General features: G+C 44.6%; 2 protein-coding genes across 3 annotated transcripts; both read left to right on the top strand.

The window, feature by feature from the left end:
• The first annotated feature begins 71,116 nt into the window (after nucleotides 1-71,116).
• CAMKV (CaM kinase like vesicle associated) lies at nucleotides 71,117-86,068 on the top strand. Its single transcript, XM_084839574.1, has 10 exons — nucleotides 71,117-71,219; nucleotides 74,006-74,137; nucleotides 74,631-74,705; nucleotides 75,539-75,677; nucleotides 76,048-76,168; nucleotides 78,153-78,228; nucleotides 78,617-78,753; nucleotides 79,879-79,957; nucleotides 80,494-80,581; nucleotides 83,839-86,068. The coding sequence occupies exons 1-10, from the start codon at nucleotides 71,125-71,127 to the stop codon at nucleotides 84,193-84,195; spliced, it is 1,299 nt and encodes a 432-aa protein (XP_084695700.1). The 5' UTR covers nucleotides 71,117-71,124; the 3' UTR covers nucleotides 84,196-86,068.
• An 11,479-nt stretch (nucleotides 86,069-97,547) lies between these two features.
• TRAIP (TRAF interacting protein) lies at nucleotides 97,548-139,740 on the top strand. Of its 2 annotated transcripts, none has more exons than XM_084839572.1 (16): nucleotides 97,548-97,664; nucleotides 104,219-104,325; nucleotides 105,436-105,493; nucleotides 108,325-108,408; nucleotides 112,462-112,501; nucleotides 114,505-114,632; nucleotides 117,688-117,782; nucleotides 122,676-122,789; nucleotides 123,752-123,839; nucleotides 124,563-124,652; nucleotides 124,891-124,979; nucleotides 125,918-126,073; nucleotides 126,893-126,938; nucleotides 127,679-127,801; nucleotides 129,626-129,676; nucleotides 130,835-139,740. In XM_084839572.1, the coding sequence occupies exons 2-16, from the start codon at nucleotides 104,228-104,230 to the stop codon at nucleotides 130,958-130,960; spliced, it is 1,386 nt and encodes a 461-aa protein (XP_084695698.1). In that variant the 5' UTR covers nucleotides 97,548-97,664; nucleotides 104,219-104,227; the 3' UTR covers nucleotides 130,961-139,740. The 2 variants fall into 2 exon arrangements, with proteins under 2 accessions (XP_084695698.1, XP_084695699.1); XM_084839573.1 differs by having other exon boundaries at nucleotides 97,577-97,664; nucleotides 104,171-104,325.
• The last annotated feature ends 4,439 nt before the right edge of the window (nucleotides 139,741-144,179 follow it).

Here is a 144,179-nt window from a genome sequence, read left to right as displayed (position 1 = left end):
CTTAGCACTTCCAGTTCAAAATTTTCTGCTCTGTGTCCATTTCGTGCTGTAGGCTATCACAATCTATACCTTTCCTGCCATGCACTGTTGACACTTTTATCTGTTTGCATTTCATTCGTGTTATTTGTGTTGTTCTGCAGAAAGGAAGAGTTGCATTTTTACCCAAACTGGATCTTGGAAGAGCTCAGATTTTATCACCGAAGCCAACCTTATTTCAGCTTTAAGGAAGAAGAAGGCTTTGCAAATTATTATTGTTTTTTCATACAGGCCCGGGCCATGTTTCTATGCTGCCCTGTGCAAACTAAAACTTTGTTCTGCTCCACTCTGTTGTGTCTTACTGTATGCTGAGCAGCCCAGCAATAGCATGTGAAGTGACTGAATGTTGACCAGGATGTTATTTTCTCATTCCATTTGTAATGCCATTTAATTTCCTCCCCTTTACAAGTATGCCTTGGGCAGTCTGTGAAGATCAGAAGGCTCATGATCATCTCCCCTGGAACCAGGACCAACATCAAGAGTAGGCATGGCTGGGCACATGCCAAGGGACCACAGCCCAGCTGGGGCCCACTAGCAACAGCCCCCTGGAGTTCCCCCTCCTCTTCACCACTGCAATCTGCTTGATCCCCTGCCTCTTGCCCTTGCCCAGACAATGGTGATGTGAAAAGGAGGAGCAATAGACGCCACTGCCTACTCGCTCCCTGGCTCTCTGCCTGCCAAGCAAGCAAGTGATACCAGTGATGCGAAAGAGGATGAGGACCAATAGCAGCTGGTGGCAGTGGTGGAGAGAGGGTAGACTCACAGAGGGAGGGGGCCCACTGAGGATGTTTTTCCCAAGGCCCCTCAAAAACCTGGAGCTGGCACTGTCTGGAATGTAAGCCAAGATGGGCAGAAGATAGATCTCTAGAGGTTTTGGACTTCAACTCCCACAAACCCCTGCCAGCATGGCTAATATTCAGGAATGCTGGGAGCTGAAATCCAAAACATCTGAGATCTACCGTCTGCAGCCCACCCCTGATGAAAGCAGTACCAACCAGGTGATACGTTGCTAAGTGGCACGTCCCTCAGAAGTGTAGGCAGTGGCTTCCTCCCTAGGCCATTGACATAGCAGAGGCAGGTGTCAGCAGGAATTCTGACACCCGGGCACTTGCCTAGTGGGTCTTTATGAGTCATCCTGCCCTAATCAAACTTCCCCTTGTATATCCAAACTGAAATGTTGCAGACATTTGTGTAGGATGGGATGGGAACCTCTGGCCCAGGAGGTCCAAATGCACCCCTCTTGGAATCCCAATCCAGCCCTCCAGGGTTCCTCAGATGGCCATGCCCCCTTCCCCTGGCCCCACCCCTTTCTCCCAACCACCAATCATTTAGCAGTTTCCCAGCTTTTGTGCAGTTTTTCACCCATCCTAAACCATTGAAATCCCTCTCCTAAGGCTGAGTTAATCATCTTTGCTGGTATTTTTTTGTATTTTTGGCCCTGCCTCTTTGCCTTTAGCCTTGCCCCCCACTGGCATGCGGTCCCTGAGAGGCTGAAGGAGCAGAAGGAGGTTCACCACCCCTGGTTTATAAACTGCAAAAGCTGAATATAAAGTGTAATGGAGATTACTTGTAGAAATAATATGCATCTTTTTTTTTTTTAGGGGTTGGGGGGAAATAAGCAATACTCACCAGTAGGTATCGTTTCAAGGGCAGTTGTGCAAGATAAAGAATGTAAAAGGAACCAAATTGGACAGATCTACTGAACTGAATGATACAATAACACTTGGTTTAATTAGAACAGGATAGCAAAGGCCCATTAAATTAAATTGCTTCTCTTCATCTAGATAACAAATAAAGGCTTTTTTCTTTTAAACTTACCTATTTTCAGTCTCCCTTCCAAAACATGTGTATGTACACACACACACACACACACACATGTACATACACATACTTAATTAACAGTGCAATTCTGTACATATCTACTCTGAAGTAGGTTCCACTGAGTTCAATAGGGCTTACTCCCAATAAATGGGTATAGCATTGCAGCATTGATCATCACTGTAATGTCTCAAAGCATACTTGGACATTTTTTCTTTCTGTTGTTGCAGTTTGTAATCTTCCAGTACCTTCAAAAAACAATTTGTGTAGCCATAATCATATATATAACATTGCTCTTCAATATTTTTATTAATGACTTGGAGGAGGAGGTGCAGGGAATGCTGATCAAATTTGCAGATGACACAAAATTGGGAGGGATAGCTAATACTTTGGAAGACAGAAACAAAATTCAAAGTGATCTGGATAGACTGGAGTGCTGGGCAGAAAACAACAGAATGGCATTTAATAGGGACAAATGCCAAGTTCTGCACCTAGGAAAAAGAAACCAAATGCACAGTTACAAGATGGGGGATACGTGGCTCAACCACACTATGAGCGAGAAGGATCTTGGAATTGTCGTCGATCACAAGCTGAATATGAGCCAACAATGTGATGTGGCTGCAAAAAAGGCAAATGCTATTTTGGGCTGCATTAATAGAAGCATCGCTTCCAAATCCCGGGAAGTACTAGTTCCCCTCTACTCAGCACTGGTTAGGCCTCATCTGGAGTACTGTGTCCAGTTCTGGGCACCACACTTTAAGAAGGATGCAGACAAGCTGGAGAGGGTTCAAAGGAGGGCAACAAAGATGATCAGCGGACTGGAAACAAAGCCCTATGAAGAGAGACTGAAAGAACTGGGCATGTTTAGCCTTGAGAAGAGAAGACTGAGGGGAGATATGATAGCACTCTTCAAGTACTTGAAAGGTTGTCACAGAGAAGAAGGCCAGGATCTCTTCTTGATCATCCCAGAGTGCAGGACACGGAATAATGGGCTCAAGTTACAGGAAGCCAGATTCCGACTGAACATCAGGAAAAACTTCCTGAGTGTCAGAGCAATACGGCAATGGAACCAATTACCTGGGGAGGTGGTGGGCTCTCCCACACTGGAGGCCTTCAAGACGAGGCTGGACAGCCATTTGTCAGGGATGCTCTGATTTGGATTCCTGCATTGAGCAGGGGGTTGGACTCGATGGCCTTGTAGGCCCCTTCCAACCCTACTATTCTATGATTCTATGATTCTATGAACTCTATGCCAACCCTCAGGTTGATCTCTTTAACATAAGGAAAAAGACTAGTGGACTTGCAGGAATCTTACAGTGCAATCCTATGCACATCTACTCAGAAGTAAGTCCCGGTCAGTAAGACTTAGGGTGCAATCTTACACATGTTTAAACAGAAAAAGTCCTATAACTCACAGTGTGCCCCAACCAGCCATGCAGGCTGGGGGAACCTGGGACTTGTAGGACTTTTTTCTGTCTAAATATCCATAGGATTGCATCCTTACTCCCAGATAAGTGTGCATAAGTTTGTAGTCTTATTCTCTATCATTTAATTTATGGCCTTTACAATCTTCAGCAAATTGTCTTTGAAGCATCTCCGCCACAAATAATAAGTCCTGCTTTAGATCATGAAGAAACCGTTTCCATGGTATATTCCAGTAATTTCATAAACCTTCCAAGCAGAAGGTTGGAAACCAAAACATCCATTCTCTCCTCTAGTAAAACATAGACTTACTTTGCAACATAATTCCCCACAGTTAGGAAACTGCAGAAATTAAAGAGGCATAAATCAAGACATATTCCTTGTATTTGTCAAACTCACTTTTGATTATCTATATAGCTTTTTAAATAGCATAATTGAAGAAATTTGTCTGCTCGCAACATATGGAGATAGATTTCAGCAGATACCATGGACTGTTAAGTGACTCAGAATGCAAAAATATGTGTGTGTGTGTGTGTGTGTGTGTGTGTCTGTGTGTATCTCCTCCAATCTGGTTGTCTCCCTCCTGCCACAATTAGGGAGCTCTAACAAACTAGGTCTTATGTTTGAAGGTAAACGTAACACTAAGCGATTTCGTAGCAAGCCTAAATCTACGGCTGTGCATGACAGTTGGCTTAGAGGTTATTAGTTGCAGGCACGCTACAATAGTCTGCTACATCTGATTTATGCAAATTCTCAGGAGAAGTATGTTCAAAAGATTTGCTGCAGCAACTTGTCTGACCTTTTAAAACTATAAATGGATTTATTTTTAACGGGGTCGATATATTCCTATGTGCATTTAATAGAAGAAGAAGCTGTTGGAATTATTTTTTCATAGAGGAGGACCTATATCTTTAGTTATTAGGAGGAATAAAAAAGTAACCACAAATGTAGTGCTTTTTTATGATTAAATCTTGAATTCATTAAAAATGCCTTTGACCCCTACTGTGTGAACACTCACCACTTGCTAAACCTAAAATAGTACTCCTTTGGAGTCGGGAAGTCTGAGTTTCCAGTATGGTTGAGGTCATTAGGTGGCAGAAGAGGAAATGGTTCTGATGGTGCCACTTACTGACAGGAAATGGCCACAAATAATGAACCACACTAAATGAAATTGGTGCCAGGTACAATTTGTTCCTCAAAAGGACTGACAGTCAAGAAGACTGACAATCAGGAGCACCATCCTTCTCAGAACAGTGGCCATTTGTAAGCCTCCGCCCTCCTTTGCTCTCATGTCAACCATTACTATAGTCCAAACTTCTTTTGATATGCCAGTCTGAAGCGTAAATCCTTTTGAAAATGACAGTATCTGACAGGGAGAGGTACTAGGCACTCCAGTGTTTTCTAACGGTACAGCACCAAGTGTAAGAACAAACAGAAATAAACCTTTCCTCTGACAGCTTGTCTCAGAGAAGCACTAACATGGCGGCAGGCACAGCAGTTAAGCAGTAGGCCCTCCACTGTTGAGAAACAGGCCCCTCTGTCATGGCATCAAATCCAGTCATTAGCTCACACACCTCTCTGGTAAGAACCACCTATGTGAGCAGTGACTGCTGGTTGGTTAGCAGTTTCCTCCTGACTACAAGATGACCACCTAGAAAGAATGGCTTTCCTGTTGGTTCCCAGTGCTCCCCTTCCAGGACACAGCTGGCCACAAAACTACTATCTATCCTCCCCCAAATCCAGTTTTTAAGCCCGTCTCTGCAGCTAAGGCCATTCAAACAGGGCACAGTGGGAGAGCCTTTCAGTCAGCAAGCTCTGTCTGTATCTATTTGGAATGCCAAGTTAAAATGTTTTTGTTTGTTTGTTAAGTGGAATGTGGTGGATCTGGGAATGGATGATTGGGAAGAAGAGTCTTCCCTTAGATTCTGTAGAGTGGGTGGTTACAGGGGTGGGTGGAAAGAGGGTTCATTTTTCCAGTCCTGTTGACCCTTTGATCATTCTTGCGTGAGATGAGGGGACTCTCTTTCCCAGGTTTTGGGCGTGCTGTAGTTTTAGAAATACATAATTTTAAAAGTACAGGTCTGCAGTGAATATTAAATTGTATAAACCTACCAGCTTATACACACTTACCTGGGAGCAAGTCTCCTTGAACTCAGTGAGGCTTACTTCTGAATAGACATGCATAAGATTGCACAGTAAATCGTCATCCTCCAAAGGGAATAGTGAAAACAATGCATATATATATATATATATATATATATATACATACACACACCAATTAAAATGAATGGGCATCATATTTTTGCTTTAGTTTTACCTAACAAACTTGATGGGTATTCAAGAGAGATAAGAGGGAGTAGCTAGCTGTAGCTGCTGGACTAAGTTGTCATGTTCTTATTTACTTTAATATCCATAGATGAATGAAAATAGCTATTGCTTTGGGGAATCTGATTTAGGCTTGTTGCTTGTCCTTTAAGAGTCTGCGTGCTCTCAGTAGGGTCTGTTTGGATATTCATAAATAAAAAATATTATAAATATACCTCAACTCATCGGTGGTCACTCATTTCAAGAAACTAAACCCTTTAGTGTTGCTCCTGGACTTGCCACAGCTCTAAGAAGTCTCTCTCTCTCTCTCTCTCTCTCTCTCTCTCTGTGTGTGTGTGTGTGTGTGTGTGTGTATTCCTTCAGGCATGCATTTTTATTCTCCTGTTAAGTAACATTTAATATAGAATAGAGGAGAAGAAATTCTCATTGATCTGTAAATAACTTGCACAACTCCAAAACAGACTTTACTTAAATCCTACTTTGCCTGTATAAGATTTTTTTAAAGAAAGAAAGGAAAAGGCAATAAGGTAAATAGCTGTACTACTGGTCTTAAATATTCTGCACCAAAATAACTGCAGTGTATTTACTTGAAAATGGTACTTTTTGCAGCCAAAAATGATTAATGGATTTTTTGTTTAATGTGAAAAGCATCAGTATCACATTTCAAATACAGTTCATTGATTAAGGTATTTTAACTGAGAACTGGAGCAAAAATCTTTTTTGCAAATTTGGAGGGAGGTGGTTGTTAGATAAAGCTTAAATATACACATGTATATTTATTCACATACAATTATATACATATATATCTATGCATATTTTTAAAGAAGGGGTTTGGATATAGGATCTGCCTTCTGCTCCACCCTTAGATGGTCCCTCTGTCTGATTTTGGGGGATCCCCCTCCCCCACACATCACAGCTCACCCCACTCAGCAGGGTCTCCTGACTCTGTATAGCATTTTCAGGGGGCTGGAGGGGCTGCTGTGGAAGAAGAGGGTGTGGAAGTTGACTTCTGCCAGTGCAGCTGATCCAGCTTAAATCTGGATCCAGCCCTGTGTATTTGTATGTACTCTGACCATTATACACAACTTCTTTGCATTAGGAAAAAAAAGGGGGTGATAAGCTATAAAGGATGTCACACCACTTATTCTTTTCCTCATTGCCTTCTGCTTCCCTGGCTCATTGCCTGCTGTTCCTAATTTTACCTGCATAACCAATGCAAACAATACAGATTGTATTTTCTACTACAATTCCCTAACGGTACCAGGCTTTCAGACCTGAAACAAACACCTCAAAAGGACACCCCTTCCTTGGTCTTCAAAAAAAATGGGAACAAGTCTAGGTTAGGGGAAAGGAAATGGTACCCGCTTCACAATGCTTCATGGCAAGGCCAGCCCTTTGCCCCTGACCTAATTCATTGCATAGTAATTGTTTTGAATGCAATACATAATGGAGCAGGTGAAATATAAGCACTACAAGCTGAAAATGTTCTATGGTCCTTCTAGGCCTGCTTACAGCCTCTGATGTTGATCAACACCAGCATCAGCTACTTCAGAGAATTACAGCATGAAACTGCTATGAGGGATCTGAAGGTATCTGGTCTGCTGGTTTTCAGCTTGTGTTCTGAGGAAGCTTGAGGTTCCTCAAAAGCTTATATGGAATTCTCCAGGGGAAAAAATAGTAATGGCAGGGAAACTTTGCTGAAAGGCAGCCTACCAACCACCACCTTACCTTCATCTTCAGTATTCAGGCACGGGGGAGTATTTGGTCTGTTCTAAGGCCAGATCTACTACATACATGGCAACCAATGTGATGCACTTTCATGTTTAATGCGAATTTTCATGAAATCGGCTTTGGTCCGCCCGGAGCACATGAAGCAAAAAATGTGGAGTAAACACAACCTTAAAACTTGCTTTTCTCAGGTCAAACTGCACTTTAATCTGCCTTACTTTGTGGTTGAATGGGTGGAGTCCTGCTAGTAGAAGTGAACTTTTCTGTTCACTTTTTTTGTGAACAGAAATGTTCACTTCTGCTAGCAGGACTCCACCCATTCAACATTTTTTGGATAGTTTACCCGATACCTCTCCCCCTCACATCCATGGACTGTGAACCAGCAATATTGAAGCCCAGGGATAAACTGACATGCGGGCAGACAGGAGGCGCCTAGGTCCTGCATGGAGGGAAAGGGCTGGAATTGCCTCCCTCTGCTAGCGCTCTGGCTACCGCTGCTGCTGCCTCCACTTCCCTGACTGGAACTAAGCCCCCTCCTCCTCCCCACAAACATGCAGGAAAATAACACACACAGGGGACTATTCTGAAAGGGAGACATGAATGAATCAGAAGCTGCTATCTGTGAATGGAAAAAGCAAACCGCTGCATTACTCTGAAGGGGTGACCCAGAGTGATTCCGTGATTGGGGAGGTTTGTTCCCAGCCCTGTCCATGCTCCCTTGCTGTACTGGCTGCCCTTTCACCTTCCCTTCTGGGTATTCCTCAGTTGTAGGCATATCACGAGACTATGAAGTTGCAGGTATATCGCGACAGCAGAATACCCAACTGGCCAACCTTTCTCCTCCCCCCTCTGTGTATTCCTTACTTGTAGGTGTATCACACGACTGTGAAGTTACAGGTGGCTGCCCTTTCTCCTTCTGCTCTTGCATATTCTTTATTGTGCACTAAACTGGCTACTCCACTATTGTGAATGAAACAGGGCTACTGATATTATGAATGGGAAAAGGAGGCTACTAACTGTGAAAGCAGCCCTACTGCAAATGGCGAAAAAGAGGGAATTGGGGTGGGGGAAGAAGCAACCCCACCTCTTGACCACCTCACTGCCAGGTTGCAGCCTGTCATAGAAACATGCCCAGGATTTAATGAGGAGTGGCTGGGCATACTGCAGGGGAACTTCCTAAGAGCTATTTTAACTACAAAATGCAGAGTAAATTGACTTTCAGAAAATGTGGCTTTTCAAAAGGAATGCAGCTGTTTGGCAGCAGATTGGCCATGACATCATGTGTCTCTAACAACTGTAAGCTACAGCAGCACTGGAGAAAACCTCCCATGTCAACAGGCCCCAGGTCTCATTCTCTGTTCACACCAAATCTCATGGGGCAATGATGGACTTAGAACCTGCCTCCAGTCTTCTACAAAATGTTGGTGGTTCTGTGCAAACTTGTAGAGGTTTCTCAGCAGCTGAGTTGATGTGGAATGGGTTTCTTGAGGACAAATAGCTTCAAAATCACAGATACAGGCAAATCAAGCACTGATTGGAAGCCTTGGCACTAGTTTGATATCTTCAGCAGAGCAGAATGGGAGACAGCACATGTGGGCTTGCCAGACAGGGCAGGCGGCACCACACGTCGCCCACCAAGCCAAATGCACCCCACCAGCCATGAATGGGAACCCACCAGGAGTTTGATGAGCCTCCTGTTTTTGCTGCCTGTCTCATATTACTTTTGAAAAGAGCATTCACAAAGCACTTTTGCAGTCCATGGCTGCTGATGAGGTGTGTTCGGCTTGGAGTGATAGCGCAATTGCGCGATAGAGCAAATGTGAGATAGAGGCACAAAGACAAGAGAGAAATCACCCATCCAGAAAGGAAGAAGTTAAAAACACACACACCTACAAAGGGGTTTTCAGTGTCACTAGGTCACTATCATGCGTTTGTCCAGCAATAGCTCTGCCTCCAAATAGTGGCATAGTGAGGTAGTGAGATAGGGGATATAGGTATTGCTGGACAAATGCGAGATAGAGACATACTGAGGTAGCGCAATAGAGGGGAGGTGAAGGTACTGCCGACGAAAGCACAATTTCATTTTAACACTTTAATTTTTTAAAAGAAGTTACAGGCTGCCTGGAGCACACCTATACTTTGAAAGGATGGCCACCTGAGTTTAGGGGTAGGCAAGGTGACGTAAATGCCATGAGGTAGCTCAGAACTCTGACAGCCAGCACTGAAATGGCGGAAACAGCAGGGAAACACAGGTGGGGAAAACACTGGGGAAACACCCCTTGACTGGAGTCAGTGAGGTGAAAGACACACCCCTGGGTGGGGCTATCATGCTGGAGTAAATGCGGAGGATGGTGCACACCATAACAGAAGCACAGACAAGCCGAATTAAGGAAAACAGTTGGACTAAAAGTAGTCTCAGAAGAACTGTTTTTTTCTGTGATAAGCTCAGGGGTGGCTGCGGGATGGCCACGACATCATTTCTCCCTAACAATGTCCAAACATAGCCAGCTCAGAGTAAGTCACTCGTGGAGACACTCCCCAGAGTGACAGCTGCAGCAGTACTCATGCAGACTTCCCCAACCTGGCCCACTCCAGATGCAATGGACTGCAACACCCATCATCCCCATGGTAGCATGCTGTAGTCTAGCACATCTGGAGCAGGCCAGATTGGGGAAGGCTATATTAATGGGATGCCTTTTCTGTATAAGAATGGTGCCCTTTCCTCCCACCGCAAATCAAAACTTTCTCAATGAATCCTGGTCTTCCTTTTCCCCTTTGCCATCAGAACACTTCAGAGGTCGTCTTTCAAGAACTATTTGCCTATAGCTCTGTAGGGAGTGGCTTCCTTCCTGGGCCATTTACACAGCAGAGGCAGGTGTCAGCAGGAATTCTGACACTTGGGCACTTGCCTAGTTTGTCTCTATGGGTCATCCTGCCCTGACCAAGCTTCCCCTTGTATCTCCAAACTGAAATGTTGCAGACATTTGTGTAGGGTGGGCGTGGGGAACCTCAGGCCCAGGGGGCCAGATCCAGCCCTCCTGGGGCCACCAGTCTGTCCCTTTGGAGTTCCCTAGATTGCCCCACATCCCTCCCCCAGCCACCGATCATTTCGTGGTTTCCAGCTTTTGTACAGTCCCCAACCCCACCCCCTTCAAAGAGTTTGACTGCCTTTCCTAAGGCTTTGTTGCTGGCAGGAAGAGCTTTAAACTACAATATTCTGGGGCAGGAGGGGGGTGTTTTTTTATTTTGGTCCCACCCCTTTTGCCTTTGGCCCTGCCCCCTTGCCTTCAGGCCCCTGAGAGCATCTTTGAAACTGAATTCTGCCCTTGGGCTGAGAGAGGTTCCCTCCCTGTGGGCTAAAAAAAATCTTCCTCCCCACCCCTCCACCCCGGGTAGCAGCTTCTAGACAGACTGAAGACCACAGGGCAAATACGCACTGTTGAGAGGGGCGGCTGGTGAACCCCCACATGAACCCCCTGCTCTAGCGAGTGGCAGGGCACCCCATTCCAAATGTTGCTCTGGCTGGTGGTACCTTCACGGTCCCTTTTCTTTTGCAGGATCACAGCCTGGGCATGTGAAGCAGAGCAAGGAGCCACTGAAGTGCAGACAGAACTCCACTGCAGCTCCTAGGGAAAGGCTGAGTCGTGTCACATGGCTACTGTCTCTGCCCCCAACACATGGATCACCCAAGCAGGATGGCAACAGGGAAGGGTGGCTGAGGCAAGAGTCTTAGGGAAGCAGGTAGGTGGTCCCCCTCTCTTTCACTCCCTTTCGTAGTACCACCTACTGAGCATCTGGCCAAAGCGATCATCTGTTGCATCTGCTGACCATTACTCTTCGCTGTCCCCGTGTGTCTTTTGGTTCCTTCCAGGCAGTCATCCAACAAGTGCAAAGGCAAGGATGTCCCCCATGTTCAATACAGAGCACATGCAAGGCCTTCAACAGGACCAGCAACAGCACCTGACACCGGTATGCATCCAGCCATTCCTCTCTGGGGTCACCAGCCTTCTTGTCCTCATGTGCTCCTGTGCCTTTGCAATCTGTTTAGGGACCTAGGAAGCGGCCTTCCACTGTGTCAGACCCTTGGTCCATCTAGCCCAGTATTATCGACACTGACTGGCAGCAACACTTCAGGGTTTCAGGCAGGATTCTTTTCTAAGCCTTCCTGGAGATATTGAGGATTGAACCTGGGACCTCCTGCATGCAAAGCAGCTGCTCTACCACTGGGATATGGCTATTACAGCCAAACAGGCCACTCCCTGTTTGATGGCCAGTTAAATATTGGTGGAGCCATGCCCCTTCCCAGTCTGGAGACGGAGCAATGGAGAAAACAACATTTGCTCTTCTGCTGTCTGCGATGCAGCTTCCAGAAGTACAGGAGCCCTGCTGGGAGAATGAGGTTGACCATGCTGTTCACCCACCTTTCTTTCAGAATCCACTCCGTCAGTGACACTGGCACATAGAAAGTTTCCTTGTTTTAAGCTTTGTCTCTTGTGTGGTGGTGAAGAAGAGTGTTCAGTGCTCCATTCAGTGTGTCAGTGCTCCATTTCCAGTGCACATGTACAGAAAATGGCAGCCATGGCAATTTTCAGAGTATGAAAGTGTTATTTCTTGCTGCTAGGTTTGGGCTTGGTGTCTTATTCTCAGGCCTCTTGATACAAACTGCAGAATGGATTGCTTAACAGGGGTATAATGTTGGAGCCATTGGTACTCGATATTGTTAATTGACTTTCTGGTATGTTTTATGCTCATTTAAACACTGATTTTGCTTTAAATGAACTGTCAAGTGTTGAACTGTCCATGTTATATTGTAGATCATTATAATTTTATTACGTATTGTGGCTTTGGTCCTATGATTGCATGTAAATAGATTATTTTCAGTGAACTACTTTTGAACACAATGTATTTGTGGACAAATGCAATATGTACATGAACTGGCTATGCCTAGGGCCACAAGGAAGCCTGCACTCATTTGGTGAAATGCTCCATCCCTTGCAATGTGTGACATCATGATGCAAGTGAATGGCACCCGCTCCAAGCTCTTTATGGCAGTTAGCCCCATTATATAGGAACCTAGGAAGCTGCCTTATACTGAGCCAGAGCGTTGGTCCATCTAGCATAGTATTGTTGACACTGACTGGCAGTAATGGCTCTCCAGGGTTTCAGGCAGGAATTTTTCCAGCCCTCCTTGGAGAAGCTGAGAATTGAAACTGGGACCTTCTATGTGCAAAGCAGGTGCTCTGCCACTGAGCTATCACCCCATATCTCATTCAATGAGTAAGAGTCGTTACATCCAGTGCAGTGATAGCGCACAGGGTAAGAAGCAGAAGATACTGTGGCAGCATCTTCCAATTCATAGTCATAAATATCAGGCATCATCCCCGACTGCTGATAAGACAGGCACACACCCCATTTTTCCCCAAGGGAGGAGTGTTTTGGTTGCCTTTATCAAGCCAGTTTGCCAGTGCTGGGTTCAGAGACAACACCCCAAATAAGAACTGGTTTTGCTGCCCAAAAAGTCCCTTGTAGAGAAGGATTCTGCTGTGACTAGTAACACAGAGCTGGTATCACTGTGTATATTTTAATTTGCTGGGAGTAGAAGATCTATTATACAGACAAGTACATTCCTTTGGCAGATGTCCATTTATGGTGTATGTAAGCAGGCCACATCTATCCCTGGGTGCTACTGAAGTAGAATTCTTAACAAAATGCCCTTTATTGAGAATTGCAACATGTGCCTCCTTGAAGGCTCCTGATTTAAGAGCATGGTAATAGTGTAATTTAGTAAATTGGCTCACAAGCACTTCCAGGTAGAATTCCATCTTTGGCCATAAATCAAAATACTTAATGTGTCACCCCAGGTGATCTGTGCCACTCTTTATGCCTTGATTTCCTACTTTGAAATATATAGCTAATGCAGCTGCATCTTGTGGACTTTCTGCAATCATCAGCTAAGGCCCTATTCCTAATGTTTCTTTTCCTTGTAACACTCACTTTCCATTATAAAGCTGCCACCTAGTTCCAGTCCTATAAACAGATACAGTATAGTGATCCTAAGTATGAGCTGATATCAGTGTGGTGACTCATCAGGACCATGCACAATAATAACATGAACTCTGTGCATCCCATATGAACAGGGTTGGAAACAACTCAGAGATGAAAATGAAACTTAAAAAAAAAAAAGGAACCTAAAGCAACCTAAACCCCTGCATGCACAAATGTGAACAATCCCTTAGTATCGTATCTGGAGAAACCTGCAAATGTCATGGCTGTGAACTGATTGGTAGATAATGTCATGTCCCTGGGCTTGGAGGCTCTGATGAGCCACTGGTCTGACGAGCCACTGGTCACCCCACCCTCAGCACCTATTCATATACCCTCCCGACCTGAGGACACAGTTCTCCCCTCAACCTCAGATTCTGAGAATGCCTTCTCCACAGCTTCTCCTGTTCCTCAGCCACATAGGAGCATGAGGCTACAGAAATAACTGTTAGCCCTTTAAGGGCTACCACTTGCATCCAGCAGAGGTAGAGCCTCTGAAAGTTCGGGGCCACCCAGCCTTCTTAAGGCCTCAGTTGCATGCTGCTACAACGGCCCTCCCCATGGGGAAATACCCCAGTCAGTATTCCCTGTGGTGTGCCGTCCAGGGTCCTGAAAGTTCCTTACCTTGCCTTGTCTCTGCTTTACCGGACTTGACCCCTCTGTACCTGACACTGAACCATCCCTGAGTGCACTTGCTAATAGGCTCCTTCCCCTAGGCATCAAGCCAGGACAGATAACTGGGGGTTTAATCAAGCAGCTCTCTGGGTTTTCAGAGAGGAGTTATTCCCAGCCCTACCTGGAGATGCCAAGGAATGAACCTGGGGCCTTTTCCGCGTGTGCTGTGCCCTGCTACTGAACTGCAGCCCTTTTACATATGTAGTGAGTCTCATGACCTTACCGACAAACTTAGTATTTCAGGCCACTTCAGTGCAGTGAATTTCATCATGTGTCCACATGTCCAGGATACTGACCATAGTACTGTTTGCATAGGCAATGACTGTGAGATGAGAGGAAAACTCCAGACTACCAAAGAATCTCTGTAGGCCATGGTGTCAGGTGTTAGCATATTCACACTTATCATGTCCATGGGGCAACTTTGTCTTGGAACCTACCACATTTATTGGAGATGACATGGAGGAGGTATGGATTTTGACAGCTGGCCTACTACCTGCTTATGTCCAGAGCAAAGATTGACTCTCAGCAGGACGAATGTATCTTTCCCTCCCTCCCTCCCTTAACTATGCAATGGCCTGGTTCGCAGTAAGTATATACTACAAACATTTTCACAGCAGTGTTCAACAACTAGTTATTTCACCATTAAACCTAATATTCCATTCATGATTTCTCCACCCCCCTTTTGTGTCTCAGTGTTGTGGCTTTAATGACGGTGGGTTCAATCATGATGAAAAGAAAACTAAAGTAGGTGTTGCCACACAAGCAGCGCACCCCAGAGCCGTGCAACAGAAGTGCATAATACTGTTGTTGTTCAGTCGTTCAGGTGTGACCGACTCTTTGTGACCCCATGGACCATAGCACGCCAGGCCTTCCTGTCCTGCGCTCTCTCCCGGAGTGTGCTCAAGTCCATATTCATTGCATTGGTGATGCTATCTAGCCATCTCATCCTCTGTCGTCCCCTTCTCCTTTTGCCTTCAGTCTTTCCCAGCAACAGGGTCTTTTCAAGAGAGTTTTCTCTTCGCATTAGGTGGCCAAAATATTTGAGCTTCAGCTTCAGTATCTGTCCTTCCAATGAGCACTCAGGGTTGATTTCCTTTAGGATTGACTGATTTGACCTCCTTGCAGTCCAGGGGACTCGTAAGAGTCTTCTCCAGCACCACAGTTCGAAAGCATCAATTCTTCAGCACTCAGCCTTCCTTATAGTCCAGCTCTCACAGCCATACGTTACTACTGGGAAAACCATAGCTTTGATTATACTGACCTTTGTCGGCAAGGTGATGTCTCTGCTTCTTACTATGCTGTCTAGGTTTGCCATAGCTTTCCTCCCAAGGAGCAAGCGTCTTTTAATTTCATGGCTACAGTCACCGTCTGCAGTGATCTTGGAGCCCAAGAAAGTAAAATCCGTCACTGCTTCCATTTCTTCCCCTTCTATATGCTGGGAAGTGATGGGGCCAGATGCCATGATCTTAGATTTTTTAATGTTGAGTTTCAAACCAGCTTTTGCACTCTCCTCTTTCACCCTCAACAAGAGGCTCTTTAGATCCTCTTCGCTTTCTGCCATTAGAGTGGTATCGTCTGCATATCGGAGGTTGTTGGTAATTCTCCCGGCAATCTTAATTCCGACCTCTGATTCATCCAACCCGGCGTTTCTCATGATGTACTCTGCATATAAGTTAAATAAGCAGGGTGACAATATGCAGCCTTGTTGTACTCCTTTCCCAATTTTGAACCACTCGATTGTTCCATGTCTGGTTCTTACTGTTGCTTCTTGACCCTCGTACAGGTTTCTCAGGAGACAGGTAAGGTGGTCTGGTACTCCCATCTCTTTCAGAATTTGCCACAGTTTGTTGTGATCCACACAATCAAAGGCTTTAGCGTAGTCAATGAAGCAGAAATAGATGTTTTTCTGGAATTCTCTTGCTTTCTCCATGATCCAGCGAACATTGGCGATTTGATCTCTAGTTCCTCTGCCTCTTCTAAACCCAGCTTGTACTTCCGGTAGTTCTCGGTTCGCATACTGCTGAAGCCTAGCTTGTAGGATTTTGAGCATCACCTTGCTGGCATGTGAAATGAGCGCAATTGTGCGGTAGTTTGAACACTCTTTGGCGTTGCCCTTCTTTGGAATTGGAATGTAAACTGACCTTTTCCAGTCTTGTGGCCACTGTTGAGTGTTCCAGATTTGTTGGCATATTGAATGCAGCACTTTAACAGCATCATCTTTTAGGATTTTAAATAGCTCGGCTGGAATACTGTCATCTCCGCTAGCTTTGTTGTTACTAATGCTTCCTAAGGCCCACTTGACTTCACTCTCGAGGATGTCCGGCTCAAGTTCAGTGACCGCACTATCATGGCTGTGCATAATACTAGCATGTGCTATTATAGCCTGAAGTACTAAAAATCCGTATCTTGTGCTGGTTAGAGTAAGTAGCATGGAAATGATGGTGAATCTAGATAGTCCAGAAGCAGGCCAATCCTGGGACAAATCTGGTTGGCCAGAAATATTGTGTCCCTTCCCAGCTCGCCCCTTCCGTAAGCCAGGTGGCCGTCTGCTTGGCTGATTTCCGAGAGAGCTTTCCGTCCCGGACCTGGAAAAGGTAACCTGGGCAGGGCGCTAGCATCGATTTTCAAAAGCAGTAGGAGGGGCTTAAAGTTTCCGGGTGACGTCAGTTGACCATGGCCCCACCCTTCCTGGGCGGGCCCTTGTCAGTTTCATCCTTTGTAACTTTCCCACTTGGAACTCAACTGAGATGCTCAACTTGAGAGGAACCGCGGAGCACCGAGCGCTCTCGCGTCCATTTCCCCTCGGCAGGATTGTACGGCGGATTCGGACGCCGCCCCTCCCCGCACAGCCCCGCAGCGCCCCTCGCCCCGGGAGCCGCCGGGCGGGCTATTGAGGACTCCTGGTCACCGCTGGGGAGGGCTCCAGAGCCGGAGGGCGGCCGAAAAGGACCCGCCGCGAGCCAGAAAACCCGGCGCGCTTTGGCGAAGGGCGCCCCGACGCTGCCAGCCCTCTGATCCCCTTCCAGCCCGGCGCACATTGGCAGGTGAGTCCCGGCGCGCCGCGGGGAGCGCACGCTTGCTGCAGTCCGGCGAGGGGAGGGCGGCTGTGGATCGGCTGGCGCCTCGGGCCTGGAAACCGTTTCTGTCCCTCGGGGAGGTGAGGTGGCGGATGGTTGCTTGGGGAGGGGGGGCTGCATTTTGGGAAGCAGCAGCCTGTTCCGCGGAGCTTTGGGCGAAAGTGGCTTCCCGGCTGCGACCCAGCCTGTGGGTTCGGCGGCGTGTGCGTGTTTTCTCTCTCGCCTTCGGGGCAGCGGATCACCGCCCCGCGCGTTTCTCCGCTGCGCCCTCACTTTGGGAAAGTGAGCGGAGGAATTGCCAGCTATCGCCCCCACACGCACACGCACACCGCTAACCCGGGAGCCGCGCGCGAAGCGGGGGGCGCTCGCTTCTTCGGAGCGGGAGGAGGCTCCGAGGCGCGCGGGGCGGCGCGGGCGCCCGAGGGTCAGTTGCGCGGCGTCGGGCGAAGCGGGAGAGCCCGATCGGACCCACGTGTGGAGGAGTCTGCGCGAAGGACCCCCCCCCCATCCCGCGCTGCAGAAGGGACGGGGCTGGCCCCTTGGCTGCTCCGTGCGCGCAACACGGGGCGGGGGGACGAGCCCCTTCTCTGGTCCAGCTGAGGCGTCGGTCCGGCGGCCAACATCTCGGCCAGCTTCCCGCGAAGCGCCTCTCTTGGGCCGGGGCAGCGAGAGGCGAGTTGCTCCCTGCCGGACGGTGGGAACGGGGGGGGGGGGGGTCTCTCGTCTGCGCCTCCTTGGCATGGGAGCTTCTGTTGCCGCGGCGGTGCTGGTTTCCCAGCCTTGGACAGTGCAAGATGCTGCTCGCTGGAGGAATGGGGACCGGGGGGGACCCCGATTGGGACCGCCTGGTGCTCCCATGGTAACGTGACCAATGCTAGTGGGTGGGGTGGGGGCCCTCTCCATCCCTCCCCACACGCTCCAGTTAGGACCCCCGCCCCCGCTTGACACTCCTTCTGGGCCCATCTAGCGTCCATCCTCCAGCCCAGCGGCGCAGGAGAAAAAGCTTCCCCAGGCTATGCGCGCACATCTCGCTGGCGCACGAAACCGCCGGGTTGCACACCTACACGCCGGCTGCCTCATATATTCGGCCCAGGGGGCGCGGGGGGAGCTGCGTGTGGCCGCTCCGGATGGGACGGGCCCTAGAGCCCCGACCAGCGTTGGCGAGGCTGACCTGTCCGCGCACCCCCAATCAACTGTCTCGCCGCCGCCGCCGCCGCCCCCCGCCGCGCGCCGCAGCTCCTGCTATTTTGATTTCCCTTCTCCCCCCGCCGCCCTTCAGCTCGCACTCATTTCCATGACAACAACGAATGTCACAACTAAAGATTCTGTCTTAATTGCGGGTTTGGTGTGTGTGCGGGGGGTGGTGGTGTTTGAGAACAGCAGTTTTTTCATGCTTCCGTTCAGATCCAGGCTCAGGGCTGGTCCGAGACATTTTGCAGTCCGAGACCGAGTGCCGCCCCCCCCCCCCGCAAGTCAAGGTTCGTTGTGGCCAAGGCTAGTCAAGTGATTTGGGCACCAGTGGCAGAAAATCCCACATGCTCATCGCCTCTTCCCTAGACATTAAAACAAATAGAAGGATAATGACTAACAATTTGCTGCCTTTTCATGACATCCCAAATCAGTTGCCTGAGGCAGCTGCCTCAGTCTGCCTAATGATAGAGCTGGATCCAGGCTAAACACTTCCCTAAAGAGAGGGATCGCCACAGAGGCTTTGGTGGTGCTTGAGAAAGGGGGGGGGGTCCTAAGTTTTGTCATGTTATGGCACCTGAGTGGAAATGCCCCCCCTTGCCTTGTGGCTGCTGTTGGCCATGTGGGTGGGAGCCTCAGCCTGCGATTTCTTGCCACGCGTGTGTTCCTTCCTCAGCCTGCTGCTGCATGTGCCTCTCTGGCCCCGGTTACAGAGACTCCCGGGACTGAACTGCACCGGCACCACAAGGTTCGCTGTGGCTAGCAGAAGAGCGCCTGCAGGGTTGCTTTAACAACTGGAACTCAGCTGCGAAGAAGGGGTTTCATCCAGTGCCTGCGTATTTTTTGTTTTTTGTAAATCACCTGATAAATTGAGATAGGAAAGGCTGGTTGCTGAGCACAGGCTAAAATATCCCTGTATCATCTGATCCAGTTGACACTCTTAAGATCTACACAGGACTTACGTTCCATATTTTTAATGATTGGGTAGCCTTTTTTGATGGTTTTCTCAGACCATCTCCATAAATCTTCCCATTCCACAAGAATAAACGTGGCTAGCCAACCAAAAGTATCCTCCCCGTCTTTTTTTCCCAGTCCTCAGTGACATTAACTTTAAAGATTAATTAAAAGCTAGGCAATCAGTTAACCAACATTTTAAAAAGACTTTAATTGGCTCATAGGCCTACAGCTGACCTGGGTTTTCTGAGTACCTGTTGAGATATGTTGAAATTATGCCCTTCTTCAACTCATGTATTACTTGCTATGGAATACCATGCTGGGCTGGGGGAGAGGGGATTCAAAATTCCTGTGAGGTCAATTGGTACATAAAAAACAAGCTGAATAGTGCCTGTTAGCTCTCCAGAAGAGGAACCTATACCACCTGAAACAGAAAATTCCTTTCCTGTCTCCTCCCAATTCATATCGGGTTCTTGCGGTAACATTAGCATCTTCTGACTGGGGTGGGGATGATGGGGTTGGGGAGAGAAAGAGCATCATATGAGGAGGAATAGCTGATGGGAGTTGAAGTCCAACAACATATGGAGGGGCACAGGGCCACCCTTGCTATAAACCGATGTAGCATAACTCCATTTGTGCTCACCTGGACATCAGGATTCTGATGCCAAGAGCTGCAAATGACAAATTTGCAGCTGCTCTCATTATCTGTAGAGCTGTGAACTGTGTTGTGTTTTAAAAAAAGAAAAAGCGAGATTGATCGTGTGCCTTTTTAATTAGCAGATTAATCAGTTAAATGTAAATACATTTGCATATTATCAAAACATTGTAATAGGTGTATTTTTTAGCCATCATGTCCAATTTGATAAGCAAAACTGCTAGTGCTCTTTCTTAAAAGGAAAGGCCAGCTTTAATATTTGCTTCTCTACTCTCTGTTACAGTTACACGCGAAGACCAGAGCATTCTTTATTTTTTTAAGTAGACAGGCGTGCCCTTAAAATTGACGCTTGCTGATTACAATTGGCTCCTCAAAGCTTTAACTGATTGATCTATTCATTACACCAATTAAAGCATGTGGCCCTTGTGATCATATTTCAGTTTTCACAGGACCGAACACAGAGATCTCTGCCCATTGGCCACTGAAATATTTTGGGTTCGTTGCCTCCACTGTGACCATGCAACAAGAGATACGTCAGCCCAGCTCAGTAGTCCTTAAAGCACAATGAACTATGTCCAATAAATAATTTTTAAAGTAAACACTTTATTAAGAAATGTAATGGACCATCTATTAAGGACGGAGCTTAGAAAACCAAAAACAGTTGCATGGCAATAGCAAGATACAGTTTTAAAAACATAACATGAAACATATTGTGCCCAATCTGATGCAGGCCGACTCGGAAGTTAATCCCATTGTGTTCAGTGAGGTTTGTGCCCAAATAAGCATGCCTAGGATTGCAGCCTTAAAATCCTGGTCTTGGAACATCAGCATTGGTGTGTCACGATGTGTGTGGATATGCTTTTTCAGTTAGAACTCTTGCTGACAAATCTGTCTCATCAACACACTCCCTGTGCATCCCCCCTTTCATGGGTTTTATATTGGCAGCTCCTCCCCCAGGATGTCCCTGGTGGCTTATTGTATTGCTAGAAATTATGGATGGCTCCTGGGGCCAAACCCTTCTTTGGCCTGGAGTACATGATATCTGCTTCCTCTCCCTTACATCGTGAAAAAGAAGAGGACTTACATTCTTATCCAGGTGCATTAAAAGTTGGGTGCAAATGGACCCAAGAGAAGCTGGGGTCAAAATAAAACAGCCCTGTGTGAGATGCAGTCCAGTCACAAATGAAGTACAATGTTGTGTGTGAAACACCTCATGAACGGGGAGAGGTGGTGAACCCTTGAACCAGAGAATGCACTCACATCACGTGCACAGAGAAAGTCACAAATACCCCTGGAATGATCTGCAGTGTGCTTGAACTTTGCCTTGGCTTCCTTCAACCAGCATCTTTGATTTAGAAGACCCCACAAACCCACCTCCGAGCCGATGAAGTCCAGTTCCCACATTCATGAAAGAACAGGATGGAATGCAAATGGGAAAAGATACTTGTTTGTTTCTTCAAAATCCACATGCATTTTATAGAAAAAAATCCATGAGCAGGAGTGGGCAGGTCTCCTGATCATGTGTCTTTCCCGCAAATCCAAACAGATCCTTCAAGTTGTGTTAACATATGCATTTCTTCATGAAGGAGGGAAAACATTACATTGGAATTGATCTTCAGTGAAACCAAATCCAGTCTCCCCAGACAGAATCAACTGGCCTAACAGGAACATGGAGAAGGGGATACAGCCACAGCCTTGGAATACAGGTGTAGGGTTTGTCCCTGGCCTTTGGCAGTCAGATAAAAAGTGCATGAATCTACAGTCTCAGCCCCATCTTTTTCCTGGCCCCAGCATCTCAGATGACCTCTAAATCTGTTTTTATTGGATTTGACACCAATATTGTTCTGCTGCACATTGAGCTTCCCAGTATATTTCCTTCCCTTATCATCCTACACAGTGGTTGGAGATGGGCAGATCAAGCTGTTTCTGATTCATGCCAGTTTGTCAGGTGTCCATCAGTCATCTGTTCCATTTCTGCATAAGTCTGTGATTATTTTTGTTTTAAAAATAGAATGAACATTTAAACCGAACATATTCTCCCGCTAAAGTGTGTTTTTGAATGCACTTTTCCTAAAGTAAAAACTTCTTGAGTCAAGAACTGCATCTCAAAATTTAGAGAAGTGCACAATGCGAAGGATAAACTGTGTTCCAATCTGCATATTAGTCCAGGAACTGCAAGTTAGTTCACATTAAAATGCGGACCAAACAGAATCCTTGTGCATCCCTAACTGTGGATGGCAATTGAGTTGCATTCACGTAGCTGGATCGTGCTGTCGGTACATTAAGGGCACAATCCTATGCAAGTTTAGACAGAAAGTACTACAGCTCCCAGCATAGCTGGCTGGGGAATGCTTGGAATAGGACTTTTTTCTGTCTAAGCATGCATAGGGTTGCGCCCCAAGTGAAACAGCCTTGGCTTAAAGCACACTTCATATGCTCAGTGATCTCCTACTGCGGAGCGGGCCAGGGGGCAGGGGGATATTTGCTGTTCTCCACCCCATTTCCTTTTAAATTCCAGATCTGTACCTCAGCTTCACAAATCTTGGTGTATTCTTCATGGCACTGGAGTGTCTTCCCTCAAAGCACTTAAAGATAAATGCTGCGTGCAGGTGTCTTGACACATCCAGAGTTCCTTGTTGCAGCTCAGGCTGGAGACAGAAAACAGTCTTTTTCAGTCCATTGAAAGTGGTTTGAAATAGAGTTCTTTGCTTGTGGTGCAGACATTCTTTCCACTTCTGCTTTTGGTGAACAGGTTTTCAAGGTTCTGGTATGGTTTCATAAACCTGCACAACACATTTGACCTGAGAAGAGATTGGCTCAAAAGGAGTGTACACCAGAAGTAGGAAGCCTCGTGCCCTCCAGATGTTTTGCCTACAATTCCCATAATCCCTAACTATTGGCCACATTGGCTGGGGCTTATGGGAGCTGTAGTCCAAAATACCTGGAGGGCACCAGCTTGCCTAAGCTGGCATATACTATGAGAAGCAATGCCTCTTGAAAACCACTCTAAACTCTTGAAAACTATTTCCTGCCTCCGGGGTCTGTCGGTGGAGGACTAGAAAGATCCAGTTAGGGAACAGTTGTTGGTATCCCTTTGGGGAAGAGAAATGCTCCATCAGGGAGAGACGTTTTGTCTATGAAGCTGCCAGTGGTTCAAGGTGTGTGTGTGTGTGTGTGTGTGTGTGTGTGCAGGGGGGGCGGGGAGACAACATAATCTCTACTCTGTTCTTCTCATAAGAGTCTGGGGAGGAGTGTAAAATACTTTAAGATCAGAAGAAAGGGGCTGCACTGCATGGGCTCAGAGGGAAATAAAAGCACTGATTCAGTGGTAGCATCAGTTCATTTTTAATGATAGTGGATAGTTACACATCCATTGATCGAGTAGGAGCCACTTTTGCTCCATACTAGCTCAGAGCCCGGCCATCTGTGGCTCCACTTTCCAGTTGCCCGACCTCGCTTCATTGGCGTATACACATTTCCCTTGTACTCTCACTCCTTCGCATGTCCCATCCTCAGGCCAAGGACCACTTCATAAGCATACTGTTATTTATTTATTTATTTATTTATTCATTCATTCATTCTTTCATTCATTTCATTTCATTTCATTTCTATACAGCCCAATAGCTGAAGCGCTCTGTTCGTTTTCGGGCGACTCCTCTCTCTGAAACTTTGGTAAAAGCTAGAACTGTCCTTCAGTAGGGGAACTAAGTCCCTCTACTCAGGGCCACCCCTACTATGAGGGGGCAGGTTGACACAGCTCACCGATTTGGGGGGGGGGGTGCTGTTAAAGAAAAGCAGTATGTCAGTAATTTAGCCCATCATATTTTTAGCGACGTGGGGAAGGAGACTTCATTTGGATTTTCTGCTAAGCAGCAATGTGTTTTTGGCTTGTCTGTACTCATGACGACTTACAGTCAGCTTGCGCCTCATAGAAACATGGAATCCTATACTTTTAACATTGGAAAGGACCTTGGACTTGGAGGTGAGTAGAAGGCTGGTGGCTCCAATTTCCGTGGAGCTGTGAATCCGCTCTGGGTTTCAGTCAGAACCAGCCAGATCTCGAAAGCAGCTATCCATGGGCTGGACCCATTTTGGTAACAGGGTTTAGAACCTTGGATAGCTCCTTTAGAATTCTGGCTGGTGCTGACTGAAATCCAGCTTGGATTTGTAGCCCCACTGAAATCAGAGCCACCAGCCTTCACTGGCTTTTGCTGTGTGTGCTAATCTTGCAACTACAGCACCCTGACTTAGTGACCACAGAGTCTGTGTAATCATAAAGTCTTCCGCCACCGGCGCTCTAGCCGTCTCACTTCCTGTTTCAGAGCTCATAACTGCGGATTGAACCATGGTGCAGTCCGAGCCCTGTTCAGGGGGAGAGGGCGATTCAGAGCCACCCGATCTAATGCCCCAGTGACTGCGGCATTCCAGCCACCCACCAGGGTCTCCATCAAGTGGCCGTTGGTGTGCTCCAGAGAATCCCCAAGCGTGTTCAGGAATCCATTTGGATCCATAAGACGCCTGGGGCGGACCATTTTAATGGGTCCTCCACCCCTGCGGAGGGGTTGTGGAACCGAGAAGTCTAACGTCACCAGATAGTGATCTGACCATGACAAGGGGGTGGTGGATATACCCCCGACTTCCAGATCACTCCCCGCTTCTCCAGAAACAAACACAAGGTCTAGTGCATGACCGGCTACATGGGTGGGCCCAGTTAGAATATGGTGCAGCTCTCAGGAAGCCATGGTCTCCATGAAGTCCCGAGGTGCTCCTGTGAGGATGGCCTCCGAATGTACATTGAAGTCCCCCAACACCAATAAGTTAGGGGACTGTACACGCACATCAGAGACCACCTCAAGCACCTCGGCCAGGGAGTCAGTCGTGCAGTGGGGTGGATGGTACATGAGCAGAATCCCCAGACTGTCCTTTGGGCCCAACCTCCAGTACATGCACTCAGCAACCTTGGTCTCCTAGAGAGGGGGTCTGGTGAAGACCAAGGACTCTCGGTAGATAACAGCCACTCCCCCTCCCCAATCCCCAGCCCTCAGCTGCTGTGCATACGAAAATCCAGCTGGACACATGGCCGCAAGAGTTGGAGCAGCAGCCTCGGTCAGCCAGGTCTCCATAATACATGCCAGGTCTGTACCCCCGTCCAGGATCATGTCATGGATGAGGGAGGTTGGGTGCATAAAGGTGAAACTGTTTTCTTTCACAAGTTCCAGTGGGGGTAGCTGTATTAGTCTGTTATGGCAAAAGCAAACATAGCATCCTAAATTATAAAAGATAAAGTGTAACAAGGTGTCACCACCTTTTGGGTGGTGGTGTTTCTAGTTCAGAAAGTAACTCACAAATCACAAGCATAATCCATGAATGGATTATATTCCCACGGATTCCTGGATGCAGATCAGAATGCTTGTGGTAGTTCCAGATAGGAAAAGTCTATTTGATTGCGCACCTCCCTATAAAATATTGCTAACTCTTTTACAGGTTCTGTGCTTGTTTGGGACAGCTGCTTGAGGATAGGTCTGGGAATTCTGGCTACAATGACTCAATGAAGTTCTGTTAAAGAGGTTCAAGTGAAGCAGAGTTTGCAAATCTAAAAATCTTCCCTTTTGGGCACAGATAATTGGCCAACATGGCTGAAGATCAAACATGCCAGCCAGCATCTGATCTTAAGGAAAATATCCCCCTAAGAGCCCCGTCTTGAAGCACCTGGCCATTTAAATTCAGTCAAATACAAGTGGTACACATGTTGGCAAAGTATGTCAGCCACATTCCTGTAAGAAATCTGTGCCAGGGGAGCAGGAAGTAGATAGGCGCCACCTGTACACAACTGATCCTTTTGCCGGAACCTGAATCCCTTGTGTGTGCAATTCATGGAGGATGGGCTCCTTAATTTATTCCATAGTGTTCCTTGCTTTACTGGTATGCTACACTGAGTCTTTGGAAACTGAAGATCTGATTTCTTTTAAAGTCTTTGATGTTCAAGCAATAGATGCCAATTACTCTCTTCAAACTCATTTATCCATCTGAAGTACATGATCCAGATAAGTCCAGCAATGCAAACTATGCTAGGCTGGCTGCTGGCTGCCATTACTTGTTATTGGTATTCTGCTCTGTGTAATGTATTGATATATTTCCCCCATTATCTTGTTCTTCCATGAAGATCCATTCTGAACTTAACTGAGAGCCAGTGTGAAGTTGTGGAAAGAATGCTGGACTTCAACTTTGAAGATGAGGTTCAAATCCCTGATGAACCATGAAGCTGACTGGGTGACCTGGACTAATCACTATGGCTATAACTATAGTAGATACTTATATCAGTTTAACTGTCATGCCTTTTTGAAAGGCAACCTAGAAATTGTAGTTTATAGAAGGGGGTTGCAAATTTTGTGTGCCACCTTGAGCTCCTTGGAGGAGAAAAGTGGGAGACAGCTGTTCATTCTGAATCATTACTATTTATTTTATGTATTTTATTTATATCCTGCCATTCCACCAAAAATGGTGCTCAAGGCAGCTAACAATAAAATCAACAATAACAATAAAGAATTAAAAACAAAATCTTAATTAAAACATAACATAAAAACAGATAAGTGAAAAACCCAACAATAAAAGAAATAAACAACACCCCAATTAAAAAACCCTTTACCAGCTTACATGCCAAAGGCCTGCCTGAAGAAAAATATATTTGCCTGCTGGCAGAAGGCAACATGGAGTGGGCCAACCTAGCCTCCCTTGGTAGGGAGTTCCAGAGCCTGGTAGCGGCCACCAAGGAAGCCCCCTCTCTCATCCGCATCAAACATGCCTCCATTTGTGGCGGGACCAAGAGAAGGTCCTTCCCCATCCCACTCACCCCAAGATCTTAAGACCCGGGCACTAGTACATTTCCTGGATCTCCTGCCACTGGAACATTTCTCCAGGGTATAGGCCCAAATGGAAGAGCAAGGGCTAAATGTTACACTTACCTCATGAGGTTTGGAGTTCTTGCATGGTGTCATTCATTTGCAATGTGTATCACATGTGGATGGTGTGTTGAGTCTCCTGCTTTCCACCTCAGGAATTCTGTGAATTTATGGTGTGCAATCCTACTCATGTGATAAGTGTAACACTTACATTAATTTCACATGAGACACAGCATAGGAGGAAGTTATTTGTCTGCCAGTGCAGTTTGTGCAGTGGCCAGAGTCGTCATTCTTGGAGAGACAATCTAGGCCTCTTCTTATCTATGGTTGTCAGTCAAACACTGGCAGGCAGGCAGGCAGGCAGGCAGGTCACTAACTGGCCTGAGCCAAGCAGCTACAATAGTTACGGAAAACAAAAGGTAAAACTTCTGTTTCAATACTATCTATGCCTGCTGGGATATGTTCCCACAACACAGTGGTTTAAAAAAAAACAAAAAACACCCATACACATCAAAGTCACATTCAATTTTTTTGGGGGGGATGCCACACATCACACACATCATCTAGAGCAAATGCCACATGTGGCAACATTACACTTGACTTTTCACGCTAGCACCTAACAACCTAGTAGGTGTAATGTTTAAGCCTGGCTGAAGACAATTGAAGGAACATGAGCAGGGTATACATTTGTCTCTTGGAACTCTTGGACCTGCAACTGCTAAGCTCAGACTCTGGAAATGTGACAATCAGGAGACAGGGCTACTTCTTAACCAGCTGTTGCCATGTCCATCCTTTTCCTAAACCTTGTATCATGCCAGTGATGGAGAAGGTGGTAGAAGGAAAGGCAAAGTCTACAGAGAGTTCTCCCAACAGCCATGAAAGCAAATAAGGATGCCTACCACCACCATGATTTGAGTGTAGAAATGGTATGAGACAGTGTCTGCAGCTATCAACCATGTACTGGGTAAAAGTCTGGCTTAGGTTTGCACATTGTACTCTGATGAGGTTCTCTGCTAATTAGGGATGTCGGAGAAATTCATTTCAGTTTGTTTTTGATGAGAATTCACATTTCCCAGAACCAAATGCAATCTGCAATCAAAGTCTGTACATTTCCAACCTTGTGATGAGATTTGTGGAACCAAAAAAAGCATTCAAAAATGCATTCATTAGAAATATGCCCATTTTTATCTCGGTGGGAGAAAAATACATATACTTAAAACGTGTACACAATTGTGTACCTTTGGAAAAATACACACAAAAATATGCACAAATTTTCATGTGAGCCCCCCGCCACCAAAGCTCACAACCTGATGAGGACACAAGTCAGAGGGAGCTCTGAGATGGAATTCCGAGATCCTTGACAAGCTCAGGTTTTGCTGATTTACACATTCCGACCACTAAGGTAATGGCTCCATGCAATTGAAAACGGGCTCATTTTTGTCTACGAGATGGTGGCAAAATAGCTTGAGCAGTGGCACACTTCTCCTTCTCCTTATTTTGGTATATAATCATCTTTACCCACATTGCTGTGATGACTCTCAGCACTCCTGCTGCCTTTTCTCAGCCTGTTCTCTTGCTGCTAAGCCCAAGAGAAGAGTAACTGAATGCAGTATTTGAAGTAAGAACAAGCTACTGATTTATGGAATAGCATCTTTTCTGTTATCATTCTCTTTAACACTGCCCAGCATCCTGCTTCATTTTTCTGTTGATGCTGCTGTGATTGATGTTAGCAATGCCATTAGGTTCAGTACAGGCTATTTTGGAGGGGTTTGTGTGTCTTCTGCTTCTATCTCTTGCTATTTTCCTCTGATCTCTCGAGAAAAGCAAAGTTAACATCATGTGGATGGAAGACAATAACCAGCAAGGAGCATCTGTTCAAAGAACACAGTGGGGAAGTTGTAGCATAGGGCCTATGCTGATCTGTATTCTGAGCCTTGTATTTCTCTCTCTTTCCCTCCAACTGATATGCCAGACTCACTGCCTCTGTGCGTGCAAACAATGTACACCTTCCCACGTGAACAGATTTGGGGACAATAAATTCACACTTCTTTCTTATTTCTTGAACACTGTCTGTGTGTCTTCCCTTCATTAGCCACTCTCTGGGATATTTTATTTTCTCAGCATTCAAGCAGTAATATTCAGTATCAGAGGGAAAATGCAACCGTTCCCCAGTTAGTGCATTCATTGCTGTTGCAAAGATTGTGTCGTAGGCACCTACTGGATATTCCTTACGATGTGGTTAGAGTTGAGCAAAAAGGCCACTCTTCTTCCCTAACCCCCAGGACATTTCTGTGAACTTGAGAAAATGTTCTAAGATTCTTTTGAGACTATGGGCTTCCCCTAACACTGTAAAAGAGAATACACCAACATTTTGTAAGCCCATTGTTTAATATAGAGGTTCTCTTATATACTATACACACACACACACACATTATATGTCATTCTTCGAAGGTTGTGTGTTCTCCCATTCCTCTGCTGGAACACACAACTAAACAATGGGGGGGAGTGGGGGGGGGACGCTACCTGCAGCAATGCAATGTTATGTGCAGATGGGGTATCTTGCTATTGGCATTAAAAAGAGACCGGCAGGAGATTTACCATAGACCCCTGTTCCCAGAGCATTTTTTCTCCACCCATTTGTTTTGGCAGTGGCAGGGGTTGGGGTTCTGGGAGCCACCAGACAGGGCTGGGGGGGGGGGCAGTCTGTGATCCACAGGCTGCACTTTTTCTGCCCCTGCCTTAGATGTCTCACTCAGTCCTGCATAAGTGCCTTTCCTCCTTTTCACCATTGTTCATGGGCTTGTGAACAATGTTGTCTTCCACTTGTAACCCTCCCGTGTTTTCCATGGCTTCTTTCATCTTTATTCTTTCTTTCCACAAACATGTATCACCCCAAAAAAAACCTTAAAGGAAGGAAAGATGGAATAGCTGCGCAACATCTTTTGAAACTGAACACCCCCAAAGCACTCTATGAATTGCTAAGATCTGTTACAGAGGTGGTAAGCACGAAGTGGGCATAACAAGGGATCTACTGCTTGGTGTGCCTAGTGTGAATGACCCTTAAGGCTTTGCTCTTGTGTGTTGTCGTCGTTATTATTATTATTATTATTATTAAATGTGGATGTTGCAGTACAAAGTACAAGAGGCCTGAGGTATTTATAATCTAAAGTTTGACACAGGAGAAACAAAGAAAGGAGAGGGAAATGGAGGCAGGGGAAACAGGGGAAGAATATGCAGTTATTTTGGTTACATGTACATAGACTTGTAAATGACAAGACTCAGGGCTTGTAAGCTCAGGGGCTGTGGCTCAGTGGTGGAGTACCTGCTTTGTATGCCGAAGGTCCCAGGTTCAGGTCCCGCCTTCTCCGGATAGGGCTGGAAAAACTCCCGCCTGAAACCCTGGAGAGCTGCTGCCAGTCAGTGTTGGTAATACTGGGCTAGGTGGACCAAGGTCTGACTCAGTCTAAGGCAGCTTCTTATATCCCTATGCATGTTCCTAGGCTTTGTTATAGCATACTATATGGGAACTAACAGGTTGTGCCAAAGGCTTCACAAAAAAGGTGGGTTTTGAAAGAACAGAGAGATGGTGCGCTTTGGATATAAGAGACGAGGGAGAGCCAAAGCCTTTTGGAGGCCTTTGGGGGTGGGATGGGGGAACTTGTGTTGGATCCAGGAGCAGAGAGGAAGCCCAGACAGGGATACAATCATCTTCACTGGATTTTCAGCACCATAATACCCACGAGACCACAGTTCAGGCTTCCGTTGTACAAATACTTAGATTAGATTTCCACCAGCTTGGATCATTTTTACTGCTCTGTCCCTCAATGTATCAGTGCCTTTCAGCTGAGACAAGGCTGTCACTCAGCTCAGCCCAGGATCCCTGGTGTAACAGCAGCCGTGCTGTGTACAGCAGAGCTGCGGCTTCTCACATTCTTGATGGAATGCTTCTGAGTTAGCAAAATTACACGGGCTGTTACTTTTTCTTTTTCAGTCGTGTTTCATCCCTGGAAATGCAAATGGAGGATTTTTTTTAAAGGGATTCTAAGCAGAGTCAGGCCACCACTACCTGTGTGTGTGTGTGGGGGGGGCATGATTGAAGCAGCAAAATCCAGGCTTCCAAAGAAAAATAAAACACTACTAACTGTTTAGGGCAGGCAAACTGACCTCCATCTAGTGTGATCTACTTAATTTTTTTACTACTACTTTTATTTTTACTACTGGCCCACCATTTATTTTTAAATATACACAGCAAGTGTGCATGCTCAAGATCTCTTTAACAGTTAAGGCTTAACTCATTTGTGTTGAGTGACCCTAAATATGCACCCTTGCTTAATAATAAAGTATCTTGCTGGATCAGACTAGTGTCCACCTAGCCCAGTGTTCGTTGCAAGAATCCCAGCAGGCCCCGATGGTCCACCAGAAATTGACCATCAGTCCACCACTGGATTGCATGCCCCTGGTTTTAGGGTACTAACGTTAAAAGCCTAAATATCCCTGTGAGATTGTTTACATAGAACCAGAATCCTCAGGCTGTGAACCATCTTAGCTCTGCATCATTTTTGCCTTGATTAACCATCCCTCCCATTTTTCTACCATTTTCTTTCCCAGCTTCTCATTAGGTCTTGCTTCAAATAGAACAGTAAGCAACTGCAGACAAATGCTGTGTGCATGTATGTGCACACATGAGCAGAGCAGCCCATCAAGCATATTCAGAGCTTTTTATTCTGACCCATTGTAGCAGTGCAAAAATGACCCTTACATGTTGATAGCCTTTCTCAACACCCTTCGGGGTTACCTTGAAGCCCTATTGGCCTCTCCAGACTTTCCCCCCTAGAGCAGTGGTTCCCAGCCTTGAGTCCCCAGATTATGTCTGACTACAACTCCCATTATCCCCAGTATGGCAAATGGTTGGGGGTGCTGAGAGTTCTAGTCCAACAACATCTGGGTACCCAAGGTTGTGAACTACCGCCCTAGTACGATCCTTCTAGCATCCCTTCCATCTAATTTCTAATCGCTTTTGACTTTTCGAATAAGCTTTCACTCTTGCTAGTCCTGCTAGTCTTTGCCACTGGTGTGCCACTTATTCCTGCTTTCAGATACCAAGTGATGATATTAAGGAAGCTGGACCTAACCCTGATGTCAGGTAAGGTTTTTTTTCTTTTGTCTGAAGCATCAGTTGTAATCATTGTCCTGTAACCTCGGGGCTGTCCTTGCAGGCACATCTGAGTTCAATGGAAGCAAAAAGCATTAACCTCTCACCAGAAACCAGTCTAGATACCAGGCTACATTTGGAGGAGACATTATCCAAGCCAAAAGAATTGAATTCCACAAGCAAAACTCACTTTGGATGCACTCAAAATGCTGTAGTAAAATTCTGAACTATTACACCATGTAGCTTCTACTTGGCCGCTAATTCTGTAATTACAGAAAAATAAAAGCTGTCAAATTCCCCTGGCAAGATTTATTCCCACTAATCCCCTTGTGCTAGTTCTGGCTTAAGATTCCATTATCCTCTAACAGTTCAGAGCTGCTTTCTTGTCTCTGAATGCATTTGGTAGAGTTAATACGTTAGATTTGCAGGGCAGTAATGGTCAAGGATCAGTGTCTGTCCCTAGCTTGAAAATCAATACTGTACTTGTTTAGATCTGATCTTGTGATCCCTGAATAGCTCTTGCTAGGGAAAAATCCTGAAGAATACCTCAAAGCTACAATGCATGTGATAGACTGTTTTAGTCTTGGTACCCAGGCAGGTACTAAATTGTCACTGATGTCAAGGAATGTAACTTGGAATGTACACTCTACTAGTGGCCTGAGTAAAGGAACAGGGAAATATCCATTGGTCACTTTCCTCTGGTAATTTATTTTAATATTGGCTAATGTAGGAGCTAGCAGAAAGACAGCCATGCATGTAGTGCACAGAGTCTTGCCTGTACCTGGCTACTGAAACCATTTAGGATCACTTCATACATCATGCATTTTAAGTCCACACATAAGGTGTTTTCAATGTATAATGAAAAATGAAAGGTGTGAATGCGATAAATATGTGTTTGCAAACTAAAATAATTATGGTCACACTCATGCTGTGTGCAATGTGTGAAATGGCCATTACACTAAGGTAAAGTCTACATAGGAACCCCTTTCATTGATGAGCCACCACTGTGACGGTACCTTTTCCACATGCAATTGCTGCTCTGTGGTCATGAGATGTTTGCAATGCGATCAAGTGCCACAAACCAATGCATCATGCTGTAATTCCAGGAGATGTAGTAGGAGTTTGAAAGGTCAAGTATGCTTTCTCAGTTGTGCTCATAGGGCCAGCACACACCACAGTAGGATGCTACAACTGCAGGAGAAGGGGAAGGTCATGTTGCCATTTCAGGTTCCTTTAAAAGAAGAAAACAAAAGTATGGTAAATTCATGTTCACCTGTGCAGGGATGCAGGTTTCCAAGTAAAGAGATTGAGTGCTTATTCACAGCTGTGGAGCTGCAAGGGTGTGCATTTGAAAATTCACCTCCCCACAAAAGGGGGGCTGACCAACTACCACCATTGTTGGAGAGGAAATGGAGGACAACCATGGACTTCCTGGCCACAAATCCCTTCTCCCAGAGTTCAATGTATGGGCTGAGCCTTCTCCAATCTGCAGAGCCCCACCAGGGGTGCTTCCAGATAGACAGCTCCTAACATTACCAATCAAACGGCATTGTGTGGCTTTACTGTCTATTCTGCCTAAATGGAATTTTTTGTGGCATGAAAAAAAGATGGAAGAAGTGGTGGGAAAACATGGGAAGACTACAAATGGAGGATGATGTCTGGCCCCACCATAAAATTCTATGGATGAGGCTGGGCAATTGCAAAATAAAAGCGTCATCTGGAAGCACACTTGGTGTTCCATCTCTTGGTCATGCTAAAGTGTAACAAAGAGATGGACCCCAAGGACTTTCTTGTATATAATGATGGTCTAAGTCTTGGCACAAAATGAGATGCTGGAGTGGAGGGTTGTCTGGCCAGCTGAACACAAGCTTCTTGGTTAGTTCAGCTGTAGTTGCCACTTTGGCTGTAGTCACTGCTTGAAATAATAATGCTGCTGCAGGTGTGATCGAGCCCATGAGCAGTCTATTTTGACGCCTCTTCTCTAAAAGCTCCAAACAAAGTCTGTAATTTATTTTTGCTCTCCTCCTGAGACTAACATCCTGCCAGTTATTCTCAGGGATTTTTGATGTTTGAAAGGGAACTCTGGACCGCTGTAATGTACAGTGATGACTAAATATCTGCAACGCTATTTCACTCATTCTTTTTTCTAGTAGATTCCATAGTCCATCAGATCTTCTGTTCCTGAACTCCCCCCACCCCCACCCACCCCCCATGGAAAAGCAGCAATGGATTCTTCTAACATTGGCTTCTCTCTGGTGGAGATGCCCCGGCCTTTACTTGCTCCTTGCTCCTGACTTCCCATCCCACATATTGGTGTCGCTTTCTAAGCCTGGCTGTATTCTCAGCCCCCATAGAACCATCCCATCTGTCTGTCTTGGTTTTCCCCTTTGGAAGAATTTTGGAGAGCTGTGCCGTAATGAGGCCGCTCCCTGGAATGAACAGACGGCAGTTTAGCATGTCCTCCCACTCTTCTTTTTTATTCACACTGTCTCTTCTCAACACTTTCCCAAGTTCTGGCTCCCTTATCAAATTGCTTTATGCCAGCCTTCCTTGACCTGGTGCCCTGCAGGTGTGTTGGACTACAACCCCAGCTGTCTGGGGCTGATGGGAGTAGTAGTCCAACCCATCTGGAGATCAGTGGGTCGAGGAAGACTGCCCTGTACAAAGCCCTCCAGCCTTGTGGTACCACTGGTGAAACTTCCATGTCCTTGCTCAAGAGAAGAAACCCTTCCCACCCCTCTCAGCCATTGTGTCTTGCCCCTTCTCTCTCTCTCTCTCTCTCTCTCTCTCACACACACACACACACACACACAGCCTGATCAATCAGCACAAATAAAGAGATTGGATACAAATGTTAAGGCAGACCAGGGGTGACCGGATGTGGAGCTGGTGTGCAGGCCTCCTGTACCATTGGTTGTTGCATAGAAGAGGGCCCTTTAGCAGGTGCCGCTTACCATGCATGAGGGAGAAAAACCATTGAATGTGCCCAGTTTGCACAGCTAATTATGGTACAGGAGCCCCTGTCCCCCCCCCCTTTGCACCTGTCCAATCTCCTATAGAAGAGGAAAAGACAGCAAAACCACAACCAAATGGTTCACTTCCAGCTGTTGGCCAAGAGAGGCTCTTTCAGACCTTCTGAGGATATGGATAGATGATGCCCAACAGCATCCATCAGGGTCATCTGTACTTCTCATGAATGGTGTTTGTTCTGGGAAAACACCCCTGCCCTATGTTGTTGTTCACATCATTCTTCTAATGCAGGCTTCCCCAACCTGGTGCCCTCCCAATGTGCTGGACTGCAATTCCCACTGGCCATGCTGAGGGCTCCAGATTGGGGAAGGCTGTTCAAAGGCCTCTTTGCCCTTCCTGCAGATCCCCACTCTATCCAAGCCTGCCACTGTTATCCTCCCAATCTCCAGCACTGCTGTTAGTCCATGGTGCCACCCACTGGCCATTGCAGCTTTGCAGTCCTGCTTTCTGGCTGGCTGTCCTCTTCACGAACTGACTGGTGTGCTAGCAGCTGCCTGTCTTGTCCATGGGACACATGAATAAATCAGCAAGACTCTTCCCCACCCCACCCCTTGCGACCTCTAGTGTTCTTGGCACAGAGCCACAGAGACGTCGTACTTTCTCTCAACTTCAGAGCTGCCAACAGTACTTGTTCTAGGTCAGATCCTAGCAGTGGGTATTGCAACCCCAGTATAGATGTGAGGTGGTTATTTTTGCTGGCAATAGAAATCAACAGGCAGAATACACACACACACACACACACACACACCAGCTCTGCTTCATAGAGCTGGAGAACCTGCTGTGCTTTCTTGTAGATTTTGGTTTAAGAAGCACACAGCACAAACATCTGTGAGCTTTTCAGGCAAGAGAGACCTGCTGTTCTTGTTACACAGAGAATTTTCGGTACCCATCAGTCAAGCATGTTGTAGTCCATGCAGTCCCTTGCAAAATCCCTAGGCACATGAGCAGGGTTTCATATATTCAGTGTACGGGCTGCACATCACAACATTCAAACTCTCCCTTAAGTTTCTAGTCCTTGTGTTTACAATGAAACTTCCTGAAAATGCATCTTTAAACTACTGAAAGGGGGTTGGATCCAGGATCTATCTTCCATGAAAGGAAGGGCCCTGCTCATGGAAGGTCCCTCTGCCTGATTTTTGGGGATCCCCCTTCCCCGCTCAGCTCACCCCATTCAGCAGGGTCTCCTGACTCTCTGTGTAGCATTTTGGGGGGGCTGCCTTGGGAAGGAGGGAGTGGGGAAGTCCACTTTGGCCAATGCAGTTGATCCAGCTTAAATCTTGATCCAACCCAATGTGTGGACCATGTTTTATGGAAGCAAACACATAGAGATCGGGGGGGGGGGGGCTCAATGGGGTAATCGGGATTTTGAGCTGGAGTTTACCAGGACTTGTCTTCATTGCCAATACTCATCCACAAAATATGTGAACTAATAATAAAGTGAACAGAAGTATTTTTCAGCCTTACAGCATACCCAGTGGGCCGTAACCCTATCTAACCAAATTATAGTTAAGATGGAGACTCTGCCCTGTTCTCTGTTTATTGGGCTGAGACCCACAAGGTTTGCACTTTGCCCATGCACTTTGCCTATTTTTCATCCTGCCCTATCTGAATCTGAGACTGGAAGTTAAGAATTGAGTGCTGACGGCAACATGATGAAAACAATGACAAGCAATGCTAGGAGACAGCTAGGAAACCCCTTTTATATGTTAGGAAGTAAATCCAGGGGATCTCAGTGCTAGGAAATATTGCTCACAACTGTACAATGGCCCTTTCTGAGCTTTCAGTTTGCTATTCCTTGGCCTGGCTTCCACTTGTTGACCTTTTATCTCCTCCAGCAAACCATCTGTCTATGCCTGGGCCTATGGTCAATCAAATAGTAAAGACCCACCTTAATTACCAGGACTGCTAGCATTTACTGTAACTAACTCCATTTCAAAAGACAGGATTGTAAAGACTGTGGGCTGTACCCAAAGCCGCTAGTCCACCAGCACTCGTAAGGTCGTGCTAGGAGGAATTACCACTGGTGCTTCCCAGACCAACCCTGGACATGAGCTGAAACTAGTGTTTCCAGAATGGGACAAGATGGCAGAGTTCCCTCCTGTGAGCTCTGGTGACTTGTCCCATTTTGGAAATGCTAGTTTAGCTAGTTTCCAGCTGCTCTGGGAAGTGCTAGCCTCCCGCTACACTAGCGGTCATTCCTGCTACCGCAAGGGCAGCTTTGGATACTCCCCTATGTAACCCTTTTGTAAGTGGAGAGAGAAAGGAATCCAAAGCGCCCTTAGAAAGAAGCAAGGCCGCCTTCTATGAGCACAGTAGAATCACATGGGAAGTCAAGCTTGTCTTAGACTGTACCACTTCAGGCTGCAGGAGAGGAGCTGCATCTTTGAATACTCTCCTAGTCCCACAGAAAATATCTTGCATGTAGAAAACTAGTGGGTCAGGGAGTGAAGGCCTCAGCCCAGCCTCAGCCCCATTTCTGTGTGCAGGGAGGATTTTTCACCCCCATGGGGCAGCACTCTAACGTGTTAACCCCACCCCCACCTACAAGCCAAAGTGCTACAGTCCAGGAAAAGCTTTACTGCTGGTTTCTGCTGCATGAATAAACTGAGCCTGAGTCACAATGAATTCAGTGAAGGCACATATGTAATAAAGCCCCCACTCACCCTTGGCCTCTGGGAGTGGGAGCAGGCTTTCATCATTGGACCACTACTGCAGGTGGAGGGGGCTTGAGAGCTCCTTGTCCAGTGACTCCTTTGCCTAGCCCTGCATTCCTGGCAAGGCAAGATTCTTTTCTATTCAAGTCTGAAGCCTGCAGGTGAGGTGCTGTGGAGAATTATCTGCAACCCTAGCAATTAGTGATTGGCAGGCAGGAAGGTAGGCAGGCTGCAGTGAGTATCTAAGGCAGTATACACACACAACATCAGGACCCAGGACAGCAGACTGCAGGAACCTGCTACGAGGCTTGACGTGACAAGCAAGGTCTCTGCCAGAGAGCTGGGACATATGAAGCTGCCGTCTACTGACTCAAACCATTGGTCCTCTTCTAGCCCAGGAGTAGGGAAAGTGTGGTCTTCCAGATGTTGTTGGACTGTTACTCCCATCGGCCGTAGCCAGCATAACCAATGATGAGGGATGAGGGAAGTTGTAGTCTAACAAGGGCCACCCCTGATTTACTTCAACTGGCAGCAGCTTCCCCAGGGTCTCTGGCAGAGGACGTCCCCAGCACCTGCGCCATGACCATCTAATGGGAGACATGGGGGCAGGGGGTTAAACCCGGGACTTGTGTATGCAAACGCATGTCCTCTCCCACTGAGCTATGGGCCTTCCCCACACTCAGAGGGGTGTTCTAGTACTGGTCAGAAGTGTATTGTAGACCAACACTGCTGCAGAGAAGGGTGCATTCTTGGCCCTGCTGCCCTGGAGGAGATCGCTTGCACTCTGCTCATAAAGCATGGTATTCTAGTCAAAACGGTACATCTCCTGATGTACCTGCTCCTGCCTCTAGGATTGGTGTGGTGGTGAAAGCAGTTTCCTGGAACTATAGGACTTCCTAGGAATGGGCCATTAGTGTCAAAGGACATCAGTGGGGAATGCGGGGCACATGGCTAAGAAACTGTTCTTCTTCACTCATGAGCTTCAGGAGAAACTGCTCCTCAAGAGGCTCTCCCCAACACCACCTGAGTTTTGGTGTCCAAGCATTCCTCCTCTGATGCAGAAGTGCCTGGGACTATGACATGATGCATGCCTTGATGCAAAACTAGCTACACCCAACTGCTCAGCTGGCCCTCGTCAGCAGTGGAAGCATCTCTGCTTTTCTTCCAGGAATATGAAAGAATCTTGGTTGGTGAGGGTCAGGGGGGAGAGGAGTCTGCCCAGCATGAGCTGCAGCCACCGTTCAGGAGCCTCTGGGCTTCCCAGAGGCATGTGTTTGGGCCCTGGGGGAAACAAGATGCTGGACTCAATGGGCCTTTGGTCAGATCCATGAATGGATGAGCTGTAACCACCATTCATGAAGGAAAAGTTTATCAGTGCCTACTAATCATGATGGCTCTATGGAAATTCCATGTTCGAAGGCAGTGTGCCCCTGAATACCACTTTCTGGGGAACAACAGTGGGAGAGGGCTGTTGCCCTTGGGTCCTGCTTCCCCAGGGCTGCCATTAAGGGCAGCCATGTTTGGGCACCTGCCAAGGGCCCACACCCCAGCAGGGGCCACTGACAAGAGTCCCCTGGGCTTGCTCCTCCACTTCACCATTGCAACCTGTTTGTTCACCTGCCTTTCCCTCTGGCCCAGAAAATGATGGTGGTGAGAAGGAGATGCCACTGCTGACTTGCTCACTGGTTCTCTGACTATTAAGCAAGTGGTAGCAATACTGAGGAAGAGGAACAAGAGCAGCTAGCGACAATGATGAGAAAGTAGACTCACAGAGGGAGAGGGCTCATTGAAGTTGTCTTGCCCAAGGCCCCTAAAAAACCCAGAGCCAGCACTGGGCTTCCCAAAGGCATGTGGTTGGGCCCTGGGGGAAACAAGATGCTGGACTCAATGAGTGTTTGGTCAGATCCAGCAGGGCTCTGGCTGTCCACAGTGGGAGAGGTGCTGTCGCTGGCAAAGAAAGTTGGGGTTGCAGTGAATCTGCAGTAGCAGCATCTTTCCTTGCTAGGAGCATGGAGCAAGGCAAGGGGGTGGGAAGAAAATGCTCTCAGGAGGCTTGCCAGCTCTATCAAGTGCTGGAATAAGGGTAATGTGTGAATCAGTCCTCGGTGTCCAGTGGTTGTGGCATGGGCCAGTGGGAGCACTCCATTTGCTGAGACTGGAGACTGCATTCGAGAGGCAGAAGAAAGGCTGTTTGGCAAAATATCAGCAGCAGGGTCTCGGAGCACAGTCCATTTCCTACAGTTCCCAGGTCAGCATGCCTGGGTTGAGGAGCTAATTCTGGCTTGCTTGCCTCCTTCTTTGGCCCATAAACTAGCAGAGCATTTCATTAAGGGGATGCTAATGGCAGGCAACACACTCCAAGCTTATCATGCAACAGCACCTGCGGGATCCATAACAACCTGCCGCTGAAACACAGAAATGCTCAGGCATCTGTCAGGAACTCAGGGCTGGTCTAGTTCAACCAACACATTTCTCATCTTCAGTCACAGCCCAGGAGTGACTTGGAACATGAGTGAATAAGGCTGGGGACAGAAAACAGTTCCAAAAAACCAAAAGTGATATGGGAGGCATTGCTTCCTAGAGTGTGCTGTACACACACATCTTACTGTTGACTTTGGTCTGGCAGGTTTTTGAAACAATGCCAAAAAACCCTGCAAGACCTATTGACTAAAGGGGGACGGGGGGAAATATGCCTGCCACGAACAGTGAAGCCTCTTTCAAACAGCCTTCTGCTCACTGGGAGGAAAAAGAAGAATATACAGATGGATCATTGTATTGTTCGTTCCAGACCCCAACAATGACCCTTCTCAGTACATTTGTCTGCCTTCATGACAACAAGTATTATTAACATGTTCTGGCATCGCCACTTCAGGCTCAGATTCTAAAATTACCCATTACGCACACATGGAGGTATTTGCCTCCTCCATTAAGATGCAATACTCAGTTCTTCAGCAGCAGCAAACAGAAGACACAAATAGCATAGGGGCCTAGCACAAGAGAAATGGCTTGCTGGTAAGCAAATCCAGGGCAAGACGGGTAGCCCTAAATAAAAAAAAATGTTGTTCTTTGGGGAATACAAAGTAGAACATAAAACCAACATACATGAAGACACAATAACAGCATGGTCACTTTGACTTTGTTGGAGATAGAAAGTGCTATTTTGGGACATAGAGTTATGATTAGGTCTATCCCCTAATTAAATAAATCTTCATCTGTTAATCAAACTAGCTTTCATTGAGTTATCAATTGTGTGTACGTTTGCATATGACTATAATGGTTGTTTTGAATAAAAGAAGTGTACTTCCTTTGTTTTTAGGTGATATGTTCTTAGGGGAAGCATTCCCTCCTCTGTGAAAGAGCGAAGGAGGAACACTTCTAAGAGGGTGTCTGCCATCTGCTGTTTTATAAAGTACTTAATTTTTAAATTATAACTCTTTAAGAAGTTGCCTGGTTAATTAAGGATGGCCTTTAATCCAGTGGTGGGGAACCTGCAGCCCTCCAGTTGTTGTTGAACCACAACTCCCATCATCCCTGGCCATTGGGCTTGCTGGCTAGGGCCAATGGGTGTCAGAGCACAACAGATCTGGAGGACGACTGGTTCCCCACCCCTGCTTTAATCCATTACAGATCTCTATGCTAAATGACTTCTAAGTGATCCGGTAAAGATTGAAGACATAGTTAGAGTAGTTCTTCAGGAAGTTACCACTCTTCTTCAGACACTAGCCCTGTCCACATGCTCAGTTCCACACGTTCCCAGAATGCCTCTAACATCCCCATTGGCTACAAGCTCAGCACTTCAAGCACTTTGCGGAAGGAGGGAAAGGCATCTTTGTGTGTTCAGCTGATCATGCTTAGAATCCTTCACTCAGCTGGGAATCCCAATGGCACAGGGTTCTAGATTGTGTGGAGCATTCTAGACACATTTAGACATACATGTAAATATTCCCCCTTCCACTGAATATGTGAAGGTCTGAGGCTGCAGCCCACGATGAGGATGGGAATGTCAGGGCTGAGCTAGCATACACAGCCTGTTCCTCCCTGCATGCTTTCTGAGAGCACCTGAACAAGGCTATCACTGAAGAGAAAAACAAGCTTCACTGCTGCAGCTGGCAAGCTGGATTCCAAACTGGCATAATCCCACATTGCTGCTCTCCAAGAAACAAAACTGTATCTTCTTTTACTAGAGAAAAGTTTCTAGCTTTAGCATCAGGTGGCTCTGAACCAATCCAAGTACATTCTACAGCTCAATCCTCAGCAGGTTGACTCAGATGTTAGGTCCCATTTAGTTCAATGGGACTTGCTCCCAGGTAAGGATGTAAGGAGGGCCGCGGTAGCTTAGTGGTTAAGATGCTGAACTGCAGACTGGAAGGTTGGCAGGACAGCAGTTCGAGACCCGAGTGCTGCATGACGGTGTGAGCTCCCGTCTTCATTCCCAGCTTCTGCCAACCTAGCAGCTCGAAAGCAAGAAATTGCAAGTAGATAAATAGGTACTGCTTCGGCGGGAAAGGTAACAGCGTTCCGTGCACCTCGGTGTTCAGTCATGCCGGCCACATGACCACGGAAGCGTCTTCGGGCAGCGCTGGCTCTTCAGTTTAGAAATGGAGATGAGCACCACACCCTAGAGTCGGACACGACTGGTTGGGGACACTTTTACCTTTTTAAGGATGTATCAGGGCTGGACTCTGGGCATCTGGGAACCAGGAGCCATGGGACAAGCCAGTAATCAGAACCAAAGAGTGTTAGAACCAGAGGACAAACCAGGTAGCATGAGCAAGCCAGAAGACAGGCCCAAAGAACAACCAAGAATACATGAACATACTATAGCTGAAGAAGAACTTAGAATCATAGAATAGTAGGGTTGGAAGGGGCCTACAAGGCCATCGAGTCCAACCCCCTGCTCAATGCAGGAATCCAAGTCAGAGCATCCCTGACAGATGGCTGTCCAGCCTCGTCTTGAATGCCTCCAAGACTAGGCTGGACAGCAAGACTCAACTGGAACAGGAAGCCCTCTTCTACTACTTTCTGTATAGGAGGAGCCAATGGCCGGCCTGGTGTGCAGAATCAATTCAGGGCTCGCAGTACTTCACTGAGAAGAGGCTACCTGCAGTTCAGCAGTTTACCACATGGGGAGGCTACACAGTGAACCAGCAGTTCCTGACAGGCGATAGCATGATTAAGGACATTTTAATGGATGAATCACATGAAATTTAGTTGATTTAGGGCGCAATCCTATGGGGATAGGCGGCCACCTCCAAACTTGGAGGTGACCGCCTATCCAATGCATGGCAGGAGAAGCACGGAGGGGATCATCCCCTCCACACTTCAGCTGCCCTACCTTTGCAGCTAGACAGCTGATTTCAGCTGTCTAGCCGCGGGAAGGCGGAGCGGGGGAGGAGGCTGCCAGATGACACATAGGATGTGTCATCCTGGCATTTCCGCCTTCCCCACCCCAGAATGCCCTGTTTTTGCTGCTCTGCACTCCTCTTCCGAGTAGGGAGCATGGGGCCATTCCAAGCTGCCTATGAGGCAGCACGAGAAGGGGGTTCCCAGGTCAGTTCCCAGAAACCCACATATCCTATAGCCGTGTAGCTGCTGACTAGCGGCCATAGGATTGCTCCCTTAATCTATTAATTAAATTTGCACATGGTAAACACAGTGTTTCTGCATTGTTTGTAGGTGATGCACACATGTTGCAGCAGGCACCATCTTCAAGGGGTTCCTCCTGTATGTAAGAAAAAGGGAAATGCTTCTTTTAAGATGGCATTTGCCATCTTATATAAGCATGGATTGTTTTAAAAAGCAAAAACTACTACCTCATTAACTGGGAACACTGTTTAGTTGAGCTGATTAAAGGGTTGTTTAGACTGCAATCCTCCACACACTCACCTGGGAGTAAGTTCCGTTGAACTCCACTCTTCTGAGTAGACATGCATAGCATGGCACTGTAAATTGGCTAAATATTGCAGCCTTACTCCCATGTAAGTGTGCCTAGGGTTGTGGGGTCAGGGTCATTCTACATTAGACCCAAAACTAATTTACCATGTGACTTGAACCTAGCTGGGAATCGGGAAAGGAAACATATTTAGAATCCACAAGATTCCCATAGTGGTCTGTCCGGGGCAGGGGCAGGAGCAGGGGCCGTGGCTCAGTGGCAGAGCACCCGCTTTGCATGCAGAAGGTCCCAGGTTCAATCCCCTCCTGCATCTCTGGGCAGGGCTAGGAGACAGTCCTGCCTGGACCCCTGGAGAGCCGCTGCCAGTCAGTGTCAGCAATACTGGGCTAGATGGACCAAGGGCCTGGCTCCGTTTAAAGCAGCTTCCTATGTTCCTATATCCAAAAGTAACAGAATGGATCATGATCAGAGAGGCTAGTTTAAATCTATCATATTCATACCCATCCTTCCTTCAACCCCCAACCCAATTTACAGCATAAAACAGCAATAAAGCCTGCGTTAACAGTAATGCAAAAAATCAAATATCGCTGTGAATAGTTCTCGCCCACACATATTCCAGGGTGACTGTCTTATCCTGGCTGTTTAACCTTTTCCTATGAGAGGCTCAACGTTACTTGAAATCACTGTACTTGATTCATGAGAAATGCCAGAATCACTATGCAGACCATCATGTGTCATATCTCCTCGATGGTCTAATTTTAGATTGGGCTTGTAAGAACCCTATGTAGTGTCTTATGATTTATGCCTAACTAGTTCATTCAGACTTACCTTAGCACCAGCCTAACACAAGGTACTGATTTTTTGTAATTACTATTTGTTATTTCATATATCGCCATCAGCGTCCATGGCAGACTTGCTTGTAATGGGGCTCACAGTGTGTGTGAGATGGAAAACACACACATGCTTAGTAGGAAAATCTGTACTGGCTGCAATCCCATGCTCTCCAGCTCTTGATATTTGCTGGATGAGTCACTTTGAATGACAAATACACTAACAGCATCTCTTAACCCTGCTTTCCAATCATCCTTCCATTGTCCAAAATAGAGTGTCTATAGCCTCAGCAGCTGTGGCTTCGTTTGTACTACACAAATCAATTGTAGATTAAGCTCTTGTCTAAAACAACATGGGTCCAAGCCAGAACACTCCCCGGAAGAATCTCACTGTACACAGGCACGCATCCTGTCCACACAGCTTCCTTCCAATGCAGCCTGAAGACTTGTGCCTATGAGGAATGATACCATGGGAGATGTTTTTCTCCCCACTGGGCCATCAGAGAAGATCAGCGCAGCACTGTTGTATTTGTTCCGTTTTCTTGGCCTTCCTTAACCTGGTGTCCTCCAGATGTTTTGGACCAATTCCCATCAGATCCAGCCAGCATGGCCTGTGGTCAGAAATGCTGGAAGTTGTAGTCTAAAACATCTGGCAGGAACCAGGTGGAGGGAGGCTCTATACTCTACAGGATGCTTTTTTATTTTTATTTTTACTGGCAAAGAGACCTTTCCCCCAGACAGGTAACAGACTAAAGACTGAAATGCAGAACCAGTGAAATTGGCCAGAGCACCACTTTTGTAATAAGCAAGAAGGTACATGCTAGACTGAGGGTGATGTATAGGTTTTTGAATGTGTCAGACTGCATAATCTCCAGGGTATATACATATTTGAGAGAAGGAAAATCTGAACTAAACTGATTAACCAGGACAGATCTTGAATAAACACAAAGGAATCATTCCACTGTAAATCAATAGGGTCAAGGCTCCTTGATCCAAATGGGAATATAGTTATATATAGTTATTGCACTACTGGTGTGAAAAAAAGAAAGGAAAGGAAGAAAGAAAGAAAATGGCAGGTGGTGCATAATAACACTATAGCCCCTGGTCAATTACGAGTCTCATGCTATTCACTAGGAGTGAAATGGTTGCAGAATGTTTTGCAAAACCCTATTAGCCTCCCCTTTTTCATTGCAAAACAACTGTGAAGTGAAAGACTGCCATGTGGTAGAAGCCAATCAAAAGTTATTTAGCACAAGCTTTTCTCGCCCTGCTCTCCATCCTTTAGGGCCTAAGCAGCATTGGTGTCATTTTTAATTCCGTTCTTCTATTTATCTCCTGCCTCCAGAAATTTTTTTAAAAACCTTTTTCTAGATCAGGGCAGGCAACATGTGGCCCTTCAGATGTTTTGGGCTACAATTCCGATCTGCCCTAGCCAGGATAGCCAATGGGGGGGTGATGGGAGCTGTACCACAATTAAAACTGTAAAAAAAATTATAAAATACAATAAAAAAGTTTAAAACTACTGTATAAAATAAAAATAAAAACTAAAATAAAACCTAGCAGCAGTGCAAAGATTTAAAATACAATAAGAGATTTAAAACAACAAAAACAGAAAGACTATAATGCCTGGGAAAATAAAAAGGGCTTTACCTGGTACTGAAAAGAGCACAACATAAGGCTTCGTGACCGGAAGCAAGAGCTTTAAGCTAAAACATCCTGGTCTTTGGGGTATTTTAGCACCACCCCTTTTGCCTTTGGCCCCACCCACCACTGGAATATGCCCTGATTGCTTCTGCAAAATTGAATTTGACCCTCAGGCTGAAAACGATTCAACACCCTTGACCTAGATAAACTGAAATGGGGCAGTAGTCAGCATCACAAAAACAACATGCACAACAAACTAATTTCATGACCTCCAATGTGCCGATAACCTGTGGCCCCCTCCGGCTTACGTTGTACTTCCAGTGCAGCTCATTGGTGCTAATTAAGTTACCCACTCTTGCTCTGCATTGCTAAAATTCAAATGTCTTCTAATGAAAAGATGTACGATTGGTGACACAGGCCTGGCGTTCATAGACGGTGAAAGCATGCAAGGAGCCGTTGGCTTTGATTTTTGCCTGCATTGCTGGCAGAATATTAACTTAGGTTTCTTAGCTCCCCAAGCCTAAACCAATGTGAATAGTCACCTTTTTCCTACACAGCAACATGATTTCCACAAGCTAGGAGGTTTGTCATCACTATGACATCTCATGGTTGGTTAGTTTTTTTAAAAGGCATTGCGGTAATAAAGCAATCGCCAAAAGGCACAGAAACCTTTTACATGCCTGTTTAAGAGCCAGTTAGATCTCAAGTCCAGTTGCCACAGCAGGTACAGAGACTGTCCCCTCCAAAGGCAGTACAAGAAGCAGCAGGGAGAGAGGGGGTGAAAGCTTTACCATCAGGGCCAGGCCAGAGTCAAAGGCAGCTATATAGGGCCAGCCCTACCCTTAGGAAGAATGAGGCAGCCACCCCAGGCAGCAGAATTTTGGTGTCATGAAAGGGCACTAAATTGTTGGTTATTTCATTTATTATCATTGGGTTGGATCCAGACTTGCTCATACTTTGAGAAGACCTGTTGAAATGAAAGGGACTTAAGTCATGGCTTGATTTCAATGGGCCTACTCATCCAAATCCAGGCCTGGATCCAACCCACTGTATTTCTTTTAGTGCCAGGGAGGGGGACAGGTGTTTGTGGAATGTTCTGCCTCAGGGGCCAAAACGGCTTGGTTGGCCTTGAGTTCTAGACAGCTTGACTTGAGAGGGGTGCCATTTGCTGCTCCCCCTTGGGCTGCAAAATACTTGGGGCTGGCTCTGCAGCCATTCCTCAATGTTGCCCAGGGCCAGTAGCAAGAGTAGGCATGGTCAGGCACCTGCCGAGGGCCCACGTCCCAGCAGGGGCCCACTGGCAATAACCCCCTGGACTTGCTCCTCCTCTTCACCATTGCAACCTGCTTGTTCACCTGCCTCTTGCTCTGGCCCAGACAACGGTGGTGGTGAGGAGGAGGAGCAGGAGATGCCACTGCCTGCTTGCTCACTGGCTGTCTGCAGTCAAGCAAGCAGGTGGTCACAATGATGAGAAAGAAGATGAGGCGCAATAGCAGTTGGTGTCAGTGGTGGTAAGAAGGTAAACACATGGAGGGAGGGGCCTCGTTGAGGGTGTCTTGCCCAAGGGCCGTCCAAGACCTGGACCTTGCATTGATGCTGGCCATTCTAGAAGGTATGTTCTTCAGCAGGATCCCTGGCACCAATGACTTGAGCTAGACCCTGGAAAAACACCAGGAAGGAAGCACTACTCTGTTGATCAGGAAAAAGCAGAACATAAGGAAAAAGAAGATCCCTACTGGATCAGACCAAAGCCATATCTAGTCCAGCATTCTGTTCCCACAGAGGCCACCAAATGCCCAATGGGAATTCCACAAGCAGGACATGAATGCAACAGCACCGTCTTGCTCATGTTCCCAGCAACTGACATTCACAGGCATACTGCCTCTGATACAGGAGGTAATGTATAGCCATCATGACTTGATAGCCTTATCTTCCATGAATTTGTTAATCCCCTTTTAAAGCCATCCAAGTTGGTGGCCATCATTACATCTTTTGGTAGCAAATTCCAGAGTTTAACTATACACTGTGTGAAGAGGTGCTTCCTTTTATCTGTCCTGAAATGGCAGGCTCCCATTGCTTGCCAATCCTCTGGGCTGATGTTGCCTACCTCTGCTACCGGGGCTTGAGCCCACAAAGTCCATGCTAGCCCAGTAATTTAGGTCCCTGCTTCAGGCTCTCAGGTTTCTGGTTCAAAAGTATCTTGATGGGCCTGCCCAAACGGGAGATCCCCATCCTGCTAGTTTAGCACCAACACAGAAAAGTCATCAGTCAGTACCTCCTGCCCCCTAAAGGTACCATGCTGCACACGTTTTGACAAAACATCCCCTAGACTGTTCATGCCCCCCACCTCCTTCTCTGGCCCATCCAAATTAATAGTTAATGATACACTAAGTTCGTTTCATCTTGAAAGTCCTCTGCAAACATTAGCTAATTAATCCTCACAGCTCGTCTGTGAGTCAGTATTATTCCTACATGTATTTCCAGCGTCTGCCTGATTTGCCGTTCACTCTGAGCCTTCTCTGAAGTTCAGCTTCCCAGGGACTCTCTGTGGATTTCTTCCTTCACAGATATATTTGCTGCCAGTACGAGTAGTCATCTTCTCGCAGCATTTCTCCATCCAATTTCTCTGTGGTGGCTGAGGTTCTCAGCTCCTTCCATTAAAAAAGTCTCCAGGGTGGGAGGGTATTAGTCTTGGCAAAAGGGGGATGGGGGAGAAGAGACCAAATATCAGGGCAAAAAATATTTCCCATACTGTTATGTCAAATCTGTGGGATCTGAACTCGGGGCCCTCAATTTTACAACTCAGATCACATCATCTTATGGAAAAGTTCCCTTAGGCCTGGACAGTTCCAGTTTCTAAGTACATTTTTTTATTCCCTGCTCTGCTGTGTTTGCTTCACCCTACTTAACATCCCTGGGGCTAACAACTCCTACTTCAGTGAATAAGACAAACTGACTCCATTGACATAAGGATTCCTTCTGAGATACTTACATTATTCCCTTCTTGAAGTGATCTAAACTGATATAGGCAGGACTAGCTTAGTCCTCAAAGGAAAATCAGTTTCTTCATAGTATGCTGTGATACTTTTTCTTTAGTATCAAACTTTTAAAAACTCTGTTGCCTAAGCATTCTTACATCATCATGTGTAGATGTTGAACACATTTGCCCTGGTACCACATTTGATATTTCCTCTCCCGCCCTCATGTTTTCATGAACTGAGCAGCTACAACATTGCATAAAGCTTAATTAACATAATGTGCTTTTGACACAGGAGATGCTACATAAAAGTATGCAGAATCAAGATTTTATCTAAACATTTTGAATCCTACCTCCACTCCCTGCAAGTTGCAATGCTGCTCTAGAACATAAAGCTGAAATTAACTTCATTGTTCCCATGACTAGCATGAATGTGTAGAGCTTACGGATGCCTTGACAGATTCCTGATCCCAGCAACTTTATGGTGTTTTTAGTCCTCACTGGGTTAACACATCCCTTGTAGATGCATATAAATGGGACAAGAAATAACATAATCCAAGCACCCAGGATTCATTTAGAGTAAAGTACATGTGGTTATCTCATTTTCTCACAATAACCATGTGAGGTAGGTTGATATGTGAGATAGTAACTTGTCTATAGCTTCTCAGTAAGCTTCACAAATCTGGATTTCCCACATCCAAATCCAACACTCCATGCGCAGCATCATACAGGATTTCACAGGGTGATCTCCCTATACTGCCAGCCCCTGATAGACACTCAGAACTTCTAGTTCTACCATCCTCCAAGAGATGTTAATCCACTACTCTGTTCAACCAGCCTTTAGAAACGTACAAGGTGTATGATTGATAGCTTTTCAGAGAGATGAAGCAGAAGTTGAGCACCCCAGGTCTGACACTGTGCATGATACACACACTCTCTTGTTGTTGTTGTTTTAACAGCCCCTCCACGGCCAACGATCAGACTGGGTTGCACTCTTTGATCAGTACCTAAGAAAACCAATACTGAGCTTTTATACATGAGGCATTGATTGTGCACTCATCATTCCTTACAGTGGTTTATGAGTTCTTTAGATTTGTTTGTTTGTTTGTTTATTACAGTCCTATATCACCCAATAGCCAAAGCTCTCTGGGTGGTTCACAAAAATTAAAACCACAAAGTACAACATAAAACAATATAACCAGAATAAAACCTAGCAGCAATGCAGAGATTTAAAATACTGATTTAAAACAGCAGAGCTAAAAGACTAGAATATTAAAAATGCTGGGAAAAGAAAAAGGTCTTCACCTGGCACCAAAAGGAGTACAGCATAGGAGCCAGGCGGCATTGTGATCCTCCACTTTCACTTCTGTTTTTTAAGAGCACTTCCCAAGGTTTTTTTAGAGCAGAGAAAATGGAGTTTTATTTCTGAAAATAGTATTATCAGATAAACTCTCCATCTACCAGGAATGCCTTCAGGGGATCCAAATGGAATTTACGAGAATTGCCCGCCATTTGAAGAGGGAGGCGGTCTCGCTAGCCTAACTTAAACGGGGAGGTCCCTCTCTTCTTGTGAGTCCCCTAAGCACAACTTCTCACGCAAGGCCAATCAGGTAGACTGTCTAAGTTCCACCCTGGACTTCTCTCTCTTTGCTCTGCGCCTGGCATCTGTTAGGTCAACCTCCTGTTCGCTGCCTCTCATGCGGGGTGGGGGTGAGGAGGGACCCTCAGACTCAGCCATCTGTATGTTCGTAACCTGAGAAGCAGGCCTACTCATATCTGGACTAGCCTAGGAAAACACCTCCCCCATGTCTGATGGTTCTCCTTCAGAATCTGAACTGCTATCCTACTCCCTGTGCTCAGAAACACCCCTGACATGATCCAGCTTAAATCTGGACCCAACCCTATACTTGTACAGCTCCCAGTGCTGGATCAGGGCTACTACCACAATACCATCCAGAGGATAGAAATATCCTTTGCTCCTCAGAAGCGATCATATGTGCATAGCCATACAGCTTTCACTTCAGTTGTGATAAGAATGCAAGCTCATGTTTAGAGCTACATATGGCAAGTGATTTCCATGAGCATGTACACACATACTGTCCCACGCAGGAGCACACTTGTGTTTTTAGCTGTCTTAACCGCACCAACCTAATCCCTCTCGGCTGCAGTCATTTGTGCCAGTGTGGTTCAAACTGCATTCATACAAATGGCTTGCCACATCGAGCTGCCTCCACACATTTGCTTCAAGTGGCTGCCCATGTGACTGCTTCAACGTACGAATCGCAGCTAAATTATTTAGTGGCCCGGGATAAGCAAGAATTTAGTTTACTGGCATATTTTTAAGGTGTGTGTTGTTAACAGAAACATTTCAATCTCTTATATCCTTCATATTAACTTATTTACAATATTGCTAGATCTGTTTGGTATCTCAGTACTTTGTGTTTAATAATGGTCTGAACATGTGAAGGCTGGACTCTGAAGAAATCAGCACCCACTGCCGTGATGCATTCTGAACCCTCCACTCTGAAATTTCTTTCCATTTTGCGATGTGAATGTGTGTGTGAAAGAGAGAGGGAGGGAGAAAAAGAGGGAGAGAGGAATCTATAGGAGAAATTCTGAGCGTAGAGTCAGGGAGAGTTTTCTCTGGAATTTCTGACTCTCCAGCAAATTCCATCTGACATGCTGGGAGGGAGCCCAACAGTGGAAAGTCACCACTAGGGATGTCGGAGAAATCCGCAACAGAATCAAATCAGTTTGGATTTCTATGAATCTGACCCACACACATGAGTCTGCAGACTTGTGGACCTTTTTTTTTTTAACCTTTCCAGAATTTTACCCAAATTTAGCCATAGAAAATACGTAAAATAAAAAAAAATCAGCTGAAAATGTGCATTTCCCCCATAGGCTAAACCATGAAAATGCACATGGAGGGATTTGCACATTGGGGGGGGGGGGTTTTGCACATTTTCACAAATGAGAATTTGCACAAAATTGGGAAATTGGAAAAAAAGAATACTGCCAATCAGTGGACAACAGAAGAAAAGGCACTTGACAATCCATGAAACACAGATGGAACAGATTTTACAAAATCCATACATCCCCAGTTACCATTTACAGAGCTTTCTCTGGAGGCCTGGTGAAGTGCCTAGATACTAGAGGAGCCTTCAGAACTCATCAGAGATTTGGTAAGTTGCTCTGCAAATTGGCCGGGCTGCAATCCTCAAATGCAGCCCAAGTTCCATTTTGATTTGGGGAGGGAAATACACATTTGACTTTTTCTCCTGGGATTTACCCATCTAAAGTTCACGGCTTTTGCCAAAGAATCCTGATAGAACAAAATAAAATATTAATATTTAAATCAGAGGTTCTCCCAATGAAATATACAATTTCCTTGATTTGCTCGCTCGCTCTCTCGCTCTCTCTCTCTCTCTCTCTCTCTCACACACACACACACACACACTTTATCCCTCCCTTTGCCCTGCAGGATATTTGCCTTGGGATCACAAAATGCACAATCCCTCTTCCTTCTTCTCTGGCAGGTACACAGATCAGGTGGAAAATCCCACCTGGTCAATGGTGAGTAGGAAATTAGCTTGTAACAAGAGAGAGTTCTCTGATCTCTGCATCAAATTGAACAGAACAAGCTGTTTGTTTGCAGCAACAACAGAAGACAGATATTACCTTCACGCTCTTCTTGTAGGCTCCCCAGAGATACCTGATTCATTGTGAGATGTGGGACTGTGGGATGTAGCTGTGGGAACAGGATGCTGGAGGAGATGGATCTGTGATCTAATTCAGCAGGGCTCTTACATTCTCCTCCAAGCCTTGGTTCAGCAGACTTTGGGCTATGCACACAAATAGCTAAGGCTGTGATAGCTAAGGTTGTGATTATTCATCAGGGTACATTAGATATATTGTGTGTGTTTTTAATAGGGCTAGTTCACCAGAAAAGAAAAATGTTTTACCATATGGGTGGTAGATAGTAAATGTTGTTCTATTATTAGGCCAACATTAGCATAATTTAAGCTTCTGCCAAGTCAATGAATAGTGATGAACTGCTGACAAATTGTTTTTGGATTATAAGCACAGGACTTTCATGTACAAATTATCAAAATAAAAATGAACATGACTCAAAGTTTTGGTCGGGTTTGTCTGTCCACGGGGTTTTCTAGTGATGTAAATAAATAAGCAACAACTAATTTAGGCTGCAACCCTAGGCATGCTTACTTGGGGGTAAGCCCCATTGAAGTCAGTGGGGCTTAACTTCTGAGGAGAGATACACAGGATTCATTCAATTTAAATTGGGGTGGGCAGCTTGTAGCCCTCCAGATGTTTTGGTTCCATCAGCCCATGGAAACCAAGCTTGTTTCCAGGCCAAAACCGGGCCTGAAACCAGATTGGAATGGATCCAAATAATCCATCTCCTCCAAGACTACCTGGATTTGAAAGACCACTCTAACACCTTGCTCAAACATTGAAAAATGGACACTGGGCGGTAACTGCCCTTGATCATAGGTTCAAGATTTGAATTTTTCAGAAGTGCTCTCCCTATCGCCTCCTTAAGGGTGGCAGATACTACCTCTTCTGTCAAAGAAGCATGAACTGACTCTGGGATGCATAATCCCAGCTCAGCTCTGGCAGGATGGGCAAGGGCCCAGAACAGCCTTCCCCAACCTGGTGCCCTCCAGAGGTTTTGGACATCAATTCCCATCTGCCCCAGCCAGCATGGCCAATGGTCTGGAAAATAGGAAGCTGTAATCAAAATCCATCCAGAGGCCCCAGATTGGTGAAGGCTGATCCAGGGCATATGTGGTATGCCTCAGCGCTCCAAGTAGCTTGTCTGCATCTAAAGGTTGCACAAGCTGAAAAAATATCCCGAACAGGTTCAGATGGTACCCTCGCTACATCTACCTCCGACGCTGTTAAAACTATGCCATCCAAGTTGGCATGTATACAAGCAACTTTATCTGCAAAATGTCATGCAGATTGGTCACAGCAGGCCTCTGAGGGCTCTAAATCTGATCCCCTGGACCTGCGCTGCATGACATCGTGCAGCAGTTATGGTGGCAAAGACATAGAGTTGGCACAGCTCTCTCCTGGACATACATACATACAAGCTAAGGACACATACACAGGTCTTAGGCTCTGCATATCTCCAGAGCACCTCTTTCAATATGTTCCTCCCCATTCTAATTGTAGGGAGAGGCATGGTTCCATGTCCCAGCTTTCACAGAAGTGAGATCTCAGAAGGCACAGAGGCACAAAGCCTTGTGCGCAAGGGTGCCCGTGTTAAAATGGCTTCCCATTAGTGCAGATATGCATAGCCAATGTTGAGGGAGGATGGGAGTTCTCATCCAACAACATCCAGAGGGCCACATGTTCTCCACCCCTGCCTTAATACTTGTGCTGCTGCAATATCAACCATTCCATAGGTGGGTACCAGCATCTCAAAGGATGTACCTACACTACAGACTTAAACTGGTTTTACAGTCCCTCCTTGGCTATTGCACCCATGTCCTACTTGTGAGGTTCCCACAGGCAGCTGGTTGGCCACTGTGTGAACAGAATGCTGGACGAGATGGACCCTTGGTCTGATCCAGCAGGGCTCTTCTTATGTTCTTGTCAAGGATCTCTCAGAGGTGTAGTTCCATGATGGGGGCTAGAGATCTCTTATGAGAATTCTCAGCATCCTCACCAAAGCACAACTTTCAGGATTGTCTGGGGAAAGCCATGAGAGCTGAACTGTGATAAAACTGGTATCAGTTTGTGGTGTAAAAATCTCTCAGAATAACCTCGCTTGGTCAAATCAATAAGTTATCTAGCCCAGTGGAGTTTCTCTAGCAATAGCCAATGTCATGTGATTTAGGCCGTCCAAGAGGGTGGCCGGGATACAGAAGAGAACACTAACAAATAATCCTATTCTGTTAATCACTGTGCTCCACAAACGTTGCTAGTTCTGCTTTATACTGCTTCTTCCATCTTTTTTCTTATCACCAAAAATCTGCTAAGGAGGGAAAGGCAGAATAGGTGTACAACATCTTGGATTGGTAGCACTAGGAGTTGTCCATCTGGAAGCACCCAGGGTTTGCCTTTTGGATGGCCCCAATTCAGGGCCCTGTTCCCAGTTTTCTCCTTCTCAAATGCTCGTCACTAATTTAGAACTCAGTAAATTGGAAGGCAAATTGACCTTCATTTTTTTCCAGTGTTCATCGCTTTGCATTTAGCAACGTTTAATTTCATCTGCCATTTCATTGCCCTTTCTCTTGACACTGCTAGATCCTTCTGTAAATCCTCACAGTCTGCTTGAGACTTAACTGCATTGAATAATTTAAGAGTCATCTGAAAATTTAGTCACTTCACTGTTCATTCCTTTATCCAGGTCATTAATGATGATGCTGTAAACAAGGATCACACTGATTTGGGAGCATCTTCTTCATCTTTCTGTCTGAAGTGAGAACTAACTGTTTGTATTACCCATTTGCCACCCTTAACCAGTTTCTAATACTAGAATCATAGAATAGTAGGGTTGGAAGGGGCCTACAAGGCCATCGAGTCCAGCCCCCTGCTCAATGCTCATTACTCAATAGTCAGAAATGATGTCATTGCTTATGAACTTCTAAGCTTACCAGATGCAATTCAATATGTCTGTAAAATCAAAGCCAGCTTTGGAGAATGTTTCAGGCCATTTGAGGCCAACTAAACATGACAGGGGTGATTTATTGTTCCCTGCTCTGGAACCTGCTTAGATGTGGAGCAGTATATAGGCATTGTAAATTAAATTAAAATAAAATATTAAACATTTTCCCATCCGTTGGGAGATGCGATTTCCATCAGGGAATCAGCACAGAGGTACTGGGTTAAAAAGAAAAACCCAAACTCATACTATAGCCGTGATGCAAATCCAACCCACCCTCGAAGATGCCTGCTTTTTGGACAAGAGAAAGATGTCAAGTGCTCCAGTCATGGAACTCCATTGTTGCCCCCTCTTGTTTGACCCTTACTGTAGTCATAGAGACACAAATGAGATTTGCAGAAAAATAGCTCCTTTCAGAATGGACACCATTGGTGAATTAAATTTCCCTTCCCCCTGCAGCACCTCACATGCCTCCCCAAATCTCCTCCAGAGGGTTGGGGGATCTTCCAGAGCAGATCTATGGGGGGCTGCGCAGCAGTGGGGAGGAGGCAAAGGGAAACTCCTCTTGCACAAACAGAGGTCTGCTCACATAATGTTGATCACACTGTAGCTTTATCCCACAGTAAGTCCCCAATGAACCCCTTATGGGACCTCAGTACAGGGATGGGGGACCTCCACCCCATGGGATTGATAAGACCCCACAGGGGTACCCCACCCGGCCAATCAACTTCTTTCCCTGGCCCCAGCCCCCAGCCCCTCTTGGGGCCAGAAAGGGGAACGCTTGTTTGTTGTTTATTCGGTCAGTCGCTTCCGACTCTTCTTGACTTCATGGACCAGCCCACGCCAGAGCTTCCTGTCAGCCGTCGCCACCCCCAGCTCCCCCAAGGTCGAGTCTGTCACCTCCAGAATATCATCCATCCACCTTGCCCTTGGTCGGCCCCTCTTCCTTTTGCCTTCCACTTTCCCTAGCATCAGCATCTTCTCCAGGGTATCCTGTCTTCTCATGATGTGGCCAAAGTACTTCAGTTTTGCCTTTAAGATCATTCCCTCAAATGAGCAGTCTGGCTTTATTTCCTGGAGTATGGACTGGTTTGATCTTCTCGCAGTCCAAGGCACTCTCAGAATTTTCCTCCAGCACCACAGTTCAAAAGCATCTATCTTCCTTGGCTCAGCCTTCCTTATGGTCCAGCTCTCGCAGCCATAGGTTACTACGGGGAATACCATTGCTTTAACTATGCGGACCTTTGTTGTCAGTGTGATGTCTCTGCTCTTCACTATTTTATCAAGATTTGTCTTTGCTGTCCTCCCAAGAAGTAAACGTCTTCTGATTTCCTGGCTGCAGTCAGCGTCTGCAGTAATCTTTGCGCCTAGAAAGACTAAGTTTGTCACTGCCTCCACATTTTCTCCTTCTATTTGCCAGTTATCAATCAAGCTGGTTGCCATAATCTTGGGGGGGGGGGGTTAGGTTTAACTGCAACCCAGCTTTTGCACTTTCTTCTTTCACCTTCATCATGAGGTTCCTCAGCTCCTCCTTGCTCTCAGCCATCAAAGTGGTATCATCTGCATATCGGAGATTGTTAACGTTTCTTCCAGCGATTTTAACTCCAGCCCTGGCTTCATCAAGCCCAGCACGTCGCATGATGTGTTCTGCGTACAGGTTGAATAGGTAGGGTGAGAGTATACAACCCTGCCGTACTCCTTTCCCAATCTTAAACCAGTCCGTTGTTCCGTGTTCTTACCGTTGCTACTTGGTCGTTATACAGATTCCTCAGGAGACAGACAAGATGACTTGGTATCCCCATACCACCAAGAACTTGCCACAATTTGTTATGATCCACACAATCAAAGGCTTTAGAATAGTCCATAAAACAGAAATAGATGTTTTTCTGAAACCCCCTGGCTTTCTCCATTATCCAGCGGATATTGGCAATTTGGTCTCTAGTTCCTCTGCCTTTTCTAATCCCAGCTTGTACATCTGGCAATTCTCGTTCCATGAATTGCTGGAGTCTACCTTGCAGGATCTTGAGCATTACCTTACTGGCATGTGAAATCAGTGCCACGGTTCGATAGTTTGAACATTCTTTGGTGCTTCCCTTCTTTGGTATGGGGATATAAGTTGATTTTTTCCAAACTGTTGGCCATTCTTGTGTTTTCCAAATTTGCTGGCATATGGCATGCATCACCTTGACAGCATCATCTTGCAAGATTTTAAAGAGTTCAGCTGGGATACCGTCATCTCCTGCTGCCTTGTTACTAGCAATGCTTCTTAAGGCCCATTCAACCTCACTCTTCAGGATGCCTGGCTCTAGCACACTGACCACACCGTCAAATTTATCCCCGATATTATCCTTCCTATACCGATCTTCTGTATATTCTTGCCACCTTTTCTTGATCTCTTCTGCTTCTGTTAGGTCCTTGCCATCTTTGTTTTTGATCATACCCATTTTTGCCTGGAATTTACCTCCGATGTTTCTAATTTTCTGGAAGAGGTCTCTTGTCCTTCCTATTCTATTATCTTCTTCCGCTTCCGTGCATTGCTTGTTTAAAAATAATTCCTTATCTCTTCTGGCTAACCTCTGGAATTTTGCATTTAATTGGGCATATCTCCCCCTATCACTGTTGCCTTTTGCTTTCCTTCTTTCTTGGGCTGCTTCTAGTGTCTCAGCAGACAGCCATCTTGCCTTCTTGGTTTTCTTTTTCTTTGGGACGTTTTTTGTTGCTGCCTCCTGAACAATGTTGCAAACCTCTGTCCATAGTTCTTCTGGGACCCTATCTACTAAATCTAGTTGCTTAAATCTATTCTTCACCTCCACTGCATATTCATTAGGAATATTAGCGAGCTCATATCTAACTGATCTGTGGGTCTTCCCTATTCTCTTTAGTCTGATTCTAAATTGTGCAATAAGAAGTTCGTGACCTGAACTACAATCAGCTCCAGGTCTTGTTTTTACTAACTGCATAGATGTCCACCACCTTTGGCTACAAAGGATGTAGTCAATCTGATTTCGGTGTCAACCGTCTGGTGAAGTCCATGTATAAAGTCATCTCTTAGGTTGTTGGAAGAGAGTGTTCGTTATGCACAGTGAGTTGTCTTGGCAAAATTCTATCAGCCTATGTCCTGCTTCATTTTGTTCTCCCAGACCATGCTTGCCTGTAATTCCAGGTGTCGTTTGACTACCCACCTTAGCATTCCAGTCTCCTGTAATGAAAATAACATCTTTTTTTGGCGTACTATCCAGTAGGTGCTGCAGATCCTCATAGAACTGATCTACTTCTGCTTTTTCAGCATCTGTGGTTGGGGCATATATTTGGATCACTGTGATGTTAAATGGCTTACCCTGAATTCGAATTGAGATCATTCTGTCATTTCTGGGGTTGTATCCAAGCACTGCTTTAGCCACTTTATTATTAATTATGAAGGCTACTCCATTTCTTCTGTGGTCCTCTTGTCCACAGTAGTAGATCTGGTGGTCATTTGATGTGAAGTGGCCTGGAATTCATTTCCACAAGATGTAGTGATGGCCACCAATTTGGATGGCTTTAAAAGGGGATTGGACACATTCATGGAGGAGAAGGCTATCGATGGCTACTAGTCCTGATGGCTATATGTTACCTCTGGTATCAGAGGCAGTATGCCTATGTACACCAGTTGCTGGGGAACATGAGCAGGAGGGTGCTGTTTCAGACATGTCCTGCTTGAGGTTTTCCCATGGGCAGCTGTTTGGCCACTGTGTGAACAAAATGCTGGACTAGATGGACCTTTGGTCTGATCCAGCAGGGCGCTTATGTTCTTAGTGCTTTCCCCTGCTTAGCACTGAAAAAGGCTCCTTTTCTCAGTGCTTAGCAGGGGAAAGCATGGATCTCCAAAAGGGCTTTTCCCTGTGGGGTAGAGAGGCCAGGGCCAGAGGAGGAAGCTGCTGAGTGATTTAGTCCCTGCTTCCTTCTGAGCCTTGTCCTGCAGTGGCTTGTCCTGCTTAGTTCTAGGTTTACATGCGTACTTCTGAGTAGACATGCAGAGGCTTGGGGCTTTTCCATACAAAGCTGTTAATCCACTGCATCTACTTTTGATTTTGTCCTAGAATTGAGATCCGAGCACTACATGAGGAGCGTTTCCTTTCCTGCTTTTCCAGTACATCATGGCGATCACTCGTGACTGAGTAAGATTGTCTTCCAAAGATAGAGTCTATATAGATAACTCTTTAAAAGGATTAGACAGATTCATAGAAGATAGGTCAATCAACACATTAATCTCTAGCAGTGGGTCTGCAGGTGGCTGTGAAGGCCAATTTCGGATCTACACAGCCTCCCACAGTGAGGACATAGGTTTCCAGGGGGAAGGCGATTACGGCGAGGATTTGCTTGACGTGCCTTCCGCTGAGCTCGTTTCTCCCTTTCACCCTGTACTCGTGCTTCTTCAAAGTCCATAGCGCCTTTAATATAGCCTGACCTCCAGTTGGAATGCTCCTGGGTTAGAGCTTCCCAGTTCTCAATGCTTATGTTACATTTTTTTAGATTAGCTTTGAGAACATCTTTAAATCTCTTTTGCTGTCCACCAATATTCCGTTTTCCATTCGTAAGTTGGGAATAGAGTAATTGCCTTGGAAGATGATAATCAGACATTCGAACAACATGGCCGATCCAGCGAAGTTGAAGTTGGAGAATCTTTGTTTCAGTGCTGAATAACCTCTAGGTAGCACTGTGGTATAGCGGAATAGTGCAAATACAGAGGTAGAAACGGCTTTTTCTTTCCCTTTCACAAATAATACTGCATTTTCCCTGCTTTAAAACAACTTGCTGAAAGTGCTCTTAAAAAATGGAAGCGAAACTGGAGGATCACAATTTCATCTAAAAAAACCCATAAACCATGAGTAGAGAATGATGAGCACACACTAAATGCCTCATGTAGCAAAGCTCCCAGTGTTTGGGATGCTATTTGAAAGGGCTGCTAAATTATTCAGTACTGCTTACTTCTGAGTAGACATGGGAGAGGCTTGTTCTCTTTGTTTGCAAGGAGACATGCTACTTATGTTTACTTCAGAGTAGATATGCGTTCTCCTATAAATTAGTAACAATGAAACTTGGGGGGGTTCAGCCCACCCACTTTTTTCTGTGACCCCACTCACCACCAGAATGCGGCCCCCGAGAGCTTCTCCAAAACTGAATCTGGCTCTCAGCTCAAAAATTATTTCCCATCCCTGTCTTAGTAGAATCTTAACTTTGCCTCTTGTCTGCAAGAGATACCCAGTTCCATAAACTGAGCCCATATTCCCAGGTTTTGGAACAGCAGGCAACTGCGTTTGTCATCTTGGACACATTTTTATTTGCCAGATCTTTTTGCTCTCTCCCTGAGGCTCATACATCAACTTCCTTCTATCACCGCTGTTTCTTTCTAGCCCCACCCCCATCTACCCCTTCGTTAAGCCCATCTGATTAAACACCCAGTCACATGTAGTGATGCCATATCTGTAAGATGCTTCCAAGGGCACATCTGGTGTCAGAATGTTGACCATTTCCAAATTAGCTCTTCAGTTCCATTTTTAAGATGTAAGGTGGTACAGAACAGCCTTGGACGAGCATCACCTTGCATTATGCAGCCCTCACAGGCACTTCTGTGTTTGTTTCATAACTTTCACTGGCATGAGACCAGCCTGGGCTTAGCTTAGGAATGAATGCTTCTGATCGCCACAGAGTGCCTCCCCCAAAATATGGAAGCACCCGAAGAGTTGACTGGGAGTTGAATGGTAGAAAGGAGATCAGAAAAAATGTTTACATGCAGACTTACGAGTTGCTGGTTGGTAGAATTTTGAAATACATTTCTCTGCTTCCCAATAGCGTAAAATAGTGTCAGAAGAGGTCTCCAGGAGACCAAAGAGGGCTAGCAGCATGGCCTCTTGCCCATGGCACAGCTGTGTAGGGGGCACAGGTAAGATGGAATAGACATGACTACACCCACACAAACACACAGAGAAAACAATTTATTGGAACTGAATCTGGTGCCTCTGCCCTGGATACAAAAACTGCTAGTGATGGCTGTGGTGATCTCACAGTGAAAATGCTAGTCAAAACAGGATATTAGGATAGAACTAGCTGGGGAAACACTGCTCAAAAACACTAAAAGTTTAAATTCAGCCTTACTGAAAAGCAGAAAAGCTGCCATTTTCTGTCCTTCCACATAATGCTATATAAAAACTGCCTCTCTGTGTGTGTGTGTGTGTGTGTGTCTGTCTGTCTGTGTGTTTTAGAAGGCAAGGCAGCATATAAATAAATATTTGAGGAGCTGGAGCTTCAAATCTTTTGCAGAAAGCTGGCATTTCCTCATATTGCACAGGCATAGTTGTGTTTTGTTTTGCTTTGCAGATGAATGCCATTGTGATGCCCACAATTGCCAGTAGCGGATATATGTTCTTTGACTATTGCTTCCAGGCTTGTAAATGTTTCATTATTTTGGTGCTAATTTTCCTCCCGGTACAACTTTTTACGCTTAGTGTAATTGGCATAACATCTCCCTGTCCACAGTAATCCATTTGAAAAGCTTCTCACACTTCACAACTGCTGGTTTATATATATTAATGTATGTTTACATCCAAACTAATACTTCTGCATCTGGAAAAATCCTTATCCTTCCCCTCTGTAGCTAGAGATACAGTCTCATATATTGTACAGACACTGTTTTCTGCACTCCAGTCAGGCCATGTGTCTCTGGGAGTGTTACATTAAAAGTGATTATTTCTCTTTTTTGTCCTTTCTGCTACAGTCCCACAGTTCCCAAAGGTGGTCCCAGATGGTAATGATTCCCCTTTATTCCCTAGCCAGGCAGCACAAATGATACACGCACGCACACCAACAGCGAAGCCCTTTGCTGTTGCTACTTGGTTTTCCAACCTGGACAATAACTTGCATTGCAGCACCCTCTGGTGTCCAAGGGCTCTCTTTGTTCATGAGCTTTGTCTGAAGTCACTGTTCTACAGGCTAAATTAGACATGATAAAGGATGGCATGTAATTTTCCCTGGCCATTATATTTTAGGGGGGCGGGGAATCTAAAATAAGCTTTCAGGACAGAGAGGATGGGACTCTTTAACCCTTTTCCCTCTGCCCATATTTCTTCTCAAAATCTCCCTCTCTCCCTACACTGTTTTTCCTGTATCTTTTCCCCAAGAGGTGGAAAAGCAACTGGGGGGAACAATTTTGTGCAGAAACATGACAGGCAGAGCAAGGCTCAAGTACCTCCTCTCCACATGCCATGACTAATTTTTACGTTGGTTTTAAAATAAAATAATTAGTCCAGGGAAAGTTACACACAAATGCATGTAGCGTGTAATTTGGCCCTTTGTCCTAGCAAATAATAGTCTGCTTAGCAACAACCATGGACCTCACAAAGTAACTTGCATGAGTCACTGTGACCTGTGCAGATCCCTTTGCTTTCATTTGTTAATTTATTTTGATGCTACTATTTATGTGATAAAGAAAGATATGGTAAAGCTTTTATAGGGTTGGTTTTTGGCCACATTTTTTGCCAAAGTGGCACTCAAAAAGTTAAAATACAACAAACATTAGAATATGCTGCAGCATCCCTTATTAGCAAAGACCAGCAAAAGACAATTATCATACTGAAAAGACAAGATGCACAGAATCAGGGCAGGAATAACAAACTCAAGAATCATCAAATGCCCGGGCTTCACCATTTGTTGAAATGAGGAGAGGGGGCTAATTGAAACTCTAAGGGAAAGAGTTCCCCAGAGGCCACAGTTGAGAAGGCCCTGTCCCACATGCTCACTGGGCTGTCATCAGACAATGGCAGGATGCTTAACAAACATGTGCAAAGGTTCACTATCCTTGCAACAATCCTGTAAGACTGATTTACAGGATTACAACCCAAGACGTCTTTAGACAAGGAGATCTGAAACTACATCCTCCTTATTCAAGCCTAACAATATCCACATTTTGTGTGTGATCTATCCATTCCTGTCCCAAAACATATTCTTTCACAAGCCAGTGAAGGTAAGGACCATTGCAATACGTATTACGTGGGGCTCCCTGTGAGGATGGCCTGGAAGCTGCAGCTAGTGCAAAACACCACAGCTAGGCTGCTGAGTGGGACAGCCTACAGGGAATGTATTACACCAATTCTGATGGGGTTGCACTGGATGCTTATAAGCTACCAAGCTAAGCTGAAGTTGCTTGCACTGAAATATAAACCCTACATGGCTTAAGACCTGAATATCTGATGGAGCACTTTCTCCCTTATGCACCTGCCTGGATATTGAGTGGGTATGCCCTTCTTGATGGTGCCACATTTGCCTGGAGTTCAATATGTGGCAACCTGAGAAATGGTGTTTGCCATACAGGCACCCTGACTGTGGAACTCCCTCCCGCCTCATATATGGTCCGTACCAAATCTTACATGCTTTTGGTGCCACTAAAAACCAAATTTGTTCACCCAAGCTTTTGATTGAATTTGTTTTGCTGCATCTTGTAGTGTTATTTACCTGCGTTACTGTTCTCCTGTTTGATTGTTTTTTGTCAACGTTGTATGATTTTATTATGTTTTATTGATTGTACCCTGCTTTGGGATTATTTTATAATGAAAAGCAGGTAATAAATTTCATAAACATATAGGCAAAGCCTTCCCACTGGTCCCACTATGCATGATGGAGAGGGAATCCATTGCCATTGCCCAGGTCATTGGGCCAACACTTCCTGGCTGCATTACATGCAATGTCAAAGCATGGATTGTCATTAGAAGCCCTAGCAACCCTTAGTTATGGGTGCTCCCTTCTCCCCTTCCTTCACACATTTGGGGAGGAGATTAAAAGTTTTTGCTTCTAATTTGCAGCAAAACATAGTTTGCCGTTTCATCTGAATGCAGCAAACAATGGCTTGTGCAAACTGTTGTTTGCAATCAAATCAAGATCCCAACCTTTGATTCTGGATTGGGATCCTCATTTTTCTAATACTTACATCTTTGTCTCTGGTATTGTGGGTAGAAGTGGAATGCTCAAAACCTACCTCAAAACCATATTCTCTCCCTCCTTAATCCCAGACATACAGGGCTCTCTGGGCAAAGGAGTGGCGAGAAATTTATCCCCCTCCTTTTTACAACTGGACTGGCTAATGGTCCTTGGGAAGAATATTAGAATTGTCTTCCCCTATGGCAAGGCTGTCTTACTTACCTTTGCTTGCACACATCATGTCGAGACATTTCTTCTGCAATAACCTCTTGCAGTCCACTAGTTCTCTAGCTGGTCCACATGGTCTTCTAGATTGCATTTTCCAATCCTCATTAAGGCCCAATCTCTGACTGATGCTTTGCCAACAGTTTGGGGTCTGGCTCTAGTAGAAGGCAACATACTCTCAAAGATCATGTGACAAGTGAGAGAATATGGCAGTAGAGTTCTGAGCACCCCCACTTTGCAGTCACTTTTTTGCAATGATTCAGTTGGTGATCCTGGGGACTGTAATACACCACTGGCCGATGGCACCTCCATCACCCCTTCCCCTTTTTATACCAATTCTGGCAAAAGTCACAAGTCCAAGCGTAGCATTCTTAGGGTGCTTCCAGACAAAGCTTTTATAGTGCCATCAGCTTGCCTTGTTCATGGAATTTACAGGGGATACAAATGACATTGTTGTCTACTTGTAACCCTCCAGTGTTTTTCCACCACTCGTTCCATCTTTTTTCTTACAACAGAGAATCTGATAAGGAGGAAATGGCTGAATAGGGGCACAAGTGCTTCTGATGGTTAATGCTAGGCCCTCTCCACCTGGAAGCACCCTCTGTCTATCTACCATTATTTCTAAGCCACCTTTAAGGCTGGAATCCATTCAGGCATGAGATTTTCTGCACAGCTGAGAGCTTGCTTTGCTTGGCTGAGTGTTTTAAGAACTGGATTTTTCCACATTCCTGTACTACTAGGAGGCCTAAAAAGGGTCTGCTTCTGTTTGTGTTAAAAAGGATCATGAGATTATGGTGTCCTTTCAGAAATTAGAGCCTTCTTAAAATAAGAAAACTAAACATGGCAATATTTGTGACAGAGAGGAGTGTGATCATTGCCATTTCTGCCCCAAGTTTATTGCACTGTAGTTCAATGCACTTGTGGCCAATTACACTTGCTGGAAATGTGTTAATGATCCACCCGTCACTATCACTGTGTGACAACTGAGAATCAATGAGCTGCCTGATGAGTAATCCCAGCCCTGACCCAGGTCTATCATCCTGTGGTTGGGGGGGGGGGGTTCTGTCAGACTGAACTTCAAAAATTCCTAGATTCACACCCAAGAATTGGCCTCCCAAACCACTGGTGAGGAGGAAGAAAACCTAGCAACTGTTGCTCCTCTACTTCGTGTAGGATGAGGAGTATCTGCATGAAAAACATTTTTATCCAGGGCTTCTTCAAACAAGATAAGTATAGGAAAGCCATATGCACAGTATAACTTGTGACGAAGATGCACATGTACATATGGGTAGGTATGGTAGGATACTGCCACTGTGTGTGTATACTTGTGTTCCCCATTGTTAAGACAAATGAACATATAGTCATTATCAGATTGAATCCCTACTTGTTTTTTCATGGCTTCTCACATGAGAAGTAAGCCCATTCTTAGATCTGCAGATGTGTGATTACTTATTTGCAAATATATGAATGAGCAAACAGGCCACAGTACTAGCCTTCTGCTCTCTTCTCCTGTAGAGATTACACATATTGGATTGGATCCTAGCTAACTTAGGCTGCAATCCTTTACGTATTTCCCTGGAAGTAAGCCCAATCCAGATTGTTCCCCATGCTGTTACTTCAGAGTAAGATAGAAAGAAAGGGTCAGCTGCACACTACGTATTTAACTTATTATGTCGCTTGCCCCTTAGTTCCCATATCATGAAGTCATGACTAACTTGTCTCAACTAAATTCAACTAACTTAGTCTAGATCCAGCCTATCAGGTTTGATTATCTAAAGCAGCGGTGGGCAAACGGTACATCCTCCAGATGTTCTGAACGTCAGCTTCCAGCGTTCCAGACCACTGGCCATGCTGGCAGAGGCTTCTGGGAGTTGAAGTCCAAAACATCTGGAGATCTTCCTTCTGCCCATCCCATCTAAAGAATTATGAGCAGAAGTAAAGTAGTTGCTAGCCCTGCCCTGCCAACCCTTGCATTTGAGCTTTTGCAAGTGTTTTTGACCAATAATATAAAGTTGGCTTCTATGCCAATTCTCATGCATTGGATTTAGTTTCAATTTTCTCATGCAACAGTCTTCCCCAACTGGCTGCCCTCCAGATTTGTTGAACTACAACCCCCATCATCCCTGCTGGGAATGATGGCCCTACTGGGAATTATGAGAGTTGTAGTACAATACATCTAGAGGACACCAGGTTAGGGAAGGCTGCTCTGGGGTGAGGAGTTTAAAAAAAACCCAGCCATTCTGTGAGTGGAAGTTTCCTTCTGCATCCAGAGTACTCCTAATTCATGCCTGCAGTGCTTTTGAGAACCGAGACTGGTATTCTACCTGTAAAAGAGAAGGTATGTCCATTATACATGTCAGGAAACATTTGTTTAATGGAGCAGAGCCAATTTAGTTCATCTGATCAACTATGATGGATGCGGACAATCAAATCAGATGGATGTGTCTGTCATATGGTTTCTCACAGGAATCTTTTTCTGGCTCTTGGCCAGTAGCAGCAAAACTTAAATTTACAAGAAGTGTAAGGGAAACTCCTATTTAGCAAAATATTCAGCAAAATTTTACTCTTTTTGGTGACTACCGGGCTGCTGCTGGTGTATGTTTAAGATTCAACACTGTCTAGCCCCCAGATATTCATTTAGCAATACATTTTCAGGGTTCCATAACCTTTAATCATTCTTTTTTGTGAAATTCTGAGTTGTGCATATTTGTTTGCACTGGGAAGCTGCAGAATGTTCATTGTACTTGTTGAACCATATCCTACTGTCTTCTGATAAAGCATGTAATATTAGTGGCAGAAGTCTGAATGTAGTGAAAAAAATCTTCTGGAACAGGTTGTTTTCCCGAGGTTGTGAATTTCCAGAGCAGCCTTCTCTAACCTGGTGTCCTCCAGATGTGATGGACTACAACTGTCATCATCCCCAGCCAGTGAGTCCCATGTGGGCTTGCTGGCTGGGGATGATGGGAGTTGGTCCACCAAATTTGGAGGGTACCAGGTTGGGCAAGGTTGCTCTAGTGTTTTGTTTTAGTTCTATACTACAACAACCTTCATTATTTTGAGTCCAAGCCTATTATAAATGGATACTTGCAAGCCCACTGCATGCACACACAGGAAAAAGTAAGGTCTGCGGCGTGCTCATTGTTTCCCAACTTGAAAGTCATGTCCATTTAGGAAATCCTGTGCAATTCACTGCTCCTCCCACTCTGCCACCTCATGTGGGTGCCTCCACCCTGCTTCATGGGAGGGCCAATCCCGAGAGTGAGTAGGAAGTTCTGATTTAACACAGATTTTAGGAAATATCAAAATGAGTTTAATTTCAAACTACCTCACACCACCAAATGCTATTTTAAGTAGATAAATCTCTTGCTGTTTCTAGAAAATACATCTGATATCCTTTTTGTGGAAAATTCATTTTAATGGATGTGGGAAAAGACACCGAGAACCACTCTGTCTTCTGGTTTGTTTGAACTTGTTTCATGAACACCCACCACTCCAACTCCTTTCCCCAGGTTGTGTGTAGCCAAAAATGCAATTCCAGATTCAGTTAGAGAGCAAATGACAAGAACCACATCGCAGCCTTGAATCAAATGTGCTGAATGAATACTACATCAAAGAGAAGAGATTTCACTTCCAGTAGAAACAAAGATGCCATAGGACAGAATGTGGGAACATTGTCTCCTAGCAATATCTCAGTGGCATCTCACCATTTCCACAGGGGAATGCTTTTGAACTGGTCTTGAAAACAGCACACCCTGCACAAATGCTCCCATATATGCAAGGTTTCTGCCCCTACTCTGACAACCCCAACAAGGGACACGTCTTCTAAAGTGAGGTACTGGCCCATATATATGCAGCATAGCACTACCACTTTTTTCCCTGACAGAGCTCACGTTTCCTCTTTCTGTGCCACATGCCTCCAACCATTTCCCCCCATTACTGTATATAGTTTGGCGAGGTTAATTTCTTACCTTTATCTGTATATGCATACTTAGCCCATTTGCATGGTGCTGCATAACACTGGCATATATGCAGCCAGTTATTTTTGAATGCTCAAGATTTTATATTATGCTTTTATTTTGTTGTATTTGGGGTTTTAATTTTTGTGAACCACCCAGAGAGCTTTGGCTATTGGGAGGTATAGAAAGAAATGAAATGAAATTAGTGACAATAATAATAATAATAATAATAATAATAATAATAATGGTTTTTCTATAGCTCCATCAGTGTCAATATTTTATTACATTGTGTTTTATTATATTTTATTGTAACTGACTTATTTTAAAATTGTCTAAATTTAGAGTGGTCTTATAATTTGATATTGAATGTTACTGTTTTATATTTTAAGCCACCTTGGGAAGATTATGGTCTTGAAAGGCAGCTAATAAATAAATAATACTTATGACAATGGACAGAATAAGTAGAAGACAGAGATACCTGGTAGTATTGCATCCTGTCCCTAATGGATTTCGGATCGCTGACATCGGACAGGTACAAACTAAAATAAATAAATGGAGGATAAGATGGCAAGAGGTTCCACAACAGTGGGGTTAGAATACTGAAGTTCTTAACATATGTGGGGAGATTTGTCTCCTCCAAAGAGAATAAGAAATGGTCTATGGGTTTCCCAGTTCCCCATTACTACCTATCTGGGAGTTAAAATCAGTGTGATCCTGATCCATCACAATCAGAGTTTGCAAACTGGACAAGAGAGAGACAAGGGAGAAAGAATCTCTCAAGATACCCATGTTATCTAACAATTGAGGACCAAGCTAGATATGACATAGCCCAGCGGCAGAGCACTTGCTTTGCATGGAACAAGCCCCAGGTTCAATGCTCAGCATCTTCAGGTAGGGCTGGGAAAGACTCCTGACTGAAAGCCTAAAGGCTCCTGACTGAAAGCCTGGACAGCTAGTCAGTGTAGACAATGCTGTCTGTATGTCTAATAAGGCAAAGAGTAGCTTTGATGGGGGGGGTTAATTGGAGGAAATTATGTTGCAGGTGAAAGGGTTAAATGTCCCTGAAGCCACAGCCCTGATCCATGGGGGAGCAGGGCACAGCTACTTTTAACTTGGATCGAACTTTTAATCAGGAGATTCTGTTCACAAATCTCTCACATCAGGTCTGGATCTAAGATAGTGAGAAAGTGGAAGTTATATATGCTGGTGTAAAGGTTTGAGGCCTACAGAGACAAGGAAAGGAAAAAGGTCAGGCCTAGACGCCTGGAGCTTTTTTGTTGGGAGGGGGTATCTCCGAGAGGGGTAGTTTCATTTCCTCAGTTAAGTTTTGTTTCTTCAGGTTTGAAACAGTACTTTTGGTTTTGAGGGAGGAGGGTATATAAAGAGAGTGAGAGAGCCAATAAGAGCAGAGTCGGGGAGACCAGAGCCTGAAGAGGGAGCAGGAAGAAGCAGCCTGGCGAAGTCTTAAGTACAGCTGGGATAAAGAAATTTCCTTTTTGCAACTTTTATTTTCTCTTAAGGCCTCTTGTATCATTCAGGTCTATTGTGTAAATACATTTAGTTGTAATTTGCTTGCTTTAATTCACCAGTAAACTGTTGTGGTTAAACCCTGTGTCTAGAGTGTCAATCACCCCATGCCTACAGCCTAAATCCTATGTTATTGGAAAGGGGAAGGTAAAAGAAGGAAGGTGGGACTCTTACAGAGGCAAGAGATCCTCAAGGAGTTGCTCAGGTAGTCCAGGTCAATGGTGGAACCCTGACAGCTGGAATGTGAAATGATTGGCTATAAATGGGTCAGCTGATAACAGCTCTAGGCAGTACAACCGAGGCAGACTAAACTGCAGTTCTTTGTTCTGACCTTAGCAGGTGATGGTACATGGGTTGTAGTTCCTCGCTGACTTAGCAATGAGGAAAGTAGACCGCATGTTTTGCCAGAACTCCCATGACTATTTGTCAGCACCTAGTACCTGTCTGTTCCTGCTCATCTTCATCCTGCTCAGTGGTGCAGTAGTGAATGTGTCTTCCTAGATCCTGATCAAGATCCCATGGTACCTGAAGTAACTTGAGGGTGCTTCCAGATGGATGGCTCTCAGTGCTACCAATAAAAAGCCATGGTGCACCTATTCTGTCTTTCCTTCCTTAATTGATGGGGCGGGGCAGGGGGAGACAAAAGATGGAAGAAGCAGTGAAAAAATACAGGAGGCTTACAAGTGGAAGATAATGACATGTGGACCCCTTGTAAAATTCGTTGGATGAGGCAGGGCGATTGCACAATCAAAGCCTAGTCTGGAAGCACACTGAATTCCAGGGGCAATAACCTAGAGCCTTTTCTTCTCTTATTTTTCAGTAACAGGTTTGGCAATGCCGTTTGGATGTGTTACCCTGGGAGATAAGAAGGATTATAACCAGCCATCCGAGGTGACTGACAGATATGACCTGGGGCAGGTCATCAAAACGTAAGTGTTCTGCTGCTTCCTGCCGGTTTATTAAATTTTGTCAAGTGGAAGGAGAGAGCTCCACCCATACATTAAGCCAGCACTGCTTAAGTATTAGGTATTCTGCAGATGGCTCTGTCTGGCAAACAGGTATCCAAATGACAGCTTACGGCAGACATGGGATGGCTAATAAAAATGGCTTCCCCAGGCCATACTTTCTCCTCTGCTCCGGTAAGGAGGACTTTCATTTAATCATGCCATGTGAGATCAGTTTAGGCATTTCCACACCTCCTGCTCCACATTTTTAGTTGCTTTTGGCGGGGAATGGCCGAACTCACAACATGATGAGATTGCATCATGGTTAACTGCAGCTACAGCAGCCTCCCCCAATTGGGCCACCTTCCAGATGTGTTGGACTACAAATCCCATCATCCCCAGCCAGTGTCCTGGTGATGATGGGAGTTGGAGTCCTGGGCATCTAAGGTTTGCCTGATTGGGGAAGGCTGAACTACACAATATGTGAAGAGGGGGTTGTCTTCATTGGCCACCTCATGTCTGCAGTAATATGTAGATATTTTTATTTATTTATTTAAAACATTTCCTGGCTGCCTATCAGGGCAGAAACCCTCCCAAAGCAGCTTACAGCAATAAAATACATAAAAAATAGTTTAAAAAATTAAAAGTGATAAAACATAAAAGCAATAAAAACAACAATAAAATGATAATAATGCTGGGCACTTACATAATACACAATGCTATAGGTTGGGCCCTGTTGGTTAGGCCAATATCCTTGTTGACATATTGCAGAACACGAGCCAGGGACTTGGGCTGAAAGGATAGCAGCTTGCCTAAAATGACACCCAGGCTATTCACACGATCTTACATGCATACAACAAGTGTACATTGGGATTCAACTGCTATTGGATGAGGTTACACTTCCGCTTAAGAAGTAAGTTTGTAGCTTGGGGATCCTTCCAGACTCATCACGCAGGTGGCGGCAGTAGCCAGGAGTGCAGCTCTATCTAGGGAAAGTGGACCTGGCCTCAGTTATGCAAGTCCTAGTTACAGCCAGACTAGACTACTGCAATGCATTCTATATCCAGGGCTGCCTTTGAAGATGACTCAGAAACTTCAGCTGGTACAGAATGCAGCCACTCAAGTCCTCATTGGGTCTAGATGGCCAGATCACATTGCATCAATCTTGTACCAGCTGCACTGTCTGCCAGTGTCTTCCTGGGCCCAATGTAAAGTGCTGGTTTTGACCTTTAAAGCCCTGAACAACATGGGTCCAGGTTATCTGAAGGACCACCTACACTTATATGTACCTGCCCACATTTTAAGATCATCGTTGGAGGTCCTGCTTGCGGGCTGCTACTAAGATCAGTAAGGATGGCAGGCACTAGAGACAGAGCCTTGTCAGTGGCCCCCTTCTATGAAATTCCCATCCCAGAGATATATGGCTGGCCCCATCTCTGGCAGCTTTTAAGTAGGTTTGTAAAACGCATCTGTTTGCCCTGGCTTTTAATTGAAAACTTTTTGTTATTCACTGCTGATGGATGTTTTGAAATTGTATTTTGTTAAAACCAGTTTTATCTACACTTGTTTATATTTAACATGATTTTATTAATATTTGTATTGTTTTTATTTTATAAGCCACCTTGGGAAAACTATGGTCTTGAAGGGCAGCTAAGAAATGGATGAAATAATAGGAGCGAAATCACAGTGGCAAGCGCTGCCTCCCACTGTATGTGCATACATTTGCACATCTGATGAACTGCCTGTGCATGTAGCTCCAAACACATAATGAGGGGCTGTGCTTTCTGCAATGTCTCCAACCACATATACAAGTGTTTGCAGGTGCATTTTAAATATGTGTAGACACCCTGTAGATATGCAGATGTATAGGCACGCGGTAGGAGCAGGGCTTGGTGCTGTGATCCGGTTCCTTCTTATATGCGTTTATTGTACGCATGTAGGATAACATGTCTAGTCCCATATTGACTTTATGGCTAAGCTGAGATTTGAAGCAGGGACTTCCTGCCTCTTAACTCACAATCCCCACCCCACCCACAGCCCCCAGGCTATATTCTGTCTGACCAACTTTCACCAGGAGAACATCTTTGGGTACTAAAAGTCCCCTCCACTGAAACTGAGTTGAAACAAAATGAGAAGAAGTGTTAACTCTTCAGCCAAATTTCTCTATATCAGTTCAGGCCTATAGGACAGAATGTGTTAAGCTGGACAGTTGTTCCTCTTCAGTTTTCTCCCTGCCCCCACTTCTCTAAGAGCATTCCTGGATCAGTGTGCTTGAACTTGGCAAAAATCCATTAGAGGAACATATGATGTAAAGTAGGAATGGGAACCTCAGGCCTGGGGGCCAAATCCAGCCCTTCAGGGTTCCCTAAATGGCTATGCCCCCTTCCCCTGGCTCCACTCCTTTCCCCCAAGCACCAATCATTTGGTACTTTCCTGGCTTTTGTGCAGCTTTTCCCCATTTTAAAAGGTTGAAATGGCTCTCTTGAAGCTTAGTCAGTGGCAGTAAGAGCTTTAAACTAAAATGCACTGGTATTTTTGGCCCCACCCACCACTGGAATGCACCACTTCCAAAGAGCTTCTCTGAAATGGAATTTGGACCTTGGTGGAAGAGGTTCAATGTCCCTGATGTAAAGGGATGCCTGCATCTCTCTTGGGAGGGTGGGTGACTCATGAAGTGGAGTTATTCATGGTCTCTGTTGCACAGTTGGGCTGTTCCAAGCCCTTGGACGTGATCTACTTAAATCTGAAAATAACTGCTGCTCTTTCCCCAGAGAGGAGTTCTGCGAGATATTCCGTGCCAAGGAGAAATCGACAGGGAAGCTTTATACATGCAAGAAGTTTCTGAAAAGAGATGGGCGCAAAGTGCGGAAGGCAGCTAAGAATGAGATCATCATCCTGAAGATGTGAGTTGTGAAAGGCCGTAAAGACAGATCCCCTAGGCCCTGCTTCTTCAGCTGCTCTATTACAATCTTAGCCTTTTACCAAGGGTAGTACATAATGGTAGTGTGGCCACACCTCCTGCACAAAGAAGTGATCTGGACTTCCTTTAGTTATCCTGTTTCAGTCGCTGTGGGTACTTAGTGAACATATATAGGCAGGATGAGCAATGTGCGTGGGATAGACCGGCAGTTTTCAGACTTAGCTTTAAACTACGCAGAAGCAGGTTTAGGTTAGCAGTGATTATAGAAGCAATAAAGGAATGGAAGAAGTGGCCCACAGCGACTTGACTGCCCTTGGATGTTTTCCAGGAAAAGTTGGACAGGCATCTGACAAAAAATACTTCTGACTACAGGACCATGTTTTAAGGCAGACATTTGGACTGGATAGGCCAGCTGGTCTCTCCCACCCTCTAGCTTAGCTTTTCTCTTCCTTTCCTTTCCTTTCCCTTCCCTGCAGGGTGAAACACCCCAACATTCTGCAGCTGGTGGATGTCTATGTTACCCGGAAAGAGTACTTCCTCTTCTTGGAGCTGTAAGTAGGTGATGCCCAGAACTCCTAAGATGCCACACAGATCATAGAATAGTAGAATCATAGAATAGTAGGGTTGGAAGGGGCCTACAAGGCCATCGAGTCCAACCCCCAGATCATGGGGGGGGGGTTCCCTTTGCACTGCCAGGGACCCTGCACTGCTCTGGTGAAGCTGCTCAGCTGTGAACTATCAGGTTACCACTTCACAGGGTGCCTTCCCAAACATTTATCAGAAGCTCCTTTGATCTCCATGACATTATCAAGAGAGAAAGAGAGCATAAACATTTCTTTTCATTTCCTCTTCACACCATTCATGGATTGGTATTCACTTGAGGAAAGGGCCATAGCTCAGGAGCATTGCAGGCAAAAGGTCCCAGGCATCTCCAGGTAGGGCTGGGAAAGATTCCTCTCTCAAGCCCTGGAGAGACACAGCCAGTCACTGCAGATCAGCTTTCCCCAACCTGGTGCCCTCCAGATGCGTTGGACTACCACCATCACCAGCCAGTGCAGGCAACCCCTATACTGACTGTGGATGATCGGAGTCATCGTCAAACACGTCTGGAGGGTGCCAGGTTGAGGAAGGCTGAGGTACATAATACTGAGCTATGTGGACTGATGGTCTAACACAGTAAAAGGCGGCTTCTTACATGCCACTTTTTGCCCCATGTGCAGTGATCTCAGTTCAACGCAAGAATAATGAAGAAACTGCTTCTCTGCTGCCCATGGTGTAACAGTGCTTCCACTGCAGTATCCTGGTGCCAGTGATGTGATGCTGGATAATACCCAGTTCCCCTTCTTTCCCTGTTAGTGCTCTTTGTCCCTTCACTCACCTGCAGGGCCACTGGTCGGGAGGTATTTGACTGGATCTTGGACCAGGGTTACTACTCCGAGCGTGACACCAGTAATGTCATCAGACAGGTGCTGGAGGCTGTGGCGTACCTGCATTCACTGAAGATTGTACATAGGAACCTCAAGGCAAGTCGGGTAATACCCCTGCTAGGCTGTGCTGCACAAACACCTGGGCCAGTTACCTGCTACCCACCCCATCCTCAGGCTTTCTTGTTTCCATTTAAAAGCAGACAAAAGCAAATACAAAGTTTTCCTTCCCCTCCGTTTCTTTCTTAGTATTTTCTATGGTTCAATGAGAAGTCTCATCCGTGTTTTTATATGTGGGGGGTGGGGAGAGAGAGGATGCATCTTACTCTGCCCAGGAGCAAGGCACATAGTGTGCATCGAGGGAGTCATGTCTCCAATCAGCAGTTTTGCTGGAGGATTGGGTTCCTCTCCCCTTCCTTCTTTCAGGCATATCTTACCTGGCCCCCTCTTTCCCACTATGTTCCTGCAGCTAGAGAATTTAGTGTATTACAACCGCCTGAAGAACTCCAAGATTGTGATCAGCGACTTTCACCTGGCCAAGCTGGAGAATGGGCTTATCAAGGAACCCTGCGGAACCCCTGAGTACTTAGGTAAGATATGGCACAGTGAGCATGAACATGATGAAGTTTTAAAGAAAGGACTCACCAGGGGGAAAAGAGGAAACACCCATACGACAAGCCCTGCTGGATCAACCCAAAGGCCTGTCTCAGGGGCGGGCAACTTGTGGCCCTCTGGATGTTGCTGGACTACGCCTCTCATAGTCCCCCACCATTGTCTATGCTGGATACGGTTGATGGGAGACACAGTCCAACAAGATCAGGGGAGAGGGCACAAGTTGCCCACCCCTACAGATAGGCATCCTGTTTCCTACAGTGGCCAACCAGATGCCCCTGGAAAGGACATCAGCAACAGGCTACCAGGGCAAACAGCCCTTTCCCACTGTGCCTCCCCAACAACTGGTGTATTATACACCAGCAATGCTTCTTGGCCTCAGGCACTAATAGCTTGTTCAGGTGGATGAAAAGCACTAGGCACTGCTTTCTCTAGGAAACCCAGTGTTGAGATCTGTGAGGTTTCGTGATGTAAAAAGCTGCGCTGAATACATTTTGGTACTTCAGCGCAAACAATATTTTTGCTCTCCCCAATTGCACTCATCCGTGCAAAGCCTTAACTGCTGTTCCCACCCTCTAGCTAGCTACCCATAAGTATTCATTTCCATTTTGGCTGGTGAGGCATCCAGGTCAATTTTCTATGGCTGCTGTGGCTGAGTGGATAGAATGCTGGACTGAGTTTTTCTACACGAGGCTGTTAATCGCTGTATCTACTTTCAGTTTCGTCGCAGAATTGAGATCCGAGCTCCACACAAGGAGCTTTTCCTTTCATGCTTTACCACTACATAACCTCTAGGTGGAACCGTGCTATAGCAGAATAGCTCAAATACACAAGGAGAAACAGTGCTGTTTTCCCCGTTCTAACAAAAAACAGGAAAGTGCTCTGAAAAAACAGGAGGCTCATGATGTTGTCTAAAGAGCCCATAAACTACTGTGAATAAGGGATCACGAGTGCATAATAAATGCCTCCTGTAGAAAAGCTCTAAGACCAGAGAGAGAGAGAGAGAGAGAGAGAGAGAGAGAGAGAGAGAGAGAGGTTCACATTCTAACTCAGACTTGGAGCTCACTGTGGTAGGCTTGGGCAAATCACGCTCTCTCTCAGCCTAACCTCCCTCCCAGGTTGATGTGAGGCTAAAACACTGCTTTGAGCTTCTAAGTGGAAAGGCAGGATAAAATGTAATAAGCAATACTCTGTGGGCATCCTGATCAAGAATGCACATTTGCCTATTCTCAAGAGAGATGCTGGAGATGCTGCTCATGAAACTGCACACCCAGTTGCCTGGTATTATAGGTAGTTTGTCGGCCCTGTATATAACAAATATAGGTCAATGCAGATGCCATTTTTTACATGGGGAGCAGGACTTTGCTCCTTGGCACCACTCGACCTCCACATGTTCAAGGACCCATTGGCACAGGTGCGTATGCACACAATACACCCCAACGTGCATAGGCTCCAAACATGCAATCTGTGCCGTGTGAAAAACTGAGAGGAGGCTCAAATGAAGATGCCTCATGACATGGGTGTTAAATGTTTCTGAAATGATTATATCTTTGAGGACACCGTTTCACCTCTGTATTACTAATGCAGCTCTGTCCTGTTTTCCTGCACATTTCTTGCACATGGAAAGCTAGTGTGTCAGGGATAAAAGTTATAACCTAGCCCTCTTCCTGATTGTAATAAATAAATGTTATAAAGAAATAAAGACATGTAATAAATAAATAGCCTAGTTATCTGTTTGCCAGGAAATTATAAATATTAAAATACGTAACACCTGCATTCTAAAGTGGCATAGCCCTAAGTGGCTGTACCATGTGATACTTCTAAATGTTCAATTGAGCTCTGATCAAGGCAAATTTCTGAAATTGTAAGTCCTGGAGTTTTGTATTTTTTTATTGTGATGTATTCAAGGGAACATAGGTTTGTCCTTGGAATAGCACTCACCCTCTGCTTCTATCCTTGTAGCTCCTGAAGTGGTAGGGCGCCAGCGATATGGGCGGCCTGTTGACTGCTGGGCTATTGGTGTGATCATGTATATTCTGTAAGTAAGGAGAGATGAAAGCATCCTATCATATACTGACAACTGGGGGAGGGGGCGGAATAGAGGAAGGACAGAAAATGAAACAGGCATGGGGAGACAGATTACAAATAGGGATGGACAGACTCACCTCTGTCCGTGTTCACTGGGCACTCACAACCGCCCACTCCCACTCGCCGCAGTACAGCAGGGAGCGGGATGAGTCTGCCCATAACATCCTTAATTACAAAGGAAAAACAACTAGAAGGTAATTATAGGAAAAGGACCAGCATAAGCCCATGGAACTACAAAAGGGAGCTAAAGGCTTCATCCAGTAGCAATGATCCACTATCATTTGTTGCAGGTGATCTCTTTCCTATAGCTAATCTTCCCTCCTACCCTTGTGCTACAGCTTGTCAGGGAACCCACCCTTCTATGAGGAAATGGATGAAGATGATTATGAAAACCACGACAAGAACCTGTTCCGTAAGATCTTGGCTGGTGATTATGAGTTTGATCCTCCCTACTGGGATGACATCTCACAGGCAGGTAAGACTCCATCAGTGGTCAAGAAATGCACGTTATGACTTGTAGGAAGCACACCCTCACATTGTGAAGGGCAAATACAGCATCAATGGTCCCCTTATCCAAGCGGCAGGATTCTCTTCTGACAGCTGCCCCATGGCTATCAGCTCCCACTCGTGGTGTCGTGGTGGTGGAAGCATAAACAGTAGCTGGCGCCATTCTAGGGCAGGTAACTTTAAGAAGCCTCTGCCATGAATGCTATTTTCCCCAGGACCTCCCTCACAAAGGGACATTTGAGATATTACACAAGAAATGCATGTTAATAGTCTCACAGCTTAAAAATTTATATCTATTGCAGGAGGTGTCCAGTCCTCATGAGAAAGATACAGTGCTTGCCACTCATTGGTGGAAACCAGCTCCCCACCCTCCATTTGGGGTGGGGAAAAGGGTTACGCAGCCTCTCCCCCCGCCATCCATTCAGTCCAAGTTGCAGCCTCCCAGGGCTGCTTTTCATTTAAATAAGGAAAGTTGGGAGACTGTTATGCATGACTCCTATGTAATATCTGGCTTGGCCCAATGATGTCACAACTAAATTGTCTCATGAGTAGGTGGTAGCCCCTTTCTTGTCCTCTGCACCGCAGAGCCAGCATCCCACCTGCTGTGACTGGGGACGGGCGAAAGAGCAATGCTCAAGATCACCAGGATTCTCTGAATGTAGTTTCAGTGCTCATCTTGTGCCTGATTCCCGTTCGCAATCACTGCTTGCTCTGTATAAACAGGAAACTTGTGCATATCGAGCAGCAATCAAAAGGGTGATTTGTGCACATTTCCCCAAATTTGCACAAAATTCCTAATTTGTGCAACTTTCCTCCATAGACTAAAGCAGGGCTGATTCAGTCCATGGAGGAAATTTGCACAAATTAGGAAATTTGCACAAATCAAACTGGGATTTGGGCAAATTTGGGAAATGAGACAAACGTAAGCATGCATTTGACAATTTGTGAATATTTTCCGTGGACACATTCTCACCCTCGGAGCTTCGAATGGGGCATGCTCGCACGTTTTGCAAGCAAAAACAAAATTCTCATACATCCCTAGCTGTGATCCTTTCCAGGCAGTTGACAAGTAGCTTTCCTTCTGTTTCTCCAGCCAAGGACTTGGTGGCCCGTCTGATGGAGGTGGACCAGGACCAGAGGATTACAGCAGAGGAGGCTATCTCCCATGAATGGTAAGTGCTCTGTAGCTGCTCTTGATAAAGGATGAGCTTACAAACCGGGTAGAGTGGGACAAAGCACAGAGTGAAGTAAGATGAGAAAGGTCTTGTCATACAGTAGTGCCTCTTGATGCCAGAGAAAAGCCACAGAAGATCCTAGCAGGAAGAATTAAATGGAGTGGGGGAAAGCTGATGAAGAGGCAACAATCAAGGTTTTCCAGGCTTTATAGCAGCCTTCCCCAACCTGGTGCCTTCCAAATGTTTTGGACTTTACCTCCCATCAGCCCCAGCCAACATGGCCAATGATCAAGAAGGTTGGGAGTTGTAGTCCAAAACATCTGGAGGGCACCAGGTTGGAGAAGGCTGCTTTATAGCATTCAAAATACAGATTGGCTTGATCGGAGGACAGAGCATCATGATCATTGCTAGCTGTGGATCTCCCATTTAGGCCTCTACAGGCTAGGCCAGTGAGCAAAGCTAAGTAAGAAAGTTAGACTGAGGAGGGGTTCTTGCCCAGTGGCACGACTCATTGTCCTGTTTTCTGTCCCCAGGATTTCTGGTAATGCAGCCTCAGACAAGAACATAAAGGATGGAGTATGTGCTCAAATTGAGAAAAACTTTGCCAGAGCAAAGTGGAAGGTAATGTGGTGCTGGCAAGGCCTTCTCTTGCATTCAAGAAAGTTTGAGATAGCCACAAGATTTGAAGAGACACATTCCAAACCTTCTCACCCTCTCTCTTAAGTCTCCCCTACTCTACCAACTTCTATGGGTATTTTGTTTATTCTTAGAAGGCTAAATGGATACACGAGTAATTAGGCCCAGTCACGGCAGATGAGTAGGAGATGAAATTGCCATTGTCCATTCTGCACAACGATTACAGCACCTGGTCAACAGTGTGAAATAGTGACTACAGCAGGCTTCCCCAACCTGGTGCCCTCCAGATGTGTTGGACTGCAACTCCATCATTCCCAGCCAGCATGGCCAATGGTGCACCAGGTTGGAGAAGGCTGGACTAGAGTGTTGTCAGGGTGGAAACTGAGCCAATAGAACCCCAGAGCAGTTCTGATTCTGAGGAGGAACAGCAATCCGTGGGAGAGGAGCGCGCTCATCTCTCACAGGCACAGCAGCTGGCAGAGATTCCTCCTGCCAGCATTCCTGGGATAGGTATTGACCCTGGCAGCAAGAGAGTGCTGGAGGGGAGCTTGCTGGATGCTCGACGCCGATGCAGGGAGCGACGACAGATGGAGAGCGCGGAAAGGAAGCATAGCGCTCGTTTGGCGTGCAAGCAACGATCGCGTCCCGAGGACCCAAGGGAAAGAGGGAGGATCTCTCCATAGCCCATAAGTTCAGGGTCTTCCCGTGATTCTCCTTCAAACGGGGACCAACTGCCTTACCTGGAGCTTAGGCTACTCAGCTATCTTTCCCCAGTGCTGTTCCTTGCTTTGGCGCTGGTGATTAGCATCTGAAAGAGTCATTAAGTTGTAAAAGGATTAAAGCCTTGAAAAGAATCCTTTTGTCTGTGTCTTGAGTTGGCTATTGGAGTAGACTGTAAGAGGCAGCTAGGGTGCTCCCGACAAGTGTTGGGATTGGCTAGAGGGATTGCATATGGGAAACCCAAGCTCAAATCTACTCAGTCATGACACTCGCTGAGTGGCCTTGAACAAGTTACATGTCTCAGCCTAACATCTACCTTACAGGATAGTTGTGATGCTATATTGCCATGCTGAGCTCCTTACAGGAATTATGGGAAATAATAGAAAAGTCCAGGCTGAAATGGCAAAAAGGGGGTGGGGTTAGAAGGGGTCTTACTAGACGATTGGCTTGAAAAATTTGGAGTACTCTTCACTCACTTAAATTGACTCATTTTATTATGTTGAAGGACATACGGGAAGGAACAAATAAGATGTTAACATTCCTACAAGAGCTGGAATCAATTTATCAACTACTGGAATAGATGTTCTTTCCAAAAATATAACTTGGGAGATATTGATTTTATAGATATTATATAGAATTTTCTGAAAGATATTGTTTCTCTCCTGGTTGGTTTAAAACATATATTATTGGATCTGGATGAATCTTTATTGACTCAAATATTGGTAAGATGTTAATATTTCTAATAACTTTAATTTTATACATCTAGAGTGCAATCCTATGGGTTGTGACCTAGGTACTTGTAAGCCCCCAAACTCAGAGGCTTATGGGTATTCTATGCAGAGAGGGAGGAGCCTTGCGCCTGTCTCTCTTTGTCAGGCGATTTCACCCATTTAGCAGAGGCTTCAGGGAGTGGGAGGGAAGGAGGCTAGGGTGGTGATAGGAAAAGGAATAAGCCAGCCACCCTGTCTTCCTCCCCTCCCTGTCCCCAGGAATGCCCCCTTTCCCCCGTCTCTGGTCTATGAGGGGGAGGGGATGGGCAGTGTGGTTTCCTGGCTCCAAGCTTGGAGCCAAGAAACCCAAAAATCCTATGTCCCCCAGATGCTGTCTAGGGCACATAGGATTGCGCCCTCCGGCTGCTATCCTATACACACTTGCCTGGGAGTAAGGGCCACTGAACTCCAAGGGACTTAAATCTGAGTAGATATGGATAGGATTGCACTGTTACAACATTTTATATTAAATTGTATGTCCCATGAATCAATTTTATGTATTACTAACTGTGCCTTAATTAATTTTTATTAACTGCATTCATTCTATCTTATTATCCTTCTATGAAATGTTGCCTGTATGTTTTATGTATCTATATTCCATATTTATATTCTGCTATGTTCTATCTTTTGTAAGTTACTTCTTTAATAAAAATGTTAAAACAAAGGGTTAAAACATTCCAGGATTTGGATGAAGTCGATTCTGTGCAGCCCCACTTGGGGTCATCTCCTTGACAGAGGCTCAGTTTCCCACCAGAGATTCTGAGACTTGTAGTCCCAGTGCACAGTGCTCCAATGGGGACTGGGCCGCCACCTATGCCTTTCCCTGCCCAAGGTAAGTTTTTTGGGCTTGGACAGGGGAAGGCAGAAGCAGCAGCAGTTAATATAAGGCCTTTTCTGAAGTGTTGAACTGGAACACCCAAAAAAACTTGATCCTCTTTGAGGCCATCCCTGTGGAAAACCTAATCATAGTTTCCAATAAAAATGACATGTCTTCCCTTACCCCAACGTATGCTTTTTTTTGGCCTTGAGGCAGGAGGAGGCGAGGAGTGGGGTTCAAGCTATGCCCCTATAATAGGGGAGAAGGCATATTCCCAAATGTGGTAAGAAAATTTTGGAGATGGCTTTGTCCAGCTAGCCATGAGTGGCGGCTTTTTGTTTATTAAACTCTAATAAAGTGTTCCTTACAGTTAACAGAAGCTGCCCTTAATAGAGGCTGCCCTCAGAATGGCACTTTAAAACATTCAAATATATTTATATATAATTGATTAACTGATTTTAAATCCACATTGTTAAGTAACTTAAAACATCTAAATTAGTTGACAGGCCTCTGATTGCAGTTTTTGAAGACTGGTGATCTTCAGTAATATGCTCCAGAATTCATACAGTTGGATTAATCATCACGAGATATAATACAAACCATTTCTGAGGCCTAGTTCCTTGCTTTCTGATGCCTTAGCCTTGAGGTTCTATTATACATGGCCTCTTTTCTCAAGTGTTTGTCGGCAGTCACAAGCACTGAAAGCACACTTAAAAATAAAACTGAGATCTTCCAGTGCGAACACACCAAGGTTATTAAAAAAGAAAATGCCAAAAGGATTTCTTACGATTTTGAATTGGTGATATCAGATTGTGGAGGGGAGAGGGAGCAGCATGGCGGTGTTGCACTTATACTTTGGTCCCATAAAGAGCCAATGAGAGGACTTTAAATCTCTCTCTTACCAATCATACCACCTTTCTTTCTCCAACTTACAGAAAGCCGTCCGAGTGACTACAATGATGAAGAGGCTCCGAGCGCCAGAGCACACAGATGCAGCCAAGCCAACTACTGCTGCAACAACAGACGGTGCTGCCACGACAGAGACCACCGGCACCCCGCTGGCTAAAGCTGAAGCAGACGGCACAGCTCTGGCAGCCACCGAAGCAGCCCCAGCCACAACAATGGCAGCACCATTGACCGCGGCAGCAAGCCCAGAAGAAACGACATCCACAGCTCCAGCAAGCACAGCAGAAACTCCAGCTCTGACATCAGCAGCCCCAGCCACGTGTAACGGGGAAGAAACCGCCGCTCCTAGTGCCACCCCAGAGTCCTGGAATGAGGAGACTGGCTGAGCCAGAGGGGAGCACAGGGCAAGGGCAGGGTTGTGCCTCTTTGTTGTATCTCTCTCTGTAAATAGTCACTGGCATGGTACCCCCAAACTGTCCTGGCTTCCCAACCAACCCCTCTGCGTGTGGCTGTCAGTTTGTCTGACTCTATGTGTCTCCAGCTAGGTGCCAGCAGAGTTTCTATTTTTTATGTGACAGAGTCCCAAGTGACCTGGATGGGCTGAGGTAAACAGATTGTTGTGGAGGCCCAGCCCATGGCATGAAATTCTCTTTCTCTCACCCTCCCCGCTTTTCCTCTGTTGCTTTTCTTTTCTTAGTCCCATGTGATCACTTCCATTTATTTCTTTTCTTACTAGTAGCTGCCCCCAGGGCATTTTATTCATTTAATGCCTTTCTTAGCCACCTTTCGGACTGCAGTCTTGCCAGGCATTCTCTCAGTCAGTAATTCCCTCACTTGTCATCCAGCTTCTGGGCATGGATGGGAGAAGCTGGGGCAACCAGATCAAGCACAGCAACCATCCCTTTCAGCTGACCATACTGTGATACCATGGAGGTACAGGGAATGGAACAAAGGTCCAGGTTGGGCTGCTAGGGTCATTTTGTCCGCTGCCATAGTGGATCTGACAAAATAGACATACACATATAGGATGAGTGTGGAATTCATATGGTCAGCTGCTGGTGACAACTTCTGTAGCAGTTTCCCTCCATGTCTGCCACTGGATTGTGTGCGGACAAAAGTAATGCTAATCCACATGTAGTATGTGTGTGTAAGAGACCGTCCATAGAACTGCCACTATATTGAGACAATGGGGGTATAGATATCCATGTGTTTGTGTGGTTACAAGCCTCCCTTGGGATAGGGAGAAACTCCGTAAAATGGGACTCACCTGTGAGCAGGCTGGGCGAGGAAGATTAAAGACAGGTGGGAGGCATCATGTTCATCACCATTATTTCAGACTTGCCACATTCTCCCCAAAACTCAGGGCAGATATAGTGTTGAACAACTGGGGATTATGAAAGCCTGGAAGAAGGATCTCCAGATAATCAGCAGTACTTGTAGGGAGACCATGCAGCAGAACAGGCTAGTACATGGGTGATTTCCAGATCAGCACCCCAGCATGGACAGGTGGATCCTAACTTAAGACAAAATTCTTTTGGTGGATTCTTCAGCTGTTTTACCAAACCTTTTTATCAAACCTTGTTTGAACTATGAGAGGGCCCAAGTTAGTTCCAGGTATTTGCAATCCAGCAACTACAGAACAAGTTTTTGTTAAGTAAGGTGACCAGATGCAAAGGAGGATGGGCTCCTGTATCTTTAATGCATAGAAGAAGGAATTTGTGCAGATACAGTTTTTCTCTCCTCTGCATGACTAGCAGAGTGGCGAAATGTAAAGGTATCCAGCATGGGATGAAACATGGCATTTAGGTGGACCAGATTTCAAAAGCTAGTAGTGGTGGCAAGAAAGGGAGTACAGAAGCAAGCAACATGGGGGACAGGATCTGTAGAAAGAAAAGATTTGCAGAAGTCAGTGCGTATAGGAGAGGGAGACACAGTGGCTGGCTATAAAAGGAAGAGAAGCTTTATGCACCAACCCAGCCTCCCCCAACCTGCTGCCCCTGGACTACAACTCCCATCATCCAGTGTGGCTTGGCTGGGGATGGTGGGGTTTGTAGTCAAACACATCTGGGGGGCTACCAGTTGGGAGAGGCTGCACCAACCATTCGATCACATGTCTCCTCCAGAACTGCAGCAGGCAAGGAACCATGTGCCAGTAGATGACAAGAAAATAATGTTCCCGTTCATCCTGAAAGCGATACACTATGTTCCAAAAGCTAGCATTCCTCAGCCTGTGTAATAAACACTGCAATAAGTATTTGTTATTATTCTGTACTGCTGTTTCCCCATCTATAAAATAGACATGAAGACATGCCTCTGCGTCCAGAGATACTGCAAAAACAAATGTACTTTACACATCAGGAAATGCAGTAGTTCTACATTGCTTACAGGATTTGGTAAACATGCTAAAAGAGGTATAGCACCACATAGGAAAGGTTTATGAGTCATGTTTCAGATTCCTTATCAGTGAAAGACGTTCATCCAGGTTGTAAGCAGAGGTAATTAAGTAATCAAGAGCTGTGTCACAGCATGTATAATAGGAGACCAATAGCATAATCCTGGGCATATTTACTCATAACCAAGAACCACTGAGTTCAGCAGTACTTACTTTCAAGTAAGCAAGCATAGGATAAACAACAGATAGATCTGGGAGCTGGGTCAATATAAAAGATGTGAAAAGCTGTAGAGAGAGGATGTGATTTGGAGGGGAGATGTGGGGGAGGTGTGCCACCCTCTTCCCCAACTTAGCCCAACATACGGAGCCAGTACATTGGCCCTGCCTCTGCTAGCCGCAGATGTCTTCTTGGAGACAGCCTGCCCAAATGTGGCCTATGCATTTAAGATTTTATAAATACAGACCTCATTCAGTAGGGCATTGGATGGTGGAGGCAGAGCTGGTGGATTGGGCCATTCAAATACCATCCACACTGGCCCCTTGATGGGGGAGACAAGATAGGAGCTCCTGTTGCATGACAGAACTTGGCCAGGTCCTCATACTCCTTCTTGATGTGTCAGAAGTCACCATCTGACTTTACTATTTCCATTTTGCACAGCAAATTCCTCTTGAACGTACTCTCACTTGATAAGAGTAGGTATTAACCACAGCCAAGCAAGTGAGGTTTCAGAGACTTCCTATACTGTGAGCTTTGGATGATTCACACATGCAGTAGGTGTGTGAGAAATGCTGTCACAATCCTCGTTGTTGTTGCCACTAATGATCACGTGGCAGACGGCAGTCACCAAAACCGCACAGGAAGACTCACACAAGCAGTTTGCTGCATGGAACACCTTCTTTAGGGTTGTTTTCATGCAGTGGCAGGCTCCTGATTGCATGACTGATGTGCTCCCTAATTTTATCCAGTTCTCCATGTTAGATAGTGGAGAATATCTTTTATGTCAGTTACTCTGGGATCTAGAAGCACAGGCTTTTTGGAGCCAGAGGCTCCATTCCCCACAAGGAAGAGAAATATTAGCACCTATATCATATTCAAAAGTTTAACTCCAGAGTAATATTCTTCATCATGCTGCAGCCTCCTGTTGATACACTTGAGTAACAAAAAAAGTGCCTGCTGGGAACAGCAGGGGTCAATGTAATGGAAGAGCCCCAAGCAGAGAACTCTTGTTGGTTTCCATCTATTAAGCTTTCCAGCTGTCATCGCCCACCCTAGTAGCCAAGGAGTGGAAACATTTGTTCCTGCTTTGAGTTGGTTCCTGAGCCACCTCTTGGTGGGTGTTTTCTCTCCCCCCCCCCGCCCCAAAAGGAGAATGTGAGCCCCACAGATGTTGGTATGAGCAGCTAAAATGGTTCATGTCACTAATATAACAACGTTGCTGTGAGAAAGAAAACGTGTGGACTGGCTGTATTTAGCGTGTGTGTAATTCATGCAGTAAATAGGTATGTGTGAGATTTATACACCCATGTATGGTTTGTGGTATGTGTCCATGATAAACAGAAGGCAGTCTATGGATTGTAGTATGCGTACATGCTGTACGCATCTTGATCTGCGCATTCATGTCTTGCATTAAAGCTCAGGACAGACACCAGGCTCTTGTGGTATCCACAGTTTGTTCTAAAATGGCTTGTTATGACTGGGTTGTTAGCAAAGCAGCTGTGCTATGCTGTTGTGTTGCACACTTGGTCCTTAAACAGGGTAGTTCAACTGTTCTGGGGCTCCCAACCCTGGTCTGCTCTGGTCTCTAATCACCACAACCATCAATACTGAGAATTGCACCTAAGCAGACATGCTCCTAATTTGTCTTGTGTGTGGCCATTTTGAAGATTAAAATGGTGGAGTCTGATGTTTATTTCAGCTGCTGGTGAAATACAAAAGTCTTTTTTAAGGCTAGAGAAAGTTTCTCTCATTTTCTGACATTTTTCCATGTGATGAGTGTTTTTCCCCCAATACAGTTTCGCACTGTCACTCAAGAAGATTCTAGATCATTCCCAAGGCTAAGAGTTAGGTTTGTATTTATGTATTTCCCTTTTTAAAAAAATTAAAAAGGTGTACCCATCTAGGCATTATTTTTAAAAGGCATAAAAGTAGAACACGCAAGAATGCTCTAGGTCAGACTATGGCCTGGCCAGTACCTAGACTGCCACAAGTGTAGAGATTCCTAAACATCCTGTTGTGCCCATTCAAGCATTAGAGACTGCTTGCCAGTGAAATCCTTCCCATGTCTACTGAGAAGTAAGCCCCACTGAGTTCAGTCGGATGTATTCACAGGTCAGGACTGCAGCCTTAATTTCTCAGGCTGCAATACTACACTCACTTCCCGGACAGTAAGTCCCATTGAACTCAACAGGGCTTACTTCTGGCTACACGTGAGCACTATCAACTAGTGGGATTTTACCTTTATTTTAAACAGAAATTATGGCTTTCGAGCAGTCTGAGCAGGGAGCTATTTCCTAGTATGTGCCTTGGCCATAAGTATGACAGCTCAAATAGGAGCACACGGGTTATCCGCTGTACCTCGCTCATCTCAGAACAGGGAACATAAGACAAGTGGTACAACAGCTTCAGAAGCATGAACAGCTATCAATTCTCATAATGGAAAGAGCTGTAAGCCCCCATATACACTGCTCAGCATCACTTGGGGAAGGGGACTCACCTTAGCCATATCCAAGGTCAGGTGTGACTCAGGTTGCCATTTCCTTTCCTGATAAAGGCCCAGAGCCTTTTAACAACAACTCAATATGCAGAAATCCTAGAGCTATGATTTCCCCATTACTGCCTCTTGATGCTAACAGAAGCAGTACCTGTTAAGTTCATCTGTCACACACTTCTTAGAGCCTCTCAGGAAAATAGGTGGCAACTCTCCGCATGAACCACACCCTCTCTCTCCATCACTGGGTCTTGCTATCCCAGGCTTAGTCCCACACAAAGTACATGAAAGGAAGCCTGGCTCTCATGTGAACAGTCTACACAGTAAACCTCCCCAATGGGAGGCCTTCTCAGCCACCTGCCTGCCTCAGTTCCTGCTGCCAGCATTTCTTTCCCTTCCCTCACAAGCAGCTGCATGTTTGTAAGTTTGAGTTCAGTCTATGAAATTGTTTTATTTCAACTGCAGCCACCCAGAAATTCCTGTGTAATTGCCGCACTGTACCACTGAGAAAATAAAGTCCCTTCTAAGGATAAACAGAGAGAGCACCTGCTCTTGCATTGTCTGTCTCTGTCTGTATCTCTACTGTACTCATCACCCTCTTAAGGGCTGCCTTTTCCCAATTAATGCCAGCGTGGTGAGTAGTGTTCATGAATCTGTATCTATACACACACATGCACACACACACACAGAGAACAGAGATAAAAAAGAACACATCTATGCCCCCTTCTTTTGTTCCACATTTATTTATTTATTTATTCATTTATTCATTACATTTATACCCCACCTTTCTTCCACTGTGGAATTCAAGGTGGCTACATGTGATTCCCAGGGGGTCTCCCGTCCAAGCACCCTCCAGACCCAGACCTGCTTAGCTTCAGCATGGTGGCTGCCTCATGTGCCTTCACAAAGAAATCCTGCCAGTGAAACAGGTTTGAAGCCAAAATAATTTTTTAGAATTGACAACTACTAATTGCCAAACATGGTCCTAATTTTTTCTAATAAGCACCCCACCATTGGTGTTCCCAAGATACAAAATATAGGATTAGATCCAGATTTAAGCTGACAGAAGTGGACTTCCCCACCCCTTCCTTCCTACAGCAGCCCTTCCAGCCCCCTGAAAATGCTACACAGAGTCAGGAGACCCTGCTGAGTGGAGCCCTTCCTCTCGCAGAAGGCAGATTCTGGATCCAGCCCATGGCCACCTACAGACTTGTCCAGAAACCACACATTCCCACCTACAGACATGTCCAGAAACCACACATTCCCTCCTCTCATCCTCTGTCGGTTTGTACCAGTTCGGAGTGCAGTTGAGCAAATTTTTCGGAGAAAGACCAAGCACCACTCAGTGGCAGCCCTCTCAACCAGAATCTTTGCTGTTCTAGCTTTACAATGGGCTTCCTTGCTTCCATAATGGTTTGTGGCACTGCAAGAGGAACAAGAAGCTGTTCTACATGAGACAGTTATCATGTGCTCAGTCTTCCCTGCTCACAGTTGTTTACGAATTCTTTAGACAACCTTGTGACCCTCCAGTTTCGGTTCTATTTGTAAACATTTTCAGTGAGTTTTTGTTTTTAGAGCAGGAAAAATGGGGTATTTCTGGTGAAGGAAAGAAAACACTTTCTACCTGTGTAGTTGTGCTTTTCCGCTATACCACAGTGCCACCTAGAAGTTATATAGTGTAAAAGCAGGAAAGGAAATGCTCCACATATAGAGCTCAGATCTCAATTCTGCGACAAAACCGAAAGTAGATGCGGTAGATTAACATGCCCCCAACAACAACATGGACTTGGGAGACCCTCTGCTAGGAAATCCTGCTACAGTTGCTAGATTACATTTCTAATCTAGAAATGGCCTTCTAGATTAAGGAAGATGGGAAAGCTGAAGAGAGAACAAGCTAATTAGGGAAAGCAGAGATCAAGTTTAATGATCACCTGGAAATCTTCCCCCACTTCAGTTAATGTACATCAAAATGCACACTTTTCCTGCATTCAGTGTTACCACATTAGCTAAAACACGAGCCATTTCCCAAGGTGCCTATCCAAGATGCTGGTCTCTGCAGCCCTGTGACCAGACTCAGACACAATCCCATCACTCTGACATGGTTAGCAACAGTCTGACAGTGTGTAGCCCCCATGCCACATTGATAAATCTATTAGCCCTTATAGCTATATGGAACCACAGAGGTAGTATACCTCTGAATACCAGTTACTGGGGGACAAAAACTGAAGGAAGGCTCTTGCCTTTATGCCCTTCTTGGGGGGCTTCCTGCAAGTATTTGCTTGGCTGCTGTGCAAAACAGAATACTAGACTAGATGAACTTGTCTGATTCAGCATGGCTTTTCCTAGTTCATAAATAGTGACCGAAGAAACATTTCCGATTCGGCAGGGCCCTTACCTGTTTAGTAAATAGTGACCCAAGAGATGCTTCTATGCAAACAGGGGAGGTTAAAATATAAAACAGCCATTCCCAAATGTTACAACTGCATGGGGAAAACAGCATGTTGGAGGACTAAAAATGTGCTTCAGACAGAATGCATCTGTTTATGGGTGATGCAGTAAATGCAAGGAGATTAAAATGCAACTGCAAATCTGCCATCCTTCATGGTCATTAATCGATTTTCAAAATGTGGTACAACTACATTTAAAATTACATTTCCATCTTTTACAAGAGAGCCTCAAAAGTGCTGTGAGTGGCACATCTGAGATCTGTCCAAGATTATATCAACCAATTTTACAACTACAGGTCAATTATGCAACTGTGTTGTAAGACCCATCCTGTCATCCAGCTGCATACAGTTGTGCAGATTGGTAAATATTTTTACAGTTATCTGCAAAGCTGTGTTAGTCTCTTTATTCTGCACACAATAGAAGGCTGGAAAGAATCCATTTACAGTGTCTGCATCTACCACATTCAAATGTCACCACAAAAGTCTGTTTTCTTTTCCAGGTTTCACACCCAAAATGTGGAGCTTTACAATTCATGACAGTCTGCAACTGCATTTGATGAAGTGCAAGATGTGGTGAATTCCCATAGGAATTTTTTTCCTAGCTAAAACCCACCAGACCCACACATTGCTCTGCAGTCCTTCAGGCAAAGATATGCACCTCTTTGTTTCAGGGTACCACATTATTTAGCAAAACCCAGCACTTTGTCCTAATATAGAAACTATATAATAGGTTCCACCATGAGAAACCCTGCTAGGTCAAATTGTAGATTTTCCTAAGATTTGTACCTTAATGGTATTAGATATGACACAGATGGGATGTGAATTTACTGTCTTTGTGCTTTGAAAATACGCAACAGCTCCAGCAGTCACTGCATTCAGTTTGAAACACTGCTCCTGTGGGGAAATTGCAGAGAGAAAGAAGGCATCAAAATATACTTGGTTAAAATCCCCCATAATAGATGGTTTCTATGGAACTATAGAATGCATGGAAACTATAGATGCTTTCCCCAAAATCTTTGCATCAAACCAAGGAAACCTGCTGAAATCTAACAAAGCCAAATCTGGGATGAGCAGGGAATATCTTAATGTGGGATTAAAGGAGGTGGGGGTGGGGGGGAGGCAGAGAATGGAAAATAATTGCATTTCTTCAGTAACATAGATAAGAGGATTTTTGCTGTTGTTAAACTAGCAGCCTGACCTGGAGCATGTTTAGTCAGAAGTAAACACCATTCCATTCTTATATTTATATAAAAATACTTGAAATAAATAAATACATTTCTAAAGGGTAAATCCTAAGCATACTTCCTAAGGAGCAAGTCCCATTGACCTGGTTCGCACACAATAACTACCCAGATTTTTTTTAAAAAAGACACTGAGCAGTCATGAATGAGCGAGCATGCTGGCTTCCACTCCATTCATGGGTTTATCCTAATGTCTGAACGCAGACCTCTGGGTTATCTCTCCCACAACCCCCACAGAGTTCCGTGTGTCAGATGTCATGACAAACAACCCAGGGAAGGCGCATCCTAGGGTTGTTTAGCTCCTCCTATTAGCAGCCCAAGCGATCAGGCAACAGGAGCCAACACATGTTTGCTTCCGCTCCTTCACAACTACCAGGGGTTTAAAACTAGATAGTCATGATGTGCAAATCAGGCCAATGTGTTTCGGGCTTCTTTTAGCAGTGTGCCCATGTCCATGGAATACACTAGAATCATAGAATCATAGAATAGTAGGGTTGGAAGGGGCCTACAAGGCCATCGAGTCCAACCCCCTGCTCAATGCAGGAATCCAAGTCAGAGCATCCCCGACAGATGGCTGTCCAGCCTCATCTTGAACGCCTCCAGTGTGGGAGAGCCCGCTACCTCCCTAGGTAATTGGTTCCATTGTCATATCGCTCTAACAGTCAGGAAGCTTTTCCTGATGTTTAGCCGGAATCTGGCTTCCTGTAACGTGAGCCCATTATTCCGTGTCCTGCACTCTGGGATGATCAAGAAGAGATCCTGGCCTTCTTCTCTGTGACAACCTTTCAAGTACTTGAAGACTGCTATCATATCTCCCCTCAGTCTTCTCTTGTCAAGGCTAAACATGCCCAGTTCTTTCAGTCTCTCTTCACAGGGCTTTGTTTCCAGTCCTCTGATCAACTTTGTTGCCCTCCTCTGAACCCTCTCCAGTTTTGTCTGCATCCTTCTTCAAGTGTGGTGCCCAGAACTGGACATAGTACTCCAGATGCGGCCTAACCAGTGCTGAGTAGAGGGGAACTAGTACTTCCTGGGATTTGGAAGCTATGCTTCTATTAATGCAGCCCAAAAGAGCATTTGCCTTTTTTGCAGCCACATCACATTGTTGGCTCATATTCAGCTTGTGATCGACAACAATTCCAAGATCCTTCTCGCTTGTAGTGTTGTTGAGCCACGTATCCCCCATCTTGTAACTGTGCCTTTGGCTTTTTTTTCCTAGGTGCAGAACTTGGCATTTCTCCCTATTAAATGTCATTCTGTTGTTTTCTGCCCAGCGCTCCAGTCTATCCAGATCACTTTGAATTTTGTTTCTGTCTTCCAAAGTATTAGCTATCCCGCCCAATTTTGTGTCATCCGCAAATTCGATCAGCATTCCCTGCACCTCCTCCTCCAAGTCATTAATAAAAATGTTGAAGAGCACTGGGCCCAGGACTGAGCCCTGCAGTACCCCACTCGTTACCTCTCCCCAGTTTGAGAAGGTCCCATTGATAAGCACTCTTTGAGTCCGATTCTGTAGCCAACTGTGGATCCACCGGATCGTTGTTTCATCTAGCCCACTTTGAGCTAGTTTGCTCATCAGGATATCATGGGACACTTTGTCGAAAGCTTTGCTGAAGTCCAGGTATATGATGTCTACAGCATTCCCATGGTCTACAAGGGAGGTTACTTGATTCAAAAATGAGATCAGATTTGTCTGGCAGGATTTGTTCTTGACAAATCCATGTTGGCTTCGAGTAATCACGGCATTGTTTTCAAGGTGCTTCCAGATGGATTCCTTTATCATCTGCTCCAGAATTTTCCCAGGGATTGATGTCAGACTGACTGGTCTGTAGTTCCCAGGTTCCTTCTTTTTACCCTTTTTGAAGATAGGGACAACATTAGCCCTCCTCCAGTCATCTGGCACTTCCCCCATCCTCCATGATTTCTCAAAGAGAATAGACAGCGGTTCTGAGAGTTCTTCTGCCAGTTCCTTTATTACTCTAGGATGCAGCTCATCTGGCCCTGGAGATTTGAACTCATTCAAAGGAATTAGGAGTTCCTTGACCATATGCCTATGGATCTCAAGCTGCAATCCTGCCCCTTCAGCCTGTACTTCGCCTTTGCCAGGGGGGTCATAGACCCTCTTTGGGGAGAAAACTGAGCCAAAGTCGGAATTGAGCACCTCTGCCTTTTCTTTGTCATCCATTATCGTTTTTCCATCCTTATTTAATAGCTGAAGCACCATTTCTTTCCTCTGCCTTTTACTATGCACATAGCTGAAGAAAGCCTTTTTGTTGTTTTTAGCATCCCTCGCTAACCTCAGCTCGTTCTCAGCTTTAGCCTTCCTGACGCCATCCCTGCAATTCTGTGCTATCTGCCTGTACTCTTCCTTTGTTACTTGGCCTTCTTTTGACTTCCTATATGTGTCCTTTTTTATTTTCAGGTCATCCCTAACCTTTTTGTGAATCCACATTGGCTTCTTCTGTTGTCTTCCACCTTTTCTTCTTGTTGGAATTGTTTGTGATTGTGCCTTGAGAATTTCCTTTTTTAAAAGCCCCCACCCATCTTGGCCTCCTTTTCTCGCTAGCATCACTTGCCATGGAAACTTACTGATCATTGTTCTGAGTTTATGAAAATCAGCTTTCCTAAAATCCAGGGTACGCGTTTGACTACACTCAGCTCTTGCTTCCCTTAGAACCAAGAACTCAAGTGCAACATGGTCGCTTTCCCCCAGAGTTCCTGTAACTGCTACTTTATCCACTAAGTCATCTCTGTTGGTTAGGATCAAGTCAAGGATGGCCGATCCTCTAGTTCCTTCCTCTACTTTCTGTAGGAGGAAGTTATCCGCCACACAAGTCAGGAATTTCCTGGAGGGGCCATGTTTTGCAGAATTTGTCTCCCAACAAATATCAGGGAAATTGAAGTCCCCCATTACCACTACATCATGCTTCCTTAAAACATTGGCTATTTGCTTTTCAAAAGTTTCATCCTTGTCTTCTCCTTGGTTGGGTGGTCGGTAGTAGACTCCGAGCACCAGGTTCCTTTTATTCTTTGCTCCATTTATTTTGATCCAGATGCTCTCGATGGGGCTACCAAGCTCCTCCTCCTGTATTTCTGTGCAGAGATATGTATTTTTCACATACAGTGCAACCCACCTCCCTTTCTGTTCCTCCTGTTCTTTTTGAACAAGTTATATCCTTCAATTGCTTTATTCCAGTCATGAGAGTCATCCCACCAAGTCTCAGTTATACCTATCAAGTCATAATTTCCCTCCTGTATTAAGAGTTCAAGTTCGTTCTGTTTGTTTCCCATACTCTAGCACTTGGGGTGAGTCAGGCCCCATTACTGCAGGCCTTTACGAGAGCCTTAAAACGTATCTGTTCTCAATGGCTTTTTCCTAAATCAGTTAATGGGTTGCTGAGTGGAAATAAATTTAGCTGTAACTGTTAAGGGGTTTTCATTTTTGTATCTTACGTTCACCTGTTCTTATTATATATTATTTGTGTTTTGAAACTGTGTGTGTTTGATGTTTTTGGACTATTGGAAAATGCCTTGAAAGGGCTCTAACCTTAAAGGCGGCCTATAACACTGTAGAGGAGGATGGAGAGGTGAAAATCACTTCCGCCACTCTGCTGACAGCAGCTTGGCAGGGCGCAGAATTCTCAAGACTCCAAGATTGCTAGTCAGAAACCTCCAGACAACAGTCCAGTAGGATTATGGCCTTATTTCAGAGTACGCCTGTTTCAAAGTACGTACACCAGTTGCTGGGGAACACAAACATGAAGGTGCTATTGCCCTCTTGTCCTACTTGTTTCCCACAGGTAGCTGGTTGGCCACTCTTGTGAACAAAATGCTGGACTAGATGGACCCTTGCTCTGACTCAGTACGCCTCTTCTTAAGTATATAAGAAGAGCCCTGCTGGATCAGACCAAGGGTCCATCTAGTCCAGCATTCTGTTCATGCAGTGGCCAACCAGTTGTCAACCAGGAACCCACAAGCAGGGCATGAGCACAACAGCACCCTCCCACCCATGTTCCCCAGCAACTGGTGTACATAGGGTCATTGCCTCTGGTACTGGAGGTAGCACATAGCCATCAAGACTAGTAGCCACTGATAGCCTTTTCCTCCAGGAATTTGTCTAACCCCCTTTTAAAGCCATCCAAATTGGTGGTCATCACTACATCCTGCAGTAGCGAATTCCATAGTTTATGCGCTGCGTGAAGAAGTATTTGGGGTGACCCATTTACAAGTTGTGTATACTCCATCTTCTCATTTCTGATCCTCAGGCTCCCATTGCAGCCCCCTTTCAACCATGTCCCTAGCTAGTCAAGAGTATTAGTGGAAAGCCACTTTCACAAGAGACTGAAGGGTCACCCCAAAACCTAAAATGGCCTGCCATGAAGCTCTGTTGCCTCAGGGCCACGTGCTCCACACTTACTCCTTTACTGTAAAGCAAGGGGAGAGCAAACACTTATTTACTACATTTACATCCTGCGTTTCTCCCTCTTGCAAAGAACCCAAGGCGGCTTACATGGTCTTTTTCTTCTCCATTTTAGCCTCACAACAACCCTGTGAGGTGAGTTAGCCAGGACTCAGAGCTCACCGGCCCTCTCAGGGGGAAAAGGCAGGCAAACTCCTGCTCCTAGGAAACCAGAAAAAGCATATGTCTATATTAAGCCATGATTTCTTTATCTATATGTAACATATAATTGCCTACTACCTATTCCCGAGTATTAAAAACAAGCCTTTTCCTAAGAAAAACAATAACAACATTTAAAAAGGCTACCCCGGCCACTGCCCTTCTCCTCTTTCCGCTACACACGGCAGCAGGAAGGCGAGCCAAAAAGAAGGCCGGCTTGCGCCTCTGATTACTATCAGCCGCGCCGTTGGAGGGAAGCGTGGCGCGCCCCGCCTCCTTCAAAGTGGAGGCCCCACCCCGGCCAATAAAAAGAGGGTCGGAAACTCTTCCGCTGCGTCTTCGCTCCCGCGCCTTTCCTGGGAACGTCACTTCCGCTCCCTTCCGGAAGGAGCTGAGAAAGGAACCAAGTTTGAATCCGGTAACCTAGCGAGGCTGGATCTGGACATCAGCAGGTGAGTTGTGCTTTCTGTTGGCGCGCCTGCGGAGCGGAGGGCGGGCGAGGAAAGGAAAGTCGCGGCCAGGGGCGGTTGGGCGGGCTCTGCGTGTAGCGTCGAGAGGGGTTTCCCCCTCCCCAGCTTTGAGTGGGCCCGTCTGGGGAGTCGATCTGACTCCTCCGCCCAGCCCCGGTTGCCACTCGTACAGGCAGAGGCTGTGTGCTTTGCAGAGCTGCCCGGCAGGCAAAGATTGTATCGCGTTCCTATTCCGCACTTCCCCCAAAGAGCTCGGGTGCGTTTCTCCCTCCCCCTCCCGTTTGCCCTTGTGAGGGGCCGGCTGAGGAAGCTGTGTAGACGCGAGTATGGCTCCCTCACTCGCACCTCAGCATCCCGGTGGCTCTTGCTTTTGCTGCGTCTTCCTTCTAACGCACTTGTTGATGTACCTCATCGTGGTGCTTAGGGAATACTTTGCATCTCACGAGTACGCGAACGACAGTGGCGGTGATGTTATTGAGCATCCCATATTGTATGCCGCGTTTGGTGCTGCCCAGTTGGGTGACTGGCTGTGATAATGAAACAGCACCGAAGAGAAGCGTTACTAGGGGATTTTGCTCCCTGTTAGGGGCTTTAGCTTCAGCAAAGGAGATAGTTACCTTGTCGTGGTGCTGGAGCTTGAGCACCTCAATGATGTCATGAGCTAAACCGTGAAGGGACACCCAAGACGGGAAGGACATGGCAGAGAGGTCAGACTAAATACGATCCCTGGGGAAGGAAACAGCAACCCACCCCAGTATTCTTGCCATGAAAACTAAATGGATAAGTACAACCAGAGATATGTCGGTATACCATCGGAAAATGGGACTCCCAGCTCAAAAGATGGTCAAGATGCTACTGGGGAGGATCAGAGGATAAGTTCAACTAGCCCCAGATGTGATGACGCAGCTAGCTCAAAGCCGAAAGGACGGCTAAACTATCGAACAGTGGCACTTATTTCACATGCCAGTAAGGTAATGCTCAAGATCCTGCAAGGTAGACTCCAGCAATTCATGGAACGAGAATTGCCAGATGTACAAGCTGGGTTTAGAAAAGGCAGAGGAACTAGAGACCAAATTGCCAATATCTGCTGGATAATGGAGAAAGCCAGGGAGTTTCAGAAAAACATCTATTTCTGTTTTATGGACTATTCTAAAGCCTTTGATTGTGTGGATCGTAACAAATTGTGGCAAGTTCTTGGTGGTATAGGGATACCAAGTCATCTTGTCTGCCTCCTGAGGAATCTGTATAACGACCAAGTAGCAACGGTAAGAACAGACCACGGAACAACGGACTGGTTTAAGATTGGGAAAGGAGTACGGCAGGGTTGTATACTCTCACCCTACCTATTCAACCTGTACGCAGAACACATCATGCGACATGCTGGGCTTGATGAAGCCAGGGCTGGAGTTAAAATCGCTGGAAGAAACGTTAACAATCTCCGATATGCAGATGATACCACTTTGATGGCTGAGAGCAAGGAGGAGCTGAGGAACCTCATGATGAAGGTGAAAGAAGAAAGTGCAAAAGCTGGGTTGTAATTAAACCTCAAAAAAACCAAGATTATGGCAACCAGCTTGATTGATAACTGGCAAATAGAGGGAGAAAACGTGGAGGCAGTGACAGACTTTGTATTTCTAGGTGCAAAGATCACTGCAGACACTGACTGCAGCCAGGAAATCAGAAGAAGTTTACTTCTTGGGAGGACAGCAAAGACAAATCTTGATAAAATAGTGAAGAGCAGAGACATCACACTGACAACAAAGGTCCGCATAGTTCAAGCAATGGTATCCCCCGTAGTAACCTATGGCTGCGAGAGCTGGACCATAAGGAAGGCTGAGCGAAGGAAGATAGATGCTTTTGAACTGTGGTGCTGGAGGAAAATTCTGAGAGTGCCTTGGACTGCAAGAAGATCAAACCAGTCCATACTCCAGGAAATAAAGCCAGACTGCTCCCTTGAGGGAATGATCTTAAAGGCAAAACTGAAGTACTTTGGCCACATCATGAGAAGACAGGATACCCTGGAGAAGATGCTGATGCTAGGGAAAGTGGAAGGCAAAAGGAAGAGGGGCCGACCAAGGGCAAGGTGGATGGATGATATTCTGGAGGTGACGGACTCGACCTTAGGGGAGCTGGGGGTGGCGACGGCTGACAGGAAGCTGTGGCGTGGGCTGGTCCATGAAGTCACGAAGAGTCGGAAGCGACTGACCGAATAAACAACAACAATAGGGGCTTTAGAGCAAAATCAAATTCGGGAAGCAAGTCTTTCCCCCTTGGGATTCGGGGGGGGGGGAAGCCCCATGTTTTGGAGAGATTTCCATGGTTCTTTCCTCGTGCGGACTCGGCCACCTCTATTGAATCTCCAGTCGCCTAGTCTGCAGAGCAGTGTTCTTGGAGATCAGCATGGGCTGTATCTTTTGCAGTGGTGCAGTTAGGGCTGGACCGTGGACAAAATGCCAGGGTCCTGCAGTGCAGGGGGTTCTAAAAAACCACCCAGAGAGCAGCAGGTATCACAAACAAACTACCATTTTATTCCAGTCATGTTGGTACTGTGATTTAAATTAGTTCAAAATGCAAAACTGCAAATGTTCAGAGTACTTTTTAAAATCAGGGTTGGTACACAGTTTCATTGTAGTTTATCTAACATACTACAAATGTAGAAGCAGTTTGAAAGGTTGGAATGGCAGTGGGGCCTGGGGAGCTGGGAGAGGGGAGAGAGAAATGTTAGTTGTGTACTTCGCAACTAAAACAATTCACATGGCCTCCTAAAGGGAGCCCCTTAAGACCATCAAATCCAGTTTTTAAACATCAGCACCACTGATTGTTCGTGAAGGCTGGATGTGCAAATTTAGTACATCAGAGTATGGGTGGAGGAGGGAAGCAGCATGTAGACAAGCCTTTGTGATTATGCTGTTATTTTTATTTTTACTTATTAAATTTCTTAGTCGCCCATCTTGCCGGTCACCCGGCCACTCTGGGCGATGTACAATAATTGTTGTTCAGTCGTTAAGTCGTGTCCGACTCTTCATGACCCCATGGACCATAGCACGCCAGGCCTTCCTGTCCTCTGCTCTCTCCCGGAGCGTGCTCAAGTTCATATTCATTGCATCGGTGATGCTATCTAGCCATCTCATCCTCTGTCGTCCCCTTCTCCTTTTGCCTTCAGTCTTTCCCAGCATCAGGGTCTTTTCCAGGGAGTTTTCTCTTCGCATTAGGTGGCCAAAATATTTGAGCTTCAGTATCTGTCCTTCCAAGGAGCACTCAGGGTTGATTTCCTTTAGGATGGACTGATTTGACCTCCTTGCAGTCCAGGGGACTTGTAAGAGTCTTCTCCAGCACCACAGTTCGAAAGCATCAATTCTTCAGCGCTCAGTCTTCCTTATAGTCCAGCTCTCACAGCCATATGTTACTACTGGGAAAACCATAGCTTTGATTAGACGGACCTTTGTCGGCAAGGTGATGTCTCTGCTTCTTTCTATGCTGTCTAGGTTTGCCATAGCTTTCCTCCCAAGGAGCAAGCGTCTTTTAATTTCATGGCTGCAGTCACCGTCTGCGGTGATCTTGGATCCCAAGAAAATAAAATCTGTCACTGCTTCCATTTCTTCCCTTTCTATATGCCAGGAAGTGATGGGGCCAGATGCCATGATCTTCGTTTTTTTAATGTTGAGTTTCAAACCAGCTTTTGCACTCTCCTCTTTCACCCTCAACAAGAGGCTCTTTAGATCCTCTTCGCTTTCTGCCATGAGGGTGGTATCGTCTGCGTATCGGAGGTTGTTGATGATTCTCCCAGCAATCTGAATTCCGACCTGTGTTTCATCCAACCCGGCGTTTCTCATGATGTACTCTGCATATAAGTTAAATAAGCAGGGCGACAATATACAGCCTAGTCGTACTCCTTTCCCAATTTTGAACCAATCGGTTGTTCCATATCCAGTTCTTACTGTTGCTTCTTGACCCTCGTACAGGTTTCTCAGGAGACAGGTAAGGTGGTCTGGTACTCCCATCTCTTTCAGAATTTGCCACAGTGTGTTGTGATCCACACAATCACAGGTTTTAGCATAGTCAATGAAGCAGAAATAGACGTTTTTCTGGAATTCTCTTGCTTTCTCCACGATCCAGCGAATGTTGGCGATTTGATCTCTAGTTCCTCTGTCTCTTTGAAACCCAGCTTGTACTTCCGGTAGTTCTCGGTTCACATGCTGCTGAAGCCTAGCTTGTAGGATTTTGAGCATAACCTTGCTAGCATGTGAAATGAGCGCAATTGTACGGTAGTTTAAACACTCCTTGGCATTGCCCTTCTTTGGAAAAAGTCAGTTTACATTCCAATTCCAGTCTTGTGGCCACTGTTGAGTGTTCCAAATGTGTTGGCATATTTAGTGCAGCACTTTAACAGCATCATCTTTGAGGATTTTAAATAGCTCAGCTGGAATACTGTCATCTCTGCTAGCTTTGTTGTTAGTAATGCTTCCTAAGGCCCGCTTGACTTCATTCTCTAGGATGTCCGGCTCAAGTTCAGTGACCGCACTATCATGGCTATCAGGGACATTCAGATCTTTCCTGTATAGTTCTTCTGTGTATTCTTTCCACCTCTTCTTAATCTCATCTGCTTCTGTTAGGTCCCTGCCTTCTTTGTCCTTTATCATGCCCGTCTTTGCACAAAAGGTTCCCTTGAGATCTCTGATTTTCTTGAAGAGATCTCTGAGTCTTTCCCATTCTGTTGTTTTCCTCGATTTCTTTGCATTGTTCATTTAAGAAGGCCTTCTTGTCTCTCCTTGCTATTCTCTGGAACTCTGCAGTCAGTTGGGTATATCTTCCCCTTTCTCCTTTGCTTTTTGCTTCCCTTCTTTCCTCAGCTACTTGTAAAACCTCATCAGACAGCCACTGTGCTTTCTTGCTTTTCTTTTTCTTTGGGATGGATTGAGTTGCTGCCTCCTGGACAGTGTTACTGACCTCCGTCCATAGTTCCTCGGGCACTCTGTCTATCAGGTCTAATCCCTGAAATCTATTCCTCACCTCCACTGTATATTCATAAGGGATATGATTTAGGTCACACCTGAATAGTTTAGTGGTTTTCCCTATGTTCTTCAATTTAAGCCAAAATTTTGCGACAAGAAGCTCATGATCGGAGCCACAGTCAGCTCCAGGTCTTGTTTTTACTGACTGTATAGAGCTGCTCCATCCTTGGCTGCAAAGGACATAATCAGTCTGATTTCGATATTGACCATCTGGTGATGTCCATGTGTAGAGTCGCTTCTTGTGCTGCTGGAAAAGAGTGTTTGCTATGATCAGCGTGTTCTCTTGGCAAAACTCTATTAGCCTTTGTCCTGCTTCATTTTGTACACCAAGGCCATGCCTGCCTGTTATCCCGGTGATTTCTTGACTTCCTACTTTAGCATTCCAATCCCCTATGATGAAGAGGACATCTTTTTTTGGTGTGAGTTCTAGAAGGTGTTGTAGGTCTTCATAGAACCGATCAACCTCAGCTTCTTCGGCCTCAGTGGTTGGGGCATAGACTTGAATTACTGTGATGTTGAATGGTTTGCCTTGGATTCGTACTGAGATCATCCTGTCGTTTTTAAGATTGTACCCCAGAACTGTTTTTCCCACCCTTTTGTTGACTATGAGTGCTACTCCATTTCTTCTAAGGGATTCTTGCCCACAGTAGTAGATATGATGGTCACCTGAATTAAATTCGCCCATGCTTGTCCATTTTAGTTCGCTGATTCCCAAGATGTCGATGTTTAATCTTGCCATCTCATGTTTGACCACCTCCAGCTTACCTTGATTCATTGATCTGACATTCCAGGTTCCTAAACAATATTGTTCTTTACAGCATTGGATTTTCTTTTCACCCCCAGACACATCCACAGCTGAGTGTCCTTTCGGCTTTGGCCCAGCCGCTTCACTCTTTCTGGCGCTACTTGGCAATACCCTCTGCTCTTCCCCAGTAGTATATTGGACACCTTCTGACCTGAGGGGCTCATCTTCCGGCGTCATCTCTTTTAGCCTTGTGATACGTTCGATGGGGTTTTCTTGGCAAGAATACTGGAGTGGGTTGCCATTTCCTTCTCCAGCGGATCACATTTTGTCAGAACTCTCCACCATGACCTGTCCATCTTGGGTGGCCCTGCACGGCATAGCTTATGGCTTCACTGAGTTACGCAAGCCCCTTCGCCACAACAAAGCAGTGATCCATTAAGGGGAGTACAATAATACAACAGTTTAAATACAACAGTCCACATTCAAACTTTGTATTTCTAAAAATACCCTAACCCACCCCAAATACCTGGCTGAACAACCACGTTTTTAATGCGTGGTGGAAGCTCATTAAAGAGGGGGTATGGTGGAGTTCCCTAGGGAGGGAGTTCCCTAGGGAGGGAGTTCCCTAAAGTGGGGGGCCACCACAGAGAAGGCCCTCTCCCTCATTCTCACCAGCCTAGCTGTTATTGGGTAGGACCTTTTAAGGCTGGTAATGGTGTTTCCTTTTACAGAGAGTAGTTCAGTGCTTGAACCCTGCCATCTTTCCCTTGATGTTGCAGTTATAGAGGATGCCAATCCGTGCCCATTGTACCATCTGTTCTGACTTTTTTGACAATGAGAGGGATGTTGCAGCTATTCACTGTGGACACACCTTCCACTACTTGTGGTGAGTATAAGCGAATGGTGAAATTAGCAGAGGAAGGTTCCTAAAGAACTGGAGTAACTGTCTTTGTTTTGTTCTTTTTTTTCCGCAGCATTTGTCTACACCTTATTTGTGAGATAATACTTGGCAGCATTTCAGTTTCTCAGCTCACTTTTTTTCCCCATACAAATCTTGTTCTTTAGTAGAGCTGTAAATACTGATGACCCAATGGCTTTAAGGCATGTTCTTGGAGTGACTAATGTTTTGGGGCTTTGGGAGGGGAGATGGATAGGCTGGAAAGTAATAATAAAGTACAGATATAAAAACAAGCATGTACCCTGTTAGTATTAGGACAAAAAGATCAGGGACATGGAGGGAAATGACCACTGTTCCATATTACAGTATATGTTGTCATTCCCTGATAATTGCCTTCCCTCTGTCAGTTTGTGTCCTTTGTTTTTCCTTTTGCGGTGTCAAGGGTGTCTGCGCTGGTCCTAGTCAAGATGTTTGAGACCCTGGAAGATCCAGTATCCAAGTGGTGCTAAGCCATTTCTAGGCTAATGCACTGACTAGATTAAAAAAATCTTTCATAAATATCACTGTTTATTCCAAAGATATATCTATATCCTATTCAATTACCATGACTTGTATAAAAATGTTGATTTTCAATTTAAAAAATCAGAAGCAAGACTGTATGTTTTGCACCCCTCACAGTTTAGCAAGCTAATGCTGCCCCCATGGCAATGTTGCCCCCAACAGTAATGTTAAATGTTCAGCACTGTGATGTTGCAAATTGAAACTTAAGTAAAACCCTGCTTCTGAATCGTAGCTGAATATGATAGAAATTGCTACAAATGTAGCAATTGTATGCATTCGTTATTTGAACTCAGTGGGACTTAACATGTAAGTCGTGTTCATAGGATTGCAGCCCTATGTATTACACAATGAGGTTTGTCCTGTGGCTTGGTTAATTTTAAAAATGTGGCTGTCTCTGCAAATAAGATAGGGTGTTGTTTATCTGATGAATTTGGTTGCCTTTCCTACTGAATATTCCCTCTGTGGCTCATGTTAAGTAGCTCCAATAGTTAACAGCATCAGTTTGTTGACATTTACTCAGTCTGTTTTTCCCCCTAGTCTCATCCAATGGTTTGACACAGCACCAAGTCGGACTTGTCCACAATGCAGAATCCAGGTAAGTTTACAGCCTGTGCTAACCGAATGAATCTGTCACTTGAAGTGCTTTATGGCTTACGAAGTATTTTACAGTTGTCCTTATAACACTGCTGCACTACAGCTGCGGTGTTGTATTCCCAAAGTAGCTGAATGAGCTGGAACCAGTGCTGGTTCTGGGTATACATCCCACTTCAACATGAATCCCCCCTGTGTGGCCTTGGGGAGCTAAGGCTGTAACTTGACCATCTTTAAACTGGCAATAAGTGATGTACCACCAAGGATTATTGCAAGAATGAATAACAAAATTGCTGCAAAGCATTTTGTTCATAAATCGGTGTTACAAAAATATAGACATGTCATCTAATTAAGTTTTGCAGAAAAGTAACGTATTTTCTTTGGAGTGAGGAGTTCCGTTGCAGTAGGTTCACTCCAGCTTTGGGGGTGGGTGGCAGGAATGACTGGTTGAGCAAAGAGAGTCACTTTGGAGAGAGGGCCCATCAATGTTGTCTCCCACAAGCATAAACTTTCTATAAGGGCATAAAGTTACTGGGGCTAATATATATGTGTGCCATAGAGTCTAATTTTCCCACTGCTTCCCAACCTGTTCTGTCATCCAAGACAATAGGACATGAAATAACAGGCTTAAGTGACAGGAAGGCAGATTTTGATTGAACATCAGCAAAAACTTCCTAACAAAGCAATCAGATGATGGAACCAACTGCCTTTGGAGGTGGTGGGCTCTCCATCACTGGAGGTATTCAAGTGGAGACTGGATGGCCATCTGTCAGGGATGGTTTAAATTGGATTTCTGCACTGAGCAGGGCGTTGGAGTTGATGGCCTAAATGGCCCCTTCCAACTCTGATGCTCTCTTGTGCTAAAGCTTGGTACACACTAGTAAGTGTTTACTAGGTTATGTCTGCTCAGCTAGAATCATGGAGTTGGAAGGGACCTTGAGAATCCTGTAGTCAATGCCCTGCTCAGTTCAGCCTCTGCAACTCAGGATGCACCTACAGTATCCCTCGCAGGTGGCCATCCAGACTCTGCTTAAGTATCTCCAGCCAAGGTGATCCCACCACCACCTGAGTCAGTCTGTTCCACCAGTTCACTATTAGGAAGTTTCTCCTAATGTTTCACTGGAATCTGCTTCCCTGCAATTTCTACCCATTGGTTCTAGTCCTGCCCTCTGGAGCAACAAAGAACAAGTCTTCATCTCCTGAAGGGCAGCCTTTCAGATATTTGAAGACTATCACATCTCCACTTAGTCTTCTCTTTTTCTGGCTAAACATGCCCAGCTTTTTCAAATGATCTTCCAGACTTCTCACCAATTTGGTCACTCTTCTCTGGATGCGCTCCAGTTTGTCAATGTCCTTCATTGCTTGTACTCTGGCCCAACTTCAGTACTGTGAAATTGGCATTCAACTGATGCAGAGTTCAGCTTCAATTGGCAGATAACTTTCAATTGCCAAATCTCTCAAAAGTTTAAATCCCACTAAAACCAATAGAATGAGTCAGTTGTGACTAATTTTTTGTCCCATTAATTTCAGTAGGACTTGGGCTGGCTAACTTCCTTAGTGTTTGGGCCAGAATGTTTTAGAGCCCTGTCTTCATTGATATTACTAAACGTAAGCCAAAATCTAGTGGGATGTCCACTCAGCTTTGGACTTGTGTTTCTAGAGCAGCATCCCTCAATGCATCCTGGCTATCAGCTGAAAATCAGCAGTCCTGCTGCATACACACAAGCCCTTGTTACATCTGAATGAGCTCTTAGGATGGTGGCCTAATTGTGGTGTGCCCAGTTACTGTGCTAGTAATTACCAGAGGCGGGGCCTTTGGTGTCAGCTCTGCAGTTTTATTTGCTATATAAAGTTTTGAGGGAACATCAGTTTGCAGGTGCCAAGCTGTATGTTGCTGCCTTATTTTGCTTCTGTCTTTTTCAGTCCTTGCCAGGTCCTGGCCCTTTTTGCTCTTCTGACTTTTTGATTCCTTCTGTTCTTCACCGCCTCTTGCATCTCTGGGTTACCATGGAGCTATCACGAAATAACATCTTATGCAGCAGTAACTATGCAATTAGCTGGTGTCATGACTGTATATAATACTTAAAACACAAAGCTGTAGCGGCATGGGGGAGGTGGGGAGAGCTATCAAATTCAATTTCAGTGATTTTTTTTCATAAAGCAAGCAGCACATACTTGGATTTGGCACAGCATGAGCTCAGCCTCAGCTGCTGAGCTTGAAGCTGCCAGAGAACAAACTGCACTCTGTTCCAAGGTGCTTGGATTATTTTGTCAAAATTCCAGAACTTTGTGCTGGAATGATGGCTGCAAATTTGGAAAGTCTGTTACTGGAATGATGAGCCAAAGGATTTCATAGTGACAGTAGCCATGTGAAGTGTGTCATATGCTACCCTGTGTCACTGCAATGTGCTAGACGGGTCACATTAATATCTCCTGCTGTGCCTGATCCCCAGAATGACCATCTTCTCTCCAAGCCACCCACTATAGTATCTGACTGGTAAATACAATCAATCATTCTAGTTTCAAGGTCTGGGTAACCTTAGTTTTGATCTTGTATTTTCTGAGATGTTACTATTTGCATTGTCTTGCAATACATGAGAAATACTGTGTTATATCCAACACTGTGCGAGCAGACGTTCCTTTGCTCTCTCCTTCGCAGCCCCCTAAATCTGCTCTGGAAGATCCCCTAGCCATCAAGACTATATTGGGGTGGGGGGCTGCAAAGGGAGGGGAAATCCCGTTTTGCTGGCAGACAAGCAGCATTCGTTCCAGCCTACTGTTACAGCATCTATTTTTCCACAGTGCTACCCTTGTACTTTCCCATGTTGCATGTAGGTTGGCAAAAAACACATCATCAGCAAACTGTTCTTTGATGTTGCGCTGGAGGAGCAGCCGGCACTGGATGCAGAAAGTCTACAGGTATGCAAATTGGACTTAAATGCAGCTGCTTGCACCTATTACCTCTGTTAATAAAAACACACTCCCCAGTAAATGCTTGATGATCTCTCTTGTAGGATCAAAGGTTAATCTGTTTTGTTGTTGCTTCTGCCTGCTCAGTGTTTTCAGTTTTTAAAGTGCTTTCATTTTAAAGGCAGGCTGAAATGTTAGAAATTATTTCCATTTCCTCCAATTTATTACCATTCCAGACTCCTAGTAAAGAGCATAGCCTTTTCCTTTGCCTTGTGAGCCTCTTCCTAATATCCTCAAATATTGTGCAGATCAGGGTAACATAGCTATATTAAAGTCTGGAGGTTGAGAGAAATGTCTGCTATTCAAGTTGTCTGTTGACATATGCAAAGAGGAAGGTAATTTACAGTCATTGGAAGGAAGCTGTTAAAGGAATATTGTCAGATTATACTCTGCATTTGACATTTCTTGGCACATAGGTACATTTTTACAGTTACTCAGTATAATCAGTCTGCTTCCATTGTGGGCCCTTTTGTTCAATAACAGGGGAAAGAGGCTTTAAAGAAATACACACATGTACGCACAAACGCGTATATCTGTTAGTACCATGGTGACAATGAGAAACCTTGAATGCAAAATGATATAGCGCTCCATATTTCTGACAATCATTTAGCCCTAGCAAAATGCCATTTCCTTTGTATCCTAGTCATTTAAAAATACTCAGTTGACCTTGGTATAATAGGATTCTTCTACCCTCTTGTGTTTAGAGTTAGCATGTGCAGTGGTCATCATAATTAGCATTGCCATGACAACAGGTAGGTTGGTTGTGTGTGTGTGCATGCAAATATATGCCTAATTCCCTGATGTGGGTAACAGTTCCCTCAGAAATAAAGCTGTAAAGTTCACACAGAGGAGATTAAAAGCATTCTGCTATATGTGCTGAATAATCAAAGTAGCTGTGTGGATTCAAAAATAGCTTGAAGCACATAAAAGCTGCTTTTATATTTGTAAGAGTTTGTATAAGCATGCTGTTCCAGTAGGTGAACCATTCTGCAAAGGAAAGCTATTACAGATAAGGGTGCTTGAGAGTTAAATGTGTACCTATTGCAGTAGCAACGTGCTCTTGCTTCTCTTGTGTAACTTGCTAAAAGTTGGGACAAAATGAGTACTGAAACACTTTTTACAAGTGAATGGCTCATGCTAACTTGCCTACAGAGTGCATTAATTGACATTGAACAAAGGAGCTGTGGGCTGCCATGCATTGCTTTAACCAGTCAAACCTTGAAAAGCAAGTTTTTCTGAATAGGTGGCATGATTTGTTGAAGCACTTTGTGTGCTTTTGCAGGACGGTAAAACAATAACGTTCTTCTATGTTGTTGTTCAGTCGTGTCCGACTCATCGTGACCCCATGGACCATAGCACGCCAGGCCTTCCTGTCCTGCTCTCTCTCCCGGAGTGTGCTCAAGTCCATATTCATTGCATCGGTGATGCTATCTAGCCATCTCATCCTCTGCCGTCCCCTTCTCCTTTTGCCTTCAGTCTTTCCCAGCATCAGGGTCTTTTCCAGTGACTTTTCTCTTTGCATCTTCTATGTTAGCAATGGATGTTTGCATATAGCACTACATTAATTTTGTATTATGGTAGCTACAAGCCAACAGATGAGAGAAATCCAGTGTCTTGCTTCAGTATCGGCACTGGTAAGAAATAATTTAACAGTTAAGTGTACATAGAAATATGCTTTTCATTAAGGTTCTTTCTACCAGCCCTGCATAACTGGGCAGCATCCAACGTTGTGTTGGTGGAAAGGAGTTTCAGAAAGCTATCCTCCTCACTGAATCCTTCCCCTGGCAGCCCCCAGAACCCCCCAAAGGTACTACACAGGATCAGGGGACCCATCTGAATGGGGTTGGTTGTGGTGCGAGAGACTGAGGGGGAAGGGGGGGGAATCCCTGAAGATTGGGTGGAGGCACCTTATATGGGCAGAGCTGTTGTTCCTGTAAGGTGCTTCCACCCAACCTTAGGGGAACCACCCCATTTAGGGGGGTTGCCTGTCCCTTTGTGTAACATTTGGGGTGAGGAACTTGTCTTTCTGGAACTCCCTCCTGCCAGTGTGACATTAGATCTTGCCCTCTGTGCTTCCTTTCCCTGCTCTTAAATCTTGCCTTGGCACCAGGTCTTCTCTAATTCCCATATAGCGTTCTTCCATTTTCCTATTATGCTTCCTGAACCTAAACAGAACCTTGGCCTGTCTCTGTTGCTGCAGTGTCTGGATCTGGATTGATTTGGCAGAGACCTTATTCCCTCTCTGCTGTAGCTTCAAACTCACCAACACTTTTCCTCTTCCAGGTTTTATTATAGGATCAGCCCCTCCAATCTTCCCACTTCATTTATTTATATGCTCTTTTATATGCTGCGTTTTAGGACCTATTCCTCACAGGCTGGCTTACATAATAAATAATTTAATATATAAGATTCATATTAAAAGGCAAAATGGCACAAACAAACCAACAGAGCAGACATTTAAAAAAATCAAATTACAAGGATGTAAAATAATACAATGATGTGATATTTGGACTCAAGCATACACAAATGGGAAACAAGCATGATGCTGCTTCACCTCTTTCCTGAGTCTCCCTTACCATGAAAACAATAAGCTACATTGTTGGGATTCCTACAACACCCATCCCTTCTTTACTTCCCTTTAGTAGAAGAGAGGAAGACATAGTCTGCATTTTCTTGGTATTACTCTCAAATAAGGGAAAGGAGGATCTGAATACATGCATAAGCTGTGTCTACAGAATCAAGTTTTCACTCTTTCTCGTTATGTATTCAGCTTGTATTCTTTATTGCCCATGAAAACATCCCTGGTTCATTTATAAATATCATTCATAAATATCATTTATTCATTTGAAATATTTATACGCTCTTTTCCTTGTATCGTTCAAGGCAGCTTACAAAAATAGGAAAATACAATACAGTAAAAACATAAAAGAAACAATAAGCCAACAATAAAAGAGTTTAAAGGGAACTGCAATAAATCTTTATGGCAATGAGATTCCAGAAAGCCCCACGCTATTCTAGGTTTCTCCATGAATGACAGGCTATTAGTTCAGTGACATGGTGTCACTGAAATTGTTCGTGCAAAGACATGTTGGCTTTTTTCTTTTTTTGCTATCGTATTACATTTCAGCTAATGTCCAACTTACTGTCTACTATCCCCTGCAGGCCTCATTCATCCTCTATGCTTTCCAGGGTTCAAACGGACTCTTGAGGGGGAGGGGAGCTCCCTTTAGATAGATCCGTTTAAAAACATAGAAATACAGGCAGGAAATAGATCTTTGCTGGCATCAAGTACTATAGATTCTGATAGGCTGCTGTGTATTTCCTTTTTACGGTACTAAATATTGGCAGCTGTTACAAAGATCCCTTGGGTGATCCCTTGGCACTTCCCCCCAAAATTGGTGCAAATTGATTCATTGTTGCTGTTTTGTGTCAATATCAACATTTGAACAAGCATTATACAAGGCTTTGATTTGACTCCCTGTATCTCTGTTCAGATGCATTTGCAAATTGCTCATTGGACTTGATTCAAACACTAGTTTTATATCACTGTTGCACTCCACTGTATTATGCATGGATTATAAATTCTAGTTAAAATATTTGGTCATCAGATTCTGTCTGGCAGCATCTATTCTGAATTGCCTTAAGTTAAAATAATGTGGAAATTCTTCCACCGTTTTTTTCCTGTGAGACGTGTAAAGTTCAACAAATGCAAAATGACAGTGTGAAAAACAGGCTGATAAGGGTAAGACAAGACTGGGAGACGTTCTTGTAATCTCATTAGTTCTTGAAGTTTTTCAGTTTTGAGACACTTGCAGTTCTAGAGTAATACAATGATAGATTATGAATAATAAAGTTTTAGCAATTGTGACCACCTTCACTCAGTCTGGTGTGAAGAGGGTTTGGATGGGATATCATACAATCACTTTATGATGCATCTTTTTAAGCTGTGATGAAGGCTTGTACATTGTGCTGCAACCTAATCTTTTATGGGCTATATTTCAGAATGAACTGGACAGGGTGAAAGCCCAGTTATCCATGAAAGGTGAGTTGAAATTTAGAAGTGGACTGAAGTCTGCCCTTCTGTAAAGTTTAAGAGGAAAATATGGCTGACCAGATTTGCATGCTGCATCCTGGGTCTTACGACTATGTGTAAAACTGAGGAATGAAGTGACTTCTGCCACCAAACCTTTCATATGACTAAAAGTATCTGAAATGCTTTGAGCCATTTGGTGACCAGGGTCAAATGGTTATGCTTGCCCATAGAGATTTTGCATGACACCAATTCACTTGGTGAATAACTTAGGTGAGAATATTCAGTCCACTTAGAATAAATGTCTCTTAGTTGGGAAGCTCATACCTGCCTAATATCTATGGTTCTGTAGTGAAAAATTGCAGAAGTCTTGCATATAATCAAGAAACCAAATAGAGGTAAGAAACTACAGAAGAGAGGGAAGAGGATTTAGTCAGCTCTCTGAATGATGGTCCATGAGTCTAACTCCTCATGCACTTCCATTTTCCCACCACTTTAAAGGGCATGATAACTTTAATTTTAGAAATGTTTTATGGAGATAGGTAAGTGAAAGCCCTAGGGACTTTGTTGATGGCTTTAAAGCATTGTCTGTAGGCAGCTGTGAGTCATAGGCAGTGAAAGGAAAATGTCACTCAGTTTGAATGACAAGAAATCCTAAAACATGAGAGTGCAGTAAGTGAAAATTTTCGAAAGGAGCAACCAGGGAGGGTTCTTCTCTTTCCAAGGAGCTCGCTCTCCCTTTGGATTATTTGCCTACCCCTACATATACAAATTAAGGAGCCAAAAATAAGCTACATCTCTCTCCCTGAGACAGGTATGGGTTTGGACAATTTGCCCCATGGTTTTTATGGTGAAATGGTAGCAACTAAAGTATTGGATGTGAATGTAATTTGTAGCATTGTGGCTTGCTAAACTGAGCAACGTATTAAACCTCTGGCACTTTTTAGGTGGCCCTTGAGAGGGTTAAAAGGCAATATATCTGCTTAATCAGTTTTGCACATCTGCCTTTTCTCTAATATAAGCCTGCCTTTTATGAGGTCTTGATGGTACTGTAAGTTTTGCAGATATACAAGCTGGGGTAGTATGTTTTTGCAGGAATTAAAGTATATTTGAGTTTCTCACCCAACAGCACAAGCTGTGGTGAAAGTGAGTGACAAAAATAGAAACATAACAATAGAGCAACATAATTGTTCTGTATGTGAGCCCTGTCTCACTGTTCACAGCAGCACCTGACAATCTTATCTAAGCATGTACCCAGCACACAATGATTCACACTGAGAGAACAGAATACAGTGTCTTCCAAAGCTGAACATCAGAACATCGTGGTTCTGTAAATGTTAGCTATCGAATAGTGCTGCCTCCCTGCACAGCACTTCTGTTGTGCCTGAGCTTGTTTTGATCTTTGGGGGAAGGGGTGCTTGTGTATTGGTGTTGGGACTGCTAACGGAACACACTCTGAAGAAACCATATTGTTACTCTTGTACTGAAGAAAGCTTTAAAGCTTAGTGAAGATTGTAACAAGGATTATTCAGTGGGGATATTTTCTAGCTCATCAGATTCAGAGGTGTCAATCCAGTCACTTTGATGGAGTTCTGTGCAGTTCCTAGGCCAGGGTGGAGGAAGCTTTTTCTTATGGAAGGCTTTGACCCATGGAGAAAGTAAGTTAGGGGCTACAGCAGATGCTGGTTGACTTCAGATGGTGAGTGATGCCAGAGCCAAACATGGGTGGAATTTGCAACACTGTATAGCTTTCTCTGTGTGCCATCCCATTTCCTTCTCTCTCATGTGCACAGTGAAAGAGGAAGCAATTCCCAGAAGGGCGGTCCAAAAGAACAAGAGTAGCCCTGTACTGTCCAGAGAGCTGGATGATGCTGAGGGTCATAGGTTCCCCACCCCAATTCTAGACCTTTGAAAGTTCTGTCTGCTTTACTTATTCAAGGATTAGTGCAGAAATAAAGCTAGAAGCCTACAGAACTCAGATGAGTTCTTAGTGCTAAAATAGTTGTTTGTTTTAGAGAAGGAGAAAAGGAATTGCCAATCTATTGTGAATTCACTGAGGGAGACCTTGGATGTACGTAATGCAACCATTGAATCACTCCAGAAAGCTGCATCTGAGATGGAGATGTTGTGTTCTACTCTCAAGGTATGGTCAAAATGATCTAGGTTTGTACTTTGTAAATACAAAAGCAATATTACTTTATACCAGTAGAGATGTTTTGCGATTTCCGCATCTCTAATTGAAAGTGAGATATGGTATGATCATTTATATCTCTGATAGATCTCATGGTATCGCTTTCAAGTTCTGTTGCACAGCATCCAGAATCCTAGGGTAAAAAGCCTATTGAGGTTTGGCAATGAAGACAAAGGATGAAAACATTGTAAACCAGGCAGTGAGTCTTCTGTCTTAAAATTATTGGGTGATTCCAAAGTACTGAAGCTTTTGGCATTTGCTCCCTTTCTACACCTATCTGAAAAACTGAGGATGTGGGTTGTATCACTCTCCCGGTTTTTGCTAGGTTCTCGCTATTTCCAAAAAGGTCCCTTTTCAGTGACTGATGCTTATCAAGGAGCTGGAATGGGAGGAAAGTATGTGCCTCTTCAGTGTTCTACAGCATGCTCAAGTTGAATGTACAACTGCTGTCATCCCTGACCATGCTGGCTGAGGCTGATGGGTGTTAAGAGTCCATCACCATCGGGAGGGCCACAGGTTCCCCACCCCTGCTTCAGTGAGTTGGGTGTGTTTTGACAATATATTCTATGTTTCTTGAGATAGTCCTCTCACATTGCTAACAAATATGACTTTGACACCTGCTAAAGACCAAGGGTGATGTCTTCCATTAAAGAACTGATTTTTAAATTAATGGATAAATACCATTTGTGTCCTCCTCCACCCCGTTCCCCCTAAAATTAGCAGAAATGCCTAAAACTGAATTTAATCGTAACGCCTCATACAAGGGTGGATCCAGATATGACCTTCTCTGAATGAAAGGGCTCCTTCCATTCTCAGAAGGGGCTCTGATCTAGCAGGGGCTCCTGCTGGAAGAAGGTGGGGAGAGGCAACTTTTCAGCAATTCCCCCTGCAGCCCCCAAGAAGCTGCTCCAGAGGGTTGTGGGACCTTCCAGTGCATTGTGAGATCTGGCACTGAGAGCTACAGAGACAAGAAGGAATTGGTGAAAATTGCCTTCCCCACCCCGGTCTTCCTCCAGCAGAGCATCCTGTGAATGGGACTCTGCCCATGGGAATTCTGGATCACACTCTTGGTGTCAAATTGACCTAGGGAGACAAGCAATATGTCCACAGATGGAATGTTACTACTTAAGAAGCTGAGCTCAAAATATAATTTGATTATGTGACAGTTGAAGACATTTAAGTGAGAACTTCCATGTCAAGATGCCTTTCTGGAAATGATTTAGATTGGATATCACTACTTGTTTCTGCCTTTTCGATCTGTTGATATTAATGCTGCTTCATGAGTTGGCAAACTAAAGGGGTTTGTTTCTGTGATGATGCTTCACAGATGTGGCATTTCAAGCTGCATTTTTAAAATACATGTTCAGGGGGAAGCTGGAAGACTCAAATTATTCATGTTGTCTTTTCATTGTTTTTCCATATTCTAATTTCTTCCAGTATATTAGATGTTGCAGTAAAATGTACTTTATTTGGTGTGTTTTTTCTAATCAGGCAAACACTGGCTAAACCTGTTAATTATTTAAGTTGAGTTGAACTGCCCACCAAAAAGTCTTTTGGGCTTACAATGCTTTGGGCTTTCAGACTTTGTATACATCTTCTGTCTTGAGCTTAAAATCCTGTTGTCAGTCTTCTGCATGTACTAAACGGAAGTGATTTTGGTTCTTGCCATGTTGTAACAAGCATGCTGAACAACAGCAGGAGTTTAATCCACTATGCGCAGGGATGGGGAAAGTGTGGCCCTCCAGATGTTGTTGGTCTGCAGCTCCTATCATCCCACAGCATTGGCTACACTGGTTGGGGCTTCTGGGAGTTTCAGTCCAACATCATCACCAAGAGGGCCATGGGTTTCCCACCCTTGCATGATGCCCTTTCTGATCTGCTACTACGTGTGTTAGGGATAAACTAGGAGCTGCTGAGGAGTTTCTAGCTGCCATTTGAGTATAAGCAAGTGATAAAATGGAAATATTGTATCCAGACTTATTTAGAGAGCTTCGGCTATTGGGTGGTATAGAAATGGAATGAATGAATGAATAAATAAATAAATAAATAAACATTGAAAAGAGCTGTATAGTGTATATACTGGGCATGAATAGAGTTGGGATGCCCTCTATGCCAGGCAAAGCAAACCCTCATCAGAAGGGCAGCATTTTCAGGCATTCAGTTTTGTAAGTAGATGAAGTGGTTTGTTGGCAAATACATCTTAGAACACTTCACCTACTGCACGAATACAGCTTAATACCATCTTGTGGATATTCTAGTCTTTGACCGGTCTTTTTCTGAAGTCTGATCAAACAGCATTGCTCTTCTCCTAGTTTTCAGTGCAGCAGGAAAGTAGGCAGGAGCCTTTGAAGTTTGTGCTAAGCTGACCAGCCCAATCAATGCCTAGATATCACAAGTGTATTGAAAAAAATTGCCCCCTTTAAATCTGCTAAGTAAGCTCTCCAAACACACATTTCATTGATTCTGTACAGGTCACTCTCTATTCAAGGAAACTGGATTTTTTTAATGTAAGTCTGGAGGCTGTTATAGTTTGATAGGGAAAGGAGGTTAGACTTTCATGCAAGCAGCATAAAGTGGAAGGAGGAAATGTGTGCAAGACATTTTCCTGATCACAAAAGAGGAGCCATGTTATTGTACAAGTCCCGTCCTACACACTGCACTGTTTATGTGATTGGATCACTTGCATGAGAAGGTATTTGCAGATAAAGTATGAGTTGCCACAAGTTTTTATGTGGCAGCTCCTTAATTTTTTAACACTGTGTATTCAAAGATTTGTGCAAGTGGAAACAAGAAGGGGGGGCATGACTTTCTCCTGAGGCTAAATGCTTCTCACACTTATTGATTTGAATTACTGTTCAGAAGTATCATGAGTAGAGATGCCAGACATCTAAAATCTATATTGTGGGCTGTTGAGGTAGCAAGAATGCTGGTGATGGCTCGATGTTAAGTCTAAATCTTGCTTCCATGGAGCTCCTTCCTTCAATGCCGACGACCCTTCCCTTCTCAGAAACAAATGAAGTACCTGGAAGAGGAGCAAGAGGATGCAAAGAGTGCAAAAGAGGAAGCCCGAAGACTGAAAAATAAACTGAAAACAATGGAGAGGTCAGAGAAAGTGTGCTTCCCTCCTCCCATATATATAGATATAGTTACAAACACATCATTCATGCATATTCTAGAAATGTGAGGTTGCAGTCCTATGTACACTTACCCAGAAGTAAACTGTGTTGAATGCAGTGGGACTCGGAACATGCGTAAGATGACCCTGTTAAACTGGTAATTGAATTCTTGTGCCTGTAAGTTGAACTGAAGATTTGAAATGGCAATGCCTCAGTATCTTGGAGGATTATTTATAAAAAGAACTTGTGTATTTCTTAACTATGTCTTCATTGATGTACTAAGAACTTCACACAGACGACTACAAAATGGTTTGTAATGTTATGCCTATCTAGACTATAATGGGATATTTACCTGCATTATTGACCCTACCCAAAGAGGCTCAAGATTAATAAAGCCTTCAGAGTAACTAAAAAGAACACTGATCCTTTTATACATGGAACTCAACTAAGCCACCTCCTATCCAAACCTGCCTAGAACACCTAAGAGAGTTAGGTAGCAAAAATCTAAATAAAAAATAGTAAAAAATAAAAGAATAGTAAAAATAAAAACTAAATTTTATAAAAAGAGGAAAAGCAAGAAGACGCTAGTACAGTTTGGAACCCATTTCTAGAATGCTATCAGCACCAAATGTCCTGCTTGATAATACCCAAGCAATGGGATATGTTTTATGTTAGGTGTCCTAGTCTCCTGGATAAATATATAATCTAAGATTACATTTTAAAGGGTATGAATGACATTGACAAGCAACAAATCTGGAAGAAAAGATGCAGCTTTCCCCACAAAACAGTAATGGCAAAATAGGTCCTAGTCACTGCCATAGCACCTCAATTTGATCTCCCCTTGAAGGATGCACTTTGAAAGCACTGTTATATCTGGAGTTTTGAACCCAGCCCACTAAAGAACACAAGGAGACCAAAATCAGGTTTAATTGATAATGGGTCCTACTGGTCCTTAGGACTCATTGTCTATCATAATTTCAATTCTTAATATGATCCCTAACGGACGCATGCATATCTAGTCCTTGCCCACATTCAGGCATTTGAGTAGTTTCTTGATACTGCAATAGAAAAATAAAACCAGATAGCATCTCCATACTAACACCTTAGAGCCAAAATAGTGTAGTGGTGGACTGGAGCCGGGAGATCCGGGTTCTAGTCCCCACTCGGCCATGGAAGTTCACTGGGTGACTTTGGGCCAGTCATAGACTCTCAGCCCAGCTACCCCACAGGGTTGTTGTTGTGAGGATAAAATGAGGAAGAGGATAATGTAAGCCGCCTTGGGTTCCTTGCAAAGAGAAAGAGGCAGGATATAAATGCAATAAATAAGTAACAGCCCCATTCTAAACTTCCAAGGAGGAGTTCATAATGTAAGTCCATAAGCACTAATGAACCCTGGTCTGGATCCATCCCTCTAGTCACTTAAAAGAATGTTCAAAAGCACTGTCTTCATCACAATAGGGGTTTTATCTACTGAAAACAATTTCACATACAAATAAAATGTTTTAAAAATAATATGTATCCTAACAGATTTAAATATTTTTAATTGGTATTTGAAACAGAGCTCCAGAAGTTCAAAGCAAACTGGTTCCCAACTCTCTCTTGTTCAGTCATTCAGTCGCGTCCGACTCTTCGTGACCCCATGGACCATAACACGCCAGGCCTTCCTGTCCTGCGCTCTCTCCCGGAGCGTGCTCAAGTTCATATTCATTGCATCGGTGATGCTATCTAGCCATCTCATCCTCTGCCATCCCCTTCTCCTTTTGCCTTCAATCTTTCCCAGCATCAGGGTCTTTTCCAGAGAGTTTTCTCTTCGCATTAGGTGGCCAAAATATTTGAGCTTCAGCTTCAGTATCCGTCCTTCCAATGAGCAGTCTGGGTTGATTTCCTTTAGGAAGGACTGATTTGACCTTGCAGTCCAGGGGACTCGTAAGAGTCTTCTCCAGCACCACAGTTCGAAAGCATTGATTCTTCGGCCCTCAGCCTTCCTTATAGTCCAGCTCTCACAGCCATAAGTTGCTACTGGGAAAACCATAGCTTTGATTATACGGACCTTTGTCGGCAAGATGATGTCTCTGCTTCTTACTATGCTGTCTAGGTTTGCCATAGCTTTCCTCCCAAGGAGCAAGCCGTCTTTTAATTTCATGGCTACAGTCACCGTCTGCGGTGATCTTGGAGCCCAAGAAAATAAAATCTGTCACTGCTGCCATTTCTTCCCCTTCTGTATGCCAGGAAGTGATGGGGCCAGATGCCATGATTTTAGTTTTTCTAATGTTGAGTTTCCGATTTTCTTGAAGAGAACTCTAGTCTTTCCTATTCTATTGTTTTCTTCGATTTCTTTGCATTGTTCATTTAAGAAGGCCTTCTTGTCTCTCCTTGCTATTCTCTGGAACTCTGCAGTCAGTTGGGTATATCTTCCCCTTTCTCCCTTGCTTTTCACTTCCCTTCTTTCTCAGCTACTTGTAAAACCTCATCAGACAGCCACTGTGCTTTCTTGCTTTTCTTTTTCTTTGGGATGGATTGAGTTGCTGCCTCCTGAACAGTGTTACTGACCGCCGTCCATAGTTCCTCAGGCACTCTGTCTATCAGGTCTAATCCCTGAAATCTATTCCTCACCTCCACTGTATATTCATAAGGGATATGATTTAGGTCACACCTGAATAGTTTAGTGGTTTTCCCTATGTTCTTCAATTTAAGCCAAAATTTTGCGACAAGAAGCTCATGATCGGAGCCACAGTCAGCTCCAGGTCTTGTTTTTACTGACTGTATAGAGCTGCTCCATCCTTGGCTGCAAAGGACATAATCAGTCTGATTTCGATATTGACCATCTGGTGATGTCCATGTGTAGAGTCGCCTCTTATGCTGCTGGAAAAGAGTGTTTGCTATGATCAGCGTGTTCTCTTGGCAAAACTCTATTAGCCTTTGTCCTGCTTCATTTTGTACACCAAGGCCATGCCTGCCTGTTATCCCGGTGATTTCTTGACTTCCTACTTTAGCATTCCAATCCCCTATGATGAAGAGGACATCTTTTTTTGGTGTGAGTTCTAGAAGGTGTTGTAGGTCTTCATAGAACCGATCAACCTCAGCTTCTTCGGCCTCAGTGGTTGGGGCATAGACTTGAATTACTGTGATGTTGAATGGTTTGCCTTGGATTCGTACTGAGATCATCCTATCGTTTTTAAGATTGTACCCCAGTACTGCTTTTCCCACCCTTTTGTTGACTATGAGTGCTACTCCATTTCTTCTAAGGGATTCTTGCCCACAGTAGTAGATATGATGGTCACCTGAATTAAATTCGCCCATGCTTGTCCATTTTAGTTCGCTGATTCCCAAGATGTCGATGTTTAATCTTGCCATCTCATGTTTGACCACCTCCAGCTTACCTTGATTCATTGATCTGACATTCCAGGTTCCTAAACAATATTGTTCTTTACAGCATTGGATTTTCTTTTCACCCCCAGACACATCCACAGCTGAGTGTCCTTTCGGCTTTGGCCCAGCCGCTTCACTCTTTCTGGCGCTACTTGGCAATACCCTCTGCTCTTCCCCAGTAGTATATTGGACACCTTCCGACCTGAGGGGCTCATCTTCCGGCGTCATATCTTTTAGCCTTGTGATACTTTCCATGGGGTTTTCTTGGCAGAAATACTGGAGTGGGTTGCCATTTCCTTCTCCAGCGGATCACATTTTGTCAGAACTCTCCGCCATGACCTGTCCATCTTGGGTGGCCCTGCACGGCATAGCTTATGGCTTCACTGAGTTACGCAAGCCCCTTCACCACAACAAGGCAGTGATCCATGAAGGGGAACTCTCTCTTACAGTGATTCTTATAGGAACTTCCATTCTAATCTGTCAAAAGCTTTTGCAGCACCTAAAAAATATGAGAGCATTTGCTGTTTTTGTTTTAACATATTCAGTGAGGTTTATTGTCTTACATATACTATCGTTAAGTGTGTGCTTACGAATGAAGTCCTGTCTGATCTATATTAACATATTGGCATATAATCTTGATGCTAAAATAGTTGCCAGAATTGTATAGTTGTTGGGAGGCACCATACTTCAGTGGTAGAACACATTTTTTGCATGCAAAAACTTGCAGGTTCGATTTTTGGCATCTCCAGTTAAAAAGATCAGGTAGCAGGTGATGAGAAAAACATCTGTCTGAGAAGACCCTGGGGTGCCACTGCCAGTCAGAGTGGACAGTATAGGGCTAGTTGGATAAATATCCTGTCCTGGTAATTTTCCTAGCCTAGTGAGAACATTGCTCAATTATGATAGATTAGATTTTTGTTTTCCTCAGTGACTCATGCACATCTCTCCAGGCACTGTTCCTGTTTCCGTTCATGATCATGACTGCAAATGATCCAAATTAATGGAGTAAGACTGAGCCCTAGCCTGTCATGGCTTCTGGCATTTTACTATCGTGAAGCTGAATGTAAACCATTTCTGTATAAAGAAAGTGTCGGGCTAACTGTATTAGTTGCCCATGATTCTCAAGCCAATGCTGTAACCCTTTATGGTGTCCCTTTCTACCCTTTTCTTACAATGTAATTGTTCCTCAACTTTCTCACAATGGGTCTGATTTCTGTGTGCGTTTCTTGTAGGAAATGTAACTGAACATCTGTATGTTCTAATCTTGTAACACTATAATTCCCACATAGATGAAACACTACTGTGCAACTATGTTGACTTTGGGGGTTGGACTCGATGGCCTTGTAGGCCCCTTCCAACCCTACTATTCTATGATTCTATGATGGGGTGTGGGGAGAGTGTCCTTGCCGGTCTGATATACAAGATGTTTCTCTTCCTTTATTAACTGTTCCTGTGTTTGTGCAACATAGCGTAGCTGTGCCACTGAACCACGAAACCCCTAATCTTTCAGGATTGAGACATTGTTGCAGGGTCAACGTCCCGAGGTGGAAGAGATGATCCGTGAAATGGGAGCAGGGCAGGCAGCAGTGGAACAACTTGCAGTCTATTGCATCTCATTGAAAAAGTAAGTGTGTTAAATAGGATAGTTTATTGACTTAAGTGTTGTGTGTGTACAGGTGGTACCCTCTAAAGGAAACAGTTGGAACAATTAATCATGTAGGCACTCAGGCAGAATGCTAGTTGCCACACTGAGATTTGGTGAATATAATCAAGGTGGCATAGATGGAAGATTTCAGCACAGCTAGCATACTATTGTTGCATTAGTGACACATACATTGCTATGGAAACAGCCTTTAGAGCTTTGCCAGAGTGCTTAGGAGGTGATTGTCTGATGGGAACAGAGGGGATGGCTGATTGTCATGATTCTGAGCAAGGCAGCATAGCCCCTGAATATCTCCCCTGCTCAGAGCAGAGTAGTCTATGCAGCTGTGGCAATAAATATGGTGTATTTGCCGGCCCCTACAGTGTGTGCTAGAAGTCTTTCTATTTATACCTTGTATAATTCACAGCTTCTGCAGGCAACGTTGGTTAGCAAATGGGTAATCACGACTTTTAATAATGAGCTAAGGCATGCAGTACCTGCATTGTAATCAGGAGCTTCAGCACTGTTTTATTAAAATGCTTTCAGAACCTTGACCTTTTTTTTTTAACCTGTTGCATATCATTTCAGTGAGGTGGATATAAAATGCTGCACAGTACTAAAGATTCTTAAATACCGTTCATATTCCTGATACGGCATACACTTTTCTGTCATTTTGGTGCCTGCTCCAAACCAAACAGTGCTATCTCATGGAAGCATGTTTTCTCACCTGTTCTGTGGTGTCAGTGTTTTAACACTGTAGAAATCAATGTTGGCGTGTTCAGCACTGTTTTTCCCTCAAAGTGTCTGTGTACACAACAGAAACTTCTGCAACCACTTAAGCTGTGAATTGCATATCTTTGGTCTAAATTTGATTACTGGCTTCATCTAAGAGCTGTTTGCTTGAAAGCGTGTTCCACAGACTGACCGATTTGGGCCCTTTCCAGAGAATATGAGAATCTGAAGGAGTCTCGGAAAGCGTCAAATGATACAAAGGAGAAGTTGAGAAAGGAGTTGTTTTCTGCTAATCACAAGGTAAAAGGCACATGGATACACCTGCAGACACAGCTACGTACAACTGCTCCACTAACCAACCGCCTAAATAAAATTTCTATTGCTTGTCTAGACAGTTGCATAGGCCATGTTGGTAGCTCCCTGTTAACAGGGAAGTTCAGCTACAGTTTTTCTGAGCTTGCTCAATATGTCTTCATAACATTCATCAATCTACCTACATAGCCAAGTAACACTCCCTATTCTGTCCTAAATCTAAATGCATTTTTGTTTGTCTTGAATATTATTTTGCATTAACATCAGGAAAGTGCTAAATTTGTACTGCAAGCACAAGAAACCTTAGAATATAGGAAGGAAGGATGGGAGAGTTTCTTTTCTTTTTCAGAGTTGATTGTACCTTATAGTTTTCTATATGCTTACAAACACACTGAATTATTCTGGGTAAATTAGTGCTGCAGAAGCACCTCTTGGTAGCTTTTCATTGACATCTGAAGAGAGCCACCTTGGAGCTCCCTCTGCAGGTGGCTTGGCAGAATAAGTAGTGATATAAATCTTTCAGAAAGAAGCTATTCCCACCTAAGATGCCTACTTCAGATTTCTGTTATAATGTGCTAAACCCTGAAGTGAAGTCTAGAAATATGCTTTTATTAAACATAACCATTGTAAACATTTGGGTACTTTAAAACCTTGTGTGGTATTGTCCTACATTGTGTCCTGGACTTCTGATGTATAGTTCTTAATCTATAGCTACAGAAAACTGTTCTAGAGTTGGAGAAAACAGTGGAGGAATTGAGAAGCACCCAGGCAGATCTGAGAAATGCAGATAAAGAGATCATGGTAAGGACCTTCCTGTAACCTGCAGTCAATACAGTGTTGGTGACACTAGAGCTATATTTCCTTACCTTCATAGTGTACAGTCCAGACTCCTTTCTAACCTATCCCATTGAAGGGAAGTGGCAAGCAGAGCATAAACTGTCTTCCTGAGTGAGAGCATATCTGTGTCTCTGAAAGATGGGATGTAGAAATCTTGGCTTTGGTAGGTTTTCTTGTTAACTTCTGCTCTTTCTTTTCAAAGAGTTTGAAAAAGAAGATAGGAGTCCTGCAAGATACCTTAAAAGTGCCATCATTAACGAGTGAAGCACTCAGCCGGCTTGTTTCTGAAAGGTTGGTTTTAGGGGAATTCACTGGAATTTGATACAACAGATATTGTACAAACACCATGTACAATATGAGCAGACAATAGAAAAATGTTGAATGCACATTCCTGAGTTGTTCCAAAATGCATATGATGCTTTTTATATCAGGTCAGACTGTTTGTTCATCTAGTCCAGTACAGTCTGGTTTGCAGGGGTTTTCCTCGGGCTCTTGGGCAGAGGCCTTCCCCATCAGCTGCTTCCTAATCCTTTTAACTGGAATTCAATATTTACCAGGCCACTTGCCATAGCACCATCTGTATCTGCTGAACAGAACTGTAACAGAAAGACTTTTTTTCTGCTACTGTCAAAAAATCGTTTTCCATAAGAATACATTTCTTATAGAAATGTGGGGCATCCTACAGCAGGCCAGTTTACCAGAATATTAAGACTGGGATACGAGGATCCCAAGCAGCCTGGTAGTCATTTCAGTAATCCAAACTCTCAACATGTGTTGCTAGATAATAGAAGGGTGTTTACTCTCTGAATTTAATTGTACTGTATCTGTTCATAGGGCCACCTCTTTCCACCATCAGTGCTGCTATGAAGTATACCAAGATGTAAGCTGTACAGCAGGGGTATACAGCCTGCAAGCCACATGCACCGCTCCAGGGCTTAATTGCAGCCCCCAAGGGTGCTTTGATCCCCTGTTGCCACTAAATTTCCTCCACCAGTGATCCTGATACTGATTGTGCCGTTGTTGCTGGAAAGAGCAATCTGTATCAGGATTGCCGAGGGAGAGAGTGGAGAGAAGGCGCATGGTGTACGTGGCCCCTTACCAAAGTCAACATGCAGCCCTCAGGGCCAAAAAGGTTGCGCATCCCTGCCATACAGTATGTGGGATAGACTGAAATGCACTTGTCTGACTACCCAGCTGACAGTGTGAAACTTGTGTAATTTGCTTTGCAGCCCTGCTCCTCTAGAACTGTTGAACCCAAAGCTCCATCCGCCAGCTCACTGTGATGAAATTGACCTGAACGCTACCTTTGATGTGGAGACACCAAAGTACCGGCCTCACAGGACAGCCCTTGCTCCTGCCAAAAAAATCAAACTAGATAAAAAGTTGTGAGTCTTGTTCCTTTACTTTTATTGGCCCTATATGTGCTCCACTTCCACATATGCTGGAAGCAATTATCCAGCCGTGTTATATTCTCTACTTACCGCTTTAGACTAAAATGTCTCATTTAAAAGCTTTTAATTGCTGCAGAAGAATGTCACAACAAATATACCCTGCTTGCTGTGGGTACAGCTGGACTTCATCTCCAAACAGGGTTGCCCATCTCATTGCCCATCATAATACTCAAAATACCTTATTTATAAAGCACATCAAATTTCTAGTTCCTATACAATTAAAGGGGCAATTCATGCAAGCACACAATTTAAAACTGACTGACACAATAGGAAGAGCAAGGGAGTGGTTAGGGAAGAGGAATCACAAATCCACGCTGCATAATTTGCATACTAAGCAAACGTTGACTTGCAGATTTGATATGCTAAATTAGCATACCTCTCTTACTTCTAGCAAGTGTCTTATCTGTGTTCCAGCTGAACACCAGAAGCGGTGAAGGAGGGTCTTTTCTATCCCATGTTAAGATCAGGGTTAGGGCTTCAACAAGTGGATCAAGAGTGGCAATGAGGCAAAAGAAATGAAAGCTCTGCTTCGTTTGCTTGTTGGTCAGACCAAAGGTTTTCCCTTCCTGGCTGGAACAGAGAGAATGTGGGAGGAAAGAACTCATATTCCCACACACTCACGGTTGCTCTCCAATTAACGTTCTTTTAGGTGAATCAGCCATGGTGAGTTCAACCCTGCATTTTTATAAAGTGGTACATCCATCTCCAAAGGACAGGTGGGGTGACTACTGTTTTGTGGTGTGTGTTTTTCAGGGCACCTGTGACAAATGTATCAAGGGTTCTGAAAGAAGCAGTGGAGGTATTGTAACTGATAATCTGAGTAATATCTACAGCCTCTCTCAATCAGGGGTAGGCAACATGGTGCCCGTGGACACCAATATGCCCCCAGACACTAACCTTAGTGTCCACTGAGACACTTTATTCCTCCCTATTTTTATTTTAAAATATTTATATATTTACTTACTGGCAGCTGGATTTCTTCAAAGTCAAATGGAAGCCACTAGCTGCTGCCATCTTCATTTCCCATGAATGCCTCTGTGCAGGTTACTTGTCCTTTGTGACTAGCCATCCCCACTCATGGAAGCCATGTTATTCTTGTGCCTAGAGCAGCTTCTCAAATTTCCAAATGTGCCAATGGGTCCAAAAGCTTGCCTGCCCCTTCTCTGAAGACCCTTCAATCCACTGTCTTTCGAGGCCATGTTGAAACTGACAGCTTTTCTCCAGACAATCTTAACCAAACCCTACATTGTCAGTGCAATAGATATTTCAGATATTCTGCCTAGAACTCTGAATACTACAGCAAAGTCCTTAGAGGTATGTTGGGATCCAACTTTCTCACTACTGGCTGTGTATAGTACCAGAGGCAATGACTTCCTGTTCTCTCTAGGAATGTCAAAAGAAGCTGCATTTGCAGAAGCTGCCTTTTCCTTTTGCACAGAAATGGGCTTGGTGTGTACTAGCAGGCTATTTTAGTGTTGCTTGTGTTTGGAAATATGCACATTTTAGGTCTAATTCTTCTACTTTTTAAAAATGGTCCAGAACTCAGGTGACACAGATGATGAGCATCTAGAAGATCTTTTACCTGCTTTCATCAGAAACTCAGTTCTGTCCAAGAGACCACTTGTAAACAGCATGCTCATGCCGCAGAGGAACACAGGAATAGTAAGTATAAGCGGGATCTACAACAAAACATTTCTGTTCAACGCGCCCCCATTCCTGTTTTTCTCTATACTGCTTTGTATTCTGTGGTGATTAAGCATGCTTAGTCCTCACTGGGCTGTTTTAGTGGGAGGGGTTGCCCCTTTAGGTTTTTGGAGCTTTTTTTTAATGTCCGCAATCCTTGGAGTTCCACTGAGTATGTTAATATTGCCCTCTTGATTCTCTGTGGACCCATTTTGGCTACAATCTTGTCAGAACTCAGCAGCCACTATTTGAGGGATCTGAGCATACCTAGCAGCCCTGCCTGTTCCTGTACTGAGGTTGGATGTAATTAGGTTTAGATGCTTGCGCCTCCTGGTGGGAGGGTTTCCTTACCTGTACCATTTGTGTGTGATGGAGGAGGTCACAATTTTCACCCACCATTTTATTCCCCATTGTGTTAATATTTATTCTCAGCTGACCCACTGGCTTAAGGACCTAGCTGTCTAGCAATCACTGGCAATGGTGCAGTTAGGACCAGGGCATCTCCAAATGACTAACTACAGCAGGGGTCCTTAACCATTTTGGGTTGGTGAGCACATTTGGAATGTTGATAGTGTCATGGGCACTCTCACAAAATGGCTGCCATGGGATGGGGCTTGCCTATTCATTAAATAGCCACTGTGGTGGACATGGCCGGTCACAAAATTGCCCATAAGGTAAACTGGTGAGGCAAAAACAGAAGAACCGAATTTGTGTTTTGGAGCTCAGAAGTGGGGTCTGAGCTCCAAAACACAAATCCACACTGTGGAACCCAAATAAAGATGACGCTGGAGGGCAGCGCTTTGCTTTGCAGCATGCCAGCCTCCCAGTAATTTTTTTAATTAAAAAATCTTTAAAATTAAAAGTCAGGAGAGGCAAGGAACCTGGTGGGCACCAAGAGAGGTGTCTGCAGGCACATTGGAGCCCAAGGACACCATGTTGGAGACCCCAGACCTAAGAGTAGCAGGTGATGGGGACAGCAGCAAAGAGTCCCAGTGTCAGCACCTGAGCTGGCATGAGCATATCAGGGCACACCAGGTCTGATGCTGGTTTCAGTATCCTTATTTTAAAGAACATTTTATGGTCAGGAGGCAGCCAGCTGGGCATGTACATGGTTACAGAGTCTCCGTTTATTATGTTATTTTAAATATATATTATCCTTTCCAAATGGTGCTTATGCGTAAGCACGTTTAGCTTCAGGGCAGCCAAAGCAAATTCTGTTGTGTTCCTGTAGTCATGATGGTGCTATGATTTGAATTGAAATACAAAACTGCACATGCTCAGAATATTTAGTTATTTTATTGGAAATGGCAAACTGTTTTTTTTTGTCTTTGCTCTAATATACCAAGAATGTAGAAATACTTGAAAAAGTGTAAATGGCGGTGGGGAAAGAAGATAAATGTTAGCAGTGTGCCTCACCACTGAAGTAACACACATGGCTGTCTAAAGGGGGACCCTGTAAGACCATTGGGTAGTATCCAATAGGGGCTATGTGCACGTGGCCAACCCTCGAGCCGCGCATGCCCAGTCCCGCCAGCCCAGGTCTGCACAAAAGCCAGGAAACCACCAAACAATCAGTGGTTGGAGGAAAGGAGGGGACAGGGATATGGTCATCTGGGGAATGCTGGAGGGCTGGATTTGGCCCCCAGACCTGAGATTCTGCATCCCTGCTCTAGTGTATTAATGTGTGTACTTAAACCAGCCACTCACCACTGTAATTCTTGATCCATTCCCTAATAAGAATAACTTTCTCCATGACAGGAACATGCTTATGTATTTATAAATACTGAATTCTCTCCCTTCTAGGTAAGAACTGGGTATGATGGCTTAGGAGGCAGAACCAAGTTCATTCAGCCTGTATCCTTTTATAAATACTGTTTTGCTGAAGCTAACCTGATTTCAAGCTGCAGTTTTTAGTGATTTTGAATCTAGGATCATCAATGCTCGATGAGACCAAAAGGAAAGAAGAAATGTTAGCATCAACATTCCAATTTGAGCAAAGTAGTTTTCACTTGCAGTTAATTCAAAATGAGGACCAACTGGAAAAAATTAGTATATTGGGGGAAATGATCCCTTAAAATAAGCCACTTCAGAATTGTTCTAGTAGAGGTCCTGCTACAAAGCTTCTGCAATTACTAGGAGAAGATTCAGTCCCAGGAAACCTGGATCAAGATTCTTTCAAGTCTCCCTTGGGAATCTGTTGAGTTTTCTCTTACTGTGGAGATAGTGAGAAATGTACTGTTTTTATGAGGTAAAGATATGTTTGTGTTAGCTGCTTGCTGAAAAACCCACATAAGCTTCTGAAGCAAGTAGAACTAAAAGCAAATTCTGCAGCAGATTCTAAATTCTTCAGATCAGCATGAGCGCAGGTCTGCTTCAGGAGCAATGGTGATTCTAGCACAGCTATATTCACATTTAGGTTAACGTTCTCCTCACTTGCCCTGTTCAGAGTCAAAAGAGCAAAAATCAAATATTTGCCATCAAGAGCCTGTCTTCCTGTAAAGCCTGTGAAGTTGGCAAGTGCAATGTGACACTGAAATGGGACAATTGTAATGTAGTGCCTCCGGTCTGTAGAAATAATGATAGGAGAGGGACCTGCTCACTAGCATCTCTGTGAGCTTCTGGCTGGACGATGGTAATAGAAATGTTTGATGATATGAGTGGCTAAAGCTTGACCTCTCTTCTCTGAGCTGGGATGTTTGAACATGTATTGAACTTGGTGGTGGGATTGCGGGGGAAGACAGCCTAGTCAGTCCTCATGTATAGATCATGGTTTGTACGTGTGAAATATCCTAGGGGATACCTGATACCTTTTCTCCAACTTTTCCTTTAAATCAGGGTTGGGCAACCTGTGGCCCTTCAGATGTTGTTGGATCACAACTCCCATCATCCCTCACCATTGGCTATGCTGGTAAAGTTGATGGGAGTTAGTCCAACAACATCTAGAGGGCCACAGGTTGCCCACTCCTGCCTTAAATACTTGGCCACCATTTTGCTTGACTTGCCTCATTTCAGAGTACCCCAGCAGAGATTCGACCCCTGGCTGTGAAGAGCAAGAAAAGAAGTGCTTCTAAGCAAACAATGACAACGGCTTCTGCTTCTGGCATCAGTCAGACTAAACTAGACAACTTCCTTAAGTAACCATGGCTCTCTTGAGATTAGACACAGATCATCAGAGGCCTAAGATCGTCTTGGCAGATGACATAGTGACCCCCCAGGAGCCACGTCAAGTGCACAGTGGATGGCAGGGCTCCTGAGTTCCCCGTGGCTTTGTGTTCATCTGACTCTTCATGCTTTTCTAGATTCTCCATAGAGTACTGGCTTTGTTTTGCTGCTAGCCTTTAAGTGGGGAAAGATTGAAAGGTGTTGGTTCCAGAATACCTGCGGACTTTGCTGTTCTGTAGGCTACTGCTCTGTATTCTAAGCATGGTAAATTACTGGTGTCTCAGCTCCTGAAACTTTGATAATGGCATCAGCTGAAAAAGTAACACCATCTGAGGATCATGGATGATTTGGAAATGTCCCTTCACTGAAGTGCACCTGCAGCTGTTTTAGCATCTGTGCCCCTGACACCTTTATGCTTTAGATAAGGAGAGAATTCGATCTGCAATTGTCAAGTTGTGTTGGCCTGTATTTTCCATTTGATTCTTGTCCCACATGTTCTGCATCCTACCTAAAACTGTAGCTATATGGTAGGTGCTATTTGTCCCAGAATAGCTTCTTTCTTGCCTCCAAGGAAGGCTTATGGAGCATATGGGCAGACATATTCCAGAGTGAAATTTAGGATTTCCTTAGAAAATAGGAGCATTTCAGGTATCATTCAGGACTTGGAAGTATTAGTAGCCATTGTCATATCTTTGCTTAAGCTTTGGGGCAAACTCACTTCTAAGCATAATGCTCCCAGTTAAATCTCTCCATAGCATGCGGAGTTTTCCTGAGTGAAGAAATACTGCTTGTCTGAAGTAAATATCCAACTTATTTCTTCTTTGCATTAAGAGACTAGCATTAGAGTCTCTTGGCCTTGTTAGCCCAGTATTTCAAGTCTTAGGGAAATTTTGCAAAAAGGCTTTTGGTCAGCATGCCCCACCTTAACCCAAAGTTAAGTCACAGGCCTAGCTGTGGCACAGATTTATCAGAAACATAAAGGAAAGACTTAACAGAACTTGTGCTTGGAATTCCTAATTGAACACATGTACTTCATATTGAATAAACGTTGTATGTACCTCATTTGTTAAACTAAAATTACAGACTTAACATTTACAAGCCACTATGCTGCTGTATAGAGAGGCTATACAACTACAAATTACTTGCTATATGTCACAGAGAGAGTCACAGCCTTCTCTCCCGATAAAAATTTCTTTCCAGTATTGCTGAACTTTCTGTAAGCTTGGCTGTATCTAGCCCCCAACCGTACCAAGGCATTGAACAAGCACCAAGACCAGCCTTGTATTTAAGCATTAACCTCACAGCTGAAGGCAACAAGGGACTGCATGCAGATGATTGAATAGGCTAGTGGAGGAGGAGGCAGGAGGAATGGAGTGCTTTTCCCCTTCTCTGCCAGACCCCAGCAGGCTAGTAAAAAAAAAATGCAGGTGTGTAACCTATTTGGGCTTATTTATAAGGCCAACCTAAACTGTAGGCCAGGTTCCTTGGAGAAAAAGAACTAGAGTTGGGTGTTGTCAGCACATCAAACTGTATTTTTTTGTTTTATCAACTGGCCTCCTGGAGCCTACAGCGAGAGCCTGAGGACGACTAATCTTGCAAATAAGTCTACAAAAGTCAATTGCTCACAAACGTTTACTAGTGTCTCTCCTCTATGCATAACCATTAAGACACAGTGACAGCCTGAAGCAAAATAGAACCAATTCTCTTCCAGTTGACAAACTTCTTTACTTGCATGTGACAAGACAATTCTAACTCACCATAGTTTACCAAGTCAATGGTTACATTTGGTTGGATCCAGACTTAGTCATACTTAAAGTAAACCTATTGAAATCAATGGGATGTATTTCAATAAGTCTACTCAAAATATGATTATGTCTTGATCCAACCTATTATTAATTTATCATATTTGTACGCTACCCTTCCTCTGAAAACCTCAGCAGTGTATGTGGGCATATGCCATTTTATCATCACAATACCCTATGATGTAGGTCAGGCTGCATCATAGTGACTGGCCCAAAGTCATCCAGCAATTCATGGCTGAACTGGGATGGCTGGAACAGGGTCTAGTTCTTTGGCTAGACCCTTCGGCGGTATAGAAATGAAATAAATTCCTAGTCCTTGTAATATACCAGTGTGTAGCTGCTGTGAAAAACAAATTCCATGTTGGGGATCATTAGGAAAGGAAATGAAAAATAAAACGGCCAATACCATAATGTTTTCTTACAGATCTATGGTGCAACCAAACTTGGAAAACTATGTTACAGTTCTGGTCACCACACCTCAGAAATGATATTGAAAAGCTGGAGAAGCTACAGAAAAGGGCAGCCAAAATTATCAAGAGACGGGAGCAACATTCCTGTGGGGAAAGGGTATGATGTTAGGGGTTCTTTGGCTTAGAAAAAAGGTGAGTAATGGGGGACGTGATGGAGGTGTATAAAAGTATGCATTGTATGGAGAAAGATAGGAATAAATATTTCTCCCTATCTCATAATACTAGAATATGGGGTCATCCAGTCAAGTTGAATGGTGGAAGATTCAGATTTTTAAAAAAAGGATATCAAGCTATGGAATTAACAACCACAAGGTATAGTGATAGCTACCAACCTGGAAAGCTTTAAAATGGGATTAGGCAAATTCATGGCGGATAAAGCTATAAATAGCTCCTAGTCATAATGGCGACATAGCAGCCTTCCCCAGCCTGATGCCCCCAGTTGTGCTAGAGTATAGCTCCCATCCCAATCCAGCATGGGTTTGGATATAGGAAGCTGCAGTTAGCACATTTGGAGGCCACCAGGCTGGGGAAGGCTGCTATATGTTATCTCCAGTATCAGAGGCAACATACCTCTGAATACCAGTTGCTTGTGAGCTTCCCATAGGTTGGCCACTGTAGTAAATAGGATGCTGGTTGAGATAGGCCTTTGGTCTGATCCAGCAGAGCTCTTCTTATGTAATCTTATTCTGTGCACTGCACCACGCTGATTTTCCAGCCTTTCTGAGTTGGGAATGAGAAATGTTGAATAGCCAACTTTAAAACATTCATCCTAAGAAGCTGAACAACTCTAGTTGTCCTGAGAAAGCCCATGAATCCCTGGTGTCACATCACCAATATCTTTAAATCAAGTTTACTGAAGGCTTTGGGGAGCTTTAATAAATCAGTAGGGTTTAATTACCCTTACTGAGTTATGTGCAGAAAAAGCCACACACTACAGGCATAGATTCAGTGCCATACTCCGTTTCAAAGCCAGTCTGGCAGTGAATCTGAAAGCTGAGTGAGAAGTTGTTGTTAAAAGGGCTTCTGAACAACAAGACCAAACGAAAAATGCTTCACTCAGCAGGCAGCCGCACTGGAAAGCCCCAAGGGAGGAAGTCCTGGTTAACTCCTTTAGGGGGCTTTTCAGAAAACTCAAGCAGCCCAAGAGGCTGCAAGGACAGAATGGGATAAAAATAGTAAAATAAAGAGCAGTCACAAACCCTTCAGCTACCTCCTTACATTGAAGACCTGTACGTTTCTCCAAAATTCTCAAAATCCCCACGAAAGAGGCAGAAAAATTACTGCCTCTTGCAGGGAAACAGAGTGGTTGTGAAAGGGCAGGTGGGGTTTTGGCACAGCACTAATGTATTCTAAAGAATAAAATCTGATTATCATATAGGTGATAACAAACCTATATAATATCTCACTTCTCCAAAAGCTGTCTTCTGAATTTTAAACACTTCCCCGTTCTGGTTTTGTTTGTACAATAACACTTGCCAGTTCAGACCTGTTTGCTCAATAAACTATAGGCCACTTCCTCTTATAGTTCGTGGCAGCTAGCAAAAGGATTGCTTTTGGAAGGGGCCTTACCTTATTGAGCATGCATATCAACCGTAATGTTGTTTCTGTTCTGCACACATCCTCCCTTTTTTCTCCAGCTATTGGGCAGTAAGCAGGCATTGTACCATAAAGGTGAATTGAGATAAAACTATCATGAGTGAAATGGGATATTCAGGATATGCTGCAGTTTCTTAAATCAATGACCAGAGGCATTTTCTATTGCAATGAAATTACTGAGACAAGGGCAGGCCCAGTTTTCACTTCCAATAAAATTTCATTACCTTTTTTCCAAGGCTTGCGTGTTTTTCTCAGTATTGACTCATCTCTCCTAAGGGTAAAACTGTCAACTCCCATTTGGCCTGAACGCGTAAACTTTGCCCAAAAAACCAATTTTTACAAAGCTGAGAGAAACAATAGTTTGAGAGGGAGAAGCATCCATTTTGTTTACCCAAGCATTTGCCTATGGGGTTTGCTACAGAATCTTTGAGGTTTTATAGGTCAAGGAGGTGAAACTGATCAGTTCTTTTACCAAAACTAGATAAATTGCATAAGTACATCATTTTTACTTTGTCATTAAGAGTAAATATTGATGTATTGCTTTAAAGCTGCCCTGTATTCAGTACTGTCAAGTATAACTGCATAATAGGCCTCCAAAAAAGAATTTACCTGTGTTTTTATATTGTGTTCCATATATCTTATGAGTGAGCAACAGCATCTGCCTGACTTCTCTTGAACCTCTTCACGGGCCTGCTTAAAAGAGGTAGTCAGAAAGCTCAGAGGGGAAAAAAATAATGCAGTAATGTTGAGTCTCTGGTGACCTAGTGCTTTGGAGCAGCCTTCCCCAGCCAGTGGGCCCAGTGGCCTTACAGGCTGAGGATGATGGGACCTGTAGCGCAACACATCTGGAGGGCACCAGGCTTTGAGGGAGGCTGCTTTAGAGAGATTTGTTCAAATGTCTCCCATCCCACCCTGATTCACTGGATGTTCAAAGTTCAGTGCTTCTGACATAATTACCCCATGTATATTTAAATACTTTTTATCTTTACCATTCTGCAAGGAGCATAGGACAATATACCTGAACCCTTCTGTCCCTCCCATATTTTATCTCTAATGTCAGTTAGTATGACTTCAACTCCTAGCTCTAGCAACAAGTCCGCTGAATCAAGTTTGCCAAATAACTTTCCATCTGCAGAGTCCTAACAGCAGTTCTATAGTAATAGAGAGTTATCTAGCAACGTCAACGTTGAAGGGTTTAAAAATAAATTCAAAACTTAAGACAGAAAGCCACTTCTGTCCTGAAAATGAACATGGCAGTTATTAGGTAAAGCAAGCCTAGGAATGGGGAAGCAGAAGGAGGGGGCAGGAAAGTGGGAACAGATTCAGTAGGCCAAAGGTAGAGGGATGAAGGGAGCAGAGGAGCTAACAAGGGAAAGGATACATTTTTTTAAAATGAGTGTTTCGGGAACAGGCCATCATATCTTGGTATATTTTTTGCTAAAATTATAAAACACAAAGTGGCTTCCTGGGCAAGCGAGTCTCCAGCCATAAGGGTGAAAAATTATCTGCCAATTCTCTCTATGCCAGGGAGCCTCAGTTGTGGTCTGTGGATCATTCATGGTTCCACAGTAAAGGTATATTTGTATTTGGCCCTGCACTTGATTTCTGAGAGTTTCAGGCAGTTTTGATAGAGCCAAATGATCGAACAGGCTAACAAGGCCCTGGTTTAGGGGCTGTGATTTTCATAACATGACCCTGGTACAGCCAGGGTCCTTTAAAAATGACAAATTTTTCCTTTAAAAAAATGACAAATTAAAAGGGCTTTCCCTAGAGTCCGTGATTTTTCATAATACAGCACTGATTTTAACTGTGATGTCAGCGCTGAAGAAAAACTGTTCTGTTTTTCTTCATATTGGGTCCCAGAATGAAATGTGTCTTTTTTTCCTCTAAATTGGTATCCCTGCTACTGCAGTGTAAATGTTGCCTTTTGTCAGCTGTGCGTGAGTTGTTTTCATTGGATGCACTTTGTCAGGTAGCCTGCATACACAGTTTTCATTGGACTCAATGCAGCAAACCTACACTATTTGCTACTCTGTGCCTGTCAGAGATGGAAATTTCATCTCAAGCCACCCTCAAATCCAAATACAAAAGCAGGATGAATGCTTGTCCTGACCTGAGGCTAAAGCTGTCAAACATTCCTACTGACTTCACAGAACTTCACAAAAAGGCATATCCATCATGTTAGGAAGGCACAAATACAGGTATTAAAATAAGAGTTATGTATATGCTTGATTGGAAGAACAACTGACTCTGGCCTGTTTGCACTGGCTGCCTATATGCTTCCGAGCTCAATTCAAGGTGCTGGTTTTAACCTATAAAGCCCTACATGGCTTGGGACCACAATACCTGATGGCACGCTTCTCCCGAAATGAACCTACTTGTACACTACGTTCAGCATCTAAGGCCCTCCTCCGAGTGCCTCCTCCAAGGGAAGCTCAAAAGGCAGCAACAAGGGAGAGGGCCTTCTCAGTGCTGGCCCCCCATCTGTGGAACAAACTCCCTGATGAGGTCCACCTGGCACCAACATTATGATCTTTTCAGTGCCAGGTTAAGACCTACCTCTTTTCCCAGGCATTTGACAGAACATGCTGAGTTTTAATCGGTTCTGGATGTGTCTTTAGTTATGTCTGATAGTTCAATGTTTTTAATTATATGTTTGTGTATATTGTTTGTGTGCTTTCATGTGCTTTTTTTGTAAATGGCTTTTAAACTTTATATTGTATTTAATGTTTTAGCTTTTGCAAACTGCCCAGAGAGCTTCGGTTAGGGGGCGGTATAGAAATGCAATTAATAACTTTTTCTTGTTGTTGTTGTTAAGTGGTCAGCTGAGATCTCCAGTAAGGTTCAAGCAGTTAGTGAAAAAAAGTTTGAAGACTGCTACTTTTCATCATTCATAATTGTATAGACCTAAATTTTATGAAACTGAAGAGTCCCCAAGCCTTTAGCCTTTCCTCATAGGAAAAGAGCTCTAACCACTTTGATCATTGTGGCTACCATTTACTGTAAATTTCCTTTTAAAAATAGGGTGATTAGAACTCTACACAGTATTGCAAATGCACCTAGTACACCATGGACCTATATCTATCCCTTATCTTCAGTCCCTTTACTAATAACCCCTACTATGGAATTTGCCTCTTGCACTGCTGCTGCAAACTAAAACTAAGTTGACATTTTCATTGGACTATCCACCATAACCCTAATACCTCAATTTGGCATTGGTTTTCTATACACCTCTTCCTTTAATATTCCATATTTTAATCTCTATAACAGCTTTGGATCTCCCTTACAGAAGTGTTCACTGTTTATTTGGTTGATGTCTATATTTTAGATCCATGATCGACTTGATCAGTGTCCTCACTCTGTGGCTGGCAGGACCCATGATGAGAGGTCATCTAAAAGGCTCTGGAAAAGAGTCCTAAGAATGTGCTGCATTATGGAACGGCTAGCTTCCTTTCAATCATCTTTTTGAGAAACCTATGAAACCTAGCAAGTAGGAAGGGATATATTATCAGGCAGGATGGAGGAGATACTGCATGAGATAGATAGATTTTTAGATGTGTTGGTGCCATCCAGTGGCCTATCTAGAAAGTATATATCTATAACACTAAAAATGTTCTCCTAAGGCCAGTTCTGTGCAACATCCCAAGAGTGTCTATGGACTAGGAGAACTATTTATGAAAAGCGTGACACTGAAATGCAGGAGTGCCAGTATCAGACTGCCGCCACCCTTACACAAATCTATGGTATAACCATACTTGGAATACTGTGTATAGTTCGTCACCACGCTTTAAAAAGGATATTGTAGAACTGGAAAAAGTGCAGAAAAGGGCAACTAAAATGATCAAGGGGCTGGAGCAAACTCTTCTATGAGGAAAGGTTACAAAGTCAGACTGCTTAGCTTAGAGAAAAGTTGAATGAGAGGAGACACAATAGGGTGATGCATGGTGTGGAGAATGTGGATAGGGAGCTATTTTTCTCCCTTTCTCATAACACTAGAACCTGGGCCCATCCTATGAAGCCAATTGGTGGAAGACTCAGGACAGATAAAAGGAAGCACTTCTTCACACAGCACATAGTTAAACTTTGGAATTTGCTACCACAGGTCATAGTGATGGCCACCAATTTAGATGGCTTTAAAAGGGGATTAGACAAATTCATGGAGAAAGCTATCAATGGCTACTAGTCCTGATGGCTATGTGCTACCTCCAATATTGGAGGCAGTAAACTAGATGCATCATTTGCTGGAAAACACCACCAGCTGGGTGCTACTACATTCATGTCCTGCTTATGGGTCCCAGTTTTTGTGCAGCTCCCTCCCCACAGCACCCCAAATGGTTGAAATTCCTCTTCTAAGGCTTAGGTTCTAAGAACTCTGTAAAATATGCTGGCATTCTTGGCCCTGCCCCTGCCCCTTTTGCCTTGCCCACCACTGGAATGCAGGCTACAAGAGCTTCTCCAAAATGGAATTTGACCCTCTGGCTGAACGAGGTTCCACAGCCCTGACTTGTTGTTGTTATTGTTCAGTCGTTCAGTCATGTCCAACTCTTCGTGACCCCATGGACCATAGCACGCCAGGCCTTCCTGTCCTGCGCTCTCTCCCGGAGTGTGCTCAAGTTCATATTCATTGCATCCGTGATGCTATCTAGCCGTCTCATCCTCTGCTGTCCCCTTCTCCTTTTGCCTTCAGTCTTTCCCAGAATCAGGGTCTTTTCCAGAGAGTTTTCTCTTCGCATTAGGTGGCCAAAATATTTGAGCTTCAGCTTCAGTATCTGTCCTTCCAAGGAGCAGTCAGGGTTGATTTCCTTTAGGATGGACTGATTTGACCTCCTTGCAGTCCAGGGGACTCGTAAGAGTCTTCTCCAGCACCACAGTTCGAAAGCATCAATTCTTCAGCGCTCAGCCTTCCTTATAGTCCAGCTCTCACAGCCATACATTACTACTGGGAAAACCATAGCTTTGATTAGACAAACCTTTGTCAGCAAGGTGATGTCTCTGCTTCTTACTATGCTGTCTAGGTTTGCCATAGCTTTCCTCCCAAGGAGCAAGCGTCTTAATTTCATGGCTACAGTCACCGTCTGCGGTGATCTTGGAGCCCAAGAAAGTAAAATCTGTCACTGCTTCCATTTCTTCCCCTTCTATATGCCAGGAAGTGATGGGGCCAGATGCCATGATCTTCGTTTTTTTAATGATGAGTTTCAAACCAGCTTTTGCACTCTCCTCTTTCACCCTCAACAAGAGGCTCTTTAGATCCTCTTCGCTTTCTGCCATGAGGGTGGTATCGTCTGCGTATCGGAGGTTGTTGATAATTCTCCCAGCAATCTGAATTCTGACCTGTGATTCATCCAACCCGGCGTTTCTCATGATGTACTCTGCATATAAGTTAAATAAGCAGGGTGACAGTATGCAGCCTTGTCATACCCCTTTCCCAATTTTGAACCACTCGATTGTTCCATCTCTGGTTCTTACTGTTGCTTCTTGACCCTCGTACAGGTTTCTCAGGAGACAGGTAAGGTGGTCTGGTACTCCCATCTCTTTCAGAATTTGCCACAGTTTGTTGTGACCCACACAATCAAAGGCTTTAGCATAGTGAATGAAGCAGAAATAGACGCTTTTCTGGAATTCTCTTGCTTTCTCCATGATTTCTTGTGGCCACTGTTGAGTGTTCCAAATTTGTTGGCATATTGGGTGCAGCACTTTAACAGCATCATCTTTTAGGATTTTAAATAGCTCAGCTGGAATACTGTCATCTCCGCTAGCTTTGTTGTTACTAATGCTTCCTAAGGCCCACTTGACTTCATTCTCTAGGATGTCCGGCTCAAGTTCAGTGACCGCACTATCATGGCTATCAGGGACATTCAGATCTTTCCTGTATAGTTCTTCTGTGTATTCTTGCCACCTCTTCTTAATCTCATCTGCTTCTGTTAGGTCCCTGCCTTCTTTGTCCTTTATCATGCCCGTCTTTGCACAAAACGTTCCCTTGACATCTCCAATTTTCTTGAAGAGATCTCTAGTCTTTCCCATTCTATTGTTTTCCTCGATTTCTTTGCATTGTTCATTTAGGAAGGCCTTCTTGTCTCTCCTTGCTATTTTCTGGAACTCTGCATTCAGTTGGATATATCTTCCTCTTTCTCCCTTGCTTTTCGCTTCCCTTCTTTCCTCAGCTACTTGTAAAACCTCATCAGACAGCCACTTGGCTTTCTTGCATTTCTTTTTCTTTCGGATGGATTTCGTTGCTGCCTCCTGAACAATGTTACGGACCTCCGTCCATAGTTCCTCAGGCACTCTGTCTATCAGGTCCAATCCCTTCAATCTATTCCTCACCTCCACTGTATATTCATCAGGGATATGATTTAGGTCATACCTGAACGGTTTAGTGGTTTTCCCGACGTTCTTCAATTTAAGCCGAAATTTTGCAAGAAGAAGCTCATGATCTGAGCCACAGTCAGCTCCAGGTCTTGTTTTGACTGACTGTATGGAGCTTCTCCATCTTTGGCTGCAAAGGACATAATCAGTCTGATTTCGATATTGACCATCTGGTGATGTCCATGTGTAGAGTCGCCTCTTGTGCTGCTGGAAAAGAGTGTTTGCTATGATCAGCGTGTTCTCTTGGCAAAACTCTATTAGCTGTTGTCCTGCTTCATTTTGTACACCAAGGCCATGCCTGCCTGTTATCCCGGTGATTTCTTGACTTCCTGCTTTATCATTCCAATCCCCTATGATGAAGAGGACATCTTTTTTTGGTGTGAGTTCTAGAAGGTGCTGTAGGTCTTCATAGAATTGATCAACCTCAGCTTCTTTGGCATCAGTGGTTGGGGCATAGACTTGAATTACTGTGATGTTGAATGGTTTGCCTTGGATTCGTACTGAGATATTCTATCGTTTTTAAGATTGTACCCCAGTACTGCTTTTCCCACCCTTTTGTTGACTATGAGTGCTACTCCATTTCTTCTAAGGGATTCTTGCCCACAGTAGTAGATATGATGGTCACCTGAATTAAATTTGCCCATGCCTGTCCATTTTAGTTCGCTGATTCCCAAGATGTTGATGTTCAATCTTGCCATCTCATGTTTGACCACCTCCAGCTTACCTTGATTCATTGATCTGACATTCCAGGTTCCTAAACAATATTGTTCTTTACAGCATCAGACTTTCTTTTCACCCCCAGACACATCCACAGCTGAGTGTCCTTTCGGCTTTGGCCCAGCCGCTTCACTCTTTCTGGCGCTACTTGGAAATACCCTCTGCTCTTCCCCAGTAGTATATTGGACACCTTCCGACCTGAGGGGCTCATCTTCCGGCGTCATCTCTTTTAGCCTTGTGATACGTTCCATGGGGTTTTCTTGGCAAGAATACTGGAGTGGGTTGCCATTTCCTTCTCCAGCGGATCACATTTTGTCAGAACTCTCCACCATGACCTGTCCATCTTGGGTGGCCCTGCACGGCATAGCTTATGGCTTCACTGAGTTACGCAAGCCCCTTCACCACAACAAAGCAGTGATCCATGAGCCCTGACTTAAAGCAATCCTGTAAGATAAATATTATTGCCACCATACCGCAGATGCAGCTGAGATGCATACCATGGGTCATGCAATAAAGTCACCGTAAGGCAATTTTGTATGATGTCAGTTTCATGTAGTGAATGTTTTATCCACTCATTTGGCATATTTATCCACATGGTAAATAGCCATTTTTACCAAGTTGCAATCCCAAATGAAACATACACATGTTAAACTGATGTTGAAAAAACACTACACTGTCCATATTATGAAGCAATAAAGGAATGTGAAAACTGGTGTCACTGTCCGGGTGCAGTCTAGAACTGTATATGGGAGACTGGTTTTAGAATATGACTGATGGTTGATGAAATCTGCCAGTTAAAGAGCACAGGCATTTGTTTCCCCTACTGCCTCGTATTGACAGTGTTCGGATATTTCTACAGCCACCACTTTGTATGGAAGTCTACAGTGCAACTTCCTACCAAGGGAAGCTAAGTTGGTTTCCTCTCTGCCTGCAGGCAAAGACATTGCTGTTCAAGCAGACCTCTGGCATGTAAGCTGGCCTGCTGGGTTGGATGCTGTTTTTATTCTTTTGTTGTGTTCTTTTTGTGTTTTAATGTATTTGTTATTTTTATTTTAAATGTTCATTTTTATTCTTGCTACCTGCCTTGAGCACCACTTCCTAGTAGAAAGGCTGATACAAAATAAATAAAACAGTACATTAGTTGCCAAGAGTGTTTTCTATCAGTTCCTTTTCTGCTTTGAACCTAGTGACTGTAGTGTAGGTTCGATACTGCACTACTGTAGTTAGGGAAGATATTCCAGCTCTTTAATCTTGTTACATGCTTTTTTCCTTCCTTACCTATATTCCAGTACTGATCAAGGATACTGTTGCAAAGCCCATGGATCTCTGTTGATGCCCACAACTGCACCATGCCATCCTGGTGGCTAAGGCCCATGATGAGGGAAAACCGGTGAAACCCTTTACCCAGTTTCTCTTATAGCAAAGGGAACCAGTAGCAATTCCTCGCCAGCAGTTGTCTGTCACAGACAACTCTGCTTGCCAGGGCCACAACACCGCGTGTTGAAGCCTCCACAGCTTCCCTTGCTGTTAGACTGAGTCAACAGAGAAGGGGGGAACCCCCTTCAACCAGGAGAATTAGATGTGAGGAATTCTGTATTATCATTGTTTAATAAGACTTTCAGTGTGAAAGTGTAACTATTGTTGGAGATAGTTATTGTGAATATCAATTGAGAGAGTCTGAATTAGCTAGGAGCCCCTATTGTCATTTCACTTCAATATTGGAAACACACCCCAAGGCAACATCACTGGCCATGCATCCGTTAAAAGCAGCTCCTCTTTCTTAGGACACTCCATCACACAGCATAATTCACCAGGAGGTAAGTAGAAGTTTTACTTCACAAACCCATCATTTGTGTCTCCATTTCTACTGCTATGACAATTGTTGCTCGGTAAGGTCTTGGAACCTCACTCCCGTAAGCTATGGCAACATCAATTTAACGCTCTAAATCAGGGTAGACAACTTGTGACCCTCCAGATGTTTTGACCTACAGGTCTCATCAGCCCTAGCCAGCATAGCTAATGATGGATGATGGGAGTTGAAGGCCAAAACATCTGAAGGGCCACAAGATGCTCACCCCTGTTTTAAATAAGAGATGCCCTGGGAGGCTGAAAACGCTTTAAATAATTTTCAGAATCTGTGTATGAAGATCTTTGAAAATCTGCAGGGAAGGCTGTTCCTCACATCCCAATGGGTAGAGGCACCGGTGGCCAGGAAAGGACCTCCTCTGTAACTGCAGCGAGGGTATA

The sequence above is a fragment of the Heloderma suspectum genome, chromosome 2 (assembly GCF_057233095.1).
Source record: "Heloderma suspectum isolate Gila_16-S chromosome 2, 16-S_ref, whole genome shotgun sequence".
Classification (NCBI taxonomy): Eukaryota; Metazoa; Chordata; class Lepidosauria; order Squamata; family Helodermatidae; genus Heloderma; species Heloderma suspectum.
Note: the sequence above shows the minus strand (reverse complement) of the source record. Positions and strands in the feature narration are given on the sequence as shown.

Coding starts and splice junctions, on each gene's coding strand:
- TRAIP (XM_084839572.1), top strand. CDS start 104,228: ATGCCAATCCGTGCCCATTGTACCATCTGTTCTGACTTTTTTGACAAT. Junction 112,502..114,504: donor AGCCCAGTTATCCATGAAAG/GTGAGTTGAAAT, acceptor TGTTTGTTTTAG/AGAAGGAGAAAAGGAATTGC. Junction 126,074..126,892: donor ATCAAACTAGATAAAAAGTT/GTGAGTCTTGTT, acceptor TGTGTTTTTCAG/GGCACCTGTGACAAATGTAT.
- CAMKV (XM_084839574.1), top strand. CDS start 71,125: ATGCCGTTTGGATGTGTTACCCTGGGAGATAAGAAGGATTATAACCAG. Junction 71,220..74,005: donor CTGGGGCAGGTCATCAAAAC/GTAAGTGTTCTG, acceptor CTCTTTCCCCAG/AGAGGAGTTCTGCGAGATAT. Junction 75,678..76,047: donor TTGTACATAGGAACCTCAAG/GCAAGTCGGGTA, acceptor ATGTTCCTGCAG/CTAGAGAATTTAGTGTATTA.